Below are 144,179 nucleotides of genomic sequence, written 5' to 3'. Positions count from 1 at the left end.
GATGTATTTGAATTGATCGAAGGAAGATAAACATTCATGGTTTATGTGTCTGCAGTTTGACATCTTGTGGGATGCATTGACAGCTAGAGAGCACATGGAACTGTTTGCTAGCATCAAGGGATTACATCCATCAACAATCAAGTCGGTATGTTTCTCAAGAACTGATTATCATGTGATCCTCCCTAAAACACTTAATGGTCCTGCATTCATCTTCTCTGGCTGTTCAACCAATGCAGGTTGCAGAACAGTCGTTAGTCCAAGTGAAGCTCAGCCAGGCAGCTAATGTCAGAGCTGGTAGCTACAGTGGAGGAATGAAACGCCGGCTAAGTGTTGCAATTGCTCTAATCGGTGATCCAAAATTGGTCTTTCTTGATGAACCGGTAAAGGCCGTCAATTTTTGTCACTAATGTCCTTCCAAACATCCATAATTCCATATCATGTGCCGATCTTAACAACGTATATACTACACAGACTACTGGCATGGATCCAATAACAAGGAGGCACGTCTGGGACATCATAGAGGAAGCCAAGAAAGGAAGAGCTATTGTCTTGACCACCCATTCCATGGAGGAAGCTGACATTCTGAGTGACAGGATTGCTATCATGGCTAAAGGGAAATTGAGGTGCATTGGGACTTCAATTAGGCTGAAGTCGAAATTCGGAACTGGATATATCGCTAATGTGAATTTCTCTGGAAATGGTCATACACAAAGCCCTAATGTCAATGGCAATGCTGAAGTCCCGGTCAATCCTAACATAGAGGCTGTCAAACTGTTCTTCAAGGAAGTATGTCTGTCTCATCGTTAAATCATATGCCCTTCAAAGAAAAACAGTCTTTTTATATTGTGGAGATGTAAAACCACATGAAATTTATTGACACAGCGGCTTGATGTGGACCCGAAAGAGGAGAGCAGGACATTCTTAACGTTCGTCATCCCCCATCAGAAAGAACCACTCCTGACTGTACTGTCTCTTCGTCCAAAAAGACTCTGGTATACATCATATACTTTAATTTGATGATAGGCTAATATATTTTTCATCAAGCAGGGATTCTTCGGGGAACTCCAAGACAGGGAACGGGAATTTGGCATCTCCGACATTCAGCTCGGCCTCACGACGCTCGAAGAAGTGTTCCTGAACATTGCAAAGCAGGCAGAGCTGGAGAGCTCTACTGCTGAAGGCACCCTGGTTACGCTGAACCTATCATCAGGCTCATCGATCCAGGTTTGTCCTCGGTAACCCTAGGAACAATGCTGCAATCCTGGACATGAAAAAGATAAATCCTTTCAGCAGCAATTGCCTGCGTAATTTGTCTGTGGATAGATATCTTCCAAGAAAATCCTGAATCTCACATTTCTATGGCAATGCAGATACCCAAGGGGGCTCGGTTTGTCGGAATTCCGGGAACGGAGTCGGAGGAGAATCCAAGAGGAGTGATGGTTGAAGTATACTGGGATCAGGATGACAATGGGTCACTCTGCATTTCTGGCCACTCTGATCAGATCCCTGTCCCACCCAATGTTCAGCTGGGGCGGCCCCCTTCGCTGTCTCGCAGGGCCTCGGCGCGCCGTGGAAACCACCCTGTTGGGTACGTCATCGATCCGAACGAGGTCACGGCGTCAGGTTGAGCCCCAAAACAAGATGGATGAATGAATATTCTTAGTGTGGAAGAAATTAGACATGGTTTTCATGTAAATTATTATCTCTAGGTGTAATGCGATGTATAGATATGTTTGTACTAAAACGGTCTAATTTTATGTTTTGTGGTAAAGTAAGTTCTTGGTGATGGATACAATAGGATTACATTTTTTTTCCCCTGTTTGGTGGCAGACGATTAGAGATACAAGAATGACAGGGATATTGCCAGTGATTTGGGTGTCCTTCAGGACTGTTGGATGTTTGGGTGTCCTTATTTTTGTAGATAATGGTTGATTTATTTGTTCCTGAGTGAAGTATATAGAATTTCCGATCTGTTTCTACAGGGATAATAACGCATTAGTGCATTGTTGTTCTTCTTTATACAGTTCAAATCATTTAGATAGTTTGTGGTTCCCAAGCAGGGACGGATCTGGAGTTTTAGCTGGTAGCAAAGTTACTTGTAGAGACCGTGCACTTGTTCAAAACGATAAGCATAATAAAACCAAACCGGAAGGAGTAACATATAATTCTGCAATCTGAAGTTACTGATGAGTGTTTTGTACTAAAGAAAACTGCTACGTTAGCTATTATACTTAACCTGAAAATACATACATGGATGATACATATGTGCAGTTTATATCAGAAGTAACAGACCAATAGGAAGTAATAAATTACAAGAAGTTAAATATTAGGACGACTTGGGGTAAGGGTTTATATTTACATCCCTAATTGCGTGTGGGCAATTCCGTTTCTTTACTGCAATTTTGTTGTTTGCAGTTCATGGAATCAAGCTGGAAATTGCTTACTCAGGAATCAGGGCTCATGAGTCATGACCTGGGCTATCTGAATGCATATCCACTGACGAATCGTTTGGTACTGCAAGATTCGAGTCACGGTTTCCAGTGGAAAAAATGCCATCTGCGAAGCATCCTGCATGACCACCTTGCTGAATATGGTACAGTTGCAGGTTTTGTCGGAAAGGGCTGGATAGTGCTTTAGAAAAGACCATTGAATCCTTGGATGGGTTTGCTGCTGATGAACAAGATGATAGTTGCTGCGTGCTTGTGTTGGGGATGTGACTTTGAGCTTGGAGATTCTGGGTTGTGTATTGTGATCTTGGTGAAGTTAATGCACCGTCACCTCCATACGCAATCTCGTGCTACATTCAAGAAGGGCCCATAAACACGAGTACATGGGTAAGGACATGAGCTATTAGTGCAATATGCCAAGTGACAATATATTGCTGATAATACTACAGCTTAGCTGAGTGGTTCAGCGGATGGGTCACAAAAATGAAAAGTGGGTGTGTTGCACAATGAGACTATGATTATCCTACAAAGAGAAATGTGGACCTCAATGTTGGCCGCTATGTCAGAAACTGTGAGCCTCATCCCACTTTCATGCTGTCGCACCATCCACTGGTAGAGTTTTTCCTGCATAAATCAAAATGGCTGCACAATATTAGTACCAAAAAGTACATTTTCCCCATTATAGATCCATCAATCTAAACAAGAGCACTACAAATGTTAATGCCAGTATAAGCAGTTGGGAAGTGTTTCATAGTACCAATTGTATCCTGCTGTATGGACATAATCCCTGACAATTGATACCATACTAACACAAAAGGGGACCACATGACTAAACTAATTATGTATTTGGTAATGTGCCACCATCACTTAAGCTTTCTATGAGGAACAATGCATTCAAGAACGCCACAATCCATTACACGATACACTGTGTCCTCCCATGAACTATCTATTGCAGCCTGTTGATGAACCGAGAAGCCCATATCAGTTCTTCTGAACTAGTATGCATGTGTGGTATCGCCTCCTTTATTCAAAACTTATAGAGAAGATTGAGCCACAACCAGAAAGAACTACCACAGTACAACAATTGAATATGTTCCATCTAATAGATGTCTACTAATTGAGCACAAGCTGCTCAACACACCATTTGTCAAAGTTCAATATACTTATAAAATTAAATTGAGCACTGCGAACTGTCTCAAAGCACAAAAGAGTTTATAGCGATAATCTATCACAACCCAAAGGGGAACAATTTTAGCTAACCTTCAACCCAGCACTAATTGCTGGTTTTAATGCTTTAAGATGGGGAGGAAAAAAAATACACGCCTTAGATTGGAAAAGCACCCACACACCTAACAGTACTACTTTTCTATAGTGAACACTAAACAAGCAAAAGGAAACTTGGGAAAGATGCATATTTAGAAATGGTGTAGAACAAAACCTGTCCCATACGTTTCTCTATTATACTCTGTACTCCAATCCAATTTCTTCGCTCCTTGTCCGTACACATATATCATCACTATGAACACGTTCTAACTTGTACCATGGAATACACAATTGAAACATTTCCACCTAACCTTACTCACTGACGACAAACGAAATTCACAAGGAACCATGATATCTGTAGCTAAACGAGGCACCAATCATCAAATCGGAGATACAGCAAATTAAGAATTAGTTGGGCAGAATTTGCATCAAGAAACAAATACAATTGCTGTCATCGGTGACAACTACAGAAAAAGCAAACCCGAATAGCATTCGCAGTGAGGACCAAACAGCTTAAGCTCGACATGGTTTCACCACAGCTGAAGACGGGATATTGCAATATTGCCGTTCCATACACAACACACGACCTAGCAAAAAGGTGAATCCCGGGTACTCGATTCTTCCAGAAAATATATCGAAGCTGCCAAATCACAAAATTCTGAAGAAATCAGCTCATGAGGCAAAACGTTCAGTCTTGGACCAAAATCTTTCGACCCAAGAGGCCAAGGAAGAGTGAAAAATGGGGGAAAAAGGACTAATCTTTCGACTACAAAACGGAGCATAACTTGCCCCACCATCCGGCCGGCCGCCGGCGAGAGAACAACCGGAAGCGAGGTGGTGGTGGTAGGGGGGGGGGATGGATAATTTACCAAGGCGTGGCGCTCGCCGGCGTGGAAGGAGAGCCTCTGGTGGCAGCCGGCCATCGCGTAGAGCTGCGAGAGCGAGTTGGCGGCGCCGCGGAAGGCCCCGTAGAGCGCCCTGTCGGCCTCCTCCTCCGCCGCCCGCGCCGCCTCCGCCTTCCGCTTCCTCCCAGCCATCCTCTCCTCGGGGTCTTGGGGTGGTGTGAGGGGATTGGCGCGCAGCGGAGGCGGAGGAGGAGGAGGAAGGGATTGGAAAGTGGAATCCACTCCACTCCGCTCTCCTCTCCTCTCCTCTCCGCCGCGCCAGCAACACGACGACCGAGCCTATCGTGTGGGTGGCTTCGGTCTCTGGAGTGTGGGGCCCACCCGGACCCTGAGATAGTGCGCGTGCGGCGGAGCACGTGGGAATGGAGAGAGACCCGCGGCGGGGAGGCACTGAAAGGTGGGTCCCGAACCGATATGCCTGGACCCACGTATCAATTGCAGTGACGAGTTTTTAATTAGAAATGATGTACTCACTCCGTCGTAAAAAAAAAATAAGGGGTTGTTTTTTAGCCTCATGTCATACCGAATATTTGGACACTAATTTAAAGTATAAAACAAAGATTAATAAAAAATGATTAATAAAAAAACTAATTTCATAAATAAGTGATAATCCACGAGACGAATTTTTTAAGCCTAATTAATCCATAATTAAAGCATGTTTATTGTAGCATTATATAGGCTAATCATGGATTAATTAGGCTCAATAGATTCGTCTCGTGAATTAGTCCAAGATTATAGATGAGTTTTATTAATAGTCTACATTTAATACTCTAAATTATTGTTCAAACATCCGATATGACAGGGACTAAAAAGTTTTAGTCTTTCTCAAACACCACCTAAGGTCATCTTGAGTTTGAACTTTATCCGACGACATTTTTGTTGGTCTATTCATCTTAATCAATTACAATAATTAGTTATATAATTTTCTCACTTACCTTTTATGTTTTCAACCTTAATATATCTTAAAAATCTCGAAGTATTCTTATATTGTTGGATATATTGTTGGATAGAGTGAGTATAAAAATTAGACGAACATTGAGAGCCACTTCCAACTCTCAAAATATAACTTCTATGATTTAAGTTCTAATAAAATATAAAAGTTTCTAGTACGAATATTACGACTTGTCTTTATCAATCAACTCTTATATATGTGCGCTCTTTTGTAGGTTGCTGAGATTGTTTGCGTTCAGGAAGTAGAGACTAAAGAGAGCTGATAGCGGTGCTGATGAATAGATGTTAGGTGAGTTCTACATAGGATTGCGACACAGATATGCTAGGAAACGATTTGAGCCACTGGATTGGATGATCCGACGAACGCGGAGTAAAAAGAGGATTTATGTATACGTTTTTTTTATGGTTGCAGAAAAAAATCGAGTTCTCCATTTTATATTTTATATTAATATAGATATGGTGATAGAGACTGAAGGCCTCTTTTATCTTCTTCAGTTGATTCAAGCATATACAACATACCACATCTAGGTTGCTGCCATCTTGTTGAAGGAGATTTGGATCCTATCCAGTCCACGGTGTGACTGTAACTTAAGCAGTCATACCATAGCCGGTTAATACAAATCCAATGGCCCAAAAGTTTCGTGAAACTTATAAAACAATATAGATTTACTTAACATGGATACTGTTACAATAAATCGTAGCCTTTCGTTGAATAAATAAATGGCTGAGATTACGTGCAATCCCTAACTTATAGTTGATGCTGGGACTGAACCGGATCTCAATCTGTTGAAGGTGCACTTCTTTCATCTAGGTATATCTTGATATCACTGATCCACAAGGCACAATATGAAAATGCAATCAAGCCTCCCAGTCACAAGTGGTAACATGGACAGATCTAGAGGGGTGGTTCTGGGTGAGAACCGAAGATCCAAAATTTGGAAAATGAAGTGAGATTATGTATGTAGGTTATCATTTAACTATGTAAATATGAAAAGAAAAACAAGGAGGGAGTAAGGTTGCAAAAGAACCATGCAAAAGAAGCTTTTTTTTCAGGGATATTCTATGTTTCTAGGATAATTTTTGTTTTAATCTATTGGAGCATCCCAACAGCTTATTCATCCCATCCTCCATCCTAGAAATAGATGATGAAAAGTAAAAGTTGAGCTCCAGCAGATTATCTATCTTATCATCTATTTTTGGATGCCATCTGTATTAGGAGAGAGAAACTCTATATTTAGATGTTCTCTCTCCAATCCCCCAAATAGATATAGAGGATGCCATATATAGATGATCTGCTGGAGTACAAAGAGATATGAAGGATGAAAGCGTTTTAGATGATCATCTAAATGAAGATATGGATGACCAAATTTTAGATGAGCTGTTGATGATGCTCTTAACCAAATCCTTGGCAATAAAAGATGCACACCCACTGAATTTTTCCTAGGTCTGCCCCTGGGTGGTAGTAGCAGGTGAAAAGTTTATGTACTACCTGTGGTGCTACTGTAGTACTAAATAATCTACACAAGATAATAGCCCAATACGGTGGTCTCATTTGGCATTAGCGCAATACTATAGAGTCACTAGACACTAGCCCAATCTGGTGGCATCACTAGGCATCAGCCCAATACCGCGCAAACCTTTTAGCCTATTCCTATTTTTCAGCAGCACAGCCTACCCTCTCTGTAGAAACTTAAATGCTCCCTTTCCGATTTTTTTTAAATGGTCTCTTTCCTTATTCCGGTGCAATAAAAGGCAGTAGCTAAACTTAAATGCTCCCTCTGATTTTTTTTAATTGATGCCGGCGACTTTTAAATTTATTTTTAACCATTCGTCTTATTCAATTTTTTCCCAAATATGCAAAATTATAAATGATACTATAGTAATAAATCAAATCATAACAAAACAATCAATAATTACATAAATTTTTTAAATAATATGAAGGGTCAAATGTAAATATAAAAGTCAAAGACGTTAATTAAGAAAAACAAAGGGAGCAATAATAAATGATCCTTACCACATATGTGAGGTAAGAGTATTAGTAGCCATTGAATCTATATACAATGAACTGCTCATATTAACCTGATGTACCTTAAAAAAAACCTTCAAAATAAGTGTAGTCCAACTTTATGAAAAGCACACAAATTTACACTCTCATCTTTTTTGCTTATGCTTGTAAGACAAAATTTGAATTTTTATCCTTAAATTTGAAATTGATTTGGAGTAGTTTCATTGTAGTTTAATTTTTAGCCTTTGCTTTTAGATAACTAAGGAAACGCATATAAAAGTTCTATTTATTAATTATTTTTTGTTTGTAAATATAAGTTTGCTTTTTTTTACTGAAAACGACCAACGATCACCCTCTTATATGATTATATGTTCAGAATAATTTGTGAAAACACAATTTGAAAACAAAAAGATAATGGCCAAAGGCATGTGTTAGGCTCAGGGTAGATACGTATTTGATTTGAGAGCAGTTTTACCGTGCTTGAAAAAGTACCGGAAGGTAATATATTTTCTAGTGTAAAATTTTTATCTCCAGTTACTATGTAACTCGAGTTACCAAATTTTTAGTGTAAATTTTAGTATGTAGAGCTGCTTTCTTCATGATGATAAAATTGCCCTTGATTTGGAGATATGGGTTGTACGCACTTAATTGCATATACTATACTGTTAGCGTCATAAACCAACCAGCAAATTACTACCAGGTCTATTTCTCACCTTTTCTTGTCCTTTTGTCTCCTTTATATTTATATACCACAAGGTATTCTTACGTTATCATCGTTATCACTCCCATATAAAGATACACCAACCGTTGAACAGGGTATTGCTGAATATGACAAAAGGCCAGTGGTCGCATACACTTCTCTCCTATCTAACATGAACATGAATAGCTATTCTACTCATACTTGTTTGTGCATTGCATTGCACACGGTTTTCTTTACATACGAATGGGTGGTGTCGTTGGAAGAACACATGAGGCTTGAACCACTTGTGTTGCGCAGGTTTTCGTTCAGGCAGATCACACCATAGGTGACGCTTGAAAAAGCTAAGGCCGTTGAGCTATCCGTGGCTATGAGACTGCGGTTGAAAGCATTATACTCGTTATAAATTCAGATCTAGGCCTGAACCCCTTGTCTGGATGAGCCTCAAGATAGATTCCACTTGGCACTTATGCCAAACCAAAAGCCAGACGCATGGCTTTTACAGAATGAATTATAAAGTGGTTTCCTTCCCCCCAGCTTTGGCAAAACCCAACAGAATTGGTGCTCGAAATCCTACGGTTTACGATGCCGTTGTTGAAATCCACGGTACTAGTTCAATATGAGCTGTGTGGTATGAGATGATAAACTATAAGCAATTACTGAGAGGATTCTCGAGTTTTTTTTGGGCATTTGTGATTAACCCATTAGCCCCACGTAAAACGAAAAATATGATTGACATACGATTCTTTGAGAATTAAATATAAAACGATAAAAATATTAAATATTGATAAGAATGCTACTGAATATCGAGGGAGTGGCTATCTTATTGGGCGGAAAAGAAGGGGGCTAATTAACGCTAGATAAGTATTATCAAAAATCTATTTATACTATTGAGAAGGAATTAATAGAAGATCAGTTAGAGGAAAATTTAGTTTTGGAAAAATTATGTTGTGAAATTATGGAGGAGGTAATGGATGCCGGTGGAGATTATGATATTAATCTACAAACCACCTCTGATTCTGTGGTATCTTCTCTGAAAAAGAAGAAAAATGGTAAGAGAGTGAAGGGCAAAAATATATGTAAGAATAGTTTAAAATGAAAGGGATCTTTTGGAATACTGATGGGTTTAAGGACCCAAAAAAACATAAATTTATTTCTGACCTTACCAAAGAACTACAGCTCGATTTTATTGCCTTATCAGAGACCATTAGGAGAGAATTTACACATGCTCCTCTTAAAAATCTATGTGCTGGAAAAGATTTTTTGTGGCATTGCAAACCTCCTAGGGGGAGATCTGGTGGTATGTTACTTGGAATTAATTTAGAAACTTTTGATATTGGTTTAATAGATGAGGGTGATTTTTATATAAAGTTCCATTTGTGTAACAAATTAGATATGTTTAAATGGGCCTTAGTTTTGGTGTATGGACCGGCGCAAAATGATTTTAAGGAACAATTTTTAGCTGAATTAGTTCATATGTGCAGTCATGAAACCTTACCAATTATTATTGGTGGAGACTTTAATATTTTATGCAGTCCTGATGAAAAGAATAATGACAGTTATGATGATAGATGGCCTTTTCTTTTTAATGCAATTATAGATGGTCCGAGTCTTAGAGAACTTTTAATGACTAGAAGGAAATATACTTGGGCAAATAATTTAACAATTCCAACTTACGAGAAATTAGATAGAGTACTAATGTCGACGGAGTGGGAACAAAAATTCCCTCTATCCTCGGTGTTTGCTCTAAATAGAGATATTTCGGATCATACGCCTTTACTTTTAAACACAAATTTCACCGTCGGTGTGTAATAGTCAACAATACTTCAAATTTGAGTTAGGTTGGCTGCTTCGTGATGGCTTTGTGGACATGGTTAAGGGAATTTGGTCTAGTGTGAATGAAGGGAATACTCCATTAGAGCGATGGCAGACAAAGGTCGGAGATTACGGCAACATTTAAGAGGATGTGCTAAACAAACTAGTGGTACTTATAAAAAAAGAGAAGAAGGCACTACTAGATAACCTTGATTTACTTGATAAAAAAGCTGAAACAATTTTGTTGAATCAGGAAGAGCTTGATACTAGACAATATCTAAGGAATAGACTAGCATGCTTGCTAAGAGAAGAGGAAATTAAATGGTATCAGCGTGCTAAGACTAAAGATATTTTGGAAGGAGACTCAAATACCAAATATTTTCATTTGATAGCAAATGGAAAACACAGAAAAACAAGAATTTATCAATTACAGGATGGCGACCGGGTTATAAATGGTGATGCGGATTTAAAGGCGCATATTACTACTTATTATAAAGGTGTTTTTGGTCCTCCTGAAGGTTCTTCTTTAACTTTCGATGAAAGTCGGATAAGTGATATTCCCCAAGTGTCTCAATTAGAAAATAATGCTTTAGTTGATGAATTTACGGAAAAGGAAATTAAAGATGCAATTTTTCAAATGGAACACAATAAAGCCCCAGGTCCAGATGGCTTTCCTGCTGAGTTCTATCAAGTGTTCTGGAATGTTATTAAATCTGATTTGATAGACTTATTTAAGGATTTTCACGGTGGAAGCCTAAATCTCTATTCGCTCAACTTTGGTACTATTATTTTATTACCTAAGTGCAGGGAGGCTATTAAGATTCAACAATATAGGCCTATCTGTTTACTTAATGTCAGTTTTAAAATATTTACTAAAGTTGCTACAAATAAAATTGCTGGAGTAGCTTAGAAAATTATAAGTCCTACACAAACAGCTTTTATACCTAGGAGAAATATTATGGAAGGGGTGGTTATCCTCCATGAAACAGTTCATGAATTACATCGGAAAAAAATGAATGGAGTAATTTTTAAGATCGATTTTGAGAAAGCCTATGATAAAGTGAAGTGGTCTTTTGTCCAACAAACTTTGAAAATGAAAGGTTTTTCGCAAAAATGGTGTGATTGGATTTCCTCTTTCATTCAAGGGGGACATGTTGGTATTAAAGTAAATGATCAAGTGGGGGCGAATTTTCAAACCTATAAGGGTTTAAGGCAAGGGGACCCGTTATCTCCAGTTCTTTTTAATATAGTAGTGGATATGCTAGCTATATTAATTAAGAGAGCAAAAGTTGATGGTAAGATTTCTAGAGTTATTCCACATTTGGTGGATGATGGTTTATCTATTTTATAATATGCTGATGATACTATTATTTTTCTTGACCATGATTTAGAGAATGCAAAGAATATGAAATTGTTATTAACCGTGTTTGAAAAATTATCTGGACTTAAGATAAATTTTCACAAGAGTGAATTAGTTTGCTTTGGTCAGGCAAAAGAATGTTATGAGCAATATTCAAATATTTTTGGATGTAAAATAGGACAATTTCCAGTTAGATACTTGGGTATCCCTATGCATTATAGAAAACTTACTAATAATGATTGGTTAACAATTGAGCAAAGAATTGAGAAAAAACTTAGTAGTTGGAAAGGTAAACACATGTCTGTTGGAGGAGATTGGTTTTGATTAATTCTGTGTTATCAAGCTTGGTTATGTTTATGATATCTTTTTTTGAGATTCCTAAAGGGGTTTTTCAGAAAATTGATTAATATAGATCTCGTTTCTTTTGGCAAGGTGATGAACATAAAAAAAAAATATAGGCTGACAAGATGGGACATTATATGTCAACCAAAAGATCAGGGTGGACTTGGTGTTCATAATTTAGAAATCCAAAACCAATGTTTATTAAGCAAATGGTTGTTCAAATTAATAAATGAACAAGGCATGTGGCAAGATATGTTGAAGATGAAATATCTTAGTTGTAAATCAATAACCCAGGTCGAGAGAAAACAAGGGGATTCACATTTTTGGTCTGGCCTAATGAAGGTTAAGAATTCCTTTTTAAATATGGGTTCCTGGTTAATTAATAATGGTGAGCAAGTTAGATTCTGGGAGGATAAGTCGTTAGAAAATTCTTCTTTAAAGGACAAATATCCGTCATTGTATTCTATAGTTAGAAGGAGAAGCTCATCAATTCCAAGTGTTATGGGTTCGGTTCCCCTTAATGTTTCCTTCAGAAGAGCTTTAGTTGGTCAAAATTTGGTCAACTGGCATAATTTGTGTGCTTTTTTTTGTTAGATCAATGTATTTAGCCTTAATTAATAATAGGTACATATAGAGGAATAAGATTATTTGGAAGCTTAAGATGCCCCTTAAGATTAAGATTTTTATGTAGTATCTGCTTAAAGGACTTGCTTTAACAAAAGACAATTTGGCTAAGAGGAATTGGAATGGTAATTTAAGATGTTGCTTTTGTATGAAAAAAGAAACAATTTACCATCTTTTTCCTAGATTGTCATTTTTCTAGATTTCTTGGGAGATCAATTCAATTCTCATTTGGATTATACCCACCACAAAGTATCTCTCATATGTTTGGAAATTGGCTGGTGGGTATCAATAAAAAAGTTAAGAAAATTATTCTTGTAGGGGCTTCCGTCATATGTTGGGCTCTTTGGCTTAGCAGAAATGATATGATTTTTGATAAAACTCCATCAAAATCTTATTTGCAGATATTTTTTAGGGCAACATATTGGCTTCGGGGTTGGACCCAACTGCAAAGGCATGATGATGATATCAAGCTAATAAATGATGCATGTCATAAACTAGAGTCGACGATTATGCACCTTTTTGTCAACTTCGGATGGAGATTCTCGAATAGAATTAAGTAATTAAGGGTTCTTTTATCTTGTGTTGGTGTTATTTAGTTTAGAGTTTCTTTACATTATGTTAGTGTGTGTGAAACTTATTCATACACGAATTTTGTAATAATTGACCGTAGCTCGTTGAGCAAAGGCTGGAATGTTATTCCATTATCTAAAAAATATGAAGAGATGCTAGCATCCAATGACAGGATAGTCTGGAGGGTCACACCAATTACAGTTCCTTTAACTATATCTAAAAAAAATTAATTATTGGCAAGATCTGTAATCGAATTGGGCTACCTTCTGTAGTCCCTGTGACGGTGTCATCACATGATACAGAACATATACTAGTTCAATGTCTAACAGAGTTCATAAGAACAGGCTCAACTGAATTCTGATCTGATACTCAGGACTGTTTCTCGAAGCCCCTGCACATGCAACTCCAATAAACATGCTTTTAACTAGCTAGTAGTACCTTCTAGGCTACAGAGAACGAACCATGAAAACTTGTGTACAAGATTACTAACATAAGTTATCACCAAAGATTAGATTGGGTATGATACTACTACAGTTTTCTAGCAATCCTACTACAAGGTGTTCTTAAGAATCCAGCCAACCGTGATGTAACATCTATAGATCAAGACAAGCCATCATAGATGACTCATCTCTTACGATTGAACCGTAAATGTAACCCGTTTAAGCTAGAGCTACTCGAGATGATTTGTCACAGATATAAGGGCATCTATGATGGTTGTAGTTCAAACCTGTCACAAGTATTCTATTACATGACGCGATACAGATGGCATGTTATCTGTGATAGTGTAGTGTGATAAACCATCCCAGATGAGATCACTCATCTCTGACGGATCATAAAATACCACCCCCACAGGTAAAATCACCTTTGACCGGTGGTAGTTACAACTATCACAGGTAAATAAAAATTCAATTTTTTTGTGTTGAAACTGTTTCGATGCAAATATGCTCTATACGAAAATTGTATATCTCATCAGGATCTACAAGTTTATAACCGAGAATATTTTTATCCAACATCAGTTACATGCCCAAATATACGTTAAAAGTGATGAGATCGAATATCAAAAATTAAATTTTGATTTTTTAAAATAATGTCGGATGGAGACATATCCTATATCAAAGTTGTATATCATAACCGGATCTATAACTTTATAATTAACAATATTTTCATTTAAGGTGGTTTACACGCCCGAATGAGCAATATAATGTAAGATTTATAATGGATTTTTTAAATGACGTTGGATGATAATTAAATAAAAGTTGTAGAAAATAATAATACCTAAAACCATGTAATAGAAAACATTTTTATTTGATGTCATCTAAAGTGTCAAATAGGTGTTACTTGATTTAGCCATATATGGTTAAAAAATAATATGAACAAAGTAGTCAACAAGTGCTTTGTGGGTGAGTTGTTAAGACTTGTCCAAATGGAGAGGGATGTATCATGTTCGAATCTGTATATTCGCACCGATGCATAATTTGCTAAAATAACGTGGCTCGATTGGTTATGGTGTGTGATGATTTAAAATTCAAATATGTTAAGTCATCTGTGATAGTTGTAAGTTACAACCTGTTAGAGATGATTTACGTGTGATGGATGAGTAAGTTATGACCCGTCAGAGATGACTTACCACATGTAAATCCATCACAAATGAGGTGCTCTGGTGCAGTGTGATCACAATCACAAATTCCTTTCTATACTTAATGGTTGATCAGATTCAATCAATATTTGTGCCAGTATTTAATTTCTTTTCTCTTCCAGTGACCGGCTACAAGAATCTGGTTGATAGTATCATGTACTCACATTCAGAAATCCGGTTGATGCATTATTGTTGTCAGGTGGTTGAAACCTTCATGGTAGCTAAGTGAATTCACCTCTCTTGTCCCATATATATGTGGCCATCTCCTATTGCTCACATTTATTCCCAATTTTTCATCTCATACATGGAGTAAAGAGAGTGATACTACTGTATGTGTGCATGCCATACTTTTGACTGTTAGCATTGTTGTTTAGTTTTTCCTGGGCTCTTTAAAGTCTAGTTTCGATCAGTAAAACTTCTCCCATGTATATGTTCATGGCTTCCATTGGGAATGAGTGGCATCAGGTGAAGAGAAAATATAGTAGTGGTGACACGATGTGCAACTTGACCAGCTCTTGCATACATGTAAACTTCACCATGGGTGATATATGGTAGTAACAAAACATTGAATCATGTAAACATAATTCATAGCGCATTCAGGACTGGTCATGTCAGAAAAATACAGTATCATGCATAGTTAAATCTCAGTCTAATATTTGATAATAACATGTTAAACCCAATTTAATTATATAATAAACAAATTCAGAGCATCCAAGTCATGGACAACCGTGGTGGGTCTGATGATTCCTTATGGCATTATATATTGTGCGGTTGTCCTAGCTGATTAACTTTGAGGCCACTTGATTAATACAAGGGATGCTGGAACTGCATATTTTAAGCGGTCCGGGTTACATCGGAGTATATAGCACATTATTTATTCTCAAATAGACGTAAGATTCTAACATCCCACTCTATCTAGACTTACTACTATAACTAATAAATAAACACTTGATCCTAACGGGCCTAAATCAACAACAAATACACACAAGCCGAACTAGGCCATGAATAGGTTGGGGGTATATTACACTATGCCCCCTTCATAGTCTCTAACACCCTTAGCTACAACTCAGTGATAATTGGCAAGCAAATGCTTGGGATCTCCCCAGGATGGTATGGTGCTGCACCATGTACCCTCTATGGGCCACAACACGTACACACACCCCTATAGTATAAGTTAAAACTCTTCTACCATCTTTAACACATAGTTTCATGTAAAATTGTTAATTTGGAGATTGTATGGTTGAAGTGAATTAGATATATAAAGTAGCAGAAACATATCTAGATTTTTCATGCGAGACTATTCCCGTTAAACAAACACTAGTGGCAATGTTACATGTATGGTAATACCCTATAATAGTATTTTAGCGTATATACCAGAATATTGCATATTCCATTGGCTCTACACATGGACCTGCATAACTCCTGGTCGGATACAGCTAAACAGAATATCATTGTACTTGAATAGGGTTTTCCTTAGTCCAGTCTGGGTACGTGATAAGATTCCTAAGCTGTATTTAATAAGATAATGCATGAGTACTACTACGAGAAGGACGGATTTGATAGCATAAATAGAATGACCTTCTAGGTTGGGAGGAGACAAGCAACAAGAGATACACAAGCCACACAACTCCAAGACCAGGGAGTGCTTACATCGAGATGAAGCCTATACAGTCCAATCGACTTCGTTGACATCTAGATTAAGGCAATCTACTTGAGAGGGGAGACCTCATCTGGTATTTTTTTTATATCTCGCCAACATCATACAAAAAGAAAACCAATCTTCTATGGGATCGAAATACAAGGTCAAGTTTACTCCTAGTCATAGTAGGACCATAAACCTCAATTTCCAAAACAAATTTAATTTACCAAATTAAATTATCTCCTTCAAAATTCTGGCATCCAAACCAAAATGGCCTCTATCGGCATGCATTGCCACAATACTCCGTTCATTGTAGTAGTTTGAGTAATGTATCAAACATGACATATTTTCCTCTTTTTTTATTCCATTCTTCTCCAAATTGTAAATTACATTGTTTAATAGTCTCATATTGATTGTAGAATTGCGTGTGACAAAATATATAAGTGGGGGCTGCTCACCTCAACGAGCAGATTGTTGGGTGGGAAAACACTTTATGATACTACAATTATAGTATTAGAGCTTGGTTGATTCAATATATTTAGCGCGATGGACACTTGGGGTGCAAAGTCCTAATGGACTCTGGGTACCTACAGGGCCCATATATCATAGGGACCGTGGTGTATGATAAAGGAGCAGTGAATGGTGGAGGGATACCAATGTATGAAGGGGAATATTACTGAGTAGTCCCATATTGGTTGTGAAAGAATTTGGACATAATATATAAATCGGGGGCTACTCAACTCATTGTCTATGTTTTATGGTGGGGAAGGCTCTTTAAGATCCTACACCTGTTACGACTTATCCCGGTATGATATCCATCCACCTTGTGTCTAACCTCGTCATTCGATATACTCAACTGTTCTAGGCCTCAACTTCTTACTAAGCTTAGTCCTGGTCCTCATCATTGACCAAGATTGATCTCAAGTCGTCTGCACACAAATAGACACACTTACCATTTGGGATATAGATATAGCAACCTAACCCAAGTTAGTCACATGCAATCGTAATATCATGACAAACATTTCTAAACCAATTTTTATTAAAAAATCATTTGCAGAGCGATTTGTTGATCACAATATATTTATCGTGACAATGATCTTATAGATTTGGCCGATTGGATTAGGTCTATTACCCCATATCACTAGGCCTAAACTAGTATTGAAAAAATCCTTGACTTCCTTCTTGTGGATCTACCCTCCCGTATACCTTGTGATCAACCGAACCCTAGGTCCTACTGTACCATAGTTGGATCTCTGTAAGATGACAATAGCCCCTAACACGCCGAAACTGGAAGCAAATTAATTAAATATACACGCAGGCCAAACTACACTATGAATGGGCTGGGCTATTAATATTCTATAGTGCTTAGTAATTAATTCGGTTGAAAATTTGCCATTTATCAGTTGTAAACGACATAAGTTTCCTTTCATCAGTATGTTTAAAATAATTCCTGAGAACCCAAAATAAAGAAGCGCAATGGTTGACAACATATATATTTAACAACTCGTAGATGTTGTAATGAGAAATAAAAAATAATGGAAATAGTAGGATTATTTTAATTGTACCACTGAATTAAGCTTGCATGGTGTAAACAAAAAAAAAGTTATTACCATGGCCACCTGTCAGTTTAGTTGCCCTTCTGTGATATTCATTGCACAATGCATCATTCATCTTTTGTCATTGGTATCACTCCAATATAAAGAGATCATATATATATATATATGCCTATGGTGCAAAAGGGGCAGAGCTGATCATCAGTGCCACAAATGGAGGTTGCAAACACTTTTCTCCTCTCTAACGAGAATACATGCATGTCTGCTCTGTTTACACTACCTTGTATCATGAAGAACCTCATATCAGAATGGGTGGCATCTAGGAAATAATATAGAAAGATTGCACCATTATCCAATAAAAATTGCGTTGTGATATGTTCCATTCAAGCAGATCACGTTGTACGTAGGTGATGCTCGGAGGGCAAGACATTGAGTAGTCGAGGTAGTGATGCATGTGAGACTGCATCTGTAAACCATCACCGCGTGAAGGCATTGCACACGGATTGGGAATCATGTGCTCATGTAACCGCGTAAAAGCTATTTTAATAAATGTCGTAGTGTCAAAATTTCAATGTTTACATGTCTTCAAGGTTTTAGTGCCAACTTCTCAATTTAAAAACATATTTGTGACCCCAAAGAATTCCTATCCAAAAACTATTCCTTCCAGATCTCAAATCATCTCCATGAGTCACTCCCAAAAAAAATTCCAAGTGATTTCAAGGCCGAATTCAAACTTATTTCAAAATTGTCCCCTTAGGCTCAAATCGCTTCAAAATATCCAATCCAAAAATCTCAAAAAAAAAAAAGAAAGGTAACTATGCAATTGAGCCCTAGCTTCCCCTCTTTTTGCCCCGGCCCAGTCTCCTCTCCTCCCTCCATTCCTCCTGGGCTGCCGTTGGTTTGCCAGCCCACCCTACTGCCCCCTTTTCTCCTCTAAACTACCTCTCTCGGCCTAGTTGTGCAAGCCCACGGCCTGCCCTCCCCTAAATCACTCTTGGGCCTTGGTTGCCCTACTACTATTCAAGAAGATGAAAACCCTTGGTTTCACCAACTGCACCTAGAGACGGTCATGACTATAATCTTTTTGCCCTTAAAATGTAGAAAAATTTATAATCGTGTTATTATGATTTTATAAAGTTAGAGATATGCGATTGGTATCTCACTAACATATGTGACACACATGAGTGAATGGCACGTTGGTCAGGATAACATATCTCTAATTTAGTGAAATTATAATGGCAGCCTTGCAAATTTACTAAAATTTAAGGGTTGAGTCTAAAATAAAATTTTATAGAGTTTTGAGCTAAATTTTTTAAGGATTAGATAGGGTTGTGAAAGAATCCAAGAGCCTGGTTCATTACCACTCCTAACTACGCATGATATTCACACTTACAACATACTGCTTGGAATGTTTATCAAGTTCAACCGACATGGCAGTGGTATGGAAGTTTGGAATGCTATGTGCGAGGGCACTGTTGGTGCTGATCTCGATTCATATACCTTGCTGATTCATGGTTTATGTGACAGTAAGAAATAGAGGGAGGCATGAGCCAGTTTTTCATGGAAATGATGGAGAGCTACAGAGGGAAGTTCCATTGTTCTTAGTGAGGGTGATACTACTGTGTACGTTAATTTATACCAGCATACTTTTGACTATTTTCTTTACTTGCATTCCATGTTATTTTAAGGGACAATTATATATCTGACCTTACTTTAAAGATTAATTATAGATCTGATTCTTCTTTTTCAATTTTGTAAATTTGATCTTTTTTTAAAAACGAACTATCCGTCTAACCTGGTTGATGCATACCGGGTAAATGAATTAAAAGAAATAAATTTGAAATATGAAGGGAGTATTCTGCCTCTCAAATCATATTTTCCATCTCTCTCAACTCACTGTCTCAGTCTCAGATCTGAGAGGTGCGAGGAGGCCGCGCCGAGCGGGGTCGAGGGAGGATCGGCCCCGAGCCAGCCGGCGGCATCTTCGAGCAGTGGGCCGCTAGGCGCCGGCGAGCGCGGTGTGGGGAAGCCGACGCGTGGGGGAGCCGACGACGTCCTCGGGCAGTGGAGGCAGCGCCGGCGGAGGCGGCGCCGGCGGCCGTCGGCAGTGGGGGAGGCGACGCCGGCGGCGGCCGGCTGTGGGGGAGGAGGCGGCGCCGGTGGTGGCCGGCAGTCGGGGAGGAGGTGGTGCCGACGGTGACCCTGCAACTGCGAGCCAGCCCATCTCGTACTGGCACGCCACTCCCTCTCTCGCCTGCGAGCCCTCGCTACCCCGCGGCGGCGTGGCCTATGGTGACGCGAGGCAGGGGACGCAGTTAGCTTCTAGTCAAGAGGCGGCGGCGGCGGCTCGTGGCGGCATCGCCGTGCGGGCGGCGTGAGCGAGGTAGGTGGGAGGGGATGTGGAGCAGCGGCGAAGCGGTGGTGGACTGGGAGTGGGGGGAAGGCTGGAGAGGGAGGCCGCGATCGGTGGCGGGCAGAGTCGGCGGGCGCTTCGTCGTCCTTCGGGGAAGGGATGGGAGAGTTCGTGCCAAGGTCCATGGACGCCAGGTTCTCCGGATCAGTCGGCGCCGATGGGTTCCCCTCCTCTAAGCAGCTAGGTTCTTTTTGCTATTGCTCGGTTTGTTGCAGTGCAGTGGGCGCACAAATTTGTTCCAGTGCAATGGAGACTTGTGGTTATATTGATCGATATGTGGACTTGCATGTGTTGTTGAATCTCTGTTCTTATGATGTTGCATATAATTGTGTGTTGAAAATGCATAAACCTATGCTTGTGCTTCCTATATGTTGCTTGAAATTTAAATAATACGTTGTTATGCCGTCAAAATTTTGTAAGATCATCTACAATGATTGTACCTATTACATTCAGCTATTTCAAATCAATAATTTCGAATTTTTTTAAATCAAGTTGAAATTATCAAATTTGAAATTATATATATCAAATTAACCTCAAATCTATCAAAGAAAATTCAAATTTTGAAGTATATTAACCTACATGTCAAATTTATTGAATTTAGAATTATATATATCAAACTAACCTCAAATCTATCAAATAAATATCAAATATCAAATTATATTAATTTAAATTTAAATTCAAATTTACCAAATTTAAAATTATATATATCAAACTAACCACATTAAATCTATCAAATATAGTTCAAACTTTATTCCAATATTTTTTTATAAATAATTACATTTATTTCCTGTAAGTTAATATATAATAGGGTCAAAGGAGCAAGGGAAAATTGGTCAAGTCGCCTTTCATTTAAGGGTGTTAAATGGTCTTTACGAAGCAGGGTTACTCAGCTGCTTCGTTTTTGAAAAAGAAGGTCAAATCTGCAAAACTAAAAAAGTAGGGTTAAATTCATAGTTCACGAAGTAGAGTTAGATTTATAATTATCCCTTATTTTAATGTTATCCCTAGCCAAAACAAAAACTCTCTCGTGTATATGGTTTGCATATAGCTAGCACTTCATTTCTTGGAATGCGCAGTATCACCACAGCCAGGTTCTGACGAGTACACGCTACAAGTGGACCTAATTAAAAAAGGTACCCATCTTTCCGTTTATCTGTGGAATATGCGAAACAGAATATTTATAAATAAAAAATAATTTACGAATAAAATTTTTATATATATGTTCTTAACCAACTAACAACCAATTTGAAAAAGTAAACTACAATGTAGAAATCAGAATTAACTCTAAATTTAAAATAGAAAATTAATTTTTTAGCTTATAAATATAAGTATAAGTGAAAAGACGAGAGCGGAAGTGCCACTGCCAAGCCAGTTTGCACGAAGGTACTATAGTGTGAGTGGCAGCTGCAAGCATATTTAAGACAGAGAACCCACAAGATCAGCAGCTTATGTTTCGGTGAGTTATTGGGAAACAATCTGATGAACTGGTGGAATATATTTACCAGTTCATTGGTTATTCTAATTTGTTTTCTCAATGGAAATGAAGTTTTGACCTCTTTTGAAATGTTTATGAATTTTAGAGGAAAGTACGCTAGTGGGTTGCTACATTTTTTTTCTATGGTTATTTGTTGGCCATATTGTGGACAACAATACAAAATAAAAGTGCAAAAAAATAAGCGTGCTGGTATATCAGTTTACCTACAAATTAAATTAAGCTTTTGTATGAGATCTGTGTTGTGTAAATACTACATGTTGATCTTGAACCTACTACGTACTAAAGATATGAAGCCAATAACAAAAAAAAAATTAAATTAAATGCATTACCATGCAAGGAATGGTAAACAAATCCGCAATGAATATATAAATGAATTCATCGCTTTACACCGGCTTTTAAACCAAGGGTTTATAGAGCCACCGGCTCCAGTGCTCCACTGCTCCCAATGTCGGAGAAGTTTATTCGTAGTGAGGGGGAAGGACCTACCACCTCGCCTTGGATCCACCACAGTTGCAGACAATGGCCGCGCTCGGTTAGTTAGGCGGCACATTAAAAAATATAGTAATATATTAGTATATAATTAATTAATTATTAATTACTAAAAAATATAAAATAAATTAATATGATTTTTAAATCAACTTTTTTATAGAAAATTTTGTAAAATATACACTGTCTAATAGTTTGAAAAGTGTGCGTGGAAAACGAGAGAATTTAAGATGAGAAGTTGGAGTGCCGAACGTGGCCAATGAGAGCTCTGTAGGATTCCTCCCCTTTTGCAAGCTATACAGGCTCCCCCATTGGTATTTATCCCTCACAATATGAAGTATCCTCGGTGCTCCGAACAAATGGTGCCAGTATGTACCTCGTCTACCAACACCATGTGACCGGAATGGAGCAAAGGAGCAAGAACAAGCTGTCTGACAAGAAACATATGCTGACATGAGTAGGTCTAAAGGAGGACTTCTTTCACTACAAGAGTGTTGTGCTGCGCTGTTTGGATCCAGAGATTTTTTTAGTCCTTTGTCACATCGGATGTTTGGATGTTAATTAAAAGTATTAAATATAAACTGATAATAAAATTAATTTCATAGATAAATGCTATTTCATTAGACAAATTTTTTAAGCCTAATTAAACCACGATTAGCAAATGTTTACTGTAGCACCACATTCGCTAATCATGGACTAATTAGGCTCAATAGATTCGTCTCGCAAAATAGTCCATGATATGAAGTCGGTTTTATTAATAGTCTATATTAAATACTTCTAATTAGTATCCACACATTCAATGTGACAGGAACTTTAAAAAAGTCCTGTCATCCAGGTCTGATCTACCCATTTCTGGAGGAGACTTGGAAAGTGTATGAGCACGTACTGTCCAATGTGAGACAGTAGTACCAGATAATGTGGTAATCGCAATAAAGGATCGAAAGAAAGTGTGAAAAGAAAAGAAAAACCTATGCTGGGAAGAGTTAAAAAAGAGGATCACATTTCTCGCCTATACTAAAGCAGAGGCGAAGGAATTTGCACTGAAGAGAAAGGGGAAACTGTGGAGGGGCTGGAAGGCAGATCTAACAAGTACTATGTGAAAAATAATAAAACCCCTTTAAGGATTATGCAAACATAACACTAGGGCAGTGGAAAGAGTTTATGCGGATCAAGACATCGGCAAAAGAAGTAAAGAAAACCAAGATGTTTGAACCTGCGACAAACAACCTCTATCCCCATCATTAGGGATCAACCGGGTGCTGATCAACGGTAAAGAAATAGAGTAACTAGGAGGATAACTTAAGAGCAGCACATAAACCCATGCCCATAAAAAGTGATGACGAGTGCAAAAAGAAGTGTGTGCATGCCAGAACCATAGGTTTCACAGAAGAAGACGAAGTTGTTCTTAAAGACCCCCAGTCTATTACAGGTAGCCAACCATTTGAAGTGGTTGGCAGAGAAGCAAAAGGAGGGGGTCATTCAAGTCCAATAGAGAGGTGGATTAGTTGTCCAATGCCATCTGGTACACTAGAGCACTTAGGTCAAGTTCGGGGAGCATCCTCCAAGATGAGTTGGAAACATGACCGGTACAAGGAGAAGATAAGTGAATAGTGAGTAACACAAGTGGCTAGGATGACCGGCGCAAGCTAAATGGCCGAGTGTCATCCAGCATGAGTGCTACCTTCCCTAGTCATGAGTGACCCAAATGTGCATGCCGGAGGTATGATATGACCAAAATAGAAAGGTCGATGCTGGACATGAGATTTCACTGCACACACAAATTGGCAAAGTATAGAAAGGATGAGGTTCGAAAAGTCGTGACAATTACGCCAAGTACAAGATCAACATCCCAATTCTTGATGGAATTGAATACCTCGGAGATGCAATGGAACAATTTATATTGCGGTAACAATGGGATATAATATTTGGATCTTTAGACAAAGAGGTCAACCCACCTACACGTTGATTGTCACCTCCCTGATAGCCAACGCCCCCTTGGCAGCTATGACCACCTCGACAACCAACGCCAGCCCAACAACCAACGCCTCCTCGGTAGCCAAGCCCATCTGAGCAAGCAGTGCATCCCCTACAACCATCACCACTGGAGGCAAAAAATTGTTATAAAGGATGGGCCAACAGGATCCCACAATCCTTTGCCTTCGCACACTCCGGCGGATGTCTCGATTCCAAAGATGGTCAGAAAGTTCCACAAGCTAAAATAAAAAAAATTAGCTACCAAGAGGCGGCTGCTGTAGACATTAAGGCCACTAGGGCAATAGTTAAGTGTAAAGGCATGACTACCAATGACAAAACAAAGATAGATGGCCTAAAAGTTAACTTGTCGAAAGACTTCGATATCCTATCGGAAGATGATGTGCTGAAAACGTTTGTAAATGGTAAACCATTCATGCCCTTTAGTAACTATGAGAGTGCCTTAGCAACTCAGATGTTGGTATGGATGACACATGCTTGCCAACATGAAAGGGCTCATGTACTCATGTAAATAAGTGTGGATGTAGCTGCAAATGTCTTCAAGAGAGGAGCCGGCAAATTCTATGTAGATTTCAGAGATATGCATGCATTTTAGTATCGACACATGCTAAAGGCTAACTTGATAGGCATGTGGTGTCTGTAAGCGTTTTGGTCATCAACTGTTCATATTTTGTACCACAATATGCATGCATTATATACTTAGGCTTGTTAATTTCATAATTGGTTTTTGATGAATCATGACATTGCGGAGAAGACGGGCCAATTGGTCGGCTACCTCAACCTGTGTCGAGTAAGCTTGCTGAACCACACCTTCAAGATTAACATGAAGAATTTGCCGATGGACCTACTGGCTATGACTCTTGAAGAGCTAGATGCATATCATAGAGATGTTAACGGGAAATTTACCGTCGGGGATCATCACCGCGTCCCTGTCACCACGGGGATAAAATTTCCCCGTCCCTGTCCCCGTCAACCATGATGGGGGCTATAATCAACCCATCCTAGATCACCGCGGGGAAAAAAAATTCCCTGTGGTTTCCACAACCCCGTGACGCACTAGCTGAGGTAGCGCGTGGTCGATCGGCAGTTGGGCGTAGGTAGGCGTGGCAGGCGTCGAAGAGGGGCGGCAGGCGTCGACGAGCGGTGAAGAGGCCCATGCGCGGAGGCGGGTGACACAGAGCGCGGCACCGGCGGGCAGCGGCAGTGGGTGGCGGAGTGGCCGACGCGCGTCGGCGGGCGAAGGATAGGGCGGTGCCGGCTTGAGGAGGCAGGCGGCGGAGAGGGCGGCGTCAACCCGCTGAGGCGGGCGATAGAGAGGGCGGCGCTAGGGCGCGGAGGTGGTCGACGCCTTGATGGAGAGCGCGACACCAGTGCGTAGATGCTGGCGATGGAGAGGGGCAGCGAGCAGGGTCAGCTGGATAGTTGGAGAGGATGGAGATTTTGACTGGGGTCTTGCTTTATATATCATGGTTATTGGACTTTATTTTTTGGGCCAAATCATATATAAAGTCTATATTTGGTCCCTCTACAGGGTAAATGGGTCACCGCGGGGAACGAGGACGGGGAATAGTGCACTGTCCCCGTCCCCGCCATCCCCGATGGGGATAATTTTTGGACCATTTGATTCCCCATGGGTGCTAGATACCAACCATCCCCGTCCCCTAATGGATGAATTCGTCACGGGGAATCGGTGATCGGGTCACCATTGCCATCTCATATGTATGTATGGTCTAGTGACCATAAAAATAATCTCGATGTGGCAACGTACATTGGCCAAGCAGCGATCTCAATCCAAGCCAGGTATGCATGTTTGCAGCCTACAACTTTGAGTAAGATATATATCTATTTATGCTTTCCCTCACTACATTAACCATCCACTGACAAATATATTCGTTTCCATAATGAAGTCAACATTGGATATGTTTCCTGTTATATCAAAAACATGGTGAAGCAATCGCCCTTGACCCTCTCGACAGAAAGGTTGGCACGTATAGAAAATTCCTCAGAATTCTTGACTAGTTTCCTTCCATAGGACCTATATGCTATGCAAAGACAAGAAGTGCTCGTTTTTTCTATGTGAAGTACTTGTAGTGCTTGGCAATCCATATAACTAGAAAACATTCTATTTTTTTTTTTACTTTTTTTGGTATCACAAGCAACCGAAAGGTAACATACTCTGTGGATATTATGTCTATGAGTATCTTGGAACCAATGGGGTATACAACATGAATCCCACTACTGTAAGTAAATCAAATATATAGTCTGTTTACTTATTCTAATTGCGCTTCTCTTATTCTTGTGAAATTCTTCGATTGTTTGCAGGAGCTTGGTCAATAATAACTAAATATGGAGTCGTAGATATTGCAAGGCGATGATCACTTATCGGAAGCTGTCTCAAAATGTGAGCACCTTCATGTTCCCAAATCAAACCAATCAGAAGATCATAAACCTAATCTTTCATCATCTATTTATACTTGAATAGGTCTATTGCAATGTACATAGCGTGTTACCAAATGTGTCTGTAACTCAGCCAAAGAAGCAACCTCGAGGCATGCTTTTGTTCTCAACCAGTAGGCAGTACCAAGACAATCGAGAGGACATGGGACCACCACCAATTGATCATGCCAATGTGGCAGAGAAAAAAAATACATAAACAACAATTGCATCAAAATAAAACCAATCCAATAAGGATTACATTGTATGCATGGTGAAGATCCAACTAAGTAGACAAGAGCGAACAATACGGACATATTACTACACGAGATATTCACATGGTCCCTTCATTTCTACGGGTCTCAACTCTCAAACCTAGCACACATATGTGTAATGCTAACGAAAATTCTGACACATAAACATGGATAAAATGCACTATGAGCCAAACAAGCATATGGTATTTTAATTCTGCAAACTGTCCGTCCTAGACATTGACAAGATTAGTAATATTAACCCAGGCCATATCACTACTTTACAGGAGCTAGCCAAGTAGATAGGGCACATTTAGGGGTTGTTTAGATGGAGCTAAATTTTTTATAGCCCCATGTCACATCGGATGTTTGATACTAATTTAAAGTATTAAACATAGGCTATTAATAAAACTCATCTATAATCTTAGACTAATTCGCGAGACGAATCTAATGAGCCTAATTAATTCATGATTAGACTATGTGATGCTACAGTAAACATTTGCTAATTATGGATTAATTAGGCTTAAAAAATTCGTCTCATGGATTAGCTCTTAATTATAAAATTAGTTTTTTATTATTTTATATTTAATAATTCAAATTAGTGTCCAAACATTCGATTTGATTAGGGACTAAAAATAAAAATAAGTCTCTTCAAACAAACACCACCTTAGGCCCATCAGTCAATTTTTCAAGACCCAACAGAAGCCTGTCAGATATCTGGAGGCCCTACAGCCCAACTCTATTGCTCCACTTGGCAGTTGCCACGCAGGTGCTTCTCCTGGGCCTAGCACGCTGTTATCAGGATATCATAGCCCAATCTCATCGTTACCACACAGTTTGCCAGATAAGCCAAATTTCCAGTAGTAGGTCCTAGTTAGTAGAGACCTGGCTACATTTTGATTTTGTGCTGTATGGGTTATCTTTTCGCTTTTTTTAAAAAAAATCGAATGCAAATGAAATTTATTAATAAAGATTTTATGTACATATTGATACTATCTAAAAGCCAAGGCTAAAAATTAAATTTTCATCAAAATCAACTCTAAATAAATTTAAGGATATATATATATATATATATATATAACTTCATTGTAATTATCCATGTGCCAAAATACCACCGGAAGAAATTGATCTATTAGCTTATAGAAAATGTCATGGCATGGAACTATTCCATGTCAACTGCAATTTAACCGTTAATAGTATGTTCATTGACCACGTAACAGTTAATAATAAAAAAATCATGCATCACAGACAGAATTACTAAGTGTATATATAAGGGAATATCTATAAGGGTTTTGGCTTGCACGCAACAATATTCCGACTGATTCCTCCGTCCAATGTCCATTTTATCATGACGACTACAATTCCATTAACACATTTGAAGAAAAAATTTATAAGCAGAAGATGTGATATATATCTTAATATATGTATAAGAGCCCAAACAGATGAGGTAGTGAGGTTAGTAATTATGACTGGGCACCATCAAATTAATTCAAAAACTAATAAATATATTTGTAGAACGTTGTATAATGGCCTTTCTTTTTTCTCTTTGCTTGGGTAGAATGATAATGATCTTTAGCTACAATCGTTCAATAAATTACTTTGGTTACGTGCCTTGTGGCAGAAGCCTCGGAGGTTACGGTTGTGGGGGTGATTACATCATATTTAGAAACAAAAAATAATTTATAAACAAAACTTTTATATACATATTGTTGGTAATCTAGAAGATAAGGTTGAAAAGAAACTACAATGAAAAATTCTAAAATCAACTCAAAATTTATGATCGATAATTTAAATTTTGGCTTATAAGAATAAACAGAAGCAAAAAGATGGAGCCGTAAATCATTTCCATTATCTTCAAGAAAAGGAAACGCGCACGGAATTTTACCTCCAATATTCGTTATCTTAGCGAAGACATTTTCATATGCATCATCGTTAATTACTCCATTGGATAATTATAATACCCAACTCGTTATTAGTGTTTTGGTGAGATCTACTTCAGCTAGATTGAAGTGCATGTTTGGTGAGATCAAGTAATACATCTGGGTTAACATTTTTACTTGAAACGAGGACGGAATTATAGTTTTATACTATTTGGATGTGAGTCCGATCAACATGTAGAGTGGGCCATGTAGATTTGGCGTTGGGTGTTACAGTAACTCTTTTACGTTAATAATTACAAATCGTTCTTGTGATTAATTAATCAAAATGTGCCAGAATATTTAATGGTATTAGTCAACTTAAATTCGATGGAAATTAAACTGTTGCACTTGAACGGAAATTTAATCTAGACAGTTGTTTGGACAATGATCACCTGGCTGACAGTCAATAAAAAATACTCCCTCCATATTTCTATGTATGACACTGTTGGCTTTTAGAATCATGTTTGACCATTCGTATTATTTAAAATTTATATCCAAATATGCAAAATTATAATGCATAATTAAAGTTTTTATAATAATAAATCATATTATAACAAAATAATTAATAATTATATAATTTTTTTGAATAAGACGAATTGTCAAACGTGTCATATAAAAAAAATATGGAGGGAGTATATATTTACATGTGTTTAATTTGCCTCAATGTGTAAGCAATGATACTATGAATGAACACTCTGCCATTGTTGGCCCATTGTTGTATTTGTAATTGTACGAAACTAACAAGGAATGCGATTCTTAATTAAGTTTCGTAAATATGAGTTACCAATATGTCAATTATTTCAAAAGCATGTGAACATGTACCACATGACCATGAACTTTAGCTAAAACGCAACAGTATATTATAAACAACTGGCCATTGTTTTATGTGAAGAGCAAATAATTAATCCTGTCTTTGTCATCAATAAGCTCCCCATCTATATATGGCGGCCGGCAATAAATTTTTGAAACCTCGTATTGGCCATTTCTCTGTCGGGTTAACTAGAAATATTTTTTAGCTAATGGTGTAGGGTTAAAGAGACACCGGCCAAAAGCCTTCATAATTAAACAGGGCTGATCCTGATAGGTTATTAGTCTAGTATTACGTACTCCGTGGTGGGTTACTTGGCAAAGTGTCCCACAGAATCTAGTAATGATATTAATTTAAAGAAACCATGTCAAACAGAATCTCTAGGCTGTTTTTTTAGACAGATCCATATATAATCTCTGTGGATCCACTTAGCCTAGCTAACTAGAGTACCAAGTCGACCATCATTTCACAAATAGATGCATCTGTCCTTTTAATTAATTAGTCACATAAAACTGTGTAGTCACAATAAACATTTTTCCTTTTTTACTATATATATATGTTAATTGTATAAAGTTTGAGGACTGATATGCAATTTAATTAGTGTTGTAAGTTGATTAAATCCTCAGCCTTTCGATTTGACTGTTTTTATCTCAAGGAACTGAAATGGAACGAGTAAATTTCATACAACCACAAGTTTTGGAGCGTCCATAACATATCCCCAGTTTTTACAATTTGTTCCAAGGAAGATTTATTTTGATGCAAAATGTTCCATAAACCTCACACTTATGCAGAATACATATATTTCAATATAATAAACATTATTGGCAAGCATATACTCATATTATAGACTGAAAAGACACATGCCTCTACCCTTTACTCTATTTCCTTCCTAACTCTCCCAATTCACGATGGAGAAAGATTAAGATGCAAAACTTGGTAACATTAAACAAATTACATAAACCCAAAGTACGCATTTGGTAACTGATATTTATTTAGAAGGTGACCAATGCTAGACAATTTAATATATTATTTTACGCATGTATCATGTATAAGTGTAATAGCAAAACAAATGATTTATGGATGGATGTGGGGTTTGTGAACATTTTGCCTTAAAACCGGTGGTTACTTGAAACAAATTGCCAAAAAAAAAAATTTGTGTTAGGAATTCCTGGTTTTGTAAAATTCACTCAAATGGAAAATTAATTCCACTTTAAGTTTGAATGAAAAAGCTAGAGCCCAGTAACTTATAAAGCATATAATTAGCTGTCCAGAATCTTGCCAGGAGACTTCTTGGACCAGGACTCTGAAAACTACACACAATTACACATGTACAGATAAATATTGCAAAGATTCCGAGTGCGCATGTAGTTTTATTTGAAACAGGGATCATGAGGCATTGATGCCGGCCGGCGAATTTTTGGTGAATAAATAGAGGATCCTGTCGCAGATCCCTTCTTTGTACGTTTGCCATTCTTTGAGCGGCAGGAGGATATCTCGCATCTTCTGCTCTGCTGACTTCTGACTTCAGATCGATCATTCGAGGTATCCAACTATCCATATATATCCTTCTCAAGATCATATGACTTTGTACTGATCCTCGCATATGATCACACTGCTAACAAAAAAACCAATGTTTGGTCAAAATTTATTTTCGTAGATGGATAGAACGCCCGTCTAGCTAGCTTATTTTATTTGCAAAAAGTTACTAATTTTCAGAAAGGAATATGCCTCTTAGTAGCCCGCATGCGGCGAAAAAAGAAGTATATATTTTTATTTTACTAATTAAGCACTTACGCACCTATAGAAACCCATATTACAAGCCGCGGTATTTATTTGAACGAAATATGCATCATTATCGTTTATAAGGTTCGACATGAAGACGTACCTCACCTTCACCGACACTCATTCTTATGGTCACACTGTCAAGCAATTGTTGTTGGAAAGCAAGATAATATATTTTCTTTTTTTTACATCTTCTAAATTTATAGTACTTAATTACTAGTTCTGTAAGTAATATTAAATAGAAAAGTAATTATTAAAAAGTTGTGTATCTGGTCTATCTATGTGATCTTTTTTATAACACATCTTCATTTGAGATCGTTTGAAATATAGATATGAGATTACGTAGGAAAATAAATGAGATGTTACTCAAATGAAAAAAAAAATCACGTCAAGACCTAAAATTTTCATCTAAAGTTCATTTTTATTTAACTCCGTACAAAAAATGGTATATACATATATCTACTATTTTGAAAATTTAATTTTTGATAGCGGATCGTTAAGAGGTGCTCCTGCGAAAATCAATTTATTCACACAATCCTCTTATTGGCCCGCATGCAAAATTACCAACATCTTTCTAGTTGATCATTTTATTCATCTGCCTATCATAATAAATGTTCACAAGCATACTGTGGTCGTGTTTGGCGATAGTATAAATAACCCGTACGAAAACATAATAATATATTAGTACATAATTAATTAATTATTAATTATTAAAAATTGAAAAATAGAGTAGTATGATTTTTTATGCAACTTTTCAATAACTTTTTTATAAAAAGATACACCATTTATCCGTTCGGGAAGAGCACGCGTGAAAAAAGAGGCAATCTGGCTTACTCATCGGATGGAAGGAACGCGAGCCATCGGATGGAACGAACACGGCCTGTGTCCTCGCATGACTCAGCGCAACATAGATTGTCTATCGAATGGTCCATCCGATTGACATTACGTATGTACACTATTATACTCCCTCCGACGATGAAAAATGTAACTTTTCGAAAGATTTTTAATTTTTTTAAAAAAATTAGTTACACGTAAAGTAACATTCTTGTTTTATCCTCTAATAAAAACAAAAATATTAATTATTAAATTATTCTGAACAAGAAGAAGAGTTAAACATTGTATCTAAAAGTGGAAACCTCAATTTGTTTTGGAGTATACTTTAATTGATTGTTTGGCAGTGATACAGAGTCATATGATGGAGGAAGTGAGGCAACTGTCACACGACGTCGAGATCTTCCTCGACGAGCTCGTCATCCAGGAGGACACTAGGCGCAGCCGACTCATGCCCGACATCTCGAGACTCAGAGGTCGTGCCAGGGAAGCGACTCAACTATGGAATGTGGATCTTAATATCCCTGGTATGACTTTCTAATATTAATATTGTATAGATTTATTTATTAATAAATATATATTTTTTATACTCTCTTTAGTTTTTTTATGACTACATTAACTTTTGGATCTAAGTTTTGATCGTTAATTTGCCTTACTCAAATTTTTTTTGTAATTCTTAAAGCTCCCTTAGTATCAAATTAAATGATTAAAATAATTGAAAAATTATATATTTTTTGAATAAGATAAATGATACGTATACTTAAAGTTAATGGAATTAGTTAAATAGAGAACATAACTATAAATCTTACAATATTAATAGAAGCGAACTCAGTGCTTGGGTTCAAATCAAGCATGAATAGCCTATTTACTTCCATGCATAAGTGTATGTTTCTTCGATTAATGCATGCATGAGAATTGGTAAATTTTTTTCGCTCTTCGAATACATGCTGCTCCCTCTGACGTCCTAAATGCCAAAAAGTGTAATATTTGTATGGTTGAAAATATATGTAAATTCAGCAGCATGTTTTCTTCAAATTTCAATTTTTCGTTTAGTTTCTTGTTAAATATCCACAGTTGCTTATTTTAATCTCCCATTTTTTTTACGAAATTTTCCATTTCACCGGCTGCCGGTCCCCAAAATACTTTTTGATTTCAGTAATTTGGGCCGGATATAAACTAGGGGAAACATGCAACTTACCATTGGTTAAAAGCGATATTTCGAATAAATTATCTTTGAAGTTGAGCTAAAAGTGTCAAAATATATCTAAAAGTGTGTTCTACAAACTATCATAGGTAGGCGGTAGACCAGAGTGATCCTTGATAATGTACGTTTTTGGAGCAATCTACGGCAAATGACATAAAGATACAAATTAAACCTTACACACCCTCTGCTCTAATTTTTTTTATTTAGCACAAAGTTTAATCTGTCACACTCCTAAAACCCAGATAACAAATTTTATGTTAGAACAATTTACAAAATCTAACAAGTATAATACTTTTCAGTGCATGAAAAATGTAAGTATGAAACTTATTTTATATTTAATTAAGTATTTAAAAAATTTCCAACGGTTATATTTATAAAAGTTTAACCAAATCTTTGTTCTGTAGGATATAAATTTTTGACTGGAGGATAGAGTATATGTCAAATTTTGCCTATAATAACGAAGTAACATGGGACTGGGGGCTGAAATTTATATAGGTGTCATCCGCTGTTCCCTAGTTCGGATGTTTTGCAACGAATCGGTTCAGTCGAATGCAGAAATAACGAATCTTTATTTTGATGCCAGCTTGCAGGGCAAATAATGATGCTCCGGCGCCGGAGATCACTCACCAGTTCCACTCGCCGGCTCACACGATGAAGCTTGAGACGACCGACGACGCCGGCCAGTGGCCTGACCAGTGCGGCGGCTGCAAGGAGCTCGCCGCCGGCCGCCGCAGGTACACGTGCAAGCACTGCGAGCTCACCCTCTACATGTGCTGCGCCACCGCGCCGCGCGCCACGGAGCACCCTCTGTTCCCGGGCCGCGTCTTCCGTCTGCACGAACGGCCGCCGCCGCCGCCTCCGTGGTCCGCCGCCGACGACAGCCGCAGGCGGGCGTGCGACGCGTGCGGCGACCTCCTGCACGGCGACGGCCTCGCCTACCACTGCGCCGGCGCCGGGCGCGGCGGCCTGGACCTGGACCTCCACACGCGCTGCGCAAGGCTGCCGGCGGCTCGCCCCGGCGCCGACGTCGTCGTCGACGGCTACACCGTCGAGCTCCTCAGGGTGGCCTCCGGCCGGTGCGGCATCTGCATGTCCGGCGAGGGTGGGTACCGTGGCAGGTTCTGGTCCTACCGCTTCCGGCGAGACGGCGACGGCGTCGTCGTCGAGCTGCACCTCTCGTGTTTGAAAGAGCTAGGATCACAATCGCACGAGACACTGACTATATTGTATGAGATTCTAATGAACGGGTCGCTGTGGTCCATGCCAGCAAGGGATCCCGGTGAAGGTACATCGTCTGGAAATTCTGGCAGGTACGTATGGACTACCATGATTTTAAAATATAAGTATTTCTGATTATCTAGCAAATATTAAGATTGAGTTGAAGATCTTATTTTAGGTAAATTAGTGATTTATTTTTAAAATCTTATTTGTTTATATATTCCCTTTCGCGAGCATTAATTTGATTGGTGGTGCAATTAATAAAACAATGAAAATCAGGAAAATCAGCAACAAATAATTAGATTGTAGTGAAAAAAAATTATGATAATACAATTATGCAACAATTTTAAGGGGTATGTAAAATCATCAAATGGTCAAAGTTACGTCCAGCCGGTTGAAATATATATATATAAAACGACACTTATTTATACCACGAAGGAGCACAATGTTATATATGAAAAAAACTAATTTTTCTTTGTTATAAAATCTAGTATAATTATAAAAATATAATTCATCGTTAAGATGTTTTTACTGAACAGATATTAAAATAAATTAATTAATACTTGACTCGTCCCAAAGTAACCTCATATTTCACTTATCATACACATACAAATACAAAATACCAATACAAAACAATAAGACCATACTATCTTTTAATCTGTCAAATTCCAAGTCAATTGTCCATCACATTTCATCCAGTTTTAATATATTTCTTCTATTCTTTAATGAAATGATTACTCAAAATTTAACTTATTTTGGGATAACAAGAGTGAGAAAAGAAAGGTGGAGTTGAGGAATGGTCAACATCAGCATTTGGTAAAAAAAAAAGGAAGTTGCTCTTGTTTTTCTTTTACGATGTTGACTTTTAAATACTATTGACTATTTGTTATATTTTAAATTATTCTATAAATACGTGAAATTGTAAATCATACTTAAAGTGATAAAACAAATATTCAAATGCCAATTCAATGTCAACCATGTTAAATAAAAATAGAAAAGCAAAGTTAGTATAATGTACTAGCTCACTAAATGAACCATTTAGAGTAATACAATAGCAGGTATAAGCCAGCTATAAACATATTTTAAAGAGAAAAATAGAAGAGAGAGTAGAGGTGAGCTGCTAATTTATAGCCAGCTGCACACGGGTTCCAAGGCAAAATGTATATATGACATGTAGGATCATGTATTGATATTTTATAGCTAACTATTGTATGTATTGGCTATTAGATTGGCTATAAATGGATTGGACCTACTAGTTAGCTATACTATTAAACTTGCTCTATACATTTACAGTGAGAAAGACAATGGTAAGCTGCCAGCAGTAGACGAGGAGTACACGTTTCAGTACCCGAGTGGAGTAAACGGCAGTACTACGCTGCCGGAGAAGATCGCTGACCCCAGCCACCACCGGCAGCACAAGCTCCAGCTGGTGAACATCACCGGCGGCCGGCCGTTCCAGTGTGACGCCTGCAAGGAGCCCGGCGACGGGCCAAGGTACCGCTGCCACGCTTGCAACGTCGACGTCCACAAGTTCTGCGCCGAGGCGCCGGCCACGCTGCAGCACGACCTCCTCGACGGCCGAACGTTCTGGCTCCTCGCCGTGCCGCCGCCGGGCCCGCCGGAGCCGCCGCACCCCGCCGTCGCGCGCGCCGGCGGCAGGCGCTGCGACACGTGCGGTGACCCCGTGCGAGGCCTCGTCTACCACTGCTCCGGCGCCAACCTCGACCTCCACCCGTGCTGCGCCGGCCTGCACATGTGGCGTGGGGGAGCCGCCACCTGGCCGGCCGTCACCCTCGACAGGCTCCCCTTCAAGATCGTGGCGCTACGGCGGTGCAGCCTTTGCGACAAGGAGGAGGTGGGCGGCCGCCGCAGCAGGCGCCATTGCCAGCAGTGGTGCTACTACTACGACGCCGGCGAGGGCGTGTACCTGCACGTGGCCTGCGTTAAGCGCATCGCCCGGAGGAGATGGCAGGCAGGGATGGAGTCGGGATGTGGAGGGCGGATCATGCTGGCGAGCGAGGAGCTGATGAATGTGGGGGGTGCCCTCAACAGCATCGCGTCGTCGTCGTCGGAGGCTCGCAAGGTCATCGGCGCCGCCGTGCGCGTCATCATCGCGGTGATATTCGGCGACCAGACTGCCGTCGAGGGAGACGTCAGCTCTTCGGTAGCTCTGAATCTCCAATGGCTGACATGTCTATTCGGAATTCAAACCTAAAATCGATTGCTACAATCTGTGTGTCTCACCCTCTCAATGGAATAGTAAATGAAAGAACAAAATAGGTAATAATTACGTAAATTATTTGAATGGTGAAACGTCGATGGGAGATTAAGTTTTAATAAAGAAAAGTGATGGGAGTACTTGCTAAGTTAATAAATGATGGAGGTGTCGATTGGATTGTTTCTCATGCTTTAATTTGTTCATCTTTCCAGGAGTTTGAATGTATTTGTATTTCCTCGGTCGGTGTAAAATTGCAGTGTGTATGTATTTTTGTGTATGCTATTTGTTACTGATGTCGAAAATATACAGTACTTTACAAGCACCAATTCATCTTATGTATATGTTTTTTTTGGGGGGTTTTCTTTTCCTAATCTTGGACTCAAATATGAAGCTTTGTGCATTAGTGATGACCACGAGAGAAAATAGAAGTGCATTACGGTATACCTGCGAATTGAATTAGAATATAGCAGAAGTTACCGACTTACACGAGCCTTGACGAACTCTGATCACATCGGTTACAGATCACGATTTTAGCCCTGCATGAATGACTTATGTCATCTTTGACGAGCCATGGCTTAGAGCCTGTCACGGATAATTCGTGTTGGGCCTTTATCTTGGCATGTAATAGATGATATGTTATTGGTGATGAGCCTTGCCAAATATAGTCATCTATAACATGTCGTTTTTTGGCCTGTCACGTATGAGTGGGTGCATAATGGACTATTGGCTCCTGTCACGAATGGCCCATAAAACATGTTATGTTCCGTGGTAGTATAATACCTTCTATCTATAGTGCATGACGCACCGTACCAGGACCGTGTACCTATTTTTCACAAATTTGATGCGTGACATCAAATATTTATGTCTACCATTCGATCATATAACTGGTCACAAGTATATAACAAGTATATTGTACTTGTAGAACTAATTTAACCTTCCTGAAATATCCCATATCGTTTCCAGTTAACATCACTAAGTTCTCCGCATTGGACCAATGCAATTCAAAAATATGGCAGTTATAGATTAGAAATGGCAAAATTTGTTGCAGGGCATCGAAAAAATGTGTAATTAGCCGGTGGACACTGACAGATCACGATTGTGCTGTAGGGCACCATAAAAATGTGGTAATTAGCTGGTAGACACTCTGGCCATTATTTTATTAATTTCAGAGTTAAAAATTTTAAAAATGACGAGTTGCCCTCGATGGTCGGTTCGTCGTCACCCTCGCCGCAACTAGGTTGCTGCTATCGCCATCTGGTCAGTCGCCCTGTAGGCTAGGGTCCGGGTGTGGTGCAGCACCGAGACCGACTGGGTCTAGTTCGATCGGACCCAGTCGACATAACGGGTTGGCTACCGAGGACAATCTCGTCATTTTTACTTCGGAATCAATAAAATAATGGGCGGAGTGTGTACCAGCTAATTACCATATTTTTTGGTGCACTACAGCAAATTCGTAATCTTACGGTGTCACTGGCTAATTACATATTTTTTCGATGCCCTGTAGCAAATTTTGCCATTAGAAATACATGTATCTAACCTTATATAGCAATTTTAACCAAAGAATTTTACTTCAAAACACCCCGCATTTGTTGCTTTTTTTTGTGAGATAAACTTCAAGTGAAAATGAGTTGGATCAGCCCTTTTGGAAGCAGTTAAAGTTACATTGGATTCATCGCAAGTGGTTACTTAAAAGGCTGCCTGCCAAAAAAGGTTATCGCAAGCAAGCAGGCCTCTTAAACAATTGCGTGTGAAGGATGCATCTTCACAAGCGGTCATCTTAGTTGGCCCGACGATAAAAAATTTCGCACGGAGGCCAAACCCCCGACACAGCACATCACAGGGGGCGCCTCGTATGGCCTGCCTAGGAGGTTAAGGGCGGTTCTGCCACAAAAATCCTTTCTTTAGTAGTCTATGGGTCTGTTTAGGGGAGGTTTAGATTTTAAGAAACAGCTGCTTGGTAGCCAGCTTCTGAGAATCTAGAAAAGCTCCTAAACCCAGCTTCTCCATATTCTGGATTCTTCATTTTCTAGAATCTGTAACTGTAGATTCTCAGAAGCTGTGGACCGTTTAGGTCAGCTTCTGGCAGAAGCTGTTTCTGAAAAAGCTGCAGCTGGAAGAAGCTTCCCAAACAGGCCCTATGTTGGCAGCCCCAAACAGGCCCTATGTTGGCAGCAACACCACCCTTGCCATGAGCAGCGGCGCCGCCCAGATCCTGAAGATGCTCCATCTCCATATACTTCATGTGTATAGGTCCAGATTACTGATGTCAAACATTAATTCTCCGTAGCATACGCCTTATTGGTTGACGTGAATACACATCCACTCTCTGCTCAGTTGTTTGCACGATTCATCTCTTTAGTTTACTCCACTTGGCCGGAATGGTCGGTGTCATGGAAAACACATCCTGATCGGACTGCGGAGATAGAGCATGGATATGCTGAAAGCATAGCCAAACCAGGTGGGTGCAGCGGTCAGTCAGTGGGCTGGCATTGCATCCTCGGTGTCTCCGAGACTCACCCCATGCTACCTCTGGTGTGACTTTCTACCTCTGCACGCGAACATTGCATATATTTGTCTTCACATGTTTGTGTGCATCGTTCATGGGTTCATCAGAACATTCATGGGTTCATCCTGTGATGCGTCGATTTTATCTGCAGTCTGCAGAAGCCCTCCTTTTCCTGGGCATCACATGACTCATGGCAAAAACGATAGCACATTTTGTTATGCTTTTTCTTAAGCTAGTTTGAAACATCAAGGGTTTGGTTGGTGACGGTGCATCTTAGCTTTGAAATTTGGGTACGCCATTTTCAAAAATTTGGATTCACTGATCTCCAGTAGCCATTTTTTATCAAGTTGAATAATTAACTTGTTGCATGTATATTCCTATCTATATTCCGATCGATAATTTATATTTGTGACTAGCCCCTAATGAATTGTATTATTTGGTAACCCTACAATAAATGATATTGTTCGGGAATAACTTTGGTAGAACCCGTGTAGTATCGGGCTTCCAAAGCTTAGTACACCCTCCAAATTTTGAACTAATTAATCAACATGATATCAAAACAAATGGAGGGAGTATGACATTTTTAAAATGTTGAATAGATTTGGCAATTGGCATAGTAAAAAACACTACAAATCATCACAATCCCCTTTGTCTTAAGTCCTCTCTCCTAACGTGGTCATCTTTCCCGCTCTTCAAGAAAACAATAACGCACAAGACGATACTTCACCCTTAGAGCAGATACAATAGCATGCTATAAATCGGCTGTAAACATATTTTAATGAGTTAAGAGAGAAGAGAGAAGAGTAGTGGACTACAGATCTATAGCCAACTATAGCACAGACTCCAAGATAATGTGTATGATAGGTGAAACATAATAGTATATGTTTTGTAGCTAACTATTATAGGAATTGGCTATTAGATTGGATATAAATGATTTGGAGCTAGTAGTTGGCCATACTATTGAAACTTGCTCTTACTAACTCGGGTGGCTGTCCGGCAAGTTGGATGGTGGTCTAAGTTAATTTTGAGTGAGATCATTCATCGTTTTCTGCGAGCATTCTTTTCAAACTATACTAAAATGTGTTTTTAAAATATTAATATAGGAGTTCATCGTATCTCACATTTGTAAAGTAGACTTTTAATTTTATAAAACTTAATTTCATCGTTTATATTATTAAAGATATATCAAAATATCATATAATCCTTCATTTTTTTTATCTCTATCAGTAAAATAAAACAACAATCCTTGTGTTCTAAGGTCAAAAACAAGGATAAAAAATAAATGCAAAATGAAAAGCATTGCGATGAAAGGGGAAGCTGAGATATTCGAAAAATGATTCAGAAATCCTGTCATCCAAGAGAAACAACCGTGTCCCCTGCTATAATTCGAGGGCCTCTGCTTGTATTAGAGTTTTCTGTACCATGGCCACATTCCCAAATTGTGCTTGGATTAGTAGTGCACTGTTCACCACGCACTGTTGCTGTCATTCTGGGAGGATGCTCAAAATTGAAAACCAAATACCTAATCATTCTTATAACAGTGTTAGCAAGTGTCATTGTGGCTTCAACCAGGGGCTAAATGTGGCAGGATGTATGGATTCAATTTAGCGGTAAACCGAATGAAGGATTTGCTGTAAAATGGTTCCAGGTGTGACTTCATTGCAGTGGTGAACTACACACTGTGAAATTATTAAAAACACAGTTTTAGAACCTCTATGCAGAAGGTGATTTTCTTACACACAAACAGTGGAGTTCTTCTACGGACAGGGTTTTGCACCCTGTTTGGGACCTTAGGACATAACAACATAGGGGCAAATATAACAACCATTATTACTTGACATAACTATTGACGTGTTTTTAATTATAAGCCACTGAAGGAAGCATGGCTCCCACACAATTCTGCCCCAATATCCCCCTTCAGTTTTTTTCTTATTTGACATCCTTAACTTTTAATTTTTAGATCTACGGTCGAACCGTTTGTCTTATTTAAAATTTTTGTGTAAATATTCAAAACTAGAAGTCATGCTTAAAATTCTTTTAGTAATAAATCAAATCTTAAAGTAATTAATAATTATATACTTTTTTAATAAGATGATAGATTAATATAGATCTAAAAGTCAACGGCGCATATAAAAAAAATAGAGTTAGTACTTGACTTAAGCATGACTAAAGTAATTTTCTCCTCCTACCCAGTGGGTCTATATAAGGACAAATATGGAGCCTACTTTTCTTGTTGGCGTAAAACTTTCTGGCTGATACCGGTTAGTATCTATCCCATATACACGAGTAGCAGCAGCTACAACATGTCTTTCTTGAGGAACATAATCTTCGTCGAAACGGTGCCAACAATCAGACGGCACATGACCCCCGTGTTTGAGACATACCAATACCCTGACAGAGTGGTCTGTTGTCGTTGTAGTTCCGTCGTCGTTGCTGACCACCGCCGCAGCCACGGCCCTCTTGCTGCGTTCCACTGCGAGTATCTATCCCATATACATGTTGATTTTAGGGCGCAACGAATTGGCGCTGTAGTACAATATGCACTGATACATGCCGGTATGAGCTCCTAATTACATGGATCTTATCTTTAATCTATAGCACATATATCCAAACAGTAATCAATCCTTTCTTGTTAAATGAGATATCAACTATTTAACAGCTTTCAGAACTAGTCCAACTGTGCATCTTGTCATACATGTCTTCTCAGTACCAAATGACCACTCCCTCATGACAAAAGATTAACCCTACTACAAATATTTTCTTAGGCTTTACCACGATAATTGGGAAGCCACATTCCATATTAATTAACCATCAATAGGGAAAAAATTATGACTACACCAAAGAGATCAACATGTGAGTGTGATGAAACACTGGGAATGGGAATATATATCTACCGAGAAGCATATATAATTAGATATGCGAGATGCTATTATACAGTTGTTAACGTCAGATTTTGGCAAATAGTCGTTATGATCAAAACACGGCTAAGACCGAATCGGACAAGAGGCGCGAATCGGCTAGAGGCAGGAATCTGCAAGCAGCAGAATTGCACCCGATAGAGTCTGAATTGGGCAAGAGTTGGAGTCCGATTGGGATCAAAGCTTAGAGATAGATTCGGTTTTGATTATGTGTCCGTGTAGATTAATTAGGTTTTATCTTAGATTTCGGTTGGGATTCTTATATCTAATTAGAATCCTAACCCTATAAGTTAGTTAGTAATAGATTATTATCTGATTAGTTAATACCCAGGGCTATAAATATAAGTGCCCGGGGTCCTTGTAAATTATCTTCAGATCAATCCAATTTGGCGCATCGCCTCAAATCTTCAACTTTCTTGAGCTCTCGGCGTGGGGTTTGTCAGCTTCACAGTGTAAGTTCCTGCTCGTCAAAATCCGTTGGTCAACTAGAAAAGGACTGTCTTGGTTGAGTCCGATCTCCTGCCTAGTTGATCGATGGACTGAGTTCTATTATCGCTTTAATTTGTTTTAGTTTGAAGCGGTTTTAGTTCTCGACCAAGTCCTCGCAAGTTTCTCCGTTTGATCGGCGAGCACGGTTCTGGTTAGCCTGATTCTGTCTCGGTTCGATCCGATCAATCGGGTTGATTAGGTTCGTGTTATTTTAGCCAACATTATCCTCAGTAATCTGTTGATTTTTTATCAAGCTCGTTGATCTTCATACTTCTATGATTATATCGCATTAGATTGTATACTGTCTCGGTCAGGTCTGATCTATCTATGTTTGGTGTGATCTGCTCATGGAAGGTTGTCGATCGGCTGAGTTTAATGAATTGGTTGATAGATTACGCTAGTCCATTATCTGATTATTCACATGTTATAATAATTAATTGATCTTATGCGTGATTATGCTTAGATCTGTACTATCTCGATTAGGTTCGATCTTCTAGATCTGGTATGAGAACACATGATGTTACTTATTATTATTTCATGCTGGTAATTAGTCTAGCAGGTTAGTTTATATCTAATTCCGTACTTAGCAGCCCCGTATCTAAGTGCCATAAGTGCTGAAGCAGTCCGATTGGCTGATTAATCTTAAGACTGTCTCGGTTGGATCCGATCTTTTAAGATTAATTAGCTAGTTGGTCTATTTAGTGTTTATCCTACTTCTGGTCCAGTCAATTGGGCATATTTACACTTACTATCATGAAATTCTTGTAAAGTCGATCGTTTAGTCTATCGCCTAGGATTCTGGAACGGTATCGGCTATCCTACCGATAGCGGTTTCAGTGTTAACTATTTTCTGCGCTATATCTTGTCAGTTACAGGATCAAACTGATTGGCACGCCCAGTATTTTTAAGAATTAGATTCTGCACTGGAGTGGTCTAAGATTGATTTCTAGGCCTACGTGTGTGATCGTTGATTGTTATTTTCAGCGTCAACAACGGTATCCTATTTTAGAACGAGACGATTTTTATGAGGTACCAACTATGATACTTCACCGGTATCAGATATAATATCACATCGATAGCAACTGATACTCGCGGGGTACCAGTTGATACTTACTGCCTCTGTCATATGATAACTTTATTTTTTTGATTTCTGTGTCCAATGTTTGACCATTCATCTTATTTAAAAAATTTAACAAAAACTAAAAAAATAGTCACACATAAAGTACTATTCATGTTTCCATATAGTAACAATAAAAATATTAATTGTAAAATTTTTTTAAATAATACAAAAATTCAAAACATTATATCTAAAAACTAAAAAATAAACTTTATATAGGAAAGGTAGTAGTTGTTTCCAAGTAATACTAGACAATATCAGCTGATACTCGGATGGTACCAACCTATACTCTATTGATAATAAATTATAAAGAAATCAAAAAAAGTAAAGGCTCCTGCGTGACAGTATGATAGGCCATGCATAATGCTCCTTCATACATTTTGATTGAAATGTGTCCCATTCCATACGGTAAGTACGGGACACCGTCATGTAGCTATTTCCCACAATTATTGTCTATATACAGACAACCATCTCATAAAACTATTGGTATACTTGTTTTTGCTCTACTGCGTGAGATTTCTTGATCTAAACTCTATCCAGATGCTTTTCTCACATGGATCCTAGATCCGTAGCCCTAACTAATATGACATGTGTATGACCTTTTGCAGAGGATACAACTACTGTTGACATCTCTAATAATTATATTCTGACCAAAATCCTGAACACATATATTTCTGTCACCTACTCAATGTTAATCCCATTTACTCTCTCTGTTTATCTGTCTACTCATTACTACAAAAACACGAACACATATCCCTCATGGAGTCATGGTGCCACCTTTCTCCCCAGTATAAATGTATCACCTATACATTGTTTTCAGAAAATTATTTATATGTGATGGTCCTAGATCAGCATACAACGCATGAAGTATTCTATGAATGGGAGACACCAGGAAAATAGGGTAAAAAAAAGTGTGCAGACAAGCTGCACCAGGCCTCCTCTGCAGCCTTTTTTCCAAATAATTGATGTGTGGACAAGCAAACAATCCGACGGTGAACATATTGGTTCAGCCTACACCCCTATGCGATCTTCATGAGCGTTTCCTCAGCTCAGCTTGGCCTCGGGTCGCTGTACTTCCAGGTCACAAATTCGGCTCGAGTAGGGGCTCAAAACACTCGCCACACTCGTTTTACCGTAAGAAAATAATGCCGTTGGCCGACGGTGTCTCTCATCTATGGCTGTTGTAGTTGCCTAGGTTTTTGGATTTATGCTTAGTTTATTAGTAGTGCCCGCTATTGTCGCCTACTCAAAGGTAATTTTACTAGCAGTGGATACTGGATAGTGGGCACAAATACGAAGAACAGGTCTTACCGGTCATTATCTGCTCATGCCTAGCTCTTCCAAAGAGTTAAAACAGGCTGTTAAACTTGTTTCTTTTTTGCACGATTATTTCTCTGATTCCTTCAAATATGAAATGAGAAATCGGAAAACTTGTGTAACCTGATTGCTAGATGTTGTGTAATCTGAATATCAAAAACTTGAGGTCCAACTCTGGAATGTGCCGTCTCAAGAGCTGACCCTTCTCAAATAAACCAGATGGTTTCATATCTCAAACAATAAAGCAGGAGTTAGAGATATAATACTGCTGAGACCTCAACGCAAAAATAAATAATCCAGTGAAATAATTACATTTTGTTTAACACATCCATCACATTGCCGATTTCAAAGCATCAATATATAAATCTTTCAGATAAAAGAGTACATTGCACATTGATAAAAAAAACCATCGACAGGAGCAGCACATCCTTTTTCCTCCCGGCTGAGCAACAGATGCTTTTCACAATATATTGTTGTCTGCAGCCGATGAAGCCATCTAGTGTGGGCTTGTATACTTTGCAAAATGTTTTTACAAAAACATCACATCAAGTTTTTGAACGCATATTTAAAGTATTAAACATAGTCTAATTATAAAATAAATTTTAGATTCCGCCTATAAAACACGAGACGAATCTTTTGAGTCTAATTAATCCGTCATTAGCACATATTGGTTACTGTAGCACTTATGGCTAATCATGTCCTAATTAGGCTCAAAAGATTCGTCTCATGATTTTCCATGTAACTGTGTAATTAGTTTAAATATTTATATAAATTTAATGTTTTATTTAGATATCCAAAGATTCGATGTGATGTTTTTAAACTAAACAGAGCCTAGACTATGTGTACCAACAGTCTGCCTGTCACATCAGGGCAATGAGTTAGCATGTATTAGTGTTGTCGTAACCGGTTTAGTAGCTTCGTGCCATTTGAACAGCTCGTGTTGCAGCATGTTTACAGTTTTCTCACTATATTTTTCCAGTTATGTTAACGTTGCTGCTTTTTTTTTTGAGACATTGTTTTTACTTTATATTACATATGGTGTCCGGTTCTTTTTTACGGTTCCCATCCATATGGTTTTTCTAATTTTGCTGACTGAGATCAGCCGAGTAGGTCGGCATACAAAAATAAATATCATCTGAGACATTATAAGCTGCTAAATTCTTCTACTGAAACCAAACAGAAATCTTAATTCTGAGGTAGCTAAATATGATTACCGTAGTCTGTAGAAATAAACTATACTTAATTATACGAGATCAGACGGGTACAAATTCAGATTGTAATTAAATATCTGTGTTGTCCGCTTCTTGATAAACATGCGTATTCTACGGCAGGTAGTATCTCCATAAAGAACAAATTAAAATCTGATATATTTATTCTTACATCTGTTCAATTATGTAGTCTCATGGGTCACTCATAAAGCCAAAACAGTTTTTTCCATACACCAACCTACTAAACAATCAATTACCGTCCTTTCCCTCTGTAGCCCGTTCCGATATAGTCTTCCCTTCGCTTTTGGTGGTCACATGTCAAATTTTAGTTCATTTCTAACAAATTTAATTAGTAAGAGTTCTCTTCTTGGCTATAAATCTGAACTATGATTTAATCAGGTTATCGGAATGGGCGGCACCATGAAATTAAACAATAAATGTGTAGGAAATTAAATATGAACTGCGTTATACAAAAGTTGCTGCACGGTTGCTCACTTCTACCTGGATGCACTTTTAATATGCTAAAGATATAAATATAACAGACATGAGTATGTCTGAATGCAATTACTTTTATGTGTCTACGTGCTCCTCCACCTCATATCGGATTAGTTTCATAAGGCATTCGTTACTTTTTAGAGACCCTAGTTTAACAGAGGCGTAAAATTCATAAAAGTAAACTACATATTTTTTATATGTTTTAAGTTGCAGAAAACGTTGAGAGGTTTCGACTGGTGGCACGTAATTAAATTAATGTTTGTTTTGAGGAGACTTGATCACAAAACCCAACTCCATCATCATTCCAATCAGTTGACAGACGGCCGTATGTTAACATTAAGGGCTCTTCTGGGACAGTAATTTTAGAGGAGTTTGGTAGGGTATGAAGCCTTTGGAAAAAAAATCGTATGTGCTCATTTGGATCAAAGGAATGAACCCTTAATAATTCCTATGGAATGACCTAAACATAGGAATTTTCAAGGAAATATATCATGACCTTAAACCTTTTGGAAAATTTTTTTTTGTCACTCTCTCCAAATTGCCGTACGATTTGCTTGTGAGGTAACCAAACAACATGACTGAGCAATTCATGTATATATTTTTGTATTCTCTATAGGATCATGTTGGCATGACATCCTAAATCCTACGTTTTTTCTATTCTTGTATTTTATTTATTCCTACGTTCTAAACGAGCCCTAACCTTTTCTTTTTATTTCTTGGTTTCTTCTCCTTTCTCAATTACAGCGTTCACCCTCTTAGAGCATCTCTAACAGAGGGTTAAAATTTAAGTTCTAAAGATTATTTATTAAAGCCCTTCTAAAAAATATTAGGTCTAAAAAATACCCACTACTCTAACAGAAACCCAAAAATCAAGTTCTAAAAATAGTTAGTTGATCAAATCAACCAAATTAATTAAAGACATGCCATACGCAAACGAATAGCAGTAATATCTAGAAAAGAAGATGGAGCGGTAGCCGTAGCAGTATATTCTAGAAAAAGCAAAGAAGTAGTAGTACAACATATACTCTTCTTGGACCAGAGTCACAAGACTGGAGCAGACGGAGACACCTGCGGTGGCCTGCAGCGGAGCAGCCAGCGCCGGCGGCGGGCTGTGGCGGCCTTCAGCAAAGCAGGCGGCAGTCTACGATGGAGGCACGGCGCCGGCGGTCTCGTTCTGCGGCGGATGGGGCGACGCCGGTGGCCTTGGGCTGTGGCCTTCAGTGGAGCGGGCGGCGGAGGGGGGGGGGGGGGCGGTCTTCGGCGGAGCGGGCGGCGACGACCGCGGGCAGCGTCAGAAGGGACGGTGCTAGCAACGAACTTCGGTGATGGGGGTGGACCCGGCGGCGATGAACTTCAGCAGAGATGGCGCGAGGTCAGCGAAAAAAAGGCGCCACGGAATGTTTTCGTGCGATCGTTTATGATTGGGAGTGCGTACTGCATTCTTAAATTTAGGCTACTTTTTGGATTGGGAGCACGGTTATTTTAGGAACATTTTAGGTGGGCTGTTGGACCTTTGTTTTTATACAAAATAAAAAAAATAATTTTGGATACACGTTTGATCTATTGTTGGAGATGCTCTTATGTTTTGATGAGATTTTAAACCATCTAATCAATTATAACTGATTTTAGATCAACCTCTATTTTTATTGTTTATTACTTCAGTATTTGCTAAGAAGGTTTCTAGTGTAATGCTTTATAAATGTCTAGACTCACTTTCACACTGTGATTAAGAATTTTTGGCATCGACATCGATTCCTCGGCGTAGGGGGGGTGTTTTCTTCGACTAGACTTTTTTTTAAGTCCCCGTCACATCAAATATTTAGACATTAATTAGAAGTATTAAATAGACTATTAATAAAATCCACCCCATATTCTGGACTATTTCGCGAGATGAATCTATTGAGCCTAATTAGTCCATGATTAGCAAATGCGATGCTACAGTAAACATTTACTAATCATGGTTTAATTAGGCTTAAAAAAATTGTCTAATGACATAACCTTCATTTATACAATTAGTTTTGTTATCAGTCTATATTTAATATTCCTAATTAGCATCCAAACATCCGATGTGACCAGGGACTAAAAAAAGTCCCTAGATTCAAACAACCCCTTGGTTTCTGACATTTAGTTTGTTCAAATTAATTTATGAGTAAAGTACATGGCCAGTCCTTAAACTTGTAGCGCGGTATCATTTAGGTCTATAAACTTAAAATGCACGTTTAGGTCTATGAACCCGTTTTAACGTCTAAAATCATGGACCTAGATGGCACATTAAAACAAGTTCATGTACTTAAATGGTACATTAAAACAAGTTCATAGATCTGGATGGTACATTAAAACAAGTTCATGAATCTAAACGTACATTTTTTAAGTTTATGGACCTAATTGGTACCGCGCCACAAGTTTAAGTACCGACAATGTACTATTAATTTATTTTTGCAACCCTGTCCGGTAGTTTACATGTGCAGACTATCTACATAGTAAAAACTATTGGTGATGGCAAGATGCACAGCTGATGAATATGAAAGAAAGAAAGCGATTGTTGCGTGATTAGCGAGAAAAAGGGCCATATGTTCTATCTTGCTTCCATTTCGAAATGTTTGACTCAAGTTGACTTTCCTTGGTCTATTAGAGCGATACAAAGTCTGAACTCTTTAGAATTGTGGAGCAGATTAACTGCACTACTTTATGCACACAAAAGAGATATCTCCGTATGGCCTACTATACTCTACATGTACATATACAGCTCGTACTAATTTGTCTGTTTTCCCCTCTCCTGGCACCACTCATTCCCAAGCTAGGTGGCACGTACTGCGTAGGATATAGAAAAAGAAAGGAGGAATGAAGCAAACGTTGTAGATACAAAATTCACTTACCCATCATGCATTTTAACAGGATCTTGTTTCTTTTTCATCTAGGTGAATTTAATATAAAATATATCAGTCGATCAACTATTTCGTGGTATATATCTATACTACTCCATCCAGTTGCATAATTACGGTCGTTTTAAACAAAAGACATGGTGATCCACGGAGGATCGTGAGGCCCTCTGCTTGCCACAGCACATGGTTACTCTTCGTTGGCTTCTCTTATATTTGGAAGCTGACATTAGATTGACGTAACTTCCTAACTTATAGTTTTTTTCCTATTCCTGTGTTTTTCGAATATGTGTTCCAAAGAATCCCTAACTTTTTCTTTTTGATTTTTGGTTTCTTTCCTTTCTCAAGCGCAGGGCTGACCCCCTTAAGTTTTGTTGAGATTGAATGATTAAAATCGTCTGTTTTTAATGAGATTGTAGACCATCTAATTGATATTAATGATTTTAAATCTGCCTCTGTTTTATTGTTTATTATTTGCTAAGCAGGTTCTAGTGTAATGCTTCAACTGCTGCCGATTAGTTTCATAAATGTCTAGATTCACTTTCACAGTGTAATTCTGATTTTTTGACATCGACGTCGACTCCTGGGCTCAGTTTCTGACATTTATTTTGTTCAAATTATTTTATTTTTTCAGCCATGTCTAGTAGCTTACACATACAAACTATGTACATAGTACAAACTAATATGGTAATGGTAAGATCCACAGCTGATGAGTATGAAAAAAAGAATTCATTTTGTTGCATGATTAGCGAAAAAGGACCTCATGGTTCAAGTTCTTTTACTGAAGTTAGCTTTGCTTGATCTGTTAGAGCGATACTAAGCCTAAACTCTTGAGAATTCTAGAGCAGATTAACTGCACTCTCTGCACAGAAAAGAGATTTCTCCATGGACCTACCCTACTCGACATGTACACGTACAACTCGTACTAATTTGTTTGTTTTCCCCTCTCCTGACACCACCCATTCCCAAGCTACGTGGCACGCATTGCATGCGCAGGGCATAGCAGAAAGAAAGGTGGAACGAAGCAAACGTTGTAGATAGAAAATTCACTTACCTATCATGCACTTAAAGGGGATCTTGTTTTTTTTTCATCTAGGTTAATTTAATATGAAATTTATCAGTCCATCAACTATGTCATGGTATATATCTATACTACTCCCTCCAGTTCCATGACTATTATTGTTTTGAACAAAGGACATTGTCAAACTTTTAAAACTTTAATTATTAATAGCTTTTAAAATATATAGTTTAAAATTAATAAGACTATATGCATAGACGAGTTGAAGTGTATTTTAATGAAGTGAATATTAATTATTTATTATATATATTTTGATAGAAAATCACGATTGAAGATAAATCTAGGAGACGGTATTGTCATTGTCTAGAAGGCAATAAAAATCAACCTGGAGGGGTATTTAAAAAGAGCATACTGGTGATGGTTAATCCTGCCCCCGAACAGATAGAACACCAGGCAGAGAGTAAGATGATTATTATTTTTTAAAATTTTGGCATGGGAATAGGTGGTATCATGGAAAATACTGATTCTGGACTCTGCGAACTTGCTTGGAAGAGAAAAATCGCCGGTGAGTTTGAACAGGAATAAGCTTACTTTGATGTAAGGCTTCACGTGATTCTCGTATTCAGGTAGCTGTAATGAAAAATAAAATTGTCTTGTGGACGATATAGAGTACAGTAAATGGAAACATACATCATACCAATTATTTGCATAGTTGAATGACTAGTTCTAACAAAAGTAAGTTTTCATCTCAGATCAATAATACCATAAGAGATTAACAACTACTTGTCAATAAGGCCCTGTTTAGTTTCCAAAAACTTTTTCCAAAAACATCATATCGAATCTTTAGACATCTAAATGTAACATTAAATATACATGAACATTAAAACTAATTACACAGTTATGAAAAAAATCGTGAGAAGAATCTTTTAAGCCTAATTAGGACGTGATTAGCCATATGTGCTACAGTAACTAATATATGCTAATGACGAATTAATTAGACTCAAAAGATTCGTCTCGTGGTTTATAGGCACAATCTAAAATTTGTTTTATAATTAGACTACGTTTAATAATTCAAACATGTGTCCAAAAATTCGATGTGATGTGATTACAAAAAATTTTTGCAAACTAAACAAGTCCTAAAAATTGCCATAACCCTTAGAAAGGGTCGGCAGTCTCCGGAAAGAGTCTTCTCCATGTCCTATTTGGTCTCATAATCGACTAGGACATAAAAAAAACTCGTGCACATCCAAGCAAACACAGAGGATCTGTTTGAGGATCTGTTTGGGAAGTTTTAGATTCTAAGAAGCAGCCGTTTGATTTCTAGCTTCTGAGAATCTAAAAAACCTCTGAAGCCCACCTTCTCTACTTCTAACCTCTTAGCTTATTTTTAAGAATATGTTACTATAGATTCTTAGGAGGTGTTGATAAGGCTGCTTTTGAAAGAAAACTCCAGCTAAAAAAAACTCCCTCAAATTGACCCAAAACAACACTTCAATTGGACATAGACTTCTGTTGGTCAGGCGCAGGGTCAACATCGGTGAGACCGACCTAATTCCGCCGGTTAGACCGCGAGTTTTCCATTCAAACTGGCCCCACATGTGCAGTCAGATGACCGGCCTTCTGGAGTATGCATGGGTAACATATTTCACGAAAAGTATATTTTTTATTTCCTTTAGATGATATTATAATATATTTTCTTTTATTCGCAATAAAGAACATATATTTAGCAAGAACATACATAAGTCAAGAAGAATACGAACACAATTCGTATTATATAGCAGCTTGATAGTTGTTTGTATACCACAAAAAATTTTATAGACACCTCTATGTCATGACATCAATTTTTATTTACATATATGTCATTCTGTTCACCTTCAGTTAGAAAATAAACTAAAACGTGTGGGACCACGTAAGAAAATTACTAACACTGCCCACTGCTCCGTCCTCTCCTCCTCCCGTACTCGTACTCCCTCCCGTGCGCGGCCTCCACCTGAAACCCTAGCCGCCGCCGCCGGCAGCGGCGGACCGGCCAGATCCGGCGAACACCCGCCTCGCCGGACCGTCGCCGCCGCTGGACCCCCGCGGACCTCTCCCGAATCCTCCTCCTCCCTCCCGTGCGCCACCCGGCAGGCCGGCGCGCGCGTGCGGCCACCCGGCGCACCGGCCGGCGCGCCCGTGCCCAGGCCTGCCACCTCTCCCGAACCCTCCTCCCGTGCTATGCCGTTACTGCCTCCGGTTGCTCACAGGTCGCCTCCTCCGGCTGCTGCCGCCGCCGGCGATGACCACATGCACGTTGTCGCTACAAGCTTTGCCCGCGCCGTGCCATCGCCCGTCCCGACGCTTAGCTTGCAGACTCAGGCTCAGCAGCAACAGCAGGCGAGGAAGTCGAGGCGGTGCTGTCGCCGGAGCTTCACAGAGAGGGTAGATTGATGGATTTCCGACTTGCGCGTCGTTGGCAAAAACTGGATGCAGAGGATGGCCATGTATACAGGGAAGATTGAGCTGTTGAGAGCTCAAGTGATGAGCTGGGTTTCAGTGGTGTAGATGAGGCTTGCAAATTGTCGGGTAGACCCCAAATTTTCGCCGAGATTTATATACATAGGGATATATAAACAAAATCCGCATATTGTTGTTTTCTCATGTGATGAACTGATGATTACTTGATCAGTGATCTCAGTTCAGTTTCATGAACTTGGTATGCTGATGTGAATAAAAATGTTGGGCTTTCTCCTCTCTGCGTTCAGTGGAGCTCAAACTGTTGCGGTTAGGTTCTTGCATGTTCTTATCATTGAGCAGGTATCTGCAACAGCAGGTTGCCAAAATGTAATCTGGCCAGATGAAAACTGAACATCTTGTACTGTATTGATAGCTGTTCTGGTTTTCTGAAGCGTCCCTTTGCTGAATTACCTTTAGACCTCTATTGCTGAAATCTCACCAAGGCGAATCAAGGACAAAGGACATCACTGCTTGGCATAATTTACTGATTAATTTAGGCATTTTTCTGAATTATCGTAATTTTCTGTGAATTTTTTGGATTATTTACGAATTTTCCTTTATTTTTTTTACAATTTTTCGGATTTATGAGGCAATTTTCCTGAATTTTCGTGAATTTCTAGACATTTTCTGATTTAAAAATAATAATGTCATTTTCTAATTTTCGTTAATTCTGTAATGACGAATTTTCTTACTTATTTCATGATCTAAAATTAATTCTGTCATTTTCTGAACTTTTACTGATTTTTCATATCTATTTACTCATTTAAATTTATTTCTATCATTTATTTACTAACAAGGGCAAAACAGTCATTTTCCAAAATGGCACGTAGGTAAACAAAAGTTGTTATGATGGCATAGAGGGTGTCTATAAATTTTTTTATGGCACACGGGTAACCATCAACTTTTTTAATGGCATATGAGTAAAAGACTCTATATATATGTCCCTCAACTTTTTTAATGGCATAGGGGTAAAAGACTCTATATATGTCCCATGCACATTTCGTGTTGAGTGCTGAGAAAGGAAAACGTTGTGTGCAATTAGCTAGGCCAGATTTGTAGAGCTTCCGCTCTTAACTCCTGATACATGTGGAGCTGAAGTCTAACCAAAATAGTTCAAATCCACTCGAAATAAATCTACATGGATAAGCAGTCACTTGGTTGCTCTATAGCTCTAGCGGACAAGGATACGAGAGTAGTTAATTAGGATGTGTTTGGTTCGTGTGACTAGGTAGGATGCGTTGGATTTATCCCTATGTTTGTAAGATGGGTTGGTTCCGTTTTTTGTTTGGTTGAAGAATGGGTGGAACCTATTTTTTGTTTGATTGGGGGATGAGATAAGATGGAGTGAACTCATCATCTGTTTGGTTCGAGGGATGAATATGCATAATGAGTTGATTAGGTTACATCTCATATTCAAAATAATATATTGAATACTAGGATTAATATATGAATAGTCTAAAGTAATTAAATGTATAGTTATACATTTAAAATATTTTAAATAATTTTAATAGAATAAAATGGATATTTCACAATAAATATCACATATGCACATAAAGTGCAATAAACTTGATCTCAATTTGTGTTTCTCATCACTAAATTTACTGGTTAAACAACATCATATGGTTCATCAACAAACAATACTAAAACTCTAGCGTTGCCGAACTTTCTAGGGAAGGATCTGTCCCACCCTTTTGGTGGGAGGGGTTGGACCAGGATCTGAGAGAAATATTCCTCTCGTGGGTCCCATCCATCCCAGTCATCTACCAACCAAATAGGGTCAGGGATGAGTTGGGTCTATCCAACCCATATTCCATCTTTGAAACCAAACACATCGTTAAAGTTGTGTCAAACAGACCATACAGTGACGAGTGTCGACGGGTGTGTTTGGTTACTCACATCGCCTTAGCCTGACTCATCTCTCCTATCCAGGCTGGCTGAGTGTGGCTTGGCTATAAGGGTGCATATGTAGTTGTTTGGTTGTTTGTATCAGTATAGCCTGACTGACATATGATTGTGTTTGGTATTTGTATCGGAGATACGGTCGAGTAGAGAGGTTGTTTGGTTGGTTGTATCTATCATTTGCATGAGTAATTATTATATACTAGTGATCAAGATGATTAAATTATGAAGAAAAATTCTTATTATAGAAAAAAGTACATATATAAAAATGATATTAATGGGCATATCTTTTAATTAAATCTATGTATTTTTTTCATTTACACGGTCAAATGGTAAAATTTACTAGAAAAATTGATGTAGCACCACTGTACAGTCTGTAGCATACACATACGACATAATAATTTTGCTCGGGAAAAAAAAAGAAAAAGCGATGTTGCCAGGAGCCAGTAGCTCGTAGCTCGGAGAGACAGAGACGGCAAAGCTCGAAGACAGCAAGGACGGCGGCGACGACTGCCGGGCGCGAGGGCGGCGGTGACGACTGTCGTGCGCGCGTGGGCGACCCCGACCGGCGTCCACCGGTGTAAAGCGGCGGCGACGGCGGATCTAGGTGCGGCGTTGAGTAGTTGCGGCGGCGGCGGCGGAGTCGAATCCTCAAGCAGCTGCGCCTGCAGGGGAGATGAATCGTCGAGCGCGGCGGCGGATCTAGTGCGCCGTCGAGCGGCGGCGATGGATCTGGTGAGGCGTCGAGCGGTCGCGACGGCCTGGCAGCGAGCGACGGCGGCCTCACGTCGAGCGGCGTTGAGGGAGACGAATCGGCATCAGGCCTCTTGCACCAGCGCGTCCGCCACTGCACCCGCTCGTCGCCGTGTTTGCACGAGCTCAGCTTGGATGAGGAGCGACGCCCAATTCTTGCGTTTCCAGCGGGCCTGGCTCGGGGGCCGGGGTCATTTTGCATGAGCGGAAGCAGGACGTGGCATCGATGCGGACAACCAAACAACCATTGCCTGCATGTGCGGATGCGAGCCAGTCTTGATGCAGGTAACCAAACACGTCTGACGTGGGTTACAAGTGAGGGCATAACGTATGCAAAGAGATAAAACCCTTGCATAAGTCATTCCATTATTTAAGTGTAGCTTTTAGCCAATGCCCCCACAAATAGGAAGCACCGCATTGATTGGTAGGATTGACGATTATTTTTCAAGCATTTATTTCTCAAAAAAGTTGTTAATCTGTGGAACCTCCCTGCATGTGTCCTTATTAATTATTTTCTCTATTTTACAAACTAATAAGTTAATATATTTATATATAACAAAAAAGCCTTAAAAATCGGAGGGACTAAGATGGTAAAATCTTCGTACAAAATTAAGTAACCAGGGATATGAGACCCTAGGTATGTGTTTTACCGATCGTAGCACCAATCTGGTATGCATTTGCTCACATTCAAAGCAACATGTTGCACCTATATCGAAAAAACCTACTCTATCTGTTTTAAGATGTTTGACTTTTTTGCTTGCAATATTTGATGACTTGTCTTATTCAAAAAATCATGAAAATATCATTATTTTGCTTGTGACTTACTTTATTGTCAAAAGAACTTTAAGCACAACTTGTCATTTTTTATATTTGTAGTAAATTTTTGAATAAGACGAATGTTCAAACGTTAAAACCAAAAAAGTCAAACACCTTACATTATGATACAGAGGTAGTATACAACTAGGATCATTTGACTGACCGTCTATTTTCACAGCCTCTTCTCTCTCTCCCACAAAACATTACTATCTCCGTCCCGTAATAATCTCATTTTTCATTTTTATGTGTCCAACATTTAACCATTCATCTTATTTAAAAAATTTATAAAAAACTTTAAAAAGTTAGTCAACTATTCATGTTTTATCATCTAGTAAAAATAAAAATATTAATCGCAAAAAATTTCAAATAAGACGAAGAGTCAAAACATTGTATCAAAAAACTGAAAAATAATCTTATTTCGGGACGGAGGTAGTAGCAAATTAAGGGCCTGTTTGATTCCTGCAAACCTTTTTTAAGTCCCTATTACATCGAATGTTTAGACATTAATTAGAACCTATTGAGCCTAATTAGTCCATGATTAGTGAATGTGATGCTACAGTAAATATTTTCTAATCGTGGTTTAATTAGGCTTAAAAAATTTATCTAATGAAATAGTCTTTATTTATACAATTAGTTTTGCTATCAGTCTATATTTAATACTCCTAATTAACGTCCAAACATCCGATGTGACAAGCGACTTAAAAAAATCCCCGGATCCAAACAGCCACTAAATTGTGTCGGTTCTTTGAGCATTTGTCCCAAGCTCTGAGAACTGATGGTCTTTCCGGACAAACTACGTACAAGGGGCCGATCGTTTGGCAAGCTGTTTCCGTTGATAGCCTGGATCTGGATGTTTTAATTTGGAAGGAGCGAAATGCAAGGGTGTTTAACCAGCAACCGTGCACGATGGAGAGGATGTTCAACGACATTATATTCGAGAGGAGATCATCATCTGGAGGGATGCAGGGATTGATCTTAATTTAGAGGGCTAATCGTTGTGCCTTTGCAGGACGTACAGAGTAGTTTCTGGGGCTTGGCCTCGACCTAGCTTGGCTTTCCTAACACCGGGTTCTTGACAGCTTAATTTCTATCGATATGTATTTGTAGTACTTGTAATTATATATTATGTTTCAATATTAATGAAACTTTGGTTGGCCTCCTTGGGCCGGCGCGACAAAAACAAGCTCAGAGAAAATCTACCTAGACCGGGGATACGATAGTTCCGCACACTTCCGCAGTTCCACTAAGGGTGATTGTTTAGGTTTTTTATAAAAAAGTCAAACTATATATTTGGAAATCAAAAATATTTTGTGAATATAATTTTTGTATATGTATTCTTAGCTATCTAAAAGCCAAAGCTAGAAAATAAACTACAACGAAAAAAACCTCAAATTTATGGTTAAAATTTTAAATTTGAGCTTATAAGCATAAGCATAAGAAAAAAAGTTGCAAACATGCACGGTAAAGTTGTGATCGTACGGAATATCTCCACTGAAAAGGCCGAAAATAATTAACACGATTTTCTTTTTTGCATGGGAGTAGGTGGATTTGATATTCAAGCTGGAAAGGTATCTAGATGTCACAGTCCAGGAATAAGCTTCATTAAGGACTGAACAATATGCAGAATATATTAAGGGCTAAAGCAAATGCAATGAAGCAGGAAATTAATTAAAATTTATCTAGACAAAAGAAAAGGCAATGCAATTCGAACATGTTCTGTCCATGTATAATCAAATGTATTTATTGTTCTGTGCTATTTATCCACCCTCGTCACTTGCCATTTCCTTCTTAATTTCAACTACCTCCTGGTCAGTGAGTTGAGCCTCTTTTATCTGAGAAAGGAGGGTCGGTTGAAGTGCTAGGGCAGCAACAAAACCTTCTTCAACTACACCAAGATTGAGCTTCTGAAATTCCCATAACAACTCCAGTTGTGGAACAAGTTCGGAAGCAGAAATGTGGTTAAGTTTTCGGCTGAGTGCATCGGCTACAACATTGGCTTTACCGGGATGGTAATGGATGCCAAGATCGTAGTCCTTGATGAGTTCCAACCATCTTCTTTGCCTTAGGTTCAAATCTGGTTGGGTGAAGAAATACTTCAAACTTTTATGGTCGGTATAGATTTCGCATCTTTTACCGATAAGGTAGTGGCGCCAGATTTTCAAGGCATGAACTACGGCTGCCAATTCCAAGTCATGGGTTGGATAATTGAGTTCATGAGGGCGCAACTGACGTGAAGCATAGGCCACAACCTTTCCTTCTTGCATCAATACACACCCGAGGCCATCGTGAGATGCGTCACAATAGACATCGAAATTTTTGTGGATATCGGGCATTATAAGCACTGGGGCCGTTGTGAGCCTTTTCTTTAACTCTTGGAAACTTGCCTCGCATGCCTCTGACCATACAAACTTGTTCTCCTTCTTGAGAAGTTGGGTCAGTGGTCTAGCAATCTTAGAGAAATTCTCAATGAACCGGCGGTAATAACCGGCTAAGCCAAGAAAAGCTCGAACCTCTGTTACGGTCTTAGGCTGTACCCAGTTAAGCACACTTTCCACTTTGCTTGGATCAACTGCGACACCACCCCCGGATATCACATGACCGAGAAAGGCCACTTCGTTCATCCAAAACTCACATTTGTTGAATTTTGCGTAGAGTTGATGCTCACGAAGTTTGTCAAGCACTAGCCTTAGATGTTGTGCGTGTTCTTCCTCATTCTTCGAGAAAATGAGAATGTCGTCAATGAACACTACCACAAATTTGTCCAAGCATTCCATGAAAACCTTGTTCATCAATTTCATAAAAGTGGCAGGAGCATTGGTTAGGCCAAAAGAAACTACGGTGTATTCAAACAAACCATAGCGGGTTCTGAAAGCTGTCTTTGGAATATCCTCCGGTCTGATCTTGAGTTGAAAATATCCAGACCTCAAACCAATCTTGGAGAATACTTGCGCACCGGTCATTTGGTCAAAGAGATCATCGATGCGGGGGAGTGGATACTTGTTCTTAAGTGTCACCTCATTTAGTGGACGGTAGTCAACACACAGTCGAACCGTACCATCACTTTTTGGAGCAAAAAGAACGGGACAGCCCCAAGGAGAGATGCTATGTCGAATGAAACCCTTCTCTAGTTGCTCATCAATTTGCTTCTTGAGCTCAACCAATTCTTCACTGGTCATACGGTAGGGTTGTTTAGCGACAGGTGCCGCACCAGGAACAAGATCAATCACGAACTCAATGTCACGATCAGGTGGCATTCCTGGTAGCTCATCAGGGAAGACATCAGGATATTCACACACCATTGGTATTGATTCAAGGTCAGGTTTGATGAGAGAGTTGATACATGACTGGTATGAGGTGGCGGCTTTATTGGAAGTGAAGGTGGCTGTTTTCCCATCGCTGTTGACAAAGCACAGTTGATATTCCCCTTGTGTTTGGAAAGCCAATCCATGCCTAGGATGACATCTAATCCTAAGGAACTCACCTGGATTAGGTCGGCTGTGAAGTCTACCTCATCAATGAGGATAGTCACATTCTTGCATATTGTTCTGGTTTTGAAGGTTGACCCAGGGGATTGGATTATCATGGGGGTGTCTAAAAGTGTGTTGGGTATGTTGTTTTGCTTTGCTACTTTGGTGGATATAAAGGAATGAGATGCACCAGAATCAAATAACACCAAAGCAGGAACTGAGTGAACAAGAAAGGTACCTAGCACCACATCGGGTGCGTCAACAGCCTCCTCTGCGGTCGCGTGGTTGAGACGACCGCGCCCAAAGTTCTGAGCCGGCTTGGGAGCAGCTCGGCCCCCACGTGGAGCAGCAGCAGGGACACCACGGGGCTGCGGTGTTGTGGGGCGTGGAGGAGGAGCACTGGTGCGACGCGGGTAAGGACAGTTGTTGGAGTAGTGTCCCAACTTCCCGCAGTTGAAGCAGTTAACATTTGCAGCACGGTTGTAGCCTCCGAGCTGTGGTGCACCACGGTTAGCCTGCGGTGGCACAACAGCAGGTGGAAGTGGAGCTACGTACTGGGGACGCTGCGGTGGAACAGAAGTAGGACGTGCAGCTGGAGCAGGCTACCAAGTGCGTGGGCGACTCGTACGGCTGACAGTAGCCCTGCGCGCCATGAACTTGCGCTTGTGATCCACAGCTACTTCCTTCTCACTTGCCTCCCAACGGAGGGACTTGTCAACAAGGGTCTTCATACTGTCGATCTCATGGGTAGAGAGACCGTGCTTCAGCTCCGGGCTAAGGCGATCAAGGCAAAGTTGCACCTTCCTTGCCTCAGTAGTGCCTAGCTCATCAGTCGAATACCGTGCAAGGTAGTTGAAGCGACTGAGAAACTCCATGAAAGGCAAGTCCCCTTGGGTGAGATTGAGGAACTCCTTTCTCTTGGCCTTCATAAGCCCTTCTGGGACGTAAGCAGTGCGGAAGCCCTGCTTGAACACGTTCTAGGTGATGGCGGTGTCCTGGGGAAGTGTAGACTTGTAAGTCTCCCACCAGGCAGCTGCAGCACCTTGAAGGTAGTAGGCGGCATAGGTCGCCTTCTCCTCATCATCACAACGGACGAGGTTAAGCTTGTTCTCGATATCGCGGAGCCAGTCATCCGCATCGAGAGGATCAGCAGCAGCAGAGAACACAGGTGGCTGTGTCTGCTGCACTTCGGCCAGCTTAGACTGTGGCTGACGGTTGTTCTGGAGGAGAGCATTGCCCAAGGCCTCTTGAGTCGCGACCAAGCGGTCGAAGAGTTGATTCTGCGCCGCGAAAATCTGAGTCAAAGTAGGATCCATCTCGTCGGTTGGATGGCTACCGCTCGCTCCTGAATTCCGAGGGGAAGATGGTGGAGGTTGCGAGTTGTCGTGGTCGTTGTTTTGGTTTTCTGCAGAGTCTGCCGTTATATTGCGCCTAGAGCGGGTAACGGGCATTCTGCACACAAAACACGGAAGTGAAAAAAAATTGTTGAGATTGATAGAATTGGCATATTTAAGCTGAAAGGAAGGGCAAAAATATAAAAGTAGTGCTTAAAGGAATTGCAATAAGTTAACCCAATCCAAAAGTACGGAAAGGTATAGGCACTTAAAAGCAAGTATTTAAGCACTAATTTAACTTTGATAACAACAAATCATCAGTTAGAATTTCTGGACAGCAAGCATGGATACTCGAAAATGGTTCATAAATGCGCTTATTATGCGCCATTCATTCCATTAAAGGTTTCATACAAAAGAGCTTACATAAATAGCCACCAAAACACGTTTACAAATCGCGTGCACATCCAAAATGTGGCTAAGGGGAGTACATCAGAGGTCATCATACATCTCATGCTAATGAAACTATCTAAGTCACCTAGCTAGAACAACCCTAGGTGCTGTCAGAAGGTCCGGGAGAACCTGAAGAGCTAGAAGTCATCTCCACACCATCATCAAGTGGTGGAGGTGTCTGCATCACCAAACGGTAACAGCTCCCGCGGTGATATCGGATGTGGTTTGGCCCCTCAACAAGGAGGCCGGAAGGGGGTGGAAGATCAGCAACAACCCGGTGACTACCACCATGCCCTTTGAACATAGGGGACGGTGTAATCAACTGGTAGTATCCTGATGGAGGGGGCAACTCCTCCTCAACTGGTAGCATGGTGTCTTCGCCGTACACGACCTCAGGTGGGATGCCCCAAATTCCAGCTCGGGGTTCCATCTCACGGTCGAGAATAGCGATGCGCCGCCTCGCCCGATGGAGCTCATGCATCAAATCCTTGATGATCCTCTCCTGGGACCTAACGAAGTAGCCCAAACGGAGGTAAGGGGAGGGCGGTTCACCTTGAAGAGATTCTAGACCAGGGTAGGTGACAAAGCGACCAGCACCCGGCCTAGAGGGAACAAAGCGGTAATCCACAGCGCATTCCAGGCTCGTGTCACGGAGAAAGCCGGTAGCAGTGTAGGCAGCATCATTCATGGCTCCCACAGCAGTCGACCCAGTGCCGTACACCATAGTGTGGTGTCTGTCATTGTCCCTCGATGGAAGGACTAGCTCAACCTGATAGCTCCTTTGAGAGGCGCTATAGTTTCGCGTGAAGACAGTGTACTGGGGTCGCCGAGTATAGCCAGCGTGCTGCATCATTTCCCAGAGTGTTTGCTGCATGGTGCCTGCCATGAAGCCTCCGGAGTAGTAAGAGGGTTCCAAGAGAGCCATCTACAAGGTTAGGATATGGTTATCTAGATTAGAAACCTTAAGAAAAAGGGAGGATTAAGAACAAACGAAAGGACTTAGTTTTCAGGTTCTGGACTGGAGCAAACCAAAGCAACAATAGGGGAAAAAAGCCTATTTAGGTGGCTGATAAAAAGGATTTTTTTTGGCACAGCTAAGTTTCTGTACAGGTTATCTACCCCCCTCAAAATTTTAGGAATTTTTGAACAAGTTTTAAGACCTACAAGAAATTTAAGCTAAAGGGTGCAGTTCTGTTTTTCCTCGGGTTCAATGGGTGGCTCGAATTTTTAGACCATGCAAAAATGAAGATAAAATCACACAAAAATTCAAGCAACATCCTACAAGGGTCTCCTAACAACAGGCCAAGATTCAAAATTTTTCCACCTACGGTCTATCCTGTACAAAAAGATTAAGACTGCTAACTCCAACTCCTGACAGATAATCGTTAGTTGCTAAATAAGTCACTAAGTCATGTTTTAGTTGCCCAAAAATTAAGAAAATTTTTTCTACATGAACTAAGTTGATACTAAGCTAATCTGGTTCAGGGGTGAGTACTGTTGAAAGCTACAGAAAGCAAACAAAATCCTAGATAGCCGTCCTGCCCCATTCTACCCATGCTAGGCCAAGACGGTTTTTTTTTGTGAGGGTTCTTTGCTGAACCTGAGACGACCAACCCAGCGTCTCATCCTAGAAGTTCTAGCAAAATTTTATTTGCTCATGTCATTCAAAAACCTAGGCTAAATTAATCAACCTAAGCATTTTTGGTAAAAACAAACGTCTCTCACGGGAGGGCTTTGCATAAGCTTTTCGTTTCAGTTTCTAATTTAGTTGGCACTCGTTTTATGTAGATTATATTGAATGAGAGCAATATTTGCATATGGAAGCATCTATATGAGATTTCGGTAGCCTATAGAATCAAGAGGAGAGAAAACCGTTTTTCAAAATAAGGTATTATCTAGAAGGAGTAGGAATTCTAGAAATAAGGTTTTCACAAATATTTTTTTTTCCAAGATAGTTTTGAGAATACCATTCTACGACTATTCTTTCCAGGGATTCCCTACAGTCGGTCATGGCTCTGATACCAGAAAGCTGTGAGGACGTCCCAACGCCTAGGTGGTGCAATGCTCCGAGACATGTCAGCGCGAAATATCTGGATGGATGGGGCCTCAAATTAAACCCAAATAATTACGGTAACCATCCAACCTCATCGCAGACCCCGACATGTCTTGAAGAGGGCACTACAAAGGCTCTAAGCCATCGGATATGAAATAGAAGACATAACCATTGAAATAGCCACGCCAGTCATCTACGTCATACGCCCGTCAACCACTCGATGGTGGCAACCAAAAGCGTACCCCAGAGACTCGATCTCAACAAAGACATATTCCCCGGTTATCTCAACCATTTCAAACCCATCCTCATGTGGGACTAGTTGCCCAGGAATGCAATATAGTCTCACATAACTCATCTCAAGCACGATATTCGAATCATAAGTGGTTCTAAGCATAAAGCATAATAGTCTTAATAAGTTCTAAGTAGTACTTGGCGACAAGCCATACATATTGGTTCATGCGGTAAGCGTGCTACCCAAAAGCCCATAGGCAAACCGGCTAGGGTAAATCCCTAGTTAGAACCATCCTGGAAATCACAAGCTGCATCAAACTCCTCATCCAAACAGTCAATACCTGCAGCAGGGTCTGAACCAAAAACAAGTAAAAGAAAGCAAGAAATCAGTACATTAATCAAATTAATGTACTGGCAAGTCGGTGACAACCCTAGCATGCTACATGTTGGCCGTATTCAAGGACAAGCTGTGTATAGGTTAATTTGCATAAATGCCAGTTTTAGTTCACAACATTTTCTCAACGGAATTTTTTTTTAACAATAGTATAGAGTTAGTAAAACTTGTAATATAAATGAATAAATAACACGCGTCTACCCCTCAAGATAGATCATCACCACTTACCATCATATCATCACCATTCACCGAACTTTACCTAAGTTCATCAACAAAACATTCCAACCATTTTTCAAGTTCACAAAGAGTTTATCAAAATCACAAACTATACTCATGACACTTCACCATGCCGCTCATGACCGTGAGCACGGCTAATCGATTAGTTTTAGACTCTGCAGAGTTTGTACAACTTTTAAGCCCACCTGATATGGATCGCTCTAGTTTATCCGATACCCGTCGGTATCACCACACTCTACACATTGAGTGTGATCTAGAGGTCATAACAAAACCGTTACATTGTTTATTGTCTAGCCTTGCACCAGCCTGATGTGTGTTTTACCCACGCTACTAGTAAAGTAGCGCCACTAGGTAGCGGGCCCACGCTTTAACCTAGCGCCGTAAGGAACCCTACCCGGAATCCCTCACGAGGCACGGCACCGTTGTATTGGACAGACTGCCCGCTCAAATCATCACATACCACAAGTCATTAATAAACTTCATCACAAACCATAGGAAGTTCCGATAAGTTACCAAAACCTGGTAACTCATACTCTTCGGCCTACCAAGATGCAAGGCTAAACTCTAAACAACTTAATAGGTTATGGCCAGCCCATACTTAGCACATGTGGTTTGTACTGTTTTCATTAGTTGGTGACATAGAGTGAGGTCCTTAATCGACCCGGGCGAACGCTCCCCCTATCGGTGCACATCTACTACCATATGTACACCACTCGCCGCCCAAGTCTAAAAACAAGTTCCCTCCATTTTCTATTCACAATACTCACACATTTAAAATTCTGTCCAGCAGCATCAAAATAACCTTTTTCACATATAACATTTATCAAAATGAGTAATCTGTAAGGCGGTAACCGAATATATAAGCATATAGCGGCAATATAAGCATAGCATAATCCCAAATAACACAATAATTGTATTCAAGAGCACCCTATGGTTACAACCAGCAAGGATTCAATATTTCAAGGTAGGTTATGCAGCAATTTGGTCATATCTACCATTCCCATATTTATAAAATTTCTTTTTCTAAAATTAATACTAGCTAACGTATGCATGTTTGCAATAGAATCATTTAGCCCAATAAAACATAGGATCAAAGTGGTCAAAGGAGGGGCTGACTTGCCTTCGTCCGCAAACACCTGAACCTGGTATTCAACAAACTCACCCTCTTCTTCTTCGACGTATTCTTCCTCTATTCAAAATACGCGTATACGATAAATACAAAAATGCATAAAAACCAAAAATGCATGAAAATGCATGAGACTTATGCAGTGAGTGTGTGCTGGTCTCAGGTGGCCTCTAGTGAAGAAATTTTTATTTTATCACTTTGTTTTACAGAGATATGCATTTAATAATTAAAAAGGTTTAAAAAGGGCTAAGTTTCATTAAGCAACATTTTTGTACAGAAGTGAAGAAAATTACTTTTACAAAGTTACAGAGCATGATTTTAGAAAATTAACAGAAGTGGTTTCATAATTTTTAGAGCTATTTTCAATTTGTTATGGATTTAACAAGCTCTAGGAGACATTTAGGGAAAAACAAAAATAAAGGAAAAGTTTGTACAAAAAGTACCAAGTTTTATATTTTTCTAAAATAGCTGACAGTTCCACGGATCTAACAAAACTGGTTTCATAATTTTCGGAGTTAAAATGAATTTTCTACAAAATTTTGAAGTTCTGCTCATTCTCAGCTAAAAAAAATAGAAATCAGTTTTCAAAATTAAATTTCAGCCGGGCCCACATGTCAGTGAATGGCGTTTTCTGAAGTGAGGGGCGTTTTGCAGAAAGGCCCTCGTAAGATAGGAAATCGACCCGCACCCCCTTGCTACAGTAATATGTGTCTAGGCAGTTTTCGGATAGGACCCTAGCTTTAGTCGAATTCTCCGAAGGAGGTCCCTCGTCGGCTCAAACAAGGGGCAGCCATGGGTGAGTTGGATTTTCAGCTCGCCGGCGACGATCGGTGGCCTGAATCGATTTGAGCGCAAAAGAGAAAATGTAGAGGGAGTCCTTGCGCATCCGTGAGTGGTGGTGGTGAGGGAAATGGTGGTCCGTAGCCCATGGAACACGAGCAACAGCGACGACATGTCTAGGTATGCCCATGCATGTGCTTGCAATAGCTTGTTTAGTGCATGCAAGGGCTCGGTTAGTGCAAAAGAGTTAGTGCACGAGCTATCCCAAGGTACCAGGGTGCTCACCAAGTGAAGACGGTGGCCGGCGGCGAGGTCGGTGGCGCCCACCACGTGTTCGATAGATTGCTTCTTGGGCAAAAGAGGCACGAATGAGCTCGGCGTGATACGTAGATCACGTTCCATAGGAAAAAAGTGAGAGGGACTCACCGGGGATGGAGAACAATGACGTTTAAGTTGCCGGTGCCAGGAAAGACGGCCGAGCTCCGGGCAATCTGAGCATGGTATTCGTTTGCTCGGGCTTGGAACGCGATGTGGGGATGATGCCCTTGCTACTGGCGCGCTGGCTTGTGAAATAAGCAAGAGTGAAGTGGGGGGCAGTGAGAGAGAGAGGGGTGGCTAGTGAAATCATGGGGTTTCTTGGGCTCCCATTGGGCATGGAGGGCGGTGGAGGCTGTGAGGAGAGATTGGGAGGCTGCCACGTGGGTCCTAGGAGTGTGGAGCCCACTTGCAAGTGAAAGAGATTTGAAATCTGGCTTGAAGGCTAAGTCATGGAAGGTTGTCTGCCAAGGATCTTTGGAGGGGATTGAAGGGAGATTTTGTGCAGCAACAAGCGTGTACTAGTGATCCTCTTGGTCGGGGGTGATGTGGAGAGTAAAAGGGCTGAAGTGGTTTTGGTTAGAAGTCTTTGGTTTAGGCTTAATAAAGGGATGAACATGGGTTGACAGCATGATTAGCAGCCGTTGACAGTGCAGTTAGTAGCTGATTCGATTTTTGGAGGGAGAGAAGAAAGGGTTAAAGAGTGATCTATGGTGTGCCACTCCTCGTAGTGTTAGAGGAATGTTAGTAGAAGACTTTGGATGAAACCAAACTTCAAAAAGAGGTTTTGAAGTAAATTTTAGCAAGAGAGCAAGTTTGAATCTACTAAGCAGTTTTTCAGGATTTTCGAGAGATTAAAATAAATCAAAGAGTTATCAAACCTTAATTAAAAATTATGAAAATTTGTGGGTTGGTTTCTGACATATCAAGGTATTTTTCAGAATTTTTGTAGAATTTTTGGATGCACATAAATACCAAATTAATTATTTTTGTGACTCTAGGTCTATTATTGCATGTGATGATGAGATGATTAAGATCCAAAAACAATTAAAATCACTCCCAACCACATGATGCATTTAAGTTAAATTTAGTTCTCGGGTTTACGGGCTTGGGTATGTTACATTTTTCATCATAGTTTGTTTTTCAGTGTTTGTTTTTACATCACTCAGAACACTTATATAGTTTTTTTATTTAAAAAATATTATTCATATTTTAATATTTTATTTGGTTTTTTTACAGAACAAGCCAAAAAATAAGGGGCCATGTGTGGGCCTTAGTGATGTTTTGCTTCACCTGTATAGATGCTGCGATAGTTTCACCATTAAATAGCTGAATGCTTTTAATCAATGTCCATCAACTAAATTTGTGTACCTACCTGTATGCAAAGCTACTAGCAGGAACTGCCACAGACACGCTAGCTAGGGGCACTCTTCGTGTGCTAGGATTTATTTGCCCCGCCAATTAGAACCCATCGCTCTTTTTTTTTACATGCTATTTTTCTCATCTCGATCTCTATCTATACTGAAACCCCTGAAGTGTAGGAAGACAGAAGGCTCGTAGCAAAACGAAGAAAGAATGATGTTAGGCTATACCAATTTAATTAGGAATGAGTGGCATCAAGAAAAGATTGCACATATACGACTACAGACTATCTTAAGAACCAGTACAATAGGCATGACTCAGCAAGCTTTATATAGATTTGAGCCAGCACAGCCCTTACTGCAAAAATTAATTTGAGTATAGATTTACATTTAGGCTACAATATGGATAATAGAAGATGTGATATTTTGTGCATCCGTGTTAGCTAAAGGGTATATATAGTGGTTCAGATAACAGCTGTCTATTTGACATATACAGATAGCGAAACAGATAGATTATACAATAGTTTAGGTAACTGATGTCTGTTTGGTTGTCTTTAGGTTGTTTTAATGCATAGATACATTCTGATCAAGTAACATTGATCTTTGTATATCATTTTGTTGTTTTATCAATAAAAGTGATTATCAAGTAAAAAAAGATATGTTGGTGCTTGCAGAACTAGCCGCTCCAGCCTCCATGTATATTAGATATTCTGGACTGTATATTCCTTCTAATCTAATAGATCAGATATTTAAACTATCATATTAACTACTGGTCCTAGAATATTTCTTTTTGTTAGTTAGTAGCACATTCAGTCAATGGGGGCAGATGATAATAATGACACTATGATAATAGCAGTAGAGAGCATGGCAGCCAAACTCCCATGCACAGAGTCACCTGTCACAAAAGTCTTTAGCGCAAAAGTAGAAAAAATAATTCATTTATTTTATTTTGATATTGCTGAATGACAAACAAGTTGAAAATAAATATCTAGGGATATTTTTATAAATCATATCTATGTGGATTTTATTATGACAAAATTCAAGACAGCACATAACTTAATCAATGTTCATTTAGATATCTATATTCATTATGAAACAAGTAGTGAACCACCAGCCTACTTGCATCGTAAATTTTACCACATCGTGAATTTTGTAGATTACCCATTGACCCTCTTATGCTATGTACAATGACGTTTATTAATTGATTCTTTTCATTATCACGCCAGCAAATATAATGGAATGAAGGAAAGTAAAAAATATTGTTATGCTTGGAACAACTTGAGTCGACTCTTTGTATTTATTAAGTAAAATTTTCTTACATAGGGGTGGATAAAAAGGAAAGAATGGTAACGTGAAATTATTTTGTTATATTGAGACCATCAGTGACCCTATCTATATGCATGCTCTTATGCAATGGGGTATTGTTATTGATATGGATAAGAGAAGAGTCTGTCATAAAATCTAACGTTAACATGCTTTTAATATTAAAAATAATAAAATTTAAATGGATAGATCGATAATTACGGTGACTATTCCTCGTAGAGAAAATATGGTAGCATATTCCATGAAAAAGATATATTTTTATTTACATTAGGCAATATTATGATATATTTTCTTTTATTCGTAATAAAGCACATATATTTAGCTAGTACATATATACATCCAGAAGAATATGAACACACACTCATATTATATAGCAACTTAATATGTCACATGTACATGTCGTGTTGATTGCTGAGAAAGGGTGACATTGTGTGCAATTAGCTAGGCCCAATTTGTAGGGCTTCAGCTCTCAATAACCGGTATGGTGGAGCTGAAGCCCAACAAATAGTTGAGATACAAATAGAAATAAATCTGCAGGGATAAGAGCAAGTACAATAGCAGAATATAAGCCAGCTATAAAGATATTTTAAGAAGATAGGAGAGGAGAGAGAAAAGCAGCGAGCTATAGATTGATTTATAGTCAGCTACAGCACAGACTCTAAAACGCAATGTGTGTATGACAGGTGGGACAAGATAATATATGTTTTGTAGGTAATTATTGTATGAATTGGCTATTAGATTGGCTATAGATGATTTGAAGCTAGTAATTGGCTATACTATTGAACTTGCTCTAAGTAGCTAGCCCCTGGGTAGCTCGATAGCTATAGCTCTAGCGGACAAGGATATGAGAGTTAAAGCTGTGTCAAACAGACCGTACAGTGTTCAGTCTCGATGTGGGCCATAAGTGAGGGCACAAGGAGCCCCTGGGTAGCTCGATAGCTATAGCTCTAGCGGACAAAGCTATGAGAGTTAAAAGCTATGTCAAATAGGCCATACAGTGTTCAGTCTCAGTGTGAGCCACAAGTGAGGGCATAAGGCATACAAAGAGAAGGAAACACTCACATAACTCATTCCATTATTTGAGTGTAGCTTTTGTGCAATGCCCCAAAGATAGGAAGCACCACATTGTTAGTAGGATTGGCAATTATTGTACAAGCATTTATTACATTCCTTAAAGAGTTATCAAAAAAATATTGTTAATTTGTGGAACCTCCTTGCACATATCTCATTAATTACTGCATGCATTTACAATGCAAAATTTTCTATTATTATCTAGATTTATATATATATGTACGTTCATATATATATATATATTGATTAATAGATATATTTGGATTACATAACCAAAAATTCTTTTAAAAATGGAGGGACTAGTATTGGAAGTTAGAGCTAAGAGGGTAAAATATTCATTACAAATTAAGTAACATGGGATGAGACCCTAGGTATGTTTTTCTTTTTCGATCGTACCACCAATCTGGTATGCATTTCATAACATTCAAAGCAACATGTTGCATCTATATCGAAAAAAAAAAGAAATTTACATTCTCATGCTATGCACAAGGATCATTTGACTGACCGTCCAAATTTACACCCAGCTCTCTCTCTCTCTCTCTCTCTCTCTTCCCACAAAACAAAAACAAATTAAATGGTCTCACTTCTACTTCTTGATCATCTCACTCTTCGCATGTCCTATATCTACAAATTTATACATTTATCATGAGCATCCTCCTTATGACAGGAAAGCATTTGTCAGCTTTAATACTTGTGGTCGAGAACTGATGGTCTTTCCGGACAAACTATAAGGGGATCGTTTGACAAGTTGTTTCTGTTGACAACTTGGGTTATCTTTTGGGTTTAATATATTTGTAAACGAAAAATAGATTATTAATAAATTTTTTATATACGTGTTCGTAGTGATCTAAAAGTCAAAACTATAAAATAAACTTCGATGAAAAAACTTTAAAATTTTAATATTTATAATTCAAAATTTGACTTATAAACATAAGCAAGAGCTAAAAGATTGGGTGCTTGGTGTTTTGGAAGGACCCAAATGCAAGGGTATTTAGCCAGTAAACATGCAGTACGGAGAGGATGTTCAACGACATTCGAGAGGAGATCATCATTCGGAGGAAGGCAGGGATCTTAATAATTTATTACTACTTCCGTTTCATAATGTAAGACGTTCTAGCGTATCCTAAATTCATATAGATATCAATTAATCTAGACATATATATAAACAATACATATTGGTTAATAGACATCTTACATTATATTATGAAACGGAGGAAGTAGATGGCTAATCTTTTTGCCTTTGCACGACAGAGTAGTCGTTTCTCGGACTTGGGCGTGGATCTAGGCTTTCCTAGCCCGGGTTCTTGACACCTTTCTATCGATATGTATTTCAAAAACTTATAAATTATGTTCCAATATTAATGAAAATTGGCCGGCCTCCTTGGGGCTGCTCCAAGTTCTGCAAACATGCATGGTAGTACGCATGATCTAACGGAGTCTCTCCACTACAAAGTCTGAAAGTAATCTATATTTTTTTTGATATATTTCTTACCCACTATCTATAAAGCTCAGCACACATATCATACCATCATTCAATAGCAACCATTATATTTAAAAACATGCTACCTAAGCTCAACATATAAACATGTTATGTCATAACCCATTAACAACTATTATATTTAATAGTTTATGTAATCATACTATCCCATATATAATTTATAAGATTCTAAATATTAATATAAAACAATATCAAGTCATCATCCTCTTTACAATTTTCATAATACTTGAACATATATTCATCCATTATTCCAACTTATTTAATTAACATGTATTTATCATTAAGTATATTCAAGTATTATTTCAAAATATTCAGCATGTGTTTATCCATATATCACGTAGCAAAAGTGCGGGGTATCATGTAAGTTAATACGAGTTTGTTTTGCATGGGAGTAGGTGGATTTGATATTCAAACTGGAAGGGTACCTTGATGTCACAGTCCAGGAATAAACTTCATTAAGGACTAAACAATATTGCAGAAGATATTAAGGGCTAAACTGGCAAATTAATTTTGCCACTAGGAAATGCAACGAAGCACGAAATTAATTAAAAAATTATCTAGACGAAAGAAAAGGCAATGCTGATCGAAGCATGTCTGTCCATGCATACTATAATGTATTTCTTGTTTTTTTAACTTTATATTTTGGAGTTGAGTTTAGGTTTTTTATCATAGTTTATTTTTTAGACTGTGATTTTAGATCGTTGTTCATACATTATTTTTATTTACAAATATATCGTTTTGTTTTTAGTTTCACAGAACAAGCCAAACAATAAGGACCCATCTGTAGGCTTTACTGATGTTTTGCTTCTCATGTATAGATTTCACCATTATCTCGGATTTAATCAATGTATACATTTTGCTTTTCAGACTTCACTGAATGCTTGTGATCAATGTCCATCCTAGAGGAACTGCCACAGGCACGCCGGCTAGGGGTACTCTTCGTGTACTGGGATTTATTTGCCCTAACAATTAGAACTCATCTTTTTTTTGACTTGGTATTTTTCTCGTTTGTCTATCTAAAGACTTCAAACCAACCCCAAACTACTCGCCCCTCAGCGTTTTGCAACACGTCAGTGGCGCTAGAGAAAGAGTGGACCTCACGAACTCTTGTGCCTCCACGTCACCTCTATAAATTTTACATAAAGACCCTCCACTAGTACAGAACCTTGCATCCTTAACGGATTTTAACATGTCTGAAATTAGTGGGCCGTCACGGATCAATCATCGATTGAGATATGGTCGCACAAACATTTTAGATAGGCATAAAAACTCAGGCCCATCATGGATGATACCTATTAGTGACGGGCCGTAGTTTAAGCCCGGTTGAGATAACATTACATATCTCAATCACGCACCAAGTTAGCGCCCGTCTCCGATGACTCTCATCTCTAACGGCATATATCAGAGCCCATCACGGATGACTATTTTTAAATACGACAACTTCAAACAATATTTTTAAATACCAAATAATTTCAAATGGACAAACTTTCAGCAACAAAGTTGTATAACCTACGAAGATTTACAGCTTTTATTTTGGTCATTATTCTATATAACATTTTTTTGAATAATTTGAATTTAAATTTGAAAATATGATAACTTCAAAACAACATTTGCAAATACTAAATGATTTCAACTAAAAAGTCATCAACAACAAAATTTTATAACTCGTCAAAATGTATAACTTTTATTTTGGCCATTTTCTATATAATTTTTTTAAATAGTTTGAATTTGAAGTTGAAAATATGACAACTTCAAATAAAATTTTCAAATACTAAATGATTTCAGCTAAAGAAGTCATCAACAACAAAGTTGTTTAACTCATCAAGATCTATAACTTTTATGTTTACCATTTCTTCATCCGTGAAAGTGTTAGTAACATTATTCATAAAATTAACATATTTGTGTTATAGTTTACAAAACAACATTTTCAAATACTAAATGATTTCAACTAAAAAAGTCATCAACAACAAAGTTGTATAACTCATTAAGATCTATAACTTTTATGTTTGTCATTTCTTCATACGACTAAGTGTTAGTAAAATTTTCATTCTCTCAAATTTCTTGAAAAAATTCCTATAGATTAGTGTTGCCATACATTTCTATTCCTCCACTTTTCCTATTCCTTTGGGTTGAAAATCCTCCACCGATTAAGCCCTTAGAATGTGTATGTTTGGCTATGGAATGAGATCTTCTGCAGTAGCAACTGCGAGTTGCTACTGTAGAGAGCAATAATAACGTGAATTTGGTATATCTCATGACCGTTGGATCGAACGGATGGATTAGATCTAGCGCCACAACATTTGCTACAGTAATGAACAGTGTTTCAAAATTACTGTTGCTACAGTGTTACAGCACTATTTATAGCATCAATTCACTGTGCTACTCACATGAACAGTGTTTCTCTGCATTACTGCAGAAAAATCGGACCCGTTTGGCTATATACATCCTAGCTATATAGATACCGAGAGTATTTTCAATCCTACTGAATATAGCACCACCAATGCAGTTGATGAAGAACTCGGCAGTTGAGAGTCTATTCTCCTTCAGCTAGATTGGCCCCAGTATGTTCTGTTTACTTGTTCTAGCTATTTTTTATTTACTCTCTCGCTTTGAATTTGTCTCAAGAAAAACATTTTCAAGTTTGCTGAAGTTTATAGAAAAATATTGCAACATTATTGACACAAGATAAATATTTTACAAAAATTAAGTAACCTGAGATACGAGACCCTAGGTATGTGTTTTACAGATGGAAGCACCAATTTGATATGCATTTCATAACATTCAAAGCAACATGTTGAATCCATTCAACAGAATCTCTCCACTACAAAGGCCGAAAGTAATTAACACGATTTTGCACGGGAGTAGGTGGATTTGATATTCAAACTGGAAGGGTACCTGGATGTCTCAGTCCAGGAATAAGCTTCATCAAGGACTATGCCTCTCTTTGTTTCAGGTAGAAATTATTGTAATCTGGATTATTAAGTAAAATTATTGTAAACTGAATTATTATAAGCTAAAACAGAAAGAAATGATAAATGTTTGTAGTTATTTTATTGTATCCAAGGGTAGTGGGTCTTTAACCATGCAATAATCTTTAAGAAGCATATTTGGACGAGCATAGTAGGTTATAGTATTTTGGGCTCTATATTATAATGATCTGTTACAATAATTTATCTATTTATTTCATATTATCCTTGATAAACCAGATTATAATTCTAAACTGAATCAAACATGGCATAAACAATATGTATAAGATATTAAGGGCTAAACTGGCAAAATAATTTTGCCATGAGGAAATGCAACGAAGCAGGAAATTAATTAAAAATTTATCTACATAAAAGAAAAAGGCAATGCTGGTCCAAACATGTTATGTCCATGCATACTCAAATGTAGTTCTTGTATTGTGCTTATTTATCACCGTCCTTATCTTTTCGCTTCTATTTATGGTTATAAGCCAAAATTTTTATTTTCAACCTTATATTTGGAGTTGAGTTTAGGTATTTTCATTGTAGTTTATTTTTTAGATCATTGAGAATATGTATTTAACATTTTTTATTTGAAAATATATTGTCTGGAGTTTACATAGAACAAGCCAAACAATGAGGGGCTCTGTGCTGGCCTTACTGATGTTTTGCTTCACCTGTATAGATGCTGCGGTAGTTTCACCATTAAATAACTGGATGCTTTTAATCAATGTCCATCATCTGAAGTTGTGTAGCTAGTTGTGTATGCAAAGCCACTAGAGGAACTGCCACAGACACGTTAGCTAGGGGTACTCTTGGTGGGTCATCTCTCTTTTTTTTTTACATGCTATTGTTCTCGTCTTGATCTGTATATATAGTAGAATCCCTGATGTGTAGACATACAGAAGGCTCGTACCAAAAGGAAGAAAGAACAATGCTAAGGTATACCAATTTTAACTAGGAATGAGTGGCATTGAGAAAAGATTGCACTTGTATGGCTGCATACCATCTTAAGAGCTAGTACAATAGGGATGACTCACCAAGCAACACGGAGATTTGCGTTAGCACAACATGGATTTGCATATATGCTACAACATGGATAATCGGAGATGTGATATTTTGTGCCTCCGTGTTAGTTAAATGATACTCTGTGGTTGGCCTAGAGAAAGTTATACCATATGAGCAATTAATTGCATAAGCTAACTATCTAACTACCAATTAGGGACATGAATTTTAACTATGGCTAGCCTTACTTTTACTGTTATAGTTACTCTCAGAAGAAAACCATGGCGGAGAAACAAGTAAACATACAAAACAGACTAACTGAACTTTAATACAATACGTTTTGTCAAAATATACTTGTATATCAAGCGATGAGATTTTGATTTTAGTTTGTGATCAAGATGCGGTAGACGCTACTACATAACCCGACATCTACGACGGGCATAAAGGCCTATTGGTGACAGATGAGGCCCCTGTTATTATGAGTGATCACTGATGAGCAAGAATCATCATTGACCGGCAAAATACATCACTGATGGTACCCATCTTTGACAGGCCCTAACTTAATTAGGCATGTGACAGATGTTGCTTAAAACCTGTCACAGCAGAGGCATCTGTGACGCACGCAAAATAAAGCTCATAAAAGAAAGTTGTAAAACATCTAGCAGCCTGTCACTCATGACTTATCGGTGATGGGCGTTAATTATGGCCCGTCACCAATAGGGATCAAGAACAATAGGCATAATTGGTGAAAACTTATTTTTGACGGGCTCAAATTATGGCCCATCATTGATACGTTGTCACAGATTACTCACCCATGGCGGGTTCTTGTTACGGGCTATCACGGATGATAAAATACTATAAAAAATAAAAGTAAAATACATGGCTGGTCCTTAAGCTTGGGAGCAGATGTCATCTATGTCCGTAATCTTAAAAATTGCATATCTAGATCCGTAATGGGAGCGGACGTCATTTAGGTCCGCAAACTTTTAAATTGCATATCTAGGTCCTTAAACATGAGAGTGGATGTCATTTAGGTACGTAAATTTGAAAATTGCATATCTAGGTCCACCATCTTGGTTTAACGAATCATAGTTGGTCTAAATCTCATTTGACTGAAGTTGACCTCGGACGGGGTTGTTTCCAAATATAGTACCTACGTGGAATGTCACGTCCACGGTTAACTTCAGACAAATGAGGTTTGGACCAACTATGATTCATTAAACTAAGATGATAGACCTAGATGTGCAATTTTCAAGTTTACATACCTAAATGATATCCGCTCCTAAAGTTTAAGATTCTAGATGTGTATTTTTTAAGTTTATGGACCTAGATGACATCCGCTCCTAAGTCTAAGGACCGGCATTGTATTTTACTCAAAAAATAAAATATGGTTTTTTTCTAGCCGTAGGATATTGCTAGCCATGTCCTCTGTAAATGGAAACAACAAAGCACATATTTATTTTCCAGAACCCCGAATAGACAAACATTCACAAGCTAGCATGCACATACTATATGATAAATGTAATATTTATTTCAATGCTTTATTATCACTAGCATGCACACCATTTTCAATTCCCAATTTATTTAGGAGCAAAAAATTGCCCCCTCGAAGCTCCCACCAGACATCTGTACAATGAGATAGGGAATACTTACAAACATGGATACATATATAGTGAACGTGGTATTCAGTATATGCCTTCTTTAACGGGCCGTAAACATGTACCCATCACATGTGGAATCATCGGTGGCAGACCAAAATTAAAGGACAATCATAGAAGACACATCTTTGACGGACCTCGAATTACGACTTGTCATAGATAAATCATCTCTGTCAGGCTTTAAATTACGGCCCGTTTCATCTTTGACGGGCCATACATAAGTGTCCGTCATAGAAGCTGTCTCCTATGACGGGCTATTTTTCATGCCCACACGAATATCTTCTGTTGGGCCAAAATTTTGCCCTTCATAGAAACAAGTCATCGGTGACAGACCGTATCATATACAGTTATCAAAAATGGGCCTTGTTTCGGCCCGTCTAAGATGGTTTTGTTTGTGATGGGATTCCGTCACGGATGACATGTTATATTTGTAGGGATTTGTAGTAGTGAGGTTGAAGTCACAGGCTGCTGAGATCTTGAAATTTATATCCTAGGTGTGGAGCTTTATTACCATTCTTGAGATGTAGGTATTTTCTAGTGTAAAAATTTTATCTCCTGGTCCCTAAATATGTCGAGTCATAAAAAATTATAGTAAAAATTTGATATCTTTAATTACTTTATCATTGACCGTACGCAAAATGTCTCCATTTATGTGTGCAGGTGATGTTTGGGAACATAGTTCTGCTTTTCCTCTGTCCAGTAATAGCGACATAAGAATGAAACAAGCTTGCAAAACACATGGAAGTAACATATCTTATATGTCTATATGGATGCCTAAAACATTCGAAGTCTTCCTCTTCCCCTAAGTTACCTTAAAAAATTCTTCCTGTAATTTAAGAGTGCTGCAGCAGAAAACTGTTTGTCATATGGTATATTTTTAGGACACAAATGCTGAGAATAGAGTACCATGGAATACACATACACTGTAGAAAAAATCATATACAAATTAAGATCTGATATTAGTGTATTTCAGTTTTACATGTCATTATCATATTTCCTGCTAAGCTTTTCACAGACTGTGGATAATAACTTGTTGTAGCTGTCGGAACATCAATTTATTACCTTGGATAGACAGTATCACACTATGCATTTCCCTATGCTTTTTATATTTTGAGAATGTCTGTATTTGGCTATATACATCGGAGTGTTTTCATTGCTATTGAATATAGCACCACCAATGCAGTGGATGAAGAACTGGGCAGTTGAGAGTCTATTCTCCTTCAGCTAGATTGGACCCTGTATGTTCTGTTTACTTGTTCTAGCTAATTTTATTTACTCTCTCGCTTTGGATTTATCTCAAGACAAACATTTTCAAGTTTGCTGAAGTTTGTAGAAAAATATTGTAACATTTTTAACACAAAATAAATATTTTACAAAAGTATTTTCTATGGTGGATTTAATTAGACTATTTTGGTGTTTTAGATGTCAGTAATTTTTCTATTAATTCCATCAAACCTAACGATGTTTGACTTAGGATAAACTCAAATGCATATCCATATATCAGATAGCTTAAATCGAAGGATGGAAGGATTTTGCGAGAACTATTTTAGGATAAAAATGATTGAATTAACTATTATAAGTAAGAAATCTTACTTTAAAATGGTCATGTAAGTAACTTGTGTATACACTTTTTTGTACGAAACACACTGTATAATATATTGAAAAGTGTACATGTGAAAATTAATAATCGGTTGTGCAATAAGACCGCAGCCATGCATGTCTTCCAACATATGGTTGCACGATCGATGTGCATTCTCTGGATGGAATATGATTCAAAATTACACTGGAAAAATAAACAAATTTCACATCTCCATTTTCCATTTGATGATTGTGTTTCTAATTATATTGTTTCTGCTGGAACGCAGTGAATGCCACAGGCAGCATTTGCACCCAAACATAGTATTACTTCTCAGGCCTGCGTCCACAAGATGACAATCTCTGGCCATCGATTTCACAACCACCACTCTGTCGTTCACAAGAAAATATTAGCATCCAAATTCTGTAGGTGTGGTGGTAGTGAGCAAAGTATACAGGGAGCATCCTCTGAAGGGATCTCCGAACTAACACGGGAATAGGAATAGGCGGCATCAGGGAAAATACTGATTTTGGACTCTGCCAAATTGCTTGAAAGAGAAAAAGGGCCAACAGCGGCCTTACCTAGCTTGGATGTAAAACTTTCGGTGCGTCTTATAGATGAAACTTTCCCGTCTTATATTTGGTTAACTAGACAAGTTTTCGCCGTAGAATGAATAATACCGGAAGAGATTAAAGACTGAATTTGAAAAACTGAACTGAAACGAGGGGACACAAGAAAGCTAATATTACTCTATGTTGATCCAAACATGTCCCTTCCTTTCCACGTAAATTGATATGAACTTCTGATTCGGTTAATAATGTTTTGCTAATCTTGTATATATATAATGCACTAGTTTCGACATAAATAGCTAGTTCTTTTAGTGCCCATCCATCGAATTTATCAAGAAGTAATTGGAGGAATTAATGGTGGGAAATTTGATAGCTTTATGCTTCAGTTACTGGCATCACTGTTTTCCTTAATTTCCAAAGATATGGAATATGTTTCCTTTATTGATTAGTCACTTCTCTTTATATGTTGCAATGCTTCTAACTCCAAATTGTTCATATATACATGAAAGGTCTGATGCAAAAGAAAGAAATGATACTACACATTTGTTTGGGAATGGGTGGCACTAGGAAGCGGTAACACACCATCCAAATCTGAACAATTTAAAAACAGAGGCTAGGCAATGGAAAGAAGGTAACATTCAGGACCATGAGCCATCGAGCCCATAGTTTAGATAGAAGTAACGAGCCAATTTCTCAACTTGTTGGAACAAGTTAACTTCCTATGTCAGGTTTTGGAAGATTAAGAAGTGACAATCCGTCAAACTAATTTAGCTCCTCACTCAAGATCAGAAAGATCGAAGAAAGAATCTAAACTATATCTGGATTTTCATGTGTAAAAATGGGCAATAGTTTTTGGCTTTCTTTTAAGACTAGATCTGTCTTTTTCTATATTTCCTCACTACATCAGAGCTTGATCAACCTAGAAGTACAATATGATGGTATCATTATAGTCATTAGTCTGAGTGACATCATATCTGCTTAGAACTGTCCAAGTCTGGCTCTTCTCAGAAATTAATTATTCGGGTGTTTAGTTATCTGCATGAAGGTTGGCTCGTATGAGTGGATGCAACTGGTTATTGTTTGGTACCTTGCATGCTTTACCGAGCCAGGCTCAACTGGTGCAAAAGTAGCCACCACAGCCAAGCCGCAAGAAATGCAGCGAGGGAGCGTCGCTCAGGCCAAGCTCGGCGCGTGCAGGCGCGGAAGCAAGTGCGTACACGTGGATGCAAACGCATCGAGCCCCTACTTTCTTCCTCCTCCCCACCGTCCCTCACACCTCGCGCGATTCGCCGCCCAGTGCGCTCGTCCGACGCTGTCAGCCGCCGCCCCCGTCCGCCTGCTTGACCGTGCTCCTGCGGGCCCATCGCCCTAGATCTAAAGCGAGAACCGTCGTGGGGCTGCTGCGGCCCCGTCCGCCGCTCGACGTTGTTAGCCGCCACGCCTGCACCGCTCCCCATCGCCGCCCTAGATCTGCAGCGGACGGCGTTGCGGGGGCTGTTGCGTCACGCGAACGGATTGATTCGGCGGCGAGGAGAGAGAAGCAACATGCGAGGAAATTGACGCCATTTTTTTTAGGGTAAATTTCCTATATACAGCTACAAACTCACTCAATCTCTTATATATCCTTGAAATTTACCCGATCCCTTCCATATCCCTGCTGTTAGATTTTCCTTTATTTCACAGTTAAGTTTGTGACAAAAGACTTCAATGCGCTCGATGATTTATGTTTGAATATATATAAGCTTGAAAAACGATTGAAATTTTCATTTGAGTGCATAGTGTGTGCATTTTAAGTAACTCATGAGACAAACATAATTAGTGAAAAAAACTAACATAAATTTTAAAATAAAACAATATAATAGATTAATTTTTATTTGAAATTTAATAGGACAATATATTTTTTGTCGGGAACACTTAAAAAATATCATGAACATTGGTAATCCTATCTTTACATCAACGGTCCTTATTTTTTGAATTTTTAAAAACAAAATAAATACATATTTTTTATTTTATTATCTATGAATTTTTTTTTCATAAATAATGTATCGCACAGCAAATTCATAACTACTAATAGTCTCATGAGATAAACTTTTACATTTTTAATAATGTAATTCATATATTTATATGTTTATCTAATGGGTAAAATTATCAATTTTGTTGAAATTAGATGGTCAACTAGCGGAAGGGATATGGAAGTAAGGAAAATTCAGGAGCATAGAAGAGATTAGCCAAAATTTGAGGTGCATGCAAGAGATTATCCCTTTTTCTATCCTTTCCCTAACCGGTTGCTCTGGAGAGATAATCACCACGTGATTGTTAATTATTTTTTCTAAAGACGATGTGATCTATTGTGACTCTGATATTTGTTTTCAGTTTTCCTTAAAATTGGAAGAATTTACAAGAATGTTATTAGCTCAATGATACTTTAAAAATAGGTTAATTTAGTGCGTGAAATTATTTAATTTATCTATATTACTAATATTAATTCATAAATTGATCATCTCAACCAAAAAAATATAGGTACCCATACATACTATACATACAATCAACCAAACAAAATCTCTTCTTAGCCTACTTTTTGTATAGGCAACCAAACACTAGGGGTGTTAGCGGATCGGATTTGGACGGACAGTTGTCATATCATATCCTAAACCATATTTTTAAGCGGATGCAGAGTGGGTGCAGATGTTTTCGGATGCGGATTGTTGTAAATATTGGAAATAGTGTGGAGTCGGTACGGAGTTGGCTCGAAAATGGATTATTATGATCGGATGTGATATGTACATGTAATCAATACATTATCATTCAATATTGAATTAAAAATACTTGAGCTATTGATGGGCTTTTGATTGAGTGCTTTGTGGCCTAAAAACTTGGATTATCCGCTAAAATGTCTATCAGATAAATCGGATAATATGCATGCACCGGATATTAACAATACAATATCTGTATCGGAATCCGCAACTCACTATCCGAATCCGACTCCATGTTCGCCGGATAATTGTAAACCCCTACCACATACTCAATTCAAACGGATTTGGATAGGATAGGATCGGATATTATCTGATCCGTTAACATCTTTACCAAACACAATCTCATACCAGCTAGTCTAAACTAAACCAAGCAACCAAACAGCTATACGTGTATCCTTATAGCCAGGTCAAACTTGGCCTGCATGAGAGAGATAGGCCAGGATAAGGTGGTGCAAGTAACCATGAGAGAGAGGCTAAGGTAGTGGTGGTGCGAGTAAGGCGGTGTTCGGCCACCCCCTCTAGTTAATTTATTTTTCACGCGCATGCTTCCTTAATTGATAAACGGTGTTCTTTTTACAAAATAATTTTATAGGAAAGTTGTTTAAAAAATCATATTAATCTATTTTATATTTTTTTAATAATTAATAATTAATTAATCATATACTAATCTATTACTACGTTTTTCGCAGAGATCGCAGAGATAAGTTGACTTACTGTCCCTCCAACGAACGCCGACTGAGACAAGATGCTTCCTCTAATTTAACAGTTTTGCAGCATTGGAGAGTTGCTCATACAGTTTTAGAACACAAATGTTGAGAATAGAGAAAGAAACTGTTGATCACCATGTATGATCCACTGCAGCAAACATGAAACACAGAAAAAAAAATTAATGGTCGGATACATGCAAATAAGGTGGAACTGCACAGCCAGATATTCACAAACTTGTTGCTTTTATGCACATCCAGATATTCGCAAACTTGTTTCATTTACGCACATCAATTGCACTCTGTGACGAAGTATATGCAAATATAGGCTGTGATAGTTATGGATAAATATCCCACAATCACAAATCAAAATTATGTCAAAAAAAATCAAAAGGAAATAAACTGAAAAAACAAATGCATTGCATTTTTGTACTTAGCATAATAAAAGCAATTTATCATCTCATGTCACTTAATTTCAATAATATGTGCAGAACAGCAGACACATTGTTTTATGCTTTCAACTAGATGAAAGGTACAGCACCACAGAGGAAGAGAGTATGAACTAGGTAGTTACAGAGTGCTACTCTAAGAAGTTTTCTCCATAAGCTGGATTGGTGCTAAGATGTTCTGTTTACTTGTCTCTACTATGCAGCCATTCATCACCATCTCCTCCAGCATAAAGTGCACCTTCTCTAGATGGAACATGATGTCCAGTTCACACTGGTGAAACAGATGAAAAACAACAGTAGCATCAGCATGGTCATGTGCCTGAGTATCTTTACAATCACAAGAAACAAAATTGTTTGGATTAATGAAAATTACCACATTGCCGAAATGGCGGTCCATAGTTTCAACAAAGAGATGAATGAATTCAAGAATAGCTAGCTCATTCTGCAAAACGTCGTGCAAGCAATAGTGATGATTCAGATCCTAGATGAAAACTACAACGTAAATTGCAGCCAAAACTAGTTGAAGGGAGAATTGACTCCCATCAGATATATAATTGCTTTAAAAGGTACTCACTTGGTACAAAATCATATGATGTTGTTATTGACATGGTCTCTAATAGTATAAGTTTGATCACTAATTACTCTCGATGTGTTGTGGACAACTACGAAATTAACATTGTATACATGTACTTTCTAGAACGAATCTAATCGTACCACATGCATGAGAGTGACAATAAGATATATATTCTTAGTTTAATAATTAGTCAAGTGTCATAAATGTTAATTTTAGATAAAACAAGGATGCATTATATTTTTTATATGAAGTGATACCAGAAAAAACTAGAAAGGAAGATTGGTAAGTGTAACAACATTCATTAATAAATCAGGGAGATGACAATTAGAATACGGTTAACAGCCATAAGATAGAGATACTGTGACTCATACTCAGAGATGTCATCAATGTGTAATACTGCTACCACAAGATCACCAATAAAAGTAATGAAAATAATTTTTCATGAGATATTTGTAGTTTACACTTCACTAGACACAACAAAATACAACCATAGCAAAAAGTTCCATCCAAGAATAAATCAATAGTAATAACTTGTAGTAATACTTGTGCACACTTCCATCCACAAAAGAGGACAGATGAACAAGATCTAAAGCCTCATTTGCAAAGCATGATGTTTCCAGATTATTAAGGAATATTATACTTCTTGAATGAAATTCCTAGTTTAATACACTCCTTACGATTGTCAGAACTGATAACAGCCCCAAGCCAATAACTACTTACTTTCATTTATTACTACTCCCTCTGGTTCTATTGTACTTGTCGTTTTGGATAAGGACATTGTTTCCAAAAACAACTTTGACAACTATTTTATATTACAATATATATACAACTATATGATTTTATTAGTACAATTGAAGGTTAATATATACATATAGCCTACATGCTTATAAATTAAATATTTTACAAATTATTCATAGTCAAAGTCCAAAACGACAATTAACAGGAGGGAGTACTTAGCAAGCATATCTTGAGGAAGTAAAAAGTAACCGAAACACCTGATACAAGATGGAAGAAGTGGGAACTATGCCAGGAACCATATAGATGATCACATATGCATGAGCTGCTGGGTTTGCTCTTAAAGCAACTAATAATGCGGGATGGAGGACATGGGTCAAACTATCCTATACTAAAAAAAAATAATAATCCAGACTTGACTTGTGGGAGCATTGTCATGCCATGAAGCATAAATCGACAGTACAAATACCAAACGGTTCGAGGTAATACGATTGGTTTGAGAAAAATATATTATGCATTAGCACACACACAATGTGCACCCCTGCTAATCTCAATCCTGTGTGCAATACCATCGGCTGGTGATTGATAATTCAACAAATTAGCTGCATTTTTCCATGCAAAAGGTTCTTAATTGGACCAACCACTATCTGAATTCGTGAACATGGGAGAGACATAACACCATAGACCATATCCGGAGCCGTACCTCGTCGTTGTCGACGCCGACGAGGAAGAAGAGGGAGGCGTACCGCCGGTACACCACCTTGTAGTTGCGGTGCTCCACGAACGAACACTGCACTCGCACCGCACGGGTTCACAGATATCAGATCATCACGAGACAGGGATGAACACCCCACCCCCGAAGAACCTGTACGGATCCAGATCCAAGAACACAAAGAGGCTCCTCCTTTCCCCCCAAATCCGGAGGCCCCGAGATTTGGGCGGCGGCAGGAGATCCTGGATCCAAGAAGGGGAGGAAGGAGGGAATCGGGTGGGTGGGGGGAGGGGAGTACCTGCTGGTCGGTGCGGGCGAGGCACTTGCGGACGATCTCGCCCTCGAGGGCGCGGCGCTCGTCGATGGAGAGGTGCTCGTAGTACTGCGCCAGCCGCGTCTGGCCCTGCTTGTTCACGAACAGCACGAACCGGATCCCCATGGCGTGGCGACCTCTTCCCCCCTCTCTCTTCCTTGTTCTGTTCCAAGGCGTCGTCTTCAACCTCGCGACTCTGAAGCTCTCGCCTCGCACCTGCGGCAACTTGCTGTTTCTTACTCTTTTTTTTTCTTTTTCAGTTTTATTTTGTCTGTCGGTCTCAGATTTCACATTTGAGTAAAAACCATTCGAATTATTAATTTTGTGTGCAAAAATAAACCCCAGTAAAAAGTTTGATCACTTTGTCATAGGTATCTTTCGGCTACTTCCATCCTCATATTTTCGCTTCTGATCATACTTATAAGCCAAAATTTAAGTTTTTATTTTAAACCTAGAGTTGATTCTTTAGTGTTTTTATCATATATTATTGTTGAGACTTCTGTTTTAGATTATTATGAATACGTATATATAAAAGTTTTATTCTAAATTATTTTTTATTTACAAATATATCTTTGGTTCCTTTTAAAAAAAACAACAATTCCCTTTGTCCGGTCATGACAAGTTTGACCACACATACGAAACTAACGTGACAGAATCGAAACAAAGCCAATCTACAATGGCGTGGAAGAGTTTTTTGCCCTGTATTGTTGGACAGGGCGGCATGCTAAAAAAAAGTTGATCTAGAAATAAAAATGGGTGGAGTTTAATTTTAAAATTAAAAAATTCACAAAAAAGGTATTCCTACTATTTATACGTGGACTGTTTATTGTCAGCTAAATTTAAAGTCGCTGTCCATGGTTGTAGTGAAGAAAGAATATTGAAAAGAATAAATTGTTTCCTGATTATAGTAGAGTAGATTGCATTAGAAGCCACAGCCATATTTTCAGGTTGTTTTCGTCTGGTTTTGTATTATTGTTGATTAAAATAATACTCACTTTACCTTTTTATTATTTGATTTTGTTAACTTTTGGGTCTACATGTGATCATTTATCTTACTAAAAAATTAATATAATTATTAATTATTTTGTTGTTATTTGAATTATTACTAAATACACCTTAAATATAATTTATAATTTTATATATTTTTTAAATAAGTTTTAAACTAGACGCATGGATAAACATGGATTGAAAAAGCCAACGGTATTAAATAAAAAATAGGGGAGTATAATTTAAACAACCTTTGCATATTTTGGGGTTTTTTTACTTTTTGCAAACATGGTGATCATCTAACTCACCATAATTTTCTCGTTAGTACAAACTTATATTTACAGGCCGTGTAGACACAAAATAACTACAACAACGTACAAGACATTAACTTACAGTATAGTAACTTATTTAGTTAACCGGGAGTTATGCCTGGTTAGAGTTTTGACATATGTATAGTATGGCATCACCATGACAGCGATGAACAGTCTCTAAACGCACATGAAACAATTTATGAGTTTAGAGAAATATATTAGATATGTTTATTTCCTGTGTTTGTGGAAGAAATTTTCCTTCTGTAACAGGGGGTCTTTTGTTTTGTTGCACATGGAAAGCTTAATGCAAGCGAAAAATTGTTTGCAAATTAAACAAAACGGATTGAGCGAATGTCTCTTGTTTTCAGAGATGCAAGGTGAAATTTTCCTATAAATTTGTATTCGAAATTTTGAACAAACAATTTACTCTTGAAGCACGTTCAGTAGCACTTTCAACTTCTAAATTCTTATTGAATTTAAAGTTTATTGGAAAAAATATAATGGTTTAATCCCCTGATTTTCTTCATGAATTATGAAAAATGATCTTCCACACATAGGCCGTGTTCAGCTAGAGGGGGGAAGAAGGTAAGTTATCCGGCGCGGAAGAGGGTAATAGATTAGTACATGATTAATTAATTATTAATTATTAAAAGATATAAAATAGATTAATATAATTTTTTAAAACAACTTTCCTATAGAAAATTTTCGCAAAAAATACACCGTTTAGCAGTTCGGAAAACGTGCGCGTGAAAAACGAGAGCGCTTAGATATCCAACATGGGGTGCCGAACGGGGCCTTAGTACCATAGAATATCCTCACCTCCAACCAACCTCAAACAACATATGAATATGAATGATTGGTGAGTCCACTCGAATATCTGTTGATGTCAAAAATATGATCTGACGTGTCACACACGAAGGTCTGGCAGTTAATCTTAGACAGCTTCAGTGCATGACCTAAATTCTTAGAATGCACGGGTGAGCCAGTTAGTTTGATCCAACAACTGACAAGATAAACAGTAAAACAAGCCGATCGGCTATCGAGTCGATAGGTGACTAAATATCCAGCTGATCAGATGTTGACGTTGCGACGGTTAGCTGATAGGATGAACAATCTGCTATAAAAAACTTGGATCGGCTAGAAACTTGATAGAAATAGACTTGAATTAAATATTAGACCAGCGTAATCTGCCAAGTTACCTATTAATCCTAGCCGATCGGACGAGCCCCGATAACCAGATCGAACCAAAGATACATCGATCGAACTTAACCAAGACAGTATGCAGTCGACCATGATATAATTATAGGAAACATGAAGATCGATAAGGCTAATAAATAAACCGATGAATTACTTGGAATAAACAATGAATCATGTGGTGCGATCGGCCAAAACCAATTTGCATGCAATCCTCATAAGCCGATGTAACATAAATAACGGCCGATCTAAATAAATCAAGCCGATTGGTTCGATCTGGTTATACGGGCTCGTCCGATCGACTAAGATTAATAAGTAACTTGGCGAATTACATTGGTCTAATATTTAATTCAAGTCTATTTTTATCATCCGATCAAGCTTTTTACAGCTGATCGTTCATCCTATCGGCTAAACGCTACAACATCAACATTCGATCGGCTAGATTTTTTTATTACCTATGGCTTGATAGCCGATCAGTTTGTTTTATTCTTCATCTTGTCAGGTGCAGGATCCAACTGACTGGAACGCCCGTGTATTATAAGAATTTAGGTCCTCTACTTGAGCCTTCTGATAAACGACTTCCAGGACTTCGTGTGTGACATGTCAGATCATATTTTGACATCTACACTACAGTGATAGGTGAAAGAGTATATCAAGGCCTATAGAGGGAGGTGAATAGGCGATTTAAAAGTTAAACCTAAAAGGCGGAAGCTGAAACTTTTGGAAGCTCCGGTCAGGGCTTCAGAACTTCCGACCATCGAAAGTTCCGTTGATCTTCGGAACTTACGACAGCACCAGATCTATAACAAGAAATGAGTAGATCTAGCCAACTAAAACACAAGTAAGCAAATTACCTCTAAGCTTTGCACAATCAGCAACTAGAGTACATGCGGCAACCAAAAGTAAAACTCAAATCATAAGTTAGAGAGATTTCACTACAAGTAGGCACATAGTCTTTTTACCGAAGTTACACTTCTCGAGGGGATTGTACTCTCCGTTGAAGAGCCCAAACATGAGCTGGGTTTCCACAACCCTTTTCTCGGGGCTGACTCGTGCACCCCCCCTCACTCGAGGTGTCTCTTCCTTTTCGGAGGCGAGACTCAACCTTCACAAACTTTTCCCAACGCACCACAAGAACTTTGGTGACTAAGGAACGACGCCTAGCCGTCTAGGTGTTCTCAACCACCAACAGTAACAAGCTTGCAACGAGTTCTTGGGGATGAATCTAGTGCTTAAGAAATTTCTCACGAAGTCAACACCGAGCACTCCAACCAAATCAAATCAACCAACTCTCACACATACAAAATCCAAATCACTTAGAATCGTAGAGAGGAGGAAGTGAGAAAGCAAGTCTCAAAGTGAATCTCAAGAAATCAAGCCAAAGGCCAAAAGAGTAAGCAATGTAAGCAGCAACGCTAGCTTAGGGGTGGGAGGGGGTATTTATACCCCCACTCATTTTCTCCCCGTTGGAGGGAAAAGATGCTCTCTTCCAAACTTCCGAAAGCCCTCTTTAGAACTTTCGGTCAGTTCAAAAATATGAGCCCCAACTTTAGACAATTCAAAGTCAACTGTAAAAAATTAAGTCTTCAGAAGTTTCAGTCACAACCTTCGGGACTTTCATGATTCTTACAGAACCGAATCTGACCTCTTCGGAAGTTCCTTAGACACCTTCAGAACTTCCGTAAATTCCAGCACAAGTTCAAAAAGAAAGCAAAAGATGCACTTCAAATATATTTCTGAGCACCGGATTCATTCCTAGAATTTATTTGCGCACCCCTCTTTACAGTACAACATTTCTAGTTGATTTAAATTCTGAAATAAACACACATGCCAACACAAATATACCGATTTTTTTCTCTTTGTAACGTGGTTGGCGCAACAAGTTCTCTCATGAGGACTAGATATACCTTCACATTCTCACAAACTCATTAGACATCATTATTTGATTATCATTAATCACTAAAATAAATTAGGGGAGTAGATGCACTTTCAAGAGACATCTCTGCTCCGCGTGAACTCAGATGTTGAGCCCATAACTCTGAGCAACCATCCATGTTTGTCTAACAACGGTTCCGCCATTGGCTTCACCGATGCACCTGAAAAGCTTGAGGACGCAGTGCACTTTCTTCCGATGCCACCAATTCTTAGATTACCGAAACTCGAGTAACAAGTGCTGTTGCAGGACGTTTCCCTTTAACTTAGGGGAAAGAGGGGAAATGCAGAAGATGGGTGGTGGGGACAAAATCAAAGGTTGATATATAACTATATAAGCACTGCACCTAAGAATTTGAGACACCAGTTCTCAGTTTAATCAAAATAATGCCAGTATATTTAGTACTCATTTTGTTTTATAATGCAACATGTTTGACTTTTTTCTTATAATATTTGACTATTTGTCTTATTCAAAAAATTATAGAAATATCATTTATTTTTTTGGGACTTACTTTGTTATAAAAAAACTTTAAGCACGACTTGTCAATTTTTTATATATGTACTAAATTTTTAAATAAGACGAATGGTTAAGCGTTACGACCAAAAAAGTCAAATATGTTATATTATGAAATAGAGCCAATAGTATGTAAGTGTATGTATAACTAAAATTACGAACAAGACACCAGTTCTACATGTCCCTCGTTTATACAGAGGGACACAGGGTTATAAATGAGCCCTCTTAGGGTGCTCTTCTTACTTTTTACGTGCCAAGACTAACATCAAATCCTAGCCATTAAATGTTTATTTGATTAGAAATATTTTCACATCACTATTAGCATATTGGAGCAAGAGAGGAAAGAAGTAGTGCCAATGAATAGTCTTTATTGATTTAATGACAAAATAAAGTAACACATTAATTTATTTTTTTCATTTCAATATGACTAAGTAAATTTACTACAATTTATACTTAAAACAAATACAAGATTGGTTTATACTTTCAAATTCTGGATATCAAAAAGAAAAATGAAATAAAAATCAAAACTTTAAATCTTTATTTATGACTTTGAAATTTTTTTATATCCTAAATCTTATATTGTAATATCAAAATTGAATTTTATGAGATTTTGATCATTGAGTTTTAATTTTATTCATATTTGTAGGATCGAAATAGAGTTTAACACACGTACTATAGGGGTGTGAATGGTAGGTATATCATAAATCTAAATCTTTTAGCGAAAATAAAATATTACCTCTGGTTACACCGTTCTTGTGTCGCCGCTCTTGTGCCACCGATCAGGTCGTCGAGATCCAGAGAAATACTTGTAGATGAAAGTAGAATATGTGGACTGAATGATCTAAACTTTATTGCTTCAATTGGTATTTGCAAAGTGCATCAACAACACCCCTTTCAAAATTGTCTAATTCTAAATCTCACAAAAAAACACCCAGGGGCATACCCCTCAGTAGGTATTTATACCAAAAAATTTATCTCTAACAACGAATAGGATTCAAACGAAATAATTAATCGAACTCTACCGCGGACTCTCGCAGCCGCACGGCCGACTGAAGCGAATTCCGTTACCATCGTGAACTGCCTCGCACGTACGATCACGTACATTGTCTGCCATGCATACACACCTATGACATCCATACATATTTGTCACATATGTATCGGACTCAATCGTTGTCGTTTGTTGCTGCATGAACCAACCACCATAACGATCCAAACATCCACTTAGCCAGCTACTTGGAGCCTTCAGCCACGTCACATATGTATATTTTCTTTTTTTTTCTCATCCAATTTTAATCCGATTCTCACACGGTCTTTCTCGACCATGTGTCACATCGTATTCAACATCGTCACCTAGCATCCTCTGATCGTTCGGACCTCAGCTCCTCCCTAAGCCTAGTCACGATCCCGCCGTCGTTGACTGATATTGATCTTCAAGGATCACAACTCTAGTCCAACCATGTCACATGGTATCCCGACCATCCAGACCTCAGTTACTACCTAAACCTAGTCATGATCCTCACCATTGATCACAGTTGACCTCAAGTCACCTGCACACATAGACAAATCAACCGTTTTCGGGCAAAGATATCGTAACCTGACCCATATTAGTTATACACATCGACACCAACACTGTAATTGTTTCCAAACCAAATTCTATCAATTTACAAGTCAATTGTTCATCACAAAATATTAATAATGACTATGATCTTACAATATTCTTCTATTAGAATTGGTTTATTCATACTCAGTATATATATGTAGTGGATCTATATGTATACGCTAATGCGTTTTACATGTTGTAATCCAAATACGAAAATAAGGCAAGTGAAGAGAATTTTCATTAATACTTTTTTATACGTAACAATCTGTGTATAGCTAGATTAATAGAATTTATTTATTTTCTATTTTATATTCTATAACCTCCAATTAGTTAAGATAAATACTACACCTATTTTAGAAAAACTTCATTTTTAATTTCTGTGTCGACTAGCATTTAACCATCCGTCTTATTTAAAAATTTTATAAAAAAAGATCAAAGAAATTAGTCATGTGTAAAGTGTTATTCATATATTATCATCTAGTGAACATAAAAATATTAATCACAAAAAATTTAAATAAGACGAAGAGTTAAAGATTATATCCAAAAACTAAAAAACAAACATATTTTGTGACGCAGGGAGTTTGAATAATTAGATTGATGGGCAATGAACGAACAAAGAAAAAAAATGTGGAGTACTCTAAAACTTCCCGTTATAAATACATTGACTTAGAAATGATTCACACAACACACAACAATCAGACCCATGAAGATCAAGTCGTAGGTACACAAGCCATAATATTTGAGAAGGCCTCAACTTGTTTGACAACCATCTCATCGGAACCTGACGAGACTATATATACTAGGGTTAGGGACACATACAACAATAAAGTTGAATACTAGTTACAAATACAAAAAGAACTTAAGTACAGAATATACTCAAATGCCTTGGCACTATTCACATTAACTAACCTTGAATTTTACAGGGCTGGGGTACGGGCTTTTATAGTCCCAGACTCTCCTTGTACAATTACTAAAATACCCCTAGGCAGTTACTAATATAGCTTGAGGGTACAGCCCTAATGTCTTCGGCTTCTTGGGACCACTTTGCTAGCTGCCCTAAGTACTTAAGTGCACTCAAGTGCTGGTCCTTAGACATCTTGCAAGAATATACTCGGGAGTCATTACTAGTAAGCATCTTCCTTGCTTTGTCCGACAAGCTTCTTCGTTGCCTTGCTTGATAAGCTTCTTCTTGCCCTATCTGAACCTTCCTTTATGGGATTATGCTATCTGGTCTTGGAGACATTGATAGCGTTCATATATTCCAAGACGGATTAAACACATGTTGCCACAAAACACTCTCATGACATATTGTCTCAACATGTCAACTTCAACATGCCGCTGAGGCATATTGCCATAACGTGCTAACGAGGCATATTGCCCCAACATGTCATCGGGGCATATTCGGGCGAATGGGTAAAGGGGGCCATCTATCAACAAACTTTGTAATCACTTTTTGTTACTCTATGGAAGAAACAGGATAGAGATATGCCATAAGACATAAACAAGACCCAATGTATATAAGTTTATATTGTCAATATTTGTATGGTTACTCTATGGAAGAAACAGGATAGAGATATGCCATAAGACATAAACAAGACCCAATGTATATAAGTTTATATTGTCAATATTTGTATGAATGACGTTGTAACACAGATTATAAATATAGTATAGTATAAGTAATATGTAATTACACTTGGCCCGGAGCATCTCAACGCTGCAATTTTGATTCAAAAAATTTAGCGTTTTCCTTTTCTATCTGGAAAATTATAAACGGTTTGGACATTGAGTCCCAGAGGGAAATAAGCTTTGCACCAGTCTGTGACGGCATTTACAAATAAACAAGGGATATATGTACTAGGTTGCATTCTTCTCTACATAGTTTACTTAACTTTTCATTGGTTTTGCATACACGTTTCTCAAACTGCTAAACTCATTGTTTTTCGCCAAAATGTTTTCTACAAAAATCCATTGTTTATAGCATTAAAGAGTTCTTAAAAATCAGAAAATATTTATCTTCATAAAAGAACACATGTCTACTTGTATAAGCTTTGGAGGAGAGAAAAACTACCGTTTAGTTGAAACGAGAGTGATTTATATGCACTTAATTAATTTGTAAACATAAATCTCAATATAATAATGTTAATGCACTTTCACAAGTTTTCTCAATTTCTGTTTTGTTCTTTTTTAAGTCGGAATAGCAGCATGAGGACGGCCCTGGTTTATACACATAAAGAAAAATGTAGGATCGTGAAGGGTCTTTTTACCTCAAAAGTTAGCCATTTGAAGTGAGCTTCGTCCCTCTAGAACCAATGTGAGATTATTCAACAATTTTTCCCCTTCACACATTGGTGTCCCTCATGCCTTCACCGCCCCTTCACCGTATCCGAGCCCCCACCGACCCACGGTCCATCAGGTATACGGGTCTCGCAGGTACCTATAGTCCATCATCAGGCCTTTATACACTGTGTCCATCGAGCCAGAGATATTAAACTAGTTAGGCTCTGATACCAGCTGTAGGATCGTAAAGGGATTTTCCACCTCATTTTCTAGCCATTAAGGTGAGGTTTGCCATTCCACACTAATATGGGACTATTAAAAAAACATCTTAAATATATAGGTGAGAGAACAGAAGATAGAAATTAGAGTCAAACTTACGATCAATCTATTATATATATACTCAAAATAAGCTAAAAAAAAGCTATGACCAGTAAGTTGGCAGTAGAGATAGTTTATTTACCACTGGCAACGATGAGTCAACATAAAGTTACCCTCTGTGTACTCGTGAATATTATTTGTCGACTTGAGTTTCTTATTTACACGAGCTGCACGCTTTTATTTTAATTGACGGCCAAAGCATCATGTCATGATGTCATCGGACACGGCTGATCAAAGTCACAGTTCATTAATCCTTGTTTTTGCAGCAACGGAATTTTTCATTTGTTTCGATCGCTACGCTGTGATCGAAGTCTATGGTACGTAGATTGAAACGAATAAAAATAGAAACGCTTTTATTTTTCGTTCTACGTTTGACTGTTCATCTTATTCAAAATTTATATCTAAATATGCAAAATTACAAAGTATACTTAAAGATCCTACAATAATAAATCATATTATAACAAAATAAATAATAATAATATAATTTTTTTAATAAGACGAAGGGTCAAACGTGTAACTAAAAGTCAACGACGTCATATAAAAAAAATAGAGAGAGTATCAAATATATATACGTCCTTACTAATATGTAGTTGTATAATGTATAGTTTAAGGGCTTTTATATTATTCTTGAAAAGTATATTGAGATATTTTTTAAAAACGTTAATTAAAAAACTCATAGTTAAATTCTTCACCAAAAGCTTATTAATGAAATCAGCTGGCTGCAGATCCCCTTGCCCCATCCCACAGTGCACATCCTTCTCTAGAAAGATCCAAAAAAAAATATACAAATTTTCTACTTGAAATCTCTAATCCCATACTGTTTTGAGTTGGCTTATATGTACTGGTTATACCTTACAAATACATAAATAATAAGAACGTGCGATCCAACATGACTTCATAATTAAAGTCAAACAATTAGAGTTGGCTGGCTCAAAAGGAACTCTTTGCCCTACTTCTGTGGCAACATTGGCTTAGAATTTGCTCCTCCTTGCTGGACAATAGAGGGATGCATGCATTTTATCAGAGGCCTGCGACCTATGCAGTGCACCTTGCACCTTGTACGTGCTTCAATAAACATTCTCGGTCATCGTAAAGATAATCAAGACCTTAACAGACTCTGCACATTTCCAAATTCATGTAGTCACTAAATCTTAATTAAGACAATCAAAACTTGCATTAGTAGAAGTCATCCCCTGTGGCAGCTGTCATAGCAGTGGCTGCTTTAAGGGTGATTTTACCATCTTAGAGAAAATATCTGTAGATATCGAAATTTACGATATAAATTTTGATACATCGAGATACCGTATAATTAAATGTACTAAATTTTACGCTACGAAAAGTGATACCTTTCATCACTTTATCAAGGATAGGAAAATTGCTCTGGAGCTTTATACTACAATGGTCATCCATAAATATGTGTGGGTAAAAACTAGCAGTCACCAAATAGGTTTAAAATTGTCATGTATACGTCAGGTATGTTATACCTTTATATCTTTATTGCCGTCTTTCACTATACAGTATTACTTCGGGTTTTTAATATTTAAGATGACGCTATTATCATTTTTCACATGTAGTATATTACTCATAAGACTTCTTGGGATATTGAGCACGTATCATACCACGTTTATTTTAAGTTTCTTGCGTGAACCTGCATCTTCATTTGGTTAAATAGATCGACACATGAGTAATTTTATGGTACTTAAGAAGGTATCATGACGTATCAAAATTTCAGTGTAAAATTTTAGTATCTTTTGGTATCTAGGTACGGTGAGATATCAAAATTTACTCTAAAAATTTGATACCTCATGGTATCTTTTCAAGGACCGTAAAATTGCTCTATTAATATATACTCAGTGATAATATATGTTGATATCTACTCAAATATTGCATTTAAGTTTCTTGCATGAACCTTCATCTTCACTTGGTTAAATAGTTCGACACGTGTTATTAATATATACTCAGTCATAATATAGGTTTATATGTAGTCAAATATTGCAGTATCTCCGGCATTCTATGATGTTTATTTAATACTATGAGTGAGATATACACTCATATAATATTGTACTCTATTTTTTTTAGTTTTATCCTGTTAATTTCTGTGAACATATGAATTTGGTCATTCTTTTTATTAAAAAATTTATACAATTATTCATTATTTCGTTATGACCAGTAAGTCGCCCATGCGTGATAATGAAATTTTATTAACAAATATCATTAGCACCATATTAAAATAGAGTTAATAAAAATGATTTGTTATATAGGTCTTTTTTCTTTAAAAAAATAAGAGGGAGTTGGGGGTGGGTAGCAGCACATTCACCTCCACCCACCACCACCACTACTAATTTTTTATAGGAGTATACATATGATTTATTATTAAAGGATTTTAAACATAATTTATAATTTTGCATATTTATGCAGAAATTTTAAATAAAAGAACAATTAAACATAAATTTAAAAGTCATGAACGTCATTGCGTCAAACAAACAAATATACGTATCTCATGGCCCGTCACAGATGACTCATCCGTGACGGGCCATAATTTTAGCCTGTTAAAGATGAGTCATCCGTGACAGCCTATGAGCACTTCGGTGACATGCTTTATTTTTGGCCTGTTAAAGATGATGCTCATTGGTGACGGACTTTGGCCCGTTAATGATAGGTTTTTTTCATCAGTGACCACTCATCACTGATTAGATTATTGTCTGTCATAAATATAGGTTTAGGTCCATCATAGATAACTTGTTCTATAGTAGTTCCTGCTGCTTCCGTATCGGTGCTCATAGTTAAGCTGCTTCCTATAAATGCTGTCAGCTCGATCGAAGGGCTATTATCGCTGAATCGAATCACACGGTGCAATATACTAAACGCCATGGCTATGGAGGGTAACCTGCTTGATCTCCCATGGAGCTTCGACTTGCTGCTGGTACTGCTGCTGCCTCTGCTCGTCGCCGTGGTCTACGTGTCGCCGGCACTACGTCGTGGCCGCAGGATTAGCGGTGGCGCGGAAGGACCGAGGCCGCTGCCCCCGGGGCCATGGCGGCTCCCCGTGATCGGCAGCCTGCACCACCTCGCGTTGAGCCCCACCCCGAGGCTGGTGCACCGGACGCTGGCCGGCCTCGCGCGGCGGTGCGGCGCCCCCGTCATGTACCTCCGGCTCGGCGAGCTCCCCGTCGTGGTGGCCTCCACCGCGGACGCCGCCAGGGAGATGCTCAAGACGCACGACGCCGTCTTCTCCACCCGCGCCATGAGCGTCACCCTGCGGGAGAGCATCGGCGACAGGGTGGGGATCACCTTCTTTCCCTACGGCAAGCTGTGGCGCCACCTCCGCGGGATCTGCACCGCCGAGCTGCTCGGGGCGAAGCGGGTGCGCTCGCTGCGCCCCATGCGCGAGGAGCAGGTGGCGCGCCTCGTCGACGGCATCGCCGCCGCCGCCGGTGGCGAGCCGGTGAACGTCAGCAGGCAGATCGCCGAGACAGTCACCGACCTGGCGCTGCGCGCCGTCATGGGGGACTGCTTCGTGTGGCGGGAGGAGTTCCTGGAGACGGTGGACAGCGTGACAAAGAAGCTCACCGGGTTCGCCGTCGCCGACCTGTTCCCGTCGTCGAGGCTCCTCCGCGCCGTCGGCAGCACGGTGCGCGACATGAAGGTGCTGAACGCCAGGGTATTCGAGCTGGTGGACCGCGCCATCGAGAAACACCGGGAGAAGAAGAAAGCAGCAGCTCACGACGGCGGCGACGACGACACGATCGGTGATACTGATAGGGAGTGCTTGTTGAGCACTCTCCTGAGAATCCACGAGGAAGAAGACGATGGCACTCTCACCATGGCAACCGTTAAAGCCGTCGTGGTCGTATGTATCAATATTATCCAGACTACCACTCGAATTCTATTTAATCATGTCACATTTATATTTCAATATAAGGAGAAGGTATTTGCACGGAAGATTATTTAATTATCATCATAAAATTTAAAACAGAACATCTAACTTCTAAAACCATGCAAATATATTGTTGGCAAGAGAATATGTAGGATTTAAAATTGAGTTTAGTGGACATATGTGTCCAATATATGCAACGTGTATTTGCATGGGTAGTGGTGTGTGCAATTGATAAAACCATTTTATGGAGTATCACGAATGGTTTGAAAAGGGAGCGCTAATAGGTACAAGCTACAATGTTACTGTGCAACTATTTACCATAATATTATACTTGTATAATTTCTATAGATATATTAAGATTTTAAACTTTAGACAAATTTATTTCTCACCTTGAATATTATTTTAAAAAATATTTTCACCACTTTGTCATAAAAAATTGCTTTAAAAAATAGAACCCTCATGGGTAGCTATACTTCGACATTGTACATATTAGCTGAGTTGTTACTGCATTGAACGATAACTGTACTGTTATTACTTAGTTCCTACGAGATAAAAGGTGGGCTTAGATAGACATAGAGAAGCAAAGAAGAGGGTTGATCTGTGGATGGATCTCATTGACCAGCCTTTGGTTGATGTGGGAGATGATTTTTAGGCCTTAGGAAGGAGAGGGTATAGAATAGTTATCTTATAAGGGGAGTATACACACACACGCATATATGTGTATATATATGGATGTGTGTATATATATAGACACACATGTATGTCAATATCTTGTCAATTAGAAGAGCCACCCAAAATATAGCATCACCTATTAGATTATTATTCACCCAAAATATAGCATCACCCAAAATAAGGGGAGTATATACACACACGTATTCATGAAACTATTTAAAAACATGTACCACTAAGAGTAATACTTTTCATGACAACCTGTTGTTGTAATTTTCAAAAATCAATTATTAATAGATGTTGCATATATAGTGTTGTGTGATTTTCTTGACTGCATGTATTCTTTATGCATTGTATTTGAGAAATAAACGATTGTTAACTCTTCATCTTGTTCTTCTTGCGTCATCCACCAAAGTGGATAGCATTAATCTAGCTAAACTTGTAAGAAGGTAAAATACTAATGGTTTCTATCCAGGACATGTTTGGGGCCGGAAGTGATACAACATCAAAAGCACTTGAATGGGCCATATCAGAGCTTGTGAAGAACCCTGAAGTGATGCAGAATGCACAAGCAGAGATACGACATGCTTTGCAAGGCAAATCTAGAGTAACTGAAGATGACTTGATTAATTTGAAGTATCCCAAGAACATTATTAAGGAAACATTGAGACTACACCCTGTAGTACCTATAGTTGTCCCAAGAGAGTGCCAGGAGTCATGTGAAATCCTTGGATACAATGTTCCGAAGGGAGCAATCATGATTGCGAATATCTAGGCTATTGGTAGGGACCCTAGATGTTAGAATGATGCGGAAGTCTTTATGCCTGAGCATTTTGAGAAGACAAATATTGATTTTAGCGGCAAAAATTTTGAGTTTATACAATTTGGAGCAGGACGAAGAATGTGTCGAGGCATAACATTTGCAAATGCCACATTGGAATTGGCCCTCACCGCTCTTCTATACCACTTCGATTGGCGTCTCCCTCTTGGTGTAACAATAGATAAGATGGATACGGAGGAGAAATTTGGCATAACCGTTTGCAAGAAAAATGATCTTTTTCTGCAACCAATACTTCATGTTGAACGAGAAGTGATGTAATCTACTGGCTATAGTCCCATGCACATTATTGTTGAGAAAAATAGTCATACCAATTAAATCGTATTGTACCTATGTTTATAGTTAACTATACTTAATGGCACACATTTGCCTATGTCGGTTATATTTTTTGTTTTGGAATCTAAAAGCTCTTGAGATATACCAATGCCCATTTCTAGTGAACAACTGAGTAATATGTGATCTATTTTATTTTCTTTTCTTCACGTTTCTCACGGAAGTAAAGTAGTAAAGTATGATCGTACCCCACACAATACACACATATATATATATACACACACTACTATAAAAGCGCTACGTAATAAACAACACGTGACACACTACAACCAGACCCCACACCATCCACCAACAGAGCAACCACCCCACCTTTGCACGCTACAGTTAATTTTTTAACTTTTTGAATTACTTGCGGGTTGTCCCTGAATTAAGTGAGTTAAGCTTTGACTCCTTTTGGTTAAATTTTAACTTAGTAAGGCACGAATACAAGCCAGTGAACACGAGTTAATTTTTAACTCAAGAACACGTTGCACACATACTGAGTTATTTTTTAACTGACACGACTAGCAATCATGCACGTCATGCTGCTATACTATACAGTTAAAGTTTAACTTATCGAACAATACAACACGTGCTAGGCGTATGAGTTAATTTTTAACTAACACACTGGTAGTGGGGTTGAATGTATGACGAAAGTTAATTTTTAACTACTCAAACAGTAAATGCACATATTCCTTTCATGTTGTCATCAACTACATTTTAACTGCACAATGCATCTTAGTAAACACCCTACGCATATATAAGTTATTTTTAACGCAATACTCATATCTGTCAGTTATTTTTCAACTCCACTAGCTTTTGTTGGGGGTGGTGGTGGTGGCACGAGGGTGGGCTGACATGGAGGTTGGTTGGTTGATCGCTGTGTGACGCGCTACGTTGCTTCGTAGGACGCAACGTTTCTGTGGCGCGCTGTGTAGGCCTCCGTGTGTGTATATATACCATGGAAAATAAACTTCGGTAAGAACCATAAAATTAACTTTAAATTTAAGGTAAAAAAAATTAAATTTTGGCTTCAATTGGCGTAAGCAGAAGAAAAAGATAGAGCGAAAAGAGTTCGGATGTAACACGATCTTGGAGGTTATTAGAGATTCAGAGAGCATTTCATCTGGTACAAAGTTACAGTGCGAAATTATTTATTGGTTTGCATTGATTCATTCTTGGGTTGTTGCGATCAGGAGCTTGAGTTCGATCAACTTGACGAAGTACTACCCTCAGGGCTACCATGGCGTTGATAAAGAATTAAGAGTGAAGTGTACCAGCGGTCTCTAAATTTATATGCATGTGTCATCTAGGTCCTTGAACTCTTAGAATATATTTTTACATCCCTAAACTTGTCCGGGGGTATCATATAGGTTCAAACGGGCTCTGACTCACTCCATCCGCTGACGTGGCATGCCACGGTGGCGCCTACGTGTTTGTGGGGCCATGTGAGTCCCACATGTCAGTATCTCTCTCCTCTTTATTTTTTTTTCTCTCTCTTCTCGTAGACGCCACCGTGGCATGCCATGTCAGCGGATGGAGAGGATCGGAGCTCGTTTGGATCTATATGACACCTCCGGACAAGTTCAGGGACCCAAAAATGCATTTTGAGATTTCAGAGACCTAGATGACACATGCACACAAGTTTAGGGACCGCTGGTGCACTTCACTCAAGAATTAATGCCAGATGGTGGCTTGTTTTGCCACACCACCAACACTGACGTGATCAAAGGTTTATACGGTGAAAATATTTTCTCTCGAGGTTTAGTAATAAAATTATTTATTAAAAAGTTTAAAAATTAAAAAAAAATCATGGTGAAGTTCATGAGGCTTGGCAAGGTACGTTGATCTGAACAAAGCTGATCCATAGGGCTTTCAGGGAGTTTTGGAGAAACTCCCCTGATTGCACATTGGCAACAAGTGTTTCGTAATAGAACGGAATCGGTTATCTCTAACAGGCTTAAAGTGCCATCTCTATCGGGCATGGCTTCTGTCACTAAACTAAGGTCAGTGATGTGAGAAAATATCTCAATCGGGCATCCGACCGTCACAGATGACACTCATCTCAATCGGGCCTAGATTATGGCCCGTCACTGATGACTCTCATCTCTGACGGGCCAAAATTATGGCCCGTCACACATGACCCTCATCACTGACGGGCCTAGATTGTAGGCGCGTCACAGATGAGTATACTCAAAAAAAATAAATTTTGTCATATGTGGGCCTCTTTGGTGGTCATCTCTGATGGGCTTTGTCATATGGGTGCCTCTCTAGGCATCTCTGACGGGCATTTGGTTAGCCGTGCACCCATCAAGAAATTGTTCTAGGCCAAGCACGCTTAATCCTTTAAATATTGCTTCCGAGAAAGAAATTATAATTTATTAGTATATTAATCGTATTAACCCCTGGGCCACGATGTCACGTCCTCCCCAATTCATATATATTCATTCACAAACACAATCATTTAACACAACCACATTAATATAAATTTTACTTTGGAATTTTTGCTAGATAACATTTTCTGAACAATGTAAATTTGAATTTAAAAATAAAACAACTTCAAACAATATTTTCAAATACTAAATCATTTCAACTAAAAAAGTCATCAACAATAAAGTTGTATAACTCATCATTATATATAACTTTTATTTTGTTCATTTTTCTATACAACAACTTTTTGAACAGTTTGAATTTGAATTTGAAAATATGACAACTTCAAACAATATTTGAAATACTAAATGATTTCAACTTAAAAAGTCATCAACAACAAAGACGTATAACTCATCGAGATATATAACTTCTACTTTGTTATTTTTGCTATATAACATTTTTTGAACAATTTGAATTTGAATTTAAAAATATGACAACTTTAAACAAAATTTTTTCAAATACTAAATGATTTCAACTGAAAAAGTCATCCGCAACAAATATGTATAACTCATCAAGATCTATAACTTTTATTTTAGTCATTTCATCATCCGATAAAGTGATAGCAATATTGTGCATAAAAGTCACATATCTTTCATCTGGTTTATAAACTATAACACACATATATAAATTTTGTGAACAGTGTTACTAACACTTTGTCGGATGAAAAAATAACCAAAATAAAAGTTATAGATATTGATGAGTTATACATCTTTGTTGTTGATGACCTTTTTAGTTGAACTCATTTAGTATTTTAAAATATTGTTTGAAGTTGCCGTATTTTCAAATTCAAATTTAAACTATTTTAAAAAAGATATATAAAAAGTGTCCAAAATAAAAGTTATAATCTTGATGAGTTATAAAACTTTGTTGTTGATAATTTTTTTAGTTGAAATCATTTTGTATTTAAAAATGTTGTTTTGAAGTTGTCATATTTTCAAATTCAAATTCAAATTGTTAAAAAAAACATTATATAGAAAAATTACCAAAATAAAAGTTGTAAATCTTCAAAAGTTATACAACTTTGTTGTTAATAATTTTTCCATTTGAAACCATTTAGTATTTAGAAATATCATTTGAAATTGTTATATTTAAAAATAGTCATATGTGACGGGTCATAATTTTGGCTCGTCAGAAAGGAGGTTTATCAGTGACGGGCCATAATCTAGATCCGATTGAGATGAGTGTCATCTCTTACGAGCTTAATAGTTTAGCCTGATTGAGATAATTGAGACCATCTCAATCGGGCATACATTTGTGCCCAGTCACAGATAAGTATCATCTCTGACGGGCCCTAAGCATATGCACCTAGATTCGGCTGTGTGACTACATTTATGATGGGCTCATTTTAAACATGATTGATATGAATTCATTCTGACGGCCTAATAACCCAGGCATGTGACAGGCCGTCATAAATGAGAGGATCTGCATTGGTGTCGCCAACGTGAATTTTTTTATCTAATGTTTAATTTGTCGTTCCTTCAGTTTCGTGGTGCTGCTGTTCTTTTGTTTGTTGTCGCAGGGGCTATTGATTTCCTCAATGGTAGACCGTAGATTTCAATGGATGCATTATAATAATTCAGTATGTGTTGTTCGGTGACTGCATGTCTACAAGTGGCATGATTTTTCATTAAAGAGGATTGGCACCTTGGTATTTTTTTTTACTTATAAGCTAAAATTTATATTGTCAACCATAAATTAGATTTTTCATCATAGTTTCTTTTTCAACCTTAAAAGCTTTTAGATCAGTAAGTAGTACACAACACCTTATTTGTCATAGGTCAAAACTTTCATCCGGATGAAGGGTTACTGATGTAAAAGTTATCTGTAATAGGTGAACCAGACGAAGGGTTACCGATGTGAAAGTTATTTGTAACAGGTGAATCGTAGATATCTCACCTATGAAGCACTTTTGATTTCATCTTCCATTTTATTCTTCGGTTAGGTGAAGCACTTTTGATTTCATCTTCCATTTTATTCTTCGGACTATTAATTTTCAAACCATGCAATGCATATTTAAATCTCTTATGATCTTAAATTAAAAAGTTATCAACTGCAAGGTTGGATTTCTCGAGGAGATCTACAACTTTGATATAGGAAACTTTTTCATCGAGGTCATTCAAAAATTCTAACTATTCATTTTAAAATATATCAAAATAATTATAACATACATTTGGACAACAAAAAAGTTTGAAATGAAAATATAGTCAATAATAATGTTGTAGATCAACCTAACATCTACAACTTTGATGTAAGCATATCTTCAACTGAGGTCATTTGAAAAAAATCAAAAATATCATGTATTTCGAAATCCAATCAATGAGAAATTTAAATCTGAACATGTAAACAATGTCAAATGAAAAAAATTAATTACAAAGTTCTAGATCTAATCAATATCTATGATTTCTCTATAGAGCATGAATGTGTTCGACATTGTTAGATAAATTCAAAAATTCATTTATCAAAATACATCTTACATTGTAACACATAATTGAGAATATAAACAATCATAAGTAAAAAAAAATGTCAATTACAAAGTTGTAGTGCTTAGCGAATCTACAACTTTCCTATCTGAAATAATTTAAAAATTAAAAATAACATTTGTTGAAAAAAGAGCTTTCTCATCGGTAGTAGGTCATAATTATTCTCCATTAGGGTTAATTCTTATTGGTAGCATGCCATTATTATGACCTGTTACCGACAAGGTAAATTATCCGTAACACTTCGTTCTACGACATCCATTACCAATATGTTATCATCCATAGCGGGTCGTGGTTCAGTCTCGTTATAGATTATCCGCAACGGTCCATAATTATGACCTGTTAAGGATAACCTTATGTCCATAATCGATCATTCCTATTGGGCATATCTAAAACGTGCTACATTTTAAGCTGTTAAGGATGAGTTATCCGTAACCGTCTCTATTTTCTCATGATAAATGAGCCATTACCCATGGAGGATTCCGTACTAATACAAACAACAGGTATAAAAAAATATTTATAAGTTTTTTTTATTTTTAACTATACTATTTTCCTTTTTTTTATTAAAAAGCCAAATAATGACATAATGGATGCGTTGACGTCAAAATGAGAACGTTGACGTGTCACATACATAGGCTTGGAATTATTTCTCAGAATATTCCAGTGCGGGATCTATATTCTCAGGAAACCGGGCGTGGCAGTCAGTTTGATCCTATAACTGACAAGATATAAACATAGAAAATGATTAAACCTAAAACGCTATCGGCTAGATAGTACCGCTTCAGGACCCTAGCCAATGAGCTTAGACGATTGGCTTTACAGGAACTTTATGATAATATGTAAAAATATACCCTATCGGCTGAATTATGAGTAGGATAATCAACAGATAGCTCAATCAACTAACTTATCTTAAAATATCGGACTTAACCAAGACAGTTTTAAGATTAATCAGCCGATCGGACCAATCTAGCACTTATTATACATGAAATCAGCAGCCGATAGGACAATAAGCGTGTAACTTGAAATAAAACTAGATTGCTATGCTAATTACTAGCACAAAATAATAATAACCAACTACACACATGCTTTTGCTAGACGTAGAAGATCGGACTAAACCAGGGCAGTTCAGATCTAAACACAGCCATGCGTGAAAACAGCATAATATTGCGACATACAAGTAATTAAACACCAAACCATCGTAATTCATCAACTCGCCTACTAAGCTTAGCAGATTGGACAAGCTCCTATAGGCAGATCGGACCAAATTTACATAGATCGGACCAAACCGAGAGAAAATGCAATTGAATTCTATATGTCTATAGGAAACACGAAGATCTGTAAGATTAGAAGATAAATTGATGAATTACTTAAGATAATGCTAGCTAGAACTCCAGCGATAAGAGTACTTGACCCAATCTGGTAATACGAACCTAGCCAACTAGATTGATCGGACTAAATTGAGATAGAATCAGGTTGAATAGACTCATATTAACAGATTGAATAAAGAACTTGTGAGGATTTGATCGAGAACCTATGACTACTTCAAACCAAAACAGACCAAAGTAAATCGAGATATACCGTCGACCACCTAGGCAGGAGATCGAACTAAATCGAGACAATCCTATTCTAGCTGATCAATGGGTTGACAGATACGAACTTCATTACGCAGCTGACAAACCTTACGGCAAGAGCTCGCTCTTGTTGAAAGTTGGCAATGCACCAAAGATGTGTTATTGAACTGATTGTTGTCTTTAAAAAGCTACGGGATACCCTATTTATATCCTAGAAATTAACTAATCTAACCGAATATGGATCCGTATTAGCAGATAAAATTCTAAACAAACTCTAAGCTACAGATAAAACTAAATTACACGAACTGTAACTAGTTCTGAATCTATCTCTAATCATCTGGGCCCAATCGGACTCCAATCCTTATCCGATTCAGACTCTATCGACTGAACCTAAACTTGCCTTTTTTCTGTCTGATTCGGTCTCTAATCGTGCATTAGTCCTCAACAGCTATTTGCTCAAAATCTGGCATTAACAGGATACGCTCGGGTCAGCTAATTGCCACTGAAGCAGCTAATTGCCCCAACCGTCACATCTGAGCAGGCACATTAAAGAACATTTTAACGATGTGTTAAAATTATAGCTAACTAAAATTGTTAATTTGTTTAGGTCTTGGTACAAAAAAACTACTAGGATCTTTAAGCAATTGATCGATTGTGCTGGTAGCAAGATAAACCGATAGGATTAATGGTAGAGACAGGAGGATGCGGTGGTTCCGAGAAGGCAGCTTGGATATGCATAGGGTCTGCTCTCCTTAATTTGGTGGTTTGAGTGGCCACCACTAATGGCATCTGCATATATAGTGTCTGCTCTCCTTAATACTTCCTCCACTATGTGCCAATTCTGTGCTTTTAGAAGGGAGGAAAGGTATATATATAGTAAAATTGTTGCTTTTACACTGGTTGCTGGCTTGATGGTATATGTTGAACTCTTAGTAGCATGTTTAGAGAGGCCATTGTTTTTAAGTAAACTAGCATGTGTTGTTAGCGTAAAATTTAATGTATTTAATCATAGAGTGAAGTGCAACAGCGGTCCCTAAACTTGTATGCATGTGTCATCTAGGTCACTGAACTCTTAAAATACATTTTTGGGTCCCCGAACTTGTCTGAGGATGTTATATAGGTCTAAATGAGCTCTAACCCGCTCCATCCGCTGACGTGGCATGCCACGGTGACGCCTACGAGAAGAGAGAGAAAAGAATAACGAGGAGAGAGAAACCGACATGTAGAACCCACATGGCACCACCAACAAGACATAGGCGCCACCGTGGCATGCCACGTCAGCGGATGGAGCGGGTTAGAGCTCGTTTGGACCTATATGACACCCTTGGACAAGTTCGGGGACCAAAAATACATTTTGAGAGTTCAGGGACCTAGATGATACATGCTTACAAGTTTAGGGACCGCTGGTGCACTTCACTCTTAATCATATCATGCGTCTGTCAGTAGATGGTAGGAAATTTGTTATCATGTCACCCCATTTTTTCATACTAAAGTACAATTTATTCATATAGCTATGATGAAAAGATGAATAAGATACCTTAATTGTTAATTAAACAGTAATAATCAATATGATATCCCATCTCTCTTATCCAATATTATATTTATATATATATATATATATATATATATATATATATATATATATATATATATATATATATATATATATATATATACACTCGTCGTCGTATCAGAACTAAGAAGATATATATGCAAGACACTACTCAATCAATTACTCTTGTCATTGTTTTCCCAACAAAAAGGGAGATTTTTAGACTAATTGGCGCAGATCAGTAGGTGGCATTTGTCTTTTGCAACATTTGTGTATTTGACATGTGGCACAGAACCGAAGTAATTATACTCCGTCCGCTGGTTTTTTAACTGTCGTTTACTTATGAACTTACGTTTGATCTTTCATTTTATTTAAATTATTTTTACAAATACTTAAAATTATAAATCATTTGTAAAGTTTATTTAAGTAATAAACTTAATCATAATAAAATATTTAACAATTATATAAAAATTTAAATAAGATAAATAGTCAACTGCAGACCAAAAATTAAAAAAAATACAGGGACTACGATGCTGGCGTGGCAAATAACAAAACACCAGAACTATCGACTACCCTGCGCTGTAATAGTTATCTTTTGTCAGTACTGCATGAAAACTGAACGACTATAATTCTCTTAACAAGCTAATCTCGGTGTGGTGTACATGTCATGAAAAACAATAGAGAGTACAAAAAAGAGTGCGTGTTCGCGCGCACACGCACATGTGTCTTCGATATGAGACTATTAATTACGCCATTAGTTTTTGTACGTACACCATAGATATAATTATGAAAAGGATTATAATCTTCAGTCGGCAAAAGTTTCTTACTTTTGTCTGAGGTCAACATTTATTACTTTTAATTCAGTCTTACTTACGGTTAGACCTTTATACTCTGGCTACTAAAATTTTTTACCCACGGGTAGTACCCGTACCTGACCCGAATCGTCGCAGGTATAGTTACAGGTATTTTTTCCTACCCGCGGGTAACCCATCGGGTACCCGAACGTACCCCACAAGTTGAATTTTATGTAAAAACTTATTATGTTATTAATATAATAATATTTATGATGTAGTCTCTTTTACCTAAAAACTTTGATATGATCTATGTATTATGAGCAATATGTTGTATTTGTTGAACTTTTCATGTGATGCAATATTATATTATAAGCAGTATATTTAGTTTATTGCATATATTGGCATGGTTATTTTGATGTGTTTTTAACCTATGAAATGGTAGACCCGACGGGTACCCGATACCCTCCTGGTATCCGATGGGTACCAGTCTCACTTCCTTGTTTAGATAGTGTATGAAGAGGCCTAACTAAATCCTTGTATGGCTTCCTCTATTTCTATATAGGGAATTCTACCCATAGCCTTCAAGTTGAAGGGCGAGTAATTGCTCTACCTGCACCAAACCCGACCCGTTGTCATCCCTAGTCCGTGGCTGCATCAAGACTGTTGCGTGCGGCCGTTGCCAGCTATTCTCCAAGGTCTCCTACCTCCTTGGCCTCCAGGTGTCGTTGCGCCATAGGCGGAGAGGGATCGGGAGGAAGCTGGTGGAGAGGATGGAGGAGTGGTTCTGGCAGATGTGCGCCGAGTACGTCTACGTCGCCACCGAGTGCGACAACGAGCCGTCGGTGCGCCTCTTCATCGGCGCCTGTGACTATGCCAAGTTCCGCACGCCGTCAGGAACCCGCCTACGTCGCCACCGAGTGCAACAACTGAGGCCGACAGCTAGCCAAACGGGAGAGACGACACCATTTAATCTTGCCCCAACGGCACCTGACAAGTGGGTCCCACCATGCGCCATGTAAGCAAAACAGGGGTCAACTTGGGTCCATACAACCTTGGGACCTATATCGGTCGGTTTTTATAACATACGGGGTATAGATATCTGGTACTCAACTTGAGAGCTAAAATACAGACTCGACATCATGTCATGGGACACAATGTGGACTTATTCCGGACGGTTATTGGATCCATGGTCACTGAGGTCTGACCTGTGATGATGCAGCTATCCCATCCCAGCAGTATGTGTTCAGCGCCTTGGTGTTGATCTGCATGTGCCACAATCTAGGCTGCCTCCATTTTCTCAATCAAACCAATGAGCCCGTGGTTCTGGTCTGCTCCATAGCATGGTTGAATGGTGATTGTGTGGTACGTTGAACAATGAATATGAAAATGTTTCTTCTCCAATGCCATCTATTTCCATCATAGCATCTTCTAATGCTGCGTGTAGTGCACATGTTAAGATAAATTTCAATATAGAAGTTCTTGGAGTAACCTCACCATACATAAGAGAAGGTATTTATACTCAGGATGTGTCTAATCCAACCAAACAGCATCTTCTCCATGTAATCTTTTGCTACAGTCAACCAAACACCATCTAACCATATCCGGGCTCATTCAATACAATCAACCAAACAAGACAAGTGCATTGTATGTCTAGAGACAAGCTAAACTCAGTCTGAATAAAAGAGATGAGCCAGACCAGAGACATATGGACAACCAAACAAACCCTAAGAGAGTGCCATGTATTTCTATGATCCGAATTCACATAGAGGAAGCACCATTTGTTTAGTGATGAATATAATTTAGAGAAGGGAATGACATACAAGTAGGTATCAAAATTGAATAGGTGGCTGTAATAAGTAGGTCTGTAAAAGATAAAGTGGAGAGGTAAAAAAAGAAGGTTATAAATATGCTATGCATGCCATTCACTAGCATTATGTTTTATTTATCATCCTTTTTGAAATATTTAGGATTTCATTACTCATCAGTTGTCCGAAATTTTTCTAGTCCTTTTATCAAGTACTTTTACTTTTCTGCCACCAAATGGCAGATTAAGGCACACAAGATGTAATAACACCCTAACCCCCCTAAAATTCACATAGTCCAGTATACAAGGTGAGTAGGCCCCTACGTTCACATATAACAACTCACTTATATTTTCGTCCTCACTTCGTATAAAAGAGTCTTGGAGGTACTGTGTTTAGAGTGAACTGTGTATATCAGTTGGTCTAAGCCTATCTAAACTTTTCATATGGGACTAATATATCCCAGCAACGAAACAATTGGGCTTGACAAGCCAAAATATTATCAATGGGCTAAAGTATTATCTTATGAGCAGAGTACTGATATGGAGTTGTTGATGCATGACAACCTACCTTGTTAATTTGCTGCCTATAATTATGCGCACACATGTGCACAACTATAGTGTGATGCTGACATCATCGTTAAATTCTTTAGACTTTGAATACTCCCTTCGGTTTTTTATTTTAAAAATTCATCTTATTTAATAAATTTATATAATTATTAATTATTTTGTAAGATTTGATTTACTAAAAGGAAAATTTAAGAATGACTTATTATTTTGTATTATTATAAAAAAAATTGAATAAGATGAACAGTTAGATTATATTCAAAAGTCAACGGCGTAAAATTAAAAAATCAGAGAAAGTATGTCAATACAAATTGAACAATATTAGTGTATCCTGAGTCCTGACACAAACTGCATACACCATGCACTCTCAATAAGAATTAAGTAACAACCGTGATCTATTGGTTGCCACTTAATACTGTGGTCAAGTACCCACTGTAAAACCTCTTATTGTCTGCTGCAACCTCAATAAACATGTAATTTCGTGAAATTTAATCACAAATATTTTTTTAGTTAACTGAACATGTGGATTCTATAAGCTTGTGCCATCTTCTCATGTGCACATTTGCTGTTTTGCCTGATCGGAGTTGTCGCTCCTTGTGTTGACTGCGCCAAATAACTCCGAATGCAGGAGGATACCTGCTGCTGCATGAAGAGCACAAGCCAACTTCATGTGACTGGCGTCTTGCAGCTCTAACCCGTGCGGTGGTTACCACATTGGTTTGGTAAAACGACTCATGCTGCCACAATGTGCTTATTTCCTAATGCCACCCATTTTCAAAGTAAACGGACTGCATTATGTTTTTTTTAGGCAGATAAACAAAGAGTGAGGGGCAGAAGAAAAGACTCTCTCAGGAGCATTCAAAAAGATGGTGAATGGAGACAGGAAGTATGAATAGATAGGTGTTTTCTAGATGTTTTTTTAAAATATCAAAAGTATAATTTGGGTTTTTGTATCGGCTAGGAATACATATATAACACCATCTTTAATTGGACATTTGTATTGACATTTATTTTGAGTGAGGCTATGTTATAAAATCTTTTTACATCTCAATGATTATTGAGATAATTAAGATGCACCCTTGAACTTTCACACTAGATATTTATATCCCTGCACCAGCAAAACCAGACAAATAACACCTTAAAGGTAATACAACCCAGTACTAACAATGGTTTTCTTGACTTTCAATAAAATTTGTAGACGTGATTATCGATTATCGTGGGCCTCCCACATGCCATTATGCTAAAGTATAGATTGTAAAAAGGTGCCCATATGATTTTATTTTTGCAACCGCCATAAAATATGTAATTTACAAAATGTAGTATTTAGTTTTAATTTGTTACTCGGATAAATCGACCATTGATCCACGCAGTGCTGTGTGCCACATAGACATGTCAGTAAGCTTGTGCCTGTGCATGAGGCTATGACTGCCGCTTCATCACTTTGCTGAGTTGTAGGGTTGTTCTCGCTCGTTGACTGATGGCATGCCAAGACCATGTTCTCGATCGACTCAAAGCTTAGGGCGTGTTCAAATGTCTAGCTTCCTAATACTTTGGTGAAGTAATTAAAGCACATGCGTATCAAATTAACAGTATCTGGGGACACACGTGAAATAATATGATAAGCTGGGAACTAAAGTAGATTATGAAGGAAGACAGTCATATAAATGTGAACCGAAGAAATCGTCCAGTTTGTTTGACATGCCTTGTGTCGTTTTTCTGCTCTTGTTTGTATGCACATTACATTAGATGGACTTTATATATCCTTACTTGCATACTAGTCATGGTCTATGGCAGTGCATCTACCGGCAATTGGCTTTGACTACTCTACACAGCATACAACGCATGTATAATGTGCTATTTTCCTGATACCTCCAATTCTTAGATGAATGGACCACTACATAAGTGCATATTAGCGTGCATATTGTTTCATTTGGTGGATACGCATACACGAAAAGGAGAGATTGTAGGTAAGAGAAGAAGATCAGGAAAGTCAATCTACGAAGCATTGAAATAGAAGAGAGGGGAGGTAGCTAGTAAAAGCTAGTAGCAATATACGATATACAAGTTTTTTTTTAAGATATATCAGTAGTAATATTTGGTATCTACACCGACTAGAGACAAATATCACCAATTTCAGTAGATCAATTGGATTTATCTCTAATATAGCGTGTTTCTACCCAGCGTTGCATGTTCGTCAGCATTCCCGGCTGGTTGCTGCTACAACTAACTAGTCTTATAGGGAATATTTTGCTGAATTTGTCATGAACTTATTGGTAGTTTTCAAGATATTTGTGTAGCACCCTATGTGGGTTGATACCTAGATTCTAAATCTACTTAGACTAAAATATACAAGGAGAATCTAGACTATTTGCAAGACCTAGAGATTCAAGGAATAGTTTGAACTGCCAACAACTCCCCAAATCTTTACTCCTATAAACATTCTCAATGGTGGTGGTGGCTGGTGGCGGTGAATTTGCCATCCAGCCCACCAACTCCTTGATTTTAAAAGAAAAAAATGACAATTGACTTACATGTCAACCACCTCCACTAAATCTATTTTTCGTGAGAAGAAAAAAAGTTGTGCAATGAATAGACCCACGTGTCAGTAACAAATATATGTAGTAATTAAGAGATGATAAATGTAAAAAATAATATTAATACCATGCAAATGATTTTTTTAATAAAATACCATTGCAATGTATAGGTAATATGCAAGTTACATGTAAGAAAGAGAGAGATCACTCTAATGAGGCAAGTTTGGGAATTAGAACTAAAATAGTATTCCATCCATTCCATATTATAAGACTTGATGGCTTTGCATAGATTGATCCAAGTATCTACGTATATGTCTATATTTATTAGTATACATATTAATTTAGGCCAAACCAAAAAGTCTTATGACATATAATGGATGGAATATGTAACATTTGTCAACAGAATATAATTATAGTTGACCCAAAAATACAAGTGTATAACACTACAATATAGCTTTCTGAAATTGATACATATATCCCATCCATTGAATATTTTTGCTGATCATGCAACACATACATGAATATTTTCCACGTGAGAGTTGGATGTTTATAGGATCCATGGGCACTGAGGTCTGCCGGCCCGACAAATCTACACTGCCTCCATTTTCTCGTTCAACTTCCATGGAACATTATATTGAATTTGCCATGGCCGAATGCAATTGAGCTCATGGTTCTGATCTGCTCTCGACTACATATAAGGATTATACTAGGTACGTTGAATAATATGAGAGTGTTTCTTTTCCAATGCCATCCATTTCCAACATAGCATCTTCTAATGCTCTGTGTGTTGCACATGTTACAAACTAAAAGAATCCCAGAGGAATCGCATGTATTGCTATGATCCAAAGGCACACAGAGGAAGCGCCACTTGTTTTGTGATGAATATAAATTGGAGAAGGGAATGATATACAAGTATCAAAATTGGGTAGATAGCTGTAATAAGTAGTTATGTAAAAGATAAAACGGAGAGGTAAAATGAAAGTATATAAATATGCTGTTCATGTTAGAGAGAACTTGACTAGCAGTAACCTATATATGTGAAATGTTTAGCCTTTTGTTACTACCTCCATTTCATATTGTAAGACTTTATAGACTTGCCTAAATTCATCAATTGATGAATGTACATAATTTACATATATGTCTAGATTCATTAGTATCCATATGAATATAGACAAGGTTAGAAAGTCTTACATTATAAAACGGAGGGACTACTCATCAGTTGTCCGAAATTTTTCTACTCCTTATCACGTACTTTTAATTTTGTGTCACTAAGTGGCAGATTGAGGCACACTAGCTAGAATTTTATTTTATTTGAGGCACAAAGCACAGATATGGACTTGTTGACGCGTGACAATGTATCTTGTTAAATTTGGTGCCTTAATTATGGGCAGAATACGGTGGAGCTATAGTGTTAAGCTGAAATCCATGTTTAAATTGATTAGACAATAAAGATATCACTACATATTAAACAAGATTAATATTTCCTGACACCAATGACACCCGCAAATCAACTTTCAAGCTACATCACCTGCACACACCGTGCGCTCTTAGTATGAATTGAGTAACAATCATGATCTATCGGTATAGCCGCTTAACACTGTGACCAGTACCAACTCTAGAACCGCTTATGATTTGTTGCAACCTCAATAAAACATGTAATTTCATGAAATATAATTTCTAGTGTATTTTAAGTTAACTGGACATGTAAATCCTACAAGCTTGTTTGTCCACTATGCCAGAACCCCACACCTAGCTATGACGGCACATCCGTGACAGGCCGATGAATTGGTCACAGATGACCCTTACCTTTGATGGGTTGCTAGTTTTGCCGTCATCGGTGGGTCATCCGGCTATGGCCCGTCATAATTGACGGTATCCCAGTAACGGCCCTGACCTAACTCGCTGCTCCTTTCGTCGACTCCGCCAAGAAACCGGGATGCCCGAGCGTACTTGCCGCTGCATGCAGAGCACAATCCAACTTCATGTGACTGCCGTCTTGCAGCTCTAAGCCGTTTATTGATTCCCACATTGGCTTGGTAAAAGGACTTGGTGTCGTGTTGCAGCAATGTGCTTATTTCCTAATGCCACCCATTTTCAAAATAAGCGGACTGCACTAAGCTTTTTTTAGGAAGATAAACATAGAGCGAGGGGAAGAAGAAATACTATCTCAGAAGCATTCATACAGAAGATGGGGAAGGCAGACAGGAAGTATCAATATATAGGTGGTTCCTGGATGGGTTTTTAAACAAAAATATCAAAAGTTTAATTTAGGTTTCTGCATTGGCTAGGAATACATAGCACCATCTTTAATTGTACGTGTGTATTGACATTTATCTCGAGTGAGGCTACGGTATAAAATTTCTTTTTACATCACAATGATTATTGGGATAAGATACACCCCGGAACTTTGACACTATATATTTATAATTATATCCCTGCAGCATCAAAACCAGACAAATACACCCTAAAGGTAACAATGGTTTTCTTGATTTTAAAATCAAAATACTATTTTTTTTACTTATATGGCATCTAGTAGCTAGAAATTTAACTAAAGGGTGAGTTGCGACTTATGGTTGCTCCGTGAGTTAGGGCCCAAAAATATATCAAATCACCTCCAAATTTCGATTTATACGGCTCAATAAATTCTTTATATCAAAATCTTATAGAAAACATTTTTATTTTTTGATATTTTCAAGTAATTTTTTGAGATTTTTAAAAATGACTATACTATATTAATAAAACAATCAATTCATATATGTGTGTACGTAATATATTTATGTATGTATATGTATATACTATAGAATTATTTATTAATTTTATGGCATCTATTTTTGTTGATTTATATATTTTTAAAATATTTTTATTTCAAAATCCTATGGGTCATGTGGAGGGTTGTCGGCTTCGGCCACAGACTGTGGCCTTTTCCATGTTGACTCCTTGCCGCTGTTCCAGACAGCGTTTAGGGGGCCACCAGCAAAGAGTCCATCGGCTGGCCCAATGGTGTTGGGCTGGATGCATTTTTGGAGACGCCCTCCTAATCAGCCGTCTGCAAAAAACACCCCCATGGGCGACCCCGGCAACCCAACATTTGTCACCGTAAGATTTGTTTTTACAAAGACCTTCCCATAGGGTGTTGGGGTATAGTTTTGCATATTTTTGAAATAAAAACATATTTCCTGTAATATTTTAATAAAAATATGTAAATAAAAATTTTGTATATGTATATATCATCTATTCTATATACATTTTTTCCTATAGCACAACCCACCTCGCACCGCCCACCAAAGGACCCAAACTCACCTCATATGTGCCACATGAACTACACAGTAACTAACACGACAAACACCATGAAATAATATCATGCACACATTAATAGCATCAAAAGGTTGTTACGATGGATTTAGTTTTGTTAAGCATGTATTTTGGATATTATGGTGCAAATGGTTTTTAAGTTTAACTCTACACAAGCACTAATGCTATGCTTGTTAACTCCAAAATATATAAGATTATTTAGTGGATTCAGTTAAGAAAAGAGCACAATCAGCCCAACAAAAGCTTTTCTAGAAGATTTTGAGTTCAAGAAGAAATTATAAAGACAATGGTACTATAGTTTAATTTTATTTATTAAATAGATTGGGTTTAATTATTTTCTTTATCTTTAGTAAGTTTTGTCTTGTGTCCGATCAGGACTAAGGCATGTATCGTATCCGATATAGACTAAGTCTAGTGTCGGATTACAACTAGATTATTTTTTGTCTTTAAAAAACTATGTCACGTCCGATATAGACTGTCTATTGTCCGATCAATACTTGTACGTTTTCTTGTCTTTACGAAACATGTGTTGTATCCGATATGGACTAGTATTTACCCAAAGGTATAAAAATATACACACAGTGTCCCTGTAATGGATCTCTAACATCAATATAATTATTCTCGGCACATTCGTCGCCCTCTTTTCCGGGGTTTTTTTATTACGGGCAGAACATGACATCTGACTCGCTACTGCTCTACTGCATCGGTTTCGATCACAGGCGAGCAGGTAAGGGCGTGTTGGCGTCCTGCATGCAATGTTGGCCTGGCTATGCGCGTGCAGGATACATGCATTTGGTTACCTGAGCTGAGCTGTGAGCATGTCCCATGCCATGCAAAACTAAAGGCTGAGCATGGCCACGCAGAAACGCAATTGGAGTTCGTTTCTCATGAGCCTGGCTGAGATGAGATAAAATCAGGCAACGTGGCTACTTGGTACTGGCTCCAAAGAATGCAACCAAGCTAAATACATGCAACCAAACAACTTCTCCACAGAATCTGGATAGTTGAATACGAGAAACAAAACATCTCAACAATACTTGAACACACCAAGATCACTTGGGCAGCTTCACATATACGAGTCAGGCTAAATATTATGCGGGTAACCAAACACATCCTAAGTCCTTGCCAAACGTAGGGCTTAAGCTCAAGCTGTTGTACGTCCTGTTCCACCCAGCATCCATGTAAGTAATTTGAATCTGGGCACAACTCTCTACTGATGAAGCTAGGACCCTGCTGGGCTACCAGCCTAGGGTTACTAGGTGGAGGCTCTATATAAGGATGAGCAGAGCGACCAGGGATGTGAAAGTATGAACTCGGACGGTTGTTCTTTTCCGGTGCCATCCATTCTCAAACAAATTTCATCCAACATACATGCTGTGCGTGGTCTAGGCATGTGATAGAAATAAAAGAAAAGTAAAAAAAACATGTATTTCTAGCATTCATAGACAGGAAAAGCATGTCAATTCTAGCGCTGAATATATATCGAAGGAGATGGCAAGTGGCACAAGGATCAAAATCGGGTAGGTAGCTGTAAAAAGGAAGTATGTAGTAGAAAAAAATGGAGAGGTAAAACCTGACGTTTGTGGTCAGGGATATAGGTGTAGCCATTTGTTTTTGACACTCTATTTAGGATATGCACAACATTAACACAACAATACATGTTAGGTTAATCATCTCACGTGACATTACTAACTTAACAAAAACTTGGTCGCCGTCTCATTATTCGTGCTCACGCACGTTCTCTCAAATCTTGTTTTATCGAAAACCATCTTGCATTGATCGCATGCAGCAAATATAAAACATAAAAAATAATATATTAAATATCATACATACTAGCTTCCATATAGACAACATATTTATACCACTTTTCAGTTTTTTAAGTTGTACTTGCCCTTATGATTTTGGAGCTTTTTATGATTTGTCATTTGTCTTGAAGATGTTCTACCTCTTTAATTTAGTTTTCACTAGCCATTAACCGGTGTATCCGCACGAGCTTTATATAATTATTTTCACTTGTTAACTTAACTTGGATATAAGATTTTTGTTTAAACAAAAAGTTGAAATCCTTCGCTTTTACTTTTAAGATTATAAATAAAACTAATATACCCTTCGATCCAAACAAATGGATATATGAAGAGAGGTAATTTTCATATTCCTCTATATTAGTATAATGGTATGACAAATAAATTATAAGCTAAATAAATGTATATTTAATTGGTAGCTCCAAATATGAATATATTTTTCTGTTTGAGTTTTCATTGATAATATTTGCGATTTCACTAAAACTCGTCTTTTTTTCTGGGTTACAACAAATAACCGTGGTGATGTGGACATGTGAATTTCTTCATCTACCCTATATTGAACGAACTACTTTTACTCAACCTACATGCTTCATTCATCATTCTTCAAATCTGACAGCTAGGACATACTCATCCTCTTTTTATATAAACTTTCCATATATATTACTGACTTTCTAAATTAAAACTTTAACAATTATAGAGGTTCCATAAGTTAGCAAGCATCTTTGCTATTATAAACACTTTCTATGTATTAGGCTTTATATAAATATAAAATTTCTAAATCAAAAATATCTGCAAAAAAATGCAATTTATATCTTTAGAATGCAAGTTCAATTACAATTATTATTCACACCATTAGAACACAGACAATGATACCAATACAATTAAGTTCCTAATCAAGACCATGTCATAGTTGCGCTAAACATATGATCAATTAGGGCTCTAAACCAATACTATTGGATGCTCAAATAGTCAAATTACTAACAATAATAATATTAGATATTAGTGTCTGATAAAATATAAATGAGTATATGATATTCTAGAAATGTTTTATTGGCACCATTTTTTATGTGACATAAGTAAATTTCTTGATCTATCAAAACACACATCCCTGTAGAATATTTATTTAATCATCAAAAGATGTGCACACATACTAATAATAATCAACCGGAAACACTACTAATCAGAAATGTCATCAGTAATTTCACCTTATTAAAATTTGCCATATAATTTTTTAAACTACAAAAAACTAGTGTGATAATATTTGCTAGTAATTATATGATCACTTAATATTTGATTTAAATATAGTCTGATGTAATATAAGAAGACAAGTAGAAAATTGCTTTTAAACTCATAATAAATATAGACATGAGAGTTGCACTGTTGTTTTTTACGTTTGATATATACAACATATACAAAATTTCATTTATTATAGGATGATGGAAACTTATATGTCATGCAACTCATGTTCGTATAAAGTAGTTTTTATTAAATTTAGCTTTATAGAGTTAAAATTTTATGTTAATATCATATAATGGGAATAAATTATTTAATTTAAATTATTTTTGCAATATGTGAACTTGATTTGTAATGATTCTGAAATTAGTGTATCAATTTGTTGTTGCAATATTTCTGAAATTAACATATAAACATCGCTTTATAAGTTATGCATATACTGTTCAAACTCGAAAACTTTTAATTTATTATAATATGGTCCAACCTATAAATTATGCAAAGTTATAATAGTCATTGTTAACTAGTAGTCCGCTGCTATTTTATCAGTGTTTGTTTAAATAATTAAATTAGTAAATTATTAATAGACAAATAAATTCGAATATTTGGTTTATGTATGATTGCATTAAAAAATAATTTATAATTTATATTATTAAATTATGTTGTAGCGTTAGCATGAGAATATTGCTAGTCGTAAATAATCTCCAAACATTTTCTTCCTATGACAACTATGGAATGGTCGTTCACTAATAATTTGGAATTAATTTTGCCTTCAAAATTGTAACTTCTTATAGGACCTTTCCGTTGACTGGTCTTTGCTACCAACAAATTAGGTAGCAAATTAAGGTGTATCTTGTGGACAATTAAAATTCCTATGAAGCCCATAAATTCCTTTTGCAATATACATTGTTTATATTCATCCAAAGGCAATATCAGAGCGAAAAAAATACATTCAGGGATGTTCAAAACCTTCCATACTTGTTTTAGTATGCATGTATCTGTTCATATACATAGTTAATATAGTATATATATATGTATCATTGTAGGTATATAATTAGCATCCTTTATATATGTTTGATGCATGCACATATCAGTCCATTTTTTTAAGGCGGTGACGTATATAGTTGTCCATTATGGATGTATGCATGCATTAATGTCGTGAGGACGCATGTATTGCTCTTTTCTTCTTTGTGCTATATGCATGTTTATCATTATTACGTATTCCACCCAAACACCATCTCCAATGACGTGCCTAACAAGTTTACAAAATAAATTTTCTTTGTTTTCCGTTAAAAACAGAGGTCCAACGGATCACCAATATCGTTCCTAAAATAATCATGCTCCCAATTGTAGCCCAAAAGCGACGCAAATCTCCAAACACAATCCGCCCTCCCAATCTCATTCAACAGGAAATCGATCTCACTTAAAGAGTTCGTCGTGCCTTTTTTCGTAGCCACACCAACCTCGCGCCATCTCACCCGCTCCAGTCTAGGACACCCGCGTTGCCAGATCCGCCTACTCACCTCTAGGTCACCACCCTCTCCACTGAAGGTCGCCACCGGATCTAGCCCCTCCATGATCGAGGTGGCCCACGAACAATGGTGTATTGAGCTTGTAGAACCCCAAAGGCTCGTTCAATATCCTTTCTTACTACTTTGTGTGCTCTTTTAAAATATTTGCACTTATTACCCTGCGGTTCTAGTATCATTTCGACAAATGTCGCCCAATGGGAAAACACCATCAACAAGATAATATCAAATCTTATAACTATCGTGACCATTTATGCTATAGTTTACTTTAGGACCCTGACATTCAAAATCTGGACTGATGTAGCACGTTGATGTCATTATTAGACCAGGTTTGACTACGAAAGGCATGCCAAATCCAGAGATTGTTAGTAGCAACGACTTCTAAAATTATTGTAGGCTTGTGGAAATGGCCAGAGTACATAGCTTGAAATGCTGAAGGGCAATTTTTCTGTTTCTAATGAATGTAATATAGAACCTAGCATTCTGGGGAACCCTCTTTTCACCGCAAGTGAAAGTAATCGAACCGTCGCATTATGTGATCCTATGTACTCATTATAAAAAAATTCGACAATTGCTTTTACAAACTTTCTCAAACACTCAAGAGTGGTACTTTCTCCAAGGCCATAATAATCGTCTACAACATCTACAACTAAACCATAAGACAATTGCGAAGCGCTGTAGTGACCTTGTGCAAACAACTTAACCCAAGTGTACCAACTATATTTCGCTTCTGCACAAAATAGTCATGATGTTGCTCTACTACATTTAGTATGAGTACAAAAAGAGGACAACTCATTCTAAATCTGCATGAATAAAACAAAATATAATGGGGGCGCATATATTAGCGTTCCCAAGAATGATTGAATAAATTAAATTGATTTGGTACAAACTTGCATCTAAAATAAATTGGCCCATAAGTCGGATTATCAGAGAAGTAATCGTAGTATAATCTCAAGTGTTGTGCTTCTCAGCAACGGCCAATCACGGGATGCCCAGCAATAGATCCACTAGGTTTTGGTAAATTAATAGAGTGTGCATACGAATACAGGATATGCATCATCACCAAAAAAATCCATGATTCATCTAATATCTATTGAAATAAGGAGCAAGGATAACTCATCGCAGATTGGATGAACTGCAGAACTTTTCATTATTAGACTACAAATATGCCATAAAATATGTAATATTTGTGATATCAAACAATTAATTTAGATGAAATCCAGATCAAGCCCAACTGCTTTTCTTCACATAGTAAATCATCAGACAAACAAAATGGTGCTACTAATTTACCGTCATGGTCATTCCAAGAAATGAGTAGCATATTCCTGATGACGTCGTGCTACATTTTTTGTTGGTGCTGAACACAATCAACAGAAGTCTCATATTTTACCTTCACGGAATATAACAACTAAATTATAACACCTTACAAAATTTTGAAGTGCAGCAAAAATCTCATTCTAGCTACGTAAGCCCCAAAGTTGCAACCCAGACTGATCTCTCGCTTAAGTAATCAGCAGTAGTACGTAAGGTGCATTTCTCAAAACATTTTAAATCAATTTTTAGTAGTTAATGTATCTAGCTATACTCTAGATGTTCATCTATTCAGCTGTTTAGCATTCAATTCCACTCCATTCAGTTCAAAAGAACGCAATACTGGAATTTAGCCCTTTTTCTTTCATGGTCCAGAGGCACGGCATTGTAATTTACATAAACAAGATTTGATCAATTCACAAACACATATTATTTAACTCTTCGCTTTATAACTTCAATTTCAGTAGAGTACTGAGTTAATTTTTCTATTCTTAAACAATATTTGCAGCACTTAAATGAATATTCTCCAAGTGAAATCTCAGCAGTTGCAGGATCCACCAGTATGTGGCTATGCATTCAGTGTCTTTGTGCTCTAGGACAGAATGAAAAGGATAATAAACAGAAGCTTAAGGGATAGTAAACACATCTTTGAGCTTGCAACACACAAGCACACCTTTCTTAATTCTGTCGTAACATGTGACCGATCACTCATGCATTTTGTCAACCACTATTCTGTCTCCGTGCAACGGAACGGTTGAACCACATTCTCTGTTTTGACATCGATTGAACCACTATTCTCTGTTTCTACGTCGGTCGAACCACAAACCGGCTACAGCTACCTGCCAATGAGGCCGAGCTCCTCCATTTCTGGGTTGGGTCAATTGGGGAAGGATCGACCTAGCTAACGATGAATCGAGATACATGATGAAAATGAATTGAGTCTCTTTGCCAATGCCGCCCATTCTCGAAGTAAAACATCTAACCTTTTAAATGCTATGTGGTATGGTGTGCACTTGTTACCGATCTGAGAAAAGTGCCAAGAAAATTGAGTAGGAGAGAAAGCGGCTCATCTTTAGTGATGAATATATATGGAGGATGGGAAGGGACATACAACGGTTAAAATTGGGTTGGTGGCTGTAGTAAGAAGTTATTTAATTGAAATAATGTTGAGGTAGAAAAAACATGGATGTGTATGCAGTTTTTTTAATAATAGGTACGTAGGTTAGAGAGAAGTTATGTATAGAAAGCTTTCAACTAGGCTAGCATAAGGGGTCCTTTCACCTTGAATCCATTGGCTCACCTTGGCTAGCATTGTCTGACTATACTTCTCACTGTCTCGTTAGTTCGGCTTTCAACTTTCCGCCACTCCCTATAACGTGTCACAAGCAACTTAAGGGCTTGTTCGGCTGGTGGGGAGGATTTCACAAGGGAGAAACAATCCAAGGGGGATTAGGTTAATCCCCCTCCTCCCACCAAATCCCCCTCCCCTTACCAAATCCCCCTCCCCTTACCAAATCCCTCACCCGTTGCTCCCCTGCTGTTCGGGGGTTTGTTTTTTCCAGGGGATTGAACGTACGAGCTTCCATAGATCTTAGACATAACCATTTCAAATGATTTGAAGTACATATAAAGTTCAAAAACATTTAGATTTTTTTTAAAAATAAAATATCACAAAATCAAAATAAACAAATCAGACCAAGGAGACATTCATCCAGAACTATGAACCAGTAATTATGACATGATTTGAGTGATTTGCAGTTTCACAAAATGGCAAAAAGTAATATGAAACTGCAAACCAGAACTATGAACCAGTAATTATGACAAGAATCATTTCGGCAAATAGGCATATGAATAATATATGCATCCATCTGGCTCATATTGCATGCACAAACTGATGGCCTGTTGGTTGTCTCTCTCTCAAATTTTTTTAAGGACAGAGGATTATCTTAGTTACACTTTGACTCTGGAAGCAGCTCAAACAATGTCGTTAGGCGAAAGTGAAAGTGAACAGTCGATGGCTCATGGAAAAATGGTGCCTCGAGTTCGCAAAACTACATACTTCTCCATCGCGTTTTTTCTTTGTTCGCTAGAAAAGAAAAGAATTCAGACAGCGAGGATGCAGGGGTCTGTTCCATGAGCACGATAGTTTCCTTGACAACCTGACGACTTCACCTGCAGAAAGAAATGTACAATGGCTGAACAAGGTTTAGTAAATCAAGTAAGCAAGCATTTCAGGACTACACCTAGGCTGAACATGAGCACACAAATTACTTTATTTACTGGACAACATAGATCAAACAAAATAGATCTTATAACACAGAAACTAGGTAAATTCCTACTAGCTAGGGATAAGCACAAATACAATGGACAAGACAAATATTCTGATATTGTGCTGCCACTTCATTAAAAAAGCAAGGCCCAAATTTACCAGCTGTGAACAAAATCTGGAAGATCATTAAAAAATGTTCTTTGTTAAACCTACGAATTCATTAGCAGGGATGTAAATATTGACAGCTTGGTATTAATCCCATATAATTGCAGCTGGGAGGAAGCAAGATGCTGTTCATACATAATAGAACTAGCTATGCCAAATTGCATCAATTAGCAAGGAAACAAACAAGCAAGCCAACATAAGTTTGCGGCAAATCAAATCCTTGCAAGAATTCATCTATTAAGAATTCATAGCTGTCAATAAAGATGCATCCAATCTATAATATCACTGCAAATATATAATTCTCAGAATAAATATGCATTAAGAATGCTAGAAATTAGGAAACTTCACGACTGCACTAGGATGAGCACACAAATTCATGACCTAGGCTGAAGCGTTAAACTTACAAAAGTTTGAATGTGTACCTGAAAAACAGTATCCTCTTGGTCCAATGGTCATCCCAACATGGTCTGTATTGTCAAGACATTTGGATCATAAACAAGTTTATCACAAGACTAGAATTTCAGAATTAAATTAAGTACATGAGAATTGAATTTTAGAACTGCACAACTTAAGATGATGCTAGTAAAATCAGTAATTTAGACTTACCAGCATTGTTCTTAACCACACAAGACGAGTCAATGACCCTGCACTCATGAAGATCTCCCTATTCTGGGCATCCTTGAATATTCCAAAAGATTTGACTTTCTCATCAACTGAGAGATCTTCCATCAATTCCACAATAGCAATGCAATTTCTTATTGAGCATTCATCAACTTTACTTGTCTCCACCCTCATCTTAGCCTCCTCCTCCTTTCTCATCTGTAAGTAGCTTCCCATCAAATCAAAAACATCATTTCTCCTATTTCTTTTCACAGGCTTATCTACCCTTTCTCTTGATACAGATTTTCTCTTGTTGCCATCCTTCTCTCCACAACCTCTTGAGGTGGTACCAATGTGGGTTTGCTGATTTTCATGGTCCATTGTATTTTCTTCTTCTTCAACTTCAGTGGTCAAGCCTTCATAATCTTGAGGAACCCAATTCACATCAGGAAAGGAGTCACTTCTCTCAAGATAGTCACTCATTTGTGTAAGATTAGCATGTCTAGGCGACTCGATAGAAGTGAAGTTCATGCTGCCCTCAGCAGTTTGCCCTGAAAAAAAGTTGTGATTCACTAATGCAGATAGATAAAACAATGCACAATCTGTTGGAAAAAATGCATAAGGGAAAATTTACCGTCATAGAGTTCACCCAACGCATCAAAGAGAGGAAAAGATTTGTTTTTGCTGTATTTCTTTACTTTATCATTTGACTGCAGGAGATATAATTAGATATTATGGCATGAATACAAATAATACTAATTTGAAAGATAAACAAATAAGTATATTCAAATATCATACCTTAATCATATTTGCCCAAACAGCATCATCAGCAATAATCATACACCGTTGATCGTCCCAAGAAACCCCACTTTGTTTCCCAGCTTCTTTTAGCATCCTATAATCGCGTTTTAACTCCTCCTTATCTTGGATCTGCTGCTTATTCATGGTGACATAGGGATGTTTGTCACGGAATTCTTTGACAATTTTGTTCCAAGCTTCACTTGTCCAACCATTTTGGCCATGGTAATGTGGATTGTTGTGCTCATGAAGTAGATCAACTAAAGCCTTCTCTAATCCTGGATTCCATGAAGCCCTTGGCTGTTGAGCTATTAGACAAAATTAGATGATAGTGAGAAAAGTGTGCAACAATTAACATGAAAGAAAAACACTTCACAAAGCCAACCTTTCGGAGAAACCTTCTTCTTTTGTGTGATGTAGCTCTTTGGTGATGCCTTCCTCTGTTGCTGCAATAGACATGCTTTCGGAGACATTCTTCCAAACATCATAACTGTATTACACATTTGTTACCAAAATTTATTGACTGTCCAAAAACAAACTTCATTGCTTACTATTAATTATTCATAACATAGCTGTTGATTACATAAATAAATACAGATCATTCAAAAACAAAATATTTTTGCTAACTTAGCTACGAACATAATCTTCCCACATCTTCTTAGCAATCATATGTCTTGTACTATTCCCATTGATCAATTGATTGTTAAGAGACGCCACATCATTATTGTATTCGTCATCGCCTTCTGGTAGATCAACATAGTCAGCAGGCTTTATATTATCAGGTTGGTGCTCCAACCATCCCTCATCACCATTAAGCATCCGTATCATGTTGTGGAACACTGCAGAAGCTGCTGGAATGCACACTTGGTTCTTTATCCGATGGAATGTGCCTACTTTGAGGATGGGAAATCGCTTCTTAAGAACCCCTAGAGCTCTTTCTACATGGTTTCTTAGGATGGCATGTCGATGATTGAATAACTCTTTGTAGTCTCTAGGTCAACGATGACCACGCCCAAACTCCTTTAGATGGTACCAAACACCACGATAAGGAGCAATGAACTGTGGTGTGTTGGCATAACGACCATCGACTAGAAAAAATTTACCATCCGGGACTTGAAACCCACTATTCATTGCTGGTCTAAGGACCCTAGCATCAGTTGCGGACCCCTCCCAACCACATGAGATAAATGTGAAATTTAGGTCAAAATCACATGCAACCATCACATTTTGGCTCAAAGTCCCCTTTCTGTTCCTATACGGAGCTGCCTTCTCTCCATTTATAGTTATCGGAATGTGGGTGCCATCAATAGCCCCTATGCAATTCTGCAGCAAAAAAAAGGAAGAAAATGACATGTACATGAGTTTTTTAGTTGAAAAAAGACAAGATATTTATTTTTAGTTGAGTGTCAAGTTCACCTTGAAGTAAGGAAAGAAGCGAGGGTTTGTTCTAATCTTCCAATGTGTTTGCTCGACATGAGGAAGCTTGAGAAATCTGTAGGTGAGTTTTGGGATTATCTTGAAAATAGACTTAATATGCCGATGGATTGTGTCCCCACTATGCTTGAATTCATACTGTAGATCTTCAAAGCTTGCGTTGTGAGAGAGCATGAACATAAACATTCCAAGAGTCTTCTCAATCCTCACATGTCTTCTATCCTTTAACAACTTCTCCTCTCTAAGATAATTTGCTATTGCCTTGAAAACATGAGGCTCCATACGGAATGCAACCTTACAATCCATTACATGCCCTTCAAGGATTTCTTCAAGCCGCTCTCTACCGGATAGTCTTGAGGTGTGTCTAGGTATTTTCTCACTCTTTGTTGTACCAGACATCAAATACAATGCAGGAAAAGTTAAAAACATCATATCGTCATCCTCTTTCCTCCTCCTTTTAAGTTCATGCGCCATTCTCGAACTGATTTGATCACTAAAAGAGATTATAAATTTCTATAATTTAAACTATGTGTGAAAAATAAAATAATTGGTATATGTATTACAAGATTACTAAGCATGAAAATATTTGGTATATGTATTACAAGATTATTAATAATATTTCAATTTTCATTTTCCTTCATGTCTCATAGATATGGTGTTCTCTTGTAAGTAGTATATTGTTATGTATGGTACTTACAGATCATTACAATTTTAAAATTTAGTTCAATCAAAGAGAAATAGTAGCTGTACGAAACATCCATTTTGTAATAGGACCAGACAAATATAACTAATGTTGCGGACACAGTTGTATCTTTGGAGGGAAATATCATTTAGTTATTATGATTCATGATGTTTGCTGGCATAAAAGGCACATCAATATATTGATAGGAAAAATTGTGTGAGAGATGGTGATGCAAAATTAAACCCTCACTCCAAGCCTGACATATGCCTCACAAAAAAAAGAGGAGACCAAGAAGCTGCACAAAAAAAAGGAGACCAGAGGCAAACCTGTGCTTGATGTCCGAGCAGTCACCGTCGTTGTTGCCCTCAAGAAGACCGGGTCGACCTCTCTCTGCCTCTTCTTTTTCTACCCCTCGAACAGATCTGAAAGAAATTAGGTCAAACCCTAGGAGAAGATGACGAGGAGGTCAAACCCTAGAAGGAGATGAGAAGAGCTAACCGGAGAGGGAGAGCGTTGCGGCGGAGGAAGAGATGGCTGTCACCTCTCAAGTGTGCTGGACAAAAGCAGCGCCATCGCCGGTCGTCTGTGTGGCTGCCTCCCCTGTGTGAAGAAACGGACCGGTGCCGGCATAAGAGCGTGGCAGAGGGAGGAAGGGGCGGCGGTGGAGGAGGAGGAAGGGGCGGCGGCGGAGGAGCAGGCGGCGGTGGTGGCGATGTGAAGTCGCTGGAGGAGACGCGACATGAGACTGATACGGGAAAGAAAAAATCATCTCCGAGACGATTTTTCTTTTCCCGGTGGATTGAGGTGGGTTGAGGAGAGAATTTCTCCCACCCCGGCCTAGCTGAACAAGCTAATGGGCTGCGAGAGAATTTTAGTCTAGGCCAGGATAATACACAGGTATTAAGGCCCAAACCCGTCCAACCCCTGTCGAAACGAAGGCCTAATGTGGAATCCCCACTTCATTGACACTAGTATATATACAGTCATTAAAATACCCCTAGAGGCACAGCAAATCATCAACCTAGTTAAGAAGAAAAGTATACCGATGGAGTAGCTTGTTAGTACAGGACTATGGCCGCGTTCGTTTGAGTAGGGGTAAGTTAACTTACCCCGGCACGAAAAATATAGTAATAGATTAGTACATGATTAATTAATTATTAATTATTAAAAAAATATAAAATAGATTAATGTGATTCTTTTTTAAAAAAATACACTGTTTAGCAGTTCGAAAAGCGTGCGTGTGGAAACCGAGAGAGATAAGTTAACTCAGAGGGGATGAGCAGGGCATATGTCTATTAAGTTTAAATTTATTGTCTATGATTGTGTTAGGCAAGGGTGTATTTTTGGTGGGATTATAGTAAGGAACCAATGATTTATCATTAGGCTCCTACAACTACGGTTAGATGTCAAAGTGTAAAAAACCATGTTGTTTTTTACAACTTCAATAAAACTTTATAATTTCACGAAATTTACTAAATAGATTGGGCACATGGACTATACATGCATGCAACTGGAGTTACGGCCTTTACAAAATAGGGAAATTTTATAAAGTGCACTAGAACTTTCCGTTGTTTGCTGTAGGACACCACAAGATTATGTTTTAGCCGGAGGCACCGAAAAATTGGTAATTAGCCGCGGACACCAGTGGCATTATTGTATAATTTTTACTTGTTTTAGAGAGAGTAAACATGTTGAAGTACCAAAATACCCTTGTCTCTTACATATCGGAGATTGAGGAGGACGACAAGAATGGCCTCTCCGACGAGTTGAGGAGGTTGGGCGAGATCTGGTTGGTGGGGGCATAGGACGGTGAGGAGGAGCCGCTCTTTCTGATCTGACACCGTTATCTCAGGGGTATTTTGGTACTTTGATCATGTTTTTTCTCTTAAAAAATAATGAAAATTATAAAATAATATCGTCGGTGTCCAATGCCTAGCAAATTTTGACTATAAAGTACTAGTACTATTTATCTTAACGAGAGGAAACCTGTGTCAGCCGAACCGCCTACGTGGGCTCTTTGTGTCGTCGGATTTCGTCCCCCTCATTTTTAGGCGTTGGCTGCTGCTCCCCATGCCCAATACAACCTCTTGCATGTTATCGATACATTGCTAAGGCAATTAATGTCCATTTTCCCTAAGGCAATACATTCTCAAAACAACGTACCCATGCAAAGAACGCATATATACTGATATAGACATATATTCCGCATAGGAGATACCATCTGCGGAAACAAGAACAAAAACCTATGTACAAAGCATATACAAGGATGAGAGGAAAGAAAATATAGGCGAAGTGTAAATTAGTATTCCTGGAGAAAATTCCTATATTGACAATCAAATACGTGGCTTGTTGTTTTGATACTAAAGAATTTTTTTTTGATTAGATCATGCTCTAAACACTATGCTGCTTAATTTATTAACATTCTAATAAGTTTAATCAACTTCCTATTTTTTTATGTTTTAGTCACCTAAAATGACTATCTTGGTCTTATACTACATTTTTCAAAGATATTGCCAGCTAGTGCAATACAATATTGGGCAAACCAACAACAGAAAAAATTGGGCGGAACATTTTTGTTTTGGGGAGAAAGGAGATATTCTGCATTTCTATTACCACAAACCTAGCGTTCTTTAGAAGAAGAAGGAAACAACTCGGGTACGGGAAGAACAGCGTCAATGCAGCAGTGGTAGGGAAAAAATAGTCAAGTGTATAGTTGTCAATCCACATGGTAAATTAGTGAAAAGAAAAAATAACTGGATTAATAGAGGGGACAAGTTAGTGAATCAGGCAACAAAAAGTTTTGTAAGTATAAAAGTATAGAACATACATATTTGAATTGTCAATAGAATAATTTTCTAATATCTATACTATATTAAAAGACGTTAGTGGAGTTTGCCACCACCATGGCCACCAGCACCAACGACTGAAGACGAGCGACTGCTGAAGACGAGGTTGTCGCGCGAGCCTCGCCGGCGACCGCCCGCGTTCCACGCCACCAGAGCCTCGTGGGCCCGATGACTGGGACATCGGCGAGGGGGGAGGGGTAGAGGGGACGGGGCGTCGCCGCCCCAAACGTCGACGGCCACAACGTTGACCCGCCGCCTCGAGCCTCACCGGCCACCACGTCAACCCGCGCCGACGCACTCCACTTTGCATCTGGAGTAGCAGAACCCTCCAACGTCCCTGCCATCGACGCTGACCTCCGGTGTCCCTGCCGTCGCCTCTGGCCCCATCAACTTCTATCGTCGCCGCAGCCGCCCCGCGCGTCCCCTGTTGTCCCAACCTCGCCGTCGACCCCACCTCTCATCGCCGGTCACCACGTTGACCCGCTCTGACGCACTCCACTTTGCATCTGGAGTGGCAGAACCCTCTGGCGTCCCTGCCATCGCTGCTAACTTCCCTGCCATCGCCGCCGACCCCACCTCTCGTCGCCGGCCGTCCCCTTGCCTCTCCTCCCGCCGTCGTCACCTCCCCTGCCTGTGCCTTTGAGAGAAAAAAAGAGAGGAATGAACAGGAAGAGGAGAGAGAGGTAATGGGAGAAGAGGAGAGAAGGAGAAAAGAAAAGAGAGGAGAAATAGAGAAAAGGAAGGAGAAATAAAAAAAGAAAAGAGAGAGAAAAAATAAGAGTGGGTCTGGCAGCACCACTATCAAGTATCTCTTTTTTATTTGTCCTCTGTTTTTTAAAAGAAAAAATAATTATGGATTTAACTTTTACGACATGAAAAAGACCATGAGACTAATATGCTGACGTGTCAATAAGAAATATTTATAGTAGTTAAAAGATGATATATGAAAAAATAATATAAATAATATATTAATGATATTTTTTAAATCAATTTTGGTTGGAGCTCACGGATAATTTGTTAGTACATAATGTACCTAGGAAGTTGTACCTAGGACGTTATCTACCCAGCGATTCACTATATGGCGACGTCAGACGGCCGTTTTCTCCTTTACGGCGACGGTAAGCGGTGGAAACGGCAGCGCAAGGTATTCACCTTCTTTCCTCTCTCTCACTGGCTAATCCCCTTTGTGTTTTCCCCTTTCCTCGTCGACGCAGGCCGGAGGGTGTACGTGCGGCGTACGATCCGGAGTGCGGCGGGACCCGGCGGTCCAACGGCAGCAGCGCCGAGCTGCGGTGTGCGTCGTCCTAAAGCTACGGGCGGCTGTCGCCCATCGGAGAAGGAGAAGCTGGATCCGACGAGTTGCTCAGTCCGCGGGGGAGATGATGGCTGTCCGCGGTCACGAGCTGCAGGCGACGAGGACCACGCGACGAGGGCTGCGCCCGGCCGTCACCAGTCTCCCTCCGTCGCGGCGGCAACCAGGGGTGAGCGTCGGCGGGGGCCCTCTCCGCCGCCGCCACTGGCTTCGACTGGTCCACCACGCAAATGGCCGAACACCTATCGTAGCAACCACGCCTCGCCGCAATGCAGTTGGTGGCGTGCGTTAACTCACCTCGACGGTAGCTTGTTCCAACGTGACGGTGGCCGACAATTTCCGTCCATCGCACCGAACGGCCGTTTGACGGCATGCTACAGCAAAACTTGGCATATGTTCCTATTGAACTGTAATTTTTGGGGAGTGTGCCGACTTGGGATTGGGATAGGCAGCAGGAATTATCTCTAGCCAACGGTAACTATGGTCGCCGTCACACCAATGGGTTGTTTTTCCGTTTATTAACTACTATATCCATCATGATGCCATTAACTTTTTTATGTATGTTTGACTATTCGTTTTATTTAAAAAATTTATATAATTATTAATTATTTTTTATCATTTCATTTATTGTTAAGTAATACTTTTATACATATATATAGCTTTACATATTTTATAAAAAAATTTGAATAAGACGAATGGTCAAACGTGTATAAAAAAGTTAACGGTGTCAAATATTTCAAATAATTAGAGACGGAGGAGTATTACTATCCTTCTAAAATATGATTAAGTACTTTTAGTTTGTTTAGCAGTGATTAGTTGGTTAACAAGAAAATACTGTTATCCTGTATAAATGACGAATAGATGGGGCCGCGAGGGTAGCTGACTAAGGTGGCGTTAATATTATACTAAAATTTAAATTAAAAATTATTGATGGGACAAAATGCCATAAAATGTTTAAACTGTAGGACCAGATGAAAATTTTATAAATGCTTCCATTTTGGATCGAGCGAGAACTAGTTCTTGTTTTTCTTTCGCTGAACGGTGTCTAACGTTATGAGCCCCATCTTTTCGTTCCTGCTTACATTTGTTAGACAAAATTTAAATTTTCAACCTTAAATTTAAAATTTAAAGTAGATTTTTAGGTTTTTATTGTAGTTTTTTTTTGCATTAGCTTTTAGATCACCAAGAACACATATATAATCTTTTTATTCATAATTATTTTCATTACAATATACCGTTGGCTTTTTTTAATAAGGCAAACTATCACCCATAGTAGCTTAATTAAATCGACATCACAGCATCCAGTTAATTGCTTGTGTAGAGTGTACGCATTAATCCGCTGTCTTTTAAAATCCAAGAGGTCCTCCCACCTACGGCGTGAAAACAGGTCCAGTATTTCTCACCTATCCGCTCGCCCATATTAATTTAAGACAAATTCGGGTCAGGGATTCGGATATCCGAGATTTTACATGGATCCAAAGCTGAATACGGGTATTTTTTGGTGGATATGAGATCGGGTTCAGAAGTACTGTATCCGGATACGGATTATCTGGGTTATAAAATGGATATTACCCGGATATGTCTCCGGATTATTACCCGGATATGTATGTTTAGTTTAACCGGCAGCGTGTTAAAGAAAGAGGGCTAAAGCCCAACAAGAAAACAATCTGTTGTCAGGCACACAAGCGCACCGCACCGCACCCGCACGGCCGCAGAGACAGAGCGCGCCGTCGCCCGCCTGGCCTCCGTCACGCGTCCAGCAGCGCTCGCCCAGCCTCCGTCGCCTAGCCTCCCGCCCACCTCGCCAGCCGTAGAGGTAAGTCCTCTGAACTACAAACTTAAGCGTGCTAAATCCTGATTAGTGATCAACCTGTATGGAATAATAATAAAAAGAAATTTCTAGCTAGACTGTTACTAAAGCAGATACATTCGCATTTTGAATAAATGCAAATGTTCAGTAGCTATTATCTATGTGTTATATATGGTTGTTGCTCTGACTTGATGTCCGCGTAAGTATTCGAACTCGGGAGTGTTTGTATCCGTCTTGGTACGTATTTGTATCGTATTTGTACCTGATATTATCCGTGATTGTATTCGTATTTGATAATATCCGTATTCGATAATATCCGTATTCGATTCGATTTTAATTGCAAAATATAGGTTAGGATATGGGAAGGACGAGATCTGACCAAACCCGACCTCTTCAGCCCTACTCCCACCTGTTGGCTATTGCAGTGCTGCCTACCAGCGGCAAACATATAATGATAACATAACATTTGGTGATTTTGCACAGTAATTCACACTCTCTCTCAAATTACGAATTTTGTCACTATCAATTTTAAATAAAAATGACTTTATGTTTGAAACATTTGGGATAAATACTAAAACAATTACAGGTTTGTATAATTTGACCCATATCAAATTGAGACCGTGTGCGGCAATCCAAGTTAATAAATCATATTACCTCGTTTTTTGTACGCACGTTTCTTAAATTGCTAAATGATGTATTTTTTTAAAAAAATATCTATAGAAAACTTGTTTTAAAAAATCATATTAATCTATTTTATATTTTTAATAATTAACAATTAATTAATTATGTACTAATTTATCATCTGCGCTGGTTACCTACCGAACGCAGCCATAATCAGATTTCATAGTAGGGGTAGAAAGGCATCTTTGGCATATGAGGATAGGGGTGGATAACGAGCCAGCTCGGCTCGGCTCGGCTTAGCTCGGTCTTTCTGTTATGATAACGAGCTACCTCGGCTCGGCTCATTATCGTAACAAGCTAAAAACCTAGCTCAGCTCAGCTTGTTACAAAATTCGAGCTGGCTCGTTAGGCTCGCGAGCCATGCATGAAAAGTTAATTTAAACAATTTTTCAATAGATTATATAAGCAAATTTTTAGTTGAAACATGCAAATCATATGAAATTGTATCTAAATATTAAAGTTTGAACCAACAAATCACATGGTGAACCTATAAAGTATTGAACACATGCTTTCCGGGGTGGAATCAATGAATGCCGACGAATCGCGTATCTTTGGTCTAGCTCGTTAGGCTCGCAAGCAGCTCACGAGCCAGCTCGAGCTGGCTCGTTATCTCTAACGAGCTAAAATGCTAGCTCGGCTCGTTAGAAAAATGAAACGAGCCGAGCCGAGTTTGTCACGAGTTGAGCGAGCAAACGAGCCACGAGCTTTCTGTCCACCCCTATGTGAGGAGGATCGAGGGGAGAACTGATTTACCATCGTCCATCGGTTGGCATATAGTTGTAAGCAAATTGATTCTAATCACTGCAGAGCCATGTTTCCACCATTTTACCATTTTACATGTTATTTCAAATTTCAAATAGTTATGAAAAAATTGACAAAAACTAACCAGACATGCATAAGTTGTAACCAAAAAAAAAAAATATTTTGATGACCAGAGCTGTCCTGTGCGAGGATGGTTACCACATGCATCAGCAGTTAATCAAGCACCTATATGTACACCACAAACCCGCAAGACGTGGCACACGGCTATTCTGTGCCATTTCTTTCCCCTTCCTAACCTAACAACCGATGACTCGGTCTTCCTGCTTGCCGCGTACGTACCAGCCTCAAAGGTCCAAATGGCAGCAGGACTGTTCCAGTGTCCCACGCATGCCTGCCCTTCTTTTCTATACCAAGCCATTGGGGGTTCAAGAAAGTGTACACACGGGACCTGATGATCTCCGATAAAATGCACTGTTATAGTATTTAGTCAGCTAAGATAATAATAAAAATTAAGTAAAATTAGTGTATATTTCGATCCCAGTGACCCCGATGAACCGTTCGAGGATGTAAAAAGCCAAAAAAACAAAAAATAATCCGTAAATAATATATATATATATATAACTTTTATGTGTGTATAAATATATATATATATATATGTGTGTGTATATACACATACACATTCTTAGTGACCAAGAAGACCAGACCGTAAAATAAATTATGGTGAAATTTAATATCAAGTCTAAATTTAAAGTAGAAAATTTCAATTTTTGACTTGTAATCATGGACATAAGCAGAAAGATGAGGGTATTGTTACTTTCAACCATGATCCCATGCCAACAGAGGTTACTGCTGGACGCATACACACTCTTGCCCAGCCACCTACAGAATTTTTTTGTTTCTATATTTGTTTATTATTTTTTTCAAAAATAGTCTTTTTTGTTTTCAAATACTGTAAACCTAGATTACGAATCCTCGGCTACTGAGAAAGAGGCAACGGCCATCAGACAAAGGGTGGCTCATTTGCAAGTTGTCTGTTGCCATCCTATAGCTGGACGTTTTATTCCTTGATATTATCTTTATATATATATATATATATATATATATATATATATATATATATATATATATATATATATATATATATATATATATATATATATATATATATATATATATATATGAGGGTGGCACTTTTGCAGGTGGTCCGTTGCTGTCCTATGGAAGCAGCCTACAAATGTACAAAATCTGACCAACATGGCTTAAGGCGCCTGTCTATTTTTTAGACAACCCCTTTTTTCTCATCAGAAGGACATTATAAGCTTCAGTAGGGGGTGTTTGTAAAGCTTTCTCTCTACTAGAGAGGAGAGCCAACTTTATTTACTTATTTACTACTTTGATACTATCCTTTTCACCTCTGTGTGTATATGAATGAACCATAGAAAATATGAGCCTAGGGTTCTGTCCTGCGACCCAGGGTCGTCGTGTGCCATTGCTTGGGACTTGGCTAGACGACTCTCCAATGATGGCACCATGTGCAGTGTATTGGCTTTCCAATGCCACCCATTCTCAAAGGAACCTTTGTTTGATGTGTATGTTTACATGCAAAATTAGAATAGGAAATATGTAAAACAATGGTATATAATGCGTTCTTTCGTCTTGCAGAAAGATAGTAAGTACATATAATAGTATGTGTGGCAACCACTGCTTGGATAGATTGAAAGTTTGTGGCCATGAAGGAGTTAGATAGGCTGATGGTGGGCCTGTGTGAACCTTATAAATAAGAGAGGGATATGGAGCAAGGAAATATCAATACCATAACATGCTCTCTTAATTCCATTAAGATAATTGTGTTGTTTAATGCAGACCTCATGAATAATAATATTATATATGAACAGTAGAATATGTGACATAAGCTGGCTATAACAATTAATATAACAGATTTGTGCTTTAGTAGCTGGCAGAGGGGTAAAAGAGTTACACATTTATATTGTCAGTTGTGACACAAACTCCAAAGAAGGCATACCAGATGGAGTAGTGCATATATATCTATATTTACCTATTGTATGAGTGAGTTATTAGATTAGTTATAAATAAGGTGTCAAATTATAGATCCAGTAACTAGTTATACTATTAGCCTTGCTCTTAGGGTATGTCAAGGCTACAACCCAATAAAATCATATATATATATATGCTATTAGACTACACATATATTGAAATAATATACCCTTAAAATGATTTAAGAGAGCAAAGACTTTGCTGTCTTCATTTATATTATAAGATGTTTTAGCTCTATGTAATATCCATGGATTAATGTATATGTTTTATATATGTTCTGATTCATTAGCTTCCTTCTCAAAAATAATATGAAGGACCATAAAATCTTATAATGTGAAATAAAATTATAATGGTTAGGCTTAAAAAGGTTATATATTAATTCTTTCGCTGCAATTTGCAACTTGAGACTTCTTTGGAACCAAGCAATACAAAACACATGAATATTATAAAACACATCATAGTAAATGATTGGATGTGAGAAATAGAGGAATGAAAAACATAGGAAGCTCAGTTGGTGTATGGAAAAAGTAATAGCACACAATAAAAATAAATATTGATTTAAATAGTATTATTGGTCTTATCCCAGTTCTCTCTTCCCTTGATATAGTTTTTTCATTACCTCCAAAAAGTACAAAATTAAGGATAATTCGAAAGGAATTGGTTTGCTCAAATCCTCCATCCAAAACAGCATGAACAATGCTCAAAACAAAGGATTCACAAATCCTCTGCCTTTTGTTATGAAAATAGAGGCACAATGGAGACACGGATTTAACATGAAAACCCCAACGGAAAAAATAAGCATGGGCGTTGTCCGGCAATAACCCGCAAGAGGAGATGGTTACAACGCATAAGATATATAAAAGGCAAATCTGATATATAAAGGAGATGATTGTCACACCCTTCTCGTTCAGCTTACAAAAGATATATAAAAGGCAAATCTGATGGTCCTTCTTGGACAAGACTACTGTTCTCGTTAGGAAACTCTAAGAGTCACTAATAACATAATCCAAATATATTATAGATTATAATTGAAATCCTATCTCTATCAAGCTCCTCATTGAGACGCGATCCCGTGTAGCATGAAAACATCAATCCCAAAAAAAACTCGTGTAGGTAAAATCATTTTGCGTCCTCAATCCAAAACGAGAATAGTACATCTCCATCAACGGTAGATCATACTTCAAACTCGTGCTGGGAATAAAATTCTGAATCTACTAGTACGATTTTGTGGAATTAGCATACATGTGAAACTCTTTGGATGCATAAAAGAAAGTACTTTGATCACCATATAAATGTCTTGGTAAACTTGGCTTGTGAATATAGCAAATTGAATGTGGTTATAGCAGTTCCTTTCAAATCACATGATCAGAACATGAGCAATGAATCATGTTCAAACTCACCATGGCATTAAATTATGAACCAGCTGGTATAAATTAGTGAAACCTAGCAGAAAGATGAAACAAAGTATGTACATCTCCTGATACGTGTGTTTGTGTGGAGGTAGCTAATTTACCCAAAATAGATTGATCAAACTGTTAAACATGAACAATCAGAATCTCCTCTCAGTAAATTGCTTTTCTTTTTCCCCTATAAGCACTAGCTTGTATGAGAAAACTCTCATAAGAACTTGTCATATGCTGAAATAGATCTTGTCATCAAATTTCTCAATGTCAAATTTGCTAAAAGACTTGTTGGAGAACAAAATTGAAGATAAAAATATGATAAGATCAACAAAGAGAGAACGCTTCCTGGCACAAACTGTGTGTGGATGTAATAGTAAATCTCCAAGAAAATTATTGCTCGGTACGATAGCTGTGAGCGTAGCAAATTCGCCAAAAACTCCTCTCCAGAGTTGAACAGGAATGAACAAAACAAGCTTTGCTCTGCGTGTTGCACTTGCACGTCTCCGGGACCGTGCGATGGCCACTTGCACATCTCTGGGACCGTGCGATGGCAGCAGTACCAGTCCGATGCTGCTGCTGCTGTTGCATTATTGATCTGGTGTGTGACTCCACTTGACCTAATATATCAAAACGATCTTGGACCACGATGCACACAACTCTAGGAGCAGGACGCCAAATGCGGATGCATCAGCCTCTGGTTTGAACGAACGTGTTAGTAGTAGATTAATCTCGATCTCCAATGCTCTGATACCACTTGTTATGATAATAGAGAGACACAATGAAGACACTCAATTAAGCTCTCCTAGAATGATATTCGTTTGCCAATAGCTCTAAGTGATGTTTGACCACAAAACTGAGGGAAAAAAAGTTGATATTCACTATATGACATTCATATTTCATCTTTACAAAAAAAATTATATACTACCAGTCAAAGTAATTCATACTATTGATTTAGGAACTCTCGCCATATAAATAGATTGCAAGTAATTGATTTGTTAGTACAAATAGATGTGGTTTTTATTTAAAGAGACGGTTGGAAATTCTGCATCATTTTGATTACTAGTAATACCTCTATTTCATATTGTAAGACTTTCAAGCCTTGTCTAAATTCATTTATTGATAAAGATATATAATTTATATATATGTCTAGATTCATTAGTATCCATATGAATCTAGGCAATGCTAAAAAGTCTTACATTACAAAACAGAGGGAGTGAACACCATACAAAGAGTTGTCAATCCCTATCATTGTTAGATCGGACAAAGGAGCAACTGGCATTTACTCAACAAAATTCTATATTCTAGTTTTATTTCGACCTACTTTGAGGTGCACATCTATCTACTTCCTTTTGTACCTATGTATTGCAGTATTGCACATTATTAATAGAGAAAATCTAACAAATGATAATGACAAACACTTTGTTCCAAAAATATCATCAATAAGCATCTACTAAATGCCACTTTACGAGCCCATATGTCCAATAAATATCATTACCGTTAGGGGTTCCACCTATTTCTCTCCGTTAACCCATCATATTTTTCCATGGTATGATGGGTGAAAAAAATCACGGCAATGATATTTTTACAGATAGATAGGCTTGTACGGTGAAATTTGATTGTTTTTATGAATGTCATTTATCGGATTTCCTTTTATTACAGCCACGCCCGAATTTGGTAATTTTACCTCCCTTCTCATTTTCTATATATTTGCATTGAGCAGTGAACACCGGCTGCCTCCTATGCCTCTACCGAATACAAAAATAGAGCTATCTCGATGACTTCTTTTTTTTCCTTTTTTTTTGCAGTTGTGTAGCATGTATATACCGTGGACAAATCATGTAGGAGGATTTTTTTACAGGGAATTGGTGGCATTGGGAAAGTAGCACACCGCGCGTACATGCTACCGTGCACTTCATCAGTCCAACCATCAGCACATCCACCATTGGCCTAGACACTGAGAATGTCAGTAATCGGCTATAGAAACTTTGAGGGACAAGCATGTTTGGATTGGAGTGGAAGATTACCATACCAAAAATGCTAATCTATAATATATTTGGGGAACACCATAGCAGAAGTGATAATCTATAATATATTTGGATTAGTTTATTAGTTTTCTAGCATGACTTATGGTTTTTTTCTTTACGATTCCTAGAGTTTCTTAATAAGACTGACAATGTTTTCCTAATATAATCCTCTAATCTTATATATATATCTTATAAGCTGCACGGAAAGAGTGTGATAATCCATTGTATTTCCATGTGTCGTAATTACCTCCTCATAGTAGTTACTGCCAGATGATGCCTATAGTTTTTTCTCGTAAGGGTGCTTGTGCAAAGTTTTCAATCACGATTGCTATCATGGCTGTTGTTGCGTCCCTCGCCCAGCATCCATGCAATTCCTCTCTCTTTGCTGATTTATTGACTAAGCACAATTAGAATCATGCATCACACATCTATATTGGGTAATATATTTTTTGAATATAAAACATTTCTATTGAAAAATTGTAGTGAACGAAACCGTAATGAACACCTACACAACAAAACTTTCATATGACAGGTGGGTACTATTGTTATGTATCCCTCCATTCTGTACTGTAAGATTTTCTATCCTTACTTTTGAATTGACGTAGATTCTTTCATTGATCCGTATATATATATGTTTATATTCATTAGCATCCATATGAAATTAGGTATGACCAAAATATATTTATTGAAATAAGTCTAGATTGATCTTCTTCCTCTATTTATATGATTCATTTTTTAGACTTCAATTAACTATATAATGGGACAGATCTACCGCACATCAACCATTAAATCTGGACAAATTACGCATTTCATCAATCAAAATCAGCCAACATCGAATTCACAGCTCTAAAGGCATGCTCAATGCACCAAGGTGGCGAATAGTCTCAGCCATTCACGTAGGAGAATCTCCAACGTGGAGGAGAGAGGGGGAAAAGGTCGTGCCCCCGCAGGTGTTAGTCCATCTTCACCAGGGAACGAGTGCTAGAGGAGAGAGACTATGGTTCTGGATAGAGAAAAGAGGACTGAGAGAGATCTTGAAGACCTTGGTGAGGATTAACATAGTACCTCTCAACCTTTTGCCATTGAGCTCCCATTGCGGCTTTGTTGGTCAGCTCGTCGC

General features: G+C 38.2%; 6 protein-coding genes and 1 pseudogene across 9 annotated transcripts in view; 3 read left to right on the top strand and 4 right to left on the bottom strand.

Moving 5' to 3' along the window:
• The window catches only part of LOC102709303 (ABC transporter A family member 2), a 6,199-nt gene extending 4,263 nt beyond the window's left edge, over positions 1-1,936 (top strand). The window contains exons 11-16 of the mRNA XM_040526615.1: positions 56-145; positions 237-380; positions 472-786; positions 883-963; positions 1,048-1,224; positions 1,371-1,936. Coding sequence (XP_040382549.1) covers positions 56-145; positions 237-380; positions 472-786; positions 883-963; positions 1,048-1,224; positions 1,371-1,628 — 1,065 coding nt within the window. The 3' untranslated portion in view covers positions 1,629-1,936. The remainder of the gene's footprint in view (positions 1-55; positions 146-236; positions 381-471; positions 787-882; positions 964-1,047; positions 1,225-1,370) is intronic.
• A 265-nt stretch (positions 1,937-2,201) lies between these two features.
• On the bottom strand, positions 2,202-4,882 carry LOC102709021. Its single transcript, XM_006660043.3, has 3 exons — positions 4,580-4,882; positions 2,991-3,071; positions 2,202-2,797 (listed from the first exon to the last, which is right to left on the bottom strand). The coding sequence occupies exons 1-3, from the start codon at positions 4,745-4,747 to the stop codon at positions 2,459-2,461; spliced, it is 588 nt and encodes a 195-aa protein (XP_006660106.2). The 5' UTR covers positions 4,748-4,882; the 3' UTR covers positions 2,202-2,458.
• A 27,699-nt stretch (positions 4,883-32,581) lies between these two features.
• On the top strand, positions 32,582-36,854 carry LOC102708737. Its single transcript, XM_040527156.1, has 3 exons — positions 32,582-32,744; positions 34,005-34,731; positions 35,933-36,854. The coding sequence occupies exons 1-3, from the start codon at positions 32,582-32,584 to the stop codon at positions 36,852-36,854; spliced, it is 1,812 nt and encodes a 603-aa protein (XP_040383090.1).
• Positions 36,855-84,039: 47,185 nt separating this feature from the next.
• LOC102699705 (AP-4 complex subunit sigma) lies at positions 84,040-86,689 on the bottom strand. Its single transcript, XM_006659316.2, has 4 exons — positions 86,405-86,689; positions 86,098-86,184; positions 84,459-84,527; positions 84,040-84,356 (listed from the first exon to the last, which is right to left on the bottom strand). Exons 1-4 carry the CDS (start codon positions 86,543-86,545, stop codon positions 84,222-84,224), a joined length of 432 nt encoding a protein of 143 aa, XP_006659379.1. The 5' UTR covers positions 86,546-86,689; the 3' UTR covers positions 84,040-84,221.
• Positions 86,690-98,481: 11,792 nt separating this feature from the next.
• On the top strand, positions 98,482-101,257 carry LOC102699423 (annotated as a pseudogene).
• A 24,676-nt stretch (positions 101,258-125,933) lies between these two features.
• On the bottom strand, positions 125,934-130,949 carry LOC102722790. Of its 4 annotated transcripts, none has more exons than XM_040526804.1 (8): positions 130,665-130,949; positions 130,493-130,588; positions 128,436-128,540; positions 128,051-128,358; positions 127,887-127,962; positions 127,259-127,803; positions 127,075-127,089; positions 125,934-126,390 (listed from the first exon to the last, which is right to left on the bottom strand). In XM_040526804.1, the coding sequence occupies exons 3-8, from the start codon at positions 128,536-128,538 to the stop codon at positions 126,322-126,324; spliced, it is 1,116 nt and encodes a 371-aa protein (XP_040382738.1). In that variant the 5' UTR covers positions 128,539-128,540; positions 130,493-130,588; positions 130,665-130,949; the 3' UTR covers positions 125,934-126,321. The 4 variants fall into 4 exon arrangements, with proteins under 4 accessions (XP_040382738.1, XP_040382739.1, XP_040382740.1 ...); XM_040526805.1 differs by having other exon boundaries at positions 130,493-130,571; XM_040526806.1 differs by having other exon boundaries at positions 126,307-126,390; positions 127,075-127,119.
• Positions 128,678-129,958, bottom strand: LOC102722321. The gene is made up of 3 exons (XM_040527155.1): positions 129,467-129,958; positions 129,154-129,373; positions 128,678-128,988 (listed from the first exon to the last, which is right to left on the bottom strand). The coding sequence occupies exons 1-3, from the start codon at positions 129,956-129,958 to the stop codon at positions 128,678-128,680; spliced, it is 1,023 nt and encodes a 340-aa protein (XP_040383089.1).
• Positions 130,950-144,179: the final 13,230 nt, after the last annotated feature.

The sequence above is a fragment of the Oryza brachyantha genome, chromosome 8 (assembly GCF_000231095.2).
Source record: "Oryza brachyantha chromosome 8, ObraRS2, whole genome shotgun sequence".
Classification (NCBI taxonomy): Eukaryota; Viridiplantae; Streptophyta; class Magnoliopsida; order Poales; family Poaceae; genus Oryza; species Oryza brachyantha.
This window is presented reverse-complemented; position numbering and strand designations above follow the sequence as displayed.

Excerpts from the sequence above, each read along its gene's own strand:
- LOC102699705 (XM_006659316.2), bottom strand. The coding sequence starts at position 86,545 with ATGGGGATCCGGTTCGTGCTGTTCGTGAACAAGCAGGGCCAGACGCGG. Across the intron at positions 86,185-86,404 it reads TCGCCCGCACCGACCAGCAG|TGTTCGTTCGTGGAGCACCG; the intron begins GTACTCCCCTCC and ends GTGCGAGTGCAG. Across the intron at positions 84,528-86,097 it reads TCGGCGTCGACAACGACGAG|AATGAGCTAGCTATTCTTGA; the intron begins GTACGGCTCCGG and ends GACGTTTTGCAG.
- LOC102709021 (XM_006660043.3), bottom strand. The coding sequence starts at position 4,747 with ATGGCTGGGAGGAAGCGGAAGGCGGAGGCGGCGCGGGCGGCGGAGGAG. Across the intron at positions 3,072-4,579 it reads CCGGCGAGCGCCACGCCTTG|GAAAAACTCTACCAGTGGAT; the intron begins GTAAATTATCCA and ends TGATTTATGCAG. Across the intron at positions 2,798-2,990 it reads ACATAGCGGCCAACATTGAG|CACGAGATTGCGTATGGAGG; the intron begins GTCCACATTTCT and ends TCTTGAATGTAG.
- LOC102722790 (XM_040526804.1), bottom strand. The coding sequence starts at position 128,538 with ATGATGTTTGGAAGAATGTCTCCGAAAGCATGTCTATTGCAGCAACAG. Across the intron at positions 128,359-128,435 it reads GAAGAAGGTTTCTCCGAAAG|CTCAACAGCCAAGGGCTTCA; the intron begins GTTGGCTTTGTG and ends TTTGTCTAATAG. Across the intron at positions 127,963-128,050 it reads TTTGGGCAAATATGATTAAG|TCAAATGATAAAGTAAAGAA; the intron begins GTATGATATTTG and ends TATCTCCTGCAG.
- LOC102722321 (XM_040527155.1), bottom strand. The coding sequence starts at position 129,958 with ATGGCGCATGAACTTAAAAGGAGGAGGAAAGAGGATGACGATATGATG. Across the intron at positions 129,374-129,466 it reads GCTTCTTTCCTTACTTCAAG|AATTGCATAGGGGCTATTGA; the intron begins GTGAACTTGACA and ends TTTTTGCTGCAG. Across the intron at positions 128,989-129,153 it reads TGGGTTTCAAGTCCCGGATG|AAAGAGCTCTAGGGGTTCTT; the intron begins GTAAATTTTTTC and ends GAAACCATGTAG.
- LOC102708737 (XM_040527156.1), top strand. The coding sequence starts at position 32,582 with ATGGAGGAAGTGAGGCAACTGTCACACGACGTCGAGATCTTCCTCGAC. Across the intron at positions 32,745-34,004 it reads TGTGGATCTTAATATCCCTG|CTTGCAGGGCAAATAATGAT; the intron begins GTATGACTTTCT and ends TTTTGATGCCAG. Across the intron at positions 34,732-35,932 it reads TCGTCTGGAAATTCTGGCAG|TGAGAAAGACAATGGTAAGC; the intron begins GTACGTATGGAC and ends ATACATTTACAG.